At 60.5% G+C, this 138,849-nt stretch overlaps 3 protein-coding genes and 1 non-coding gene across 7 annotated transcripts in view; all 4 read right to left on the reverse strand.

The window, feature by feature from the left end:
* Positions 1 to 1,340: 1,340 nt before the first annotated feature.
* On the reverse strand, positions 1,341 to 99,327 carry EP400 (E1A binding protein p400). The gene is given in 57 exon segments (XM_053901867.1): positions 1,341 to 4,249; positions 5,019 to 5,096; positions 9,367 to 9,513; positions 11,393 to 11,517; positions 11,988 to 12,183; positions 13,955 to 14,173; positions 15,783 to 15,979; positions 16,109 to 16,316; positions 20,964 to 21,029; positions 21,031 to 21,074; positions 21,148 to 21,193; positions 22,173 to 22,424; positions 22,576 to 22,654; positions 25,079 to 25,135; positions 25,253 to 25,389; positions 27,228 to 27,401; positions 27,511 to 27,687; positions 27,689 to 27,753; positions 27,919 to 28,072; positions 28,152 to 28,196; positions 28,415 to 28,549; positions 28,888 to 28,971; positions 29,180 to 29,320; positions 32,558 to 32,701; positions 32,875 to 32,986; positions 36,030 to 36,226; positions 37,454 to 37,623; positions 37,937 to 38,139; positions 41,422 to 41,693; positions 42,153 to 42,247; positions 43,668 to 43,823; positions 45,309 to 45,473; positions 47,288 to 47,497; positions 48,267 to 48,436; positions 49,820 to 49,986; positions 51,481 to 51,667; positions 53,717 to 53,853; positions 53,954 to 54,128; positions 54,423 to 54,511; positions 54,513 to 54,593; positions 55,425 to 55,561; positions 57,968 to 58,145; positions 58,389 to 58,573; positions 59,588 to 59,695; positions 62,003 to 62,092; positions 62,810 to 62,867; positions 63,237 to 63,286; positions 63,988 to 64,066; positions 64,486 to 64,626; positions 66,518 to 66,703; positions 67,634 to 67,924; positions 69,870 to 70,252; positions 70,734 to 70,841; positions 72,384 to 72,474; positions 84,518 to 85,878; positions 88,573 to 88,736; positions 99,211 to 99,327. Coding segments are annotated over 55 exon segments (9,240 nt in total). The 5' UTR covers positions 85,844 to 85,878; positions 88,573 to 88,736; positions 99,211 to 99,327; the 3' UTR covers positions 1,341 to 3,976.
* Positions 36,459 to 36,589, reverse strand: LOC128776916 (small nucleolar RNA SNORA49). The gene has a single exon (XR_008422045.1). It is a non-coding gene; the product is annotated as a small nucleolar RNA SNORA49 (small nucleolar RNA).
* Positions 99,328 to 104,439: 5,112 nt separating the features above from the next.
* On the reverse strand, positions 104,440 to 114,548 carry PUS1 (pseudouridine synthase 1). Of its 3 annotated transcripts, none has more exons than XM_053901870.1 (6): positions 114,476 to 114,548; positions 113,889 to 114,120; positions 112,811 to 112,948; positions 108,910 to 109,012; positions 105,915 to 106,606; positions 104,440 to 104,704 (listed from the first exon to the last, which is right to left on the reverse strand). In XM_053901870.1, the coding sequence occupies exons 2-6, from the start codon at positions 114,108 to 114,110 to the stop codon at positions 104,675 to 104,677; spliced, it is 1,185 nt and encodes a 394-aa protein (XP_053757845.1). In that variant the 5' UTR covers positions 114,111 to 114,120; positions 114,476 to 114,548; the 3' UTR covers positions 104,440 to 104,674. The 3 variants fall into 3 exon arrangements, with proteins under 3 accessions (XP_053757845.1, XP_053757844.1, XP_053757843.1); XM_053901869.1 differs by having other exon boundaries at positions 114,458 to 114,547; XM_053901868.1 differs by lacking the exon at positions 114,476 to 114,548 and adding an exon at positions 114,210 to 114,372.
* Positions 114,549 to 117,417: 2,869 nt separating this feature from the next.
* ULK1 (unc-51 like autophagy activating kinase 1) overlaps positions 117,418 to 138,849 on the reverse strand; it is a 21,967-nt gene continuing 535 nt past the window's right edge. Inside the window, exons 2-28 of one of the 2 annotated variants that reach the window (XM_053901871.1) lie at positions 138,575 to 138,667; positions 138,450 to 138,491; positions 130,481 to 130,513; positions 130,109 to 130,145; positions 129,207 to 129,380; positions 129,043 to 129,116; positions 128,717 to 128,818; positions 127,739 to 127,797; positions 127,568 to 127,650; positions 127,286 to 127,336; positions 126,941 to 127,029; positions 126,149 to 126,302; positions 125,298 to 125,358; positions 125,068 to 125,157; positions 124,393 to 124,515; positions 123,508 to 123,656; positions 123,298 to 123,384; positions 122,707 to 122,975; positions 121,995 to 122,188; positions 121,593 to 121,702; positions 121,366 to 121,509; positions 120,784 to 120,977; positions 120,528 to 120,700; positions 120,307 to 120,425; positions 119,859 to 120,016; positions 119,035 to 119,170; positions 117,418 to 118,954 (exon numbers count right to left, since the gene is read on the reverse strand). In XM_053901871.1, coding sequence (XP_053757846.1) covers positions 118,899 to 118,954; positions 119,035 to 119,170; positions 119,859 to 120,016; positions 120,307 to 120,425; positions 120,528 to 120,700; positions 120,784 to 120,977; positions 121,366 to 121,509; positions 121,593 to 121,702; positions 121,995 to 122,188; positions 122,707 to 122,975; positions 123,298 to 123,384; positions 123,508 to 123,656; positions 124,393 to 124,515; positions 125,068 to 125,157; positions 125,298 to 125,358; positions 126,149 to 126,302; positions 126,941 to 127,029; positions 127,286 to 127,336; positions 127,568 to 127,650; positions 127,739 to 127,797; positions 128,717 to 128,818; positions 129,043 to 129,116; positions 129,207 to 129,380; positions 130,109 to 130,145; positions 130,481 to 130,513; positions 138,450 to 138,491; positions 138,575 to 138,667 — 3,054 coding nt within the window. In that variant the 3' untranslated portion in view covers positions 117,418 to 118,898. The remainder of the gene's footprint in view (positions 118,955 to 119,034; positions 119,171 to 119,858; positions 120,017 to 120,306; positions 120,426 to 120,527; positions 120,701 to 120,783; positions 120,978 to 121,365; positions 121,510 to 121,592; positions 121,703 to 121,994; positions 122,189 to 122,706; positions 122,976 to 123,297; positions 123,385 to 123,507; positions 123,657 to 124,392; positions 124,516 to 125,067; positions 125,158 to 125,297; positions 125,359 to 126,148; positions 126,303 to 126,940; positions 127,030 to 127,285; positions 127,337 to 127,567; positions 127,651 to 127,738; positions 127,798 to 128,716; positions 128,819 to 129,042; positions 129,117 to 129,206; positions 129,381 to 130,108; positions 130,146 to 130,480; positions 130,514 to 138,449; positions 138,492 to 138,574; positions 138,668 to 138,849) is intronic. The other variant, XM_053901872.1, reaches the window with a different exon arrangement.

Below are 138,849 nucleotides of genomic sequence, written 5' to 3' on the forward strand. Positions count from 1 at the left end.
GCCGACCCGTGGAGGGACCTCTCCTTTCCAGATTATACAGCCCTACCTCGCTCCTAGTGGCTGCACTCCATTTCGCAGAATGCACGTACCATAATTCACCCGGTCAGACGGGACCTTTGCAAGATTCGTTTACTTCAGGGTGTGAACGCTGCAGGCCCAGGACGGAGGAGGAGAGAACTCCTGCCCAGAACCTGTGACAGAAGGTCTCCTGTCTCCCACGGGCCCCTGAGCACAGCCCCTAACGTGGAGCGTGGGAAGCACGCTGCCAGGGGTTGACATCGGATCTGAACGGCAGACAGGAGGTTAGTTGAGAGAGAGACCCGAGTGAGCCTTCTAAAGCTGGTCGGAGTCAGGTGGCCCGCGGGCAAGCCTACGGGGCGTGTTTCACGGTAAACCGAATCTAGACGCCCCGCGCGCTGGAGGTGGTGGCAAATGGACCCGTGGGAGGTGCTCCCTGCTGCGGCCAGACAGCAGAATCCCTGTACTTGGTGGCCCCAGCCCCACCTCAAATGCACCCGGAAATACGGCCCGGGGCCAGCTGTGGCCCGAGACCTGCAGGCTTTTGTACCGCTGGCAAAGACGTGATCGCAGGGCCACGGTGAGGAACGGTTCGGAAAACACACGGTCCTGTCCACCGAGAGTAATCACAATGAAATCATCTACTGGGTGCGGGTGCCGGAGGCTGAGTGCTTTCCAGATGTCACAACCGCTTCGGGAGACGGGGACACAGGAGGAAACCGAGACCCTGAGGAGTGAAGTCACTGGCCCCATCACATGGCTAGGCAGGTGCCTGAGCGCAGACCATCACAGCCACGGAGCACAGAGGTCCCGAGCACCACCACCCCCCCTCCACCTGCAGGCGCTTGGCAAAGGGTCGTAGGTCCCCGTGACCTCCCCCAGCCAGGTCTGCGGACGCAGGTGACACCGCAGGAGCCTGCCCTCGCTTCTGCAGCGGAAGAAAAGATACCAAAAATAACCGTCTGAGCTTTGTATGAAGTTGTGCGTGTTTTTTATAAAAAAAGTAGGTATTTTTTGTAATCAGCAACTTTTTTTTTAACTACGACAATAAAAAGGTAATCTAAAAGCAAAAGAGATGATAAAGAAAAGTAACGCGTGCGGGCCGTCTGCGCACAGGGCCAGTGGGCGCGGTCTCCGCAGAGAGAGCGTGACCTTCTCTGAGAACTGCCGAGGGAGCTCGGCTCCTTCTGCGGCGCGGGCAGGCCTCTGCCTCCGATCCCGCGCTTTCCTTTGTTTCTTCTTCACACGGATGTAACAAACACGGCTAGCGTCTTACTTTAACGAGAATACTAGTTTTCTATGAAAGAGAAAACGAGCAAACATATAAAAAGGTCATTTTATTACACCTTTTGTTTGGCGGGATACCGGTGCCCTTTTTAAAATCCTACTCTTCAAGTACAAACGGTCATGTTTACAAAATATTTACAGTCTCAGTCTTCTTGCTTTATGTTTTACAACACAACGGCTGTCTGGTCACACAGGAAACGGAAGATGGTGGAGACCTCAAACGGGAAAGCCCTGCCTCAACAGGCACCGCATCCGGCCAAGCGCGGGGCCCGGCGTCCCGCTCCCCACGGGGTCTTAGCCACAGCCTCCCGCCCTTAACTGGAGCGCACGTCTCTTCGTAAAGAATATGGGGAACTGCTCCCCGTGGCGGCCGGGTGGAGCGTGACAGCGCTCTGGCTGCCGTCGTTCTCGGTCACTACGGGCCAGGCAAGAACCCGGCTCCCGGGCGGTGCGGGATTCCGCTCACAGAACCACCTGAGGTCTGCGCAACCCCCCCCCCCCCCCCCCGCACACACACTCAGTTCTGAAACACGGACAGTGAACCTTCACGACAGAAGACCGAGAAACTACACACCGGGAGGAGGAGGTTTACCGGAGTGACCACTGGGGGCTGCGGGGCTGCTGGTGACGTCTAAGGAAAAGAGAAGTAACACGTCTCCTGCTCTGTATTCTGCGTGAGGGGACCCGCGAAGGAGACCCCCTGAGAGACGGGAGACTCCTGTCACGCACTGAGAAAAGGGCGGGGGCTCCACGCCACGAACGCCCTGAACCCCAGGTCAGTTCTGAGCGACGCTCCGAATTCCCTCCTGGTGTCCAGACTAACGGAGGACCGCCATCCGGGCAGCCCCGCCTCGGGGACGCTCCAGCAGGTGCAGCCGGCACCTGCTCCAGCTGCAGACTGCCAGCGCCACGAAGGGCGAGGGGAACACGGACCGGGTGTGCGAAGGAGGAGCTGCGACAAGACAAGGGGGCTCTGGGGCACGGCTGGGGACGAAGAGGGGCAGGAATCCCCTCAGCACGCACAGGAGGAGCATGACAGAGCGCCCCCAGCACCCTGTGGTCCCTCCTGACGGCACCTGCCACACCTGAACCGACAAGCGTGGTTGTAAGAAGACAAGAGTAGAGGACTCTTTGGATCCATTCGAGTTAACCGAAATGCTAAGTCCCTTTCCAAATTCCCACCCAGAGCTCAACAACGAGCCGCCTCCTTGCTTCGGTAAATGCCCCCGTGTTACCGTCCACGCACGCTGAACGGAAACAAACACATACGGGCCGCTTTCCTTTGTGTCACTTCAAGTGGTACGACGAGGGGAGAACACGCGGAATTAGCAGGTAAAAGCCCTCGGGATGCCCACACAGACCTAAGACAACCGGATTTCCCGGACCGACTAACATAAAAGAGGCACGGAGACAGAGCAGAGAGGCGGTCCCCGAGCGGGGGGCGCTTCTGCTGGGGTGAAAACGGCCAGGTGAGCGCAGGTCATCAGCCGACCGGGCCCACTGCAAAAACTCCTGCTTTCTCGCTGTAGTACAAAAATGACACAGAGGCACACACGGGGCCTCCCCTTTGCCCCTCAGCTGTACCACCCCCTCGCCCCCAAATACCGCACAGAAGGTTCTCCGCTTTCCACAGAACCGCGAGGAGCGCAGGCGCTCACGGACGAGCCCCCGGCACGGCGGGCAACAGAACCTGCCGCGAGCCCAGGGGGAAGAGTGGACCGCGCCCGCTTCGGCAGGCAACGCCTACAGGCTCGCGAAGAAGTCACCGTGCTCGAGGAGGTCTCCCGCGGCGGCAGACCACGCCCGGGACGGGCAGGAAAGCGAGGGGGGCGATGCCAGGCACCCCTGCTCTCACCGGGCCCCCGCCCGCACTGAGCCCTCCGGGCCCCAAACCAGTCTGAGACCGGAGCCTCACAAAGCCTGCCGGAGCCGCCGCGGCGCGCGGAGTCCAAGCACGGGCTTCCTCCACGAGCGGGAAGTGTCCTGGAAGTGCCGGGACGGAAACCGGTCACGCTGTGGGCGGGGCCTGCGGGAGGCCACACGGGCCGCTCTTTGGAATGAAAGTTCCACCGGAGACGGTACCCGGCCGACACCGTGGGAACACTTCACGAACGTGCTCCGATGGGGGTCGGTGGTGAAAACGTCCCGAAAACGTCCGAACAGGCCCCCTCTCGGGAGGGAGAGAAGAGAGCACCCTGGGCCTCTCGGGTCTGAGCTGCGCTGCGTCAGGCGGTCTGTCTCCTCTCCCAGGACCGGAGCGGGTCCTCAGTTAGGTGTGCAGCCCCGCGCGGAGGCAGACGTGGTCGGAGACCACGGTTCAGCTTCAGAAAGTGTTTTACGACCCACTGCGCACTCCACGCGGCTACCGTGATGCGTGAGACACGGCGCGCTAACGGAGGTTCTAAACGGCCTCGAGACCCAGTGCTGCTGCTCTCGAGGAGAAACCGGAAGGTAGAATCGCCACCGTCACTCTTTTGACCGGCGACACGCTACGGGGCGGGGGCGGCGCAGCAGGAGGAAAGGATTACGCTGCTCCGCTTCAAGGAGAACTCCGCAGGTGCGGCACATCTCAAATGACATCGTCCCCGGGTTCGACGACAGACAGTCTACCCGCCTCTGGCTGGGGGCGCGGTGCACGGCGACCCGCCCTGAGGCCGCCCCGCTCTCGGGACTAGGGGCACGGAGGCTTGGTGGGCGTCTTGAGCCTCACGGCGGGGACCCTCATCTGTAGCTTGGGCTGCTGGCTTGGGCTGTCGGAGCTGGCTGGCACCTGGGCCGGGTTGGGGACGCCGGGGCTCTGCAGCTGGGCCGCCGCGGTCGTCACAACTTGCTGCTGCATGAGCTTCTGCTGCACCACCTGCGCCGTCGCCGTCACCGTGGGGATCATCTGCACCTGCTGCCCGGCCGCGGGCGCCTGGGTGAGGGTCACGGTCTGCGGGGAAGCCTGAGCCAGAACAGTTAGAAAACACGCGCGGCCTAGAAAACACAGGTCTAGCGACGTGACCGACAAAAGGTTCTCGGGGGTGGGGAGGGGGTGTAAGGCCTAATGAGCACCAGTGTTTTTGTGAAACGTGAAACCACGTGACGGATCCAAGGATGCACTCTGGTTTCCGACTGCACAAAAGCAGAAAAAAAAGCCACCGAATGAAACCACTGCTGCTCTCAGGCGAAGACTGACGACGGGGCGCTGGTGGCGGGATCAGCTCTTCAGACCAGCTGGTTCCTTGAAATCCACACGCCCGCGTGACTTCGAATGATACTTTGTTAAAGCACTGCTTTGTACGGCCGTAGCAACAGATACAAAGGCAGGAGCCTGATGGTTAGGTGACAAGGGTCACCACTGTCCCCAGCAGTCCTTACCCTTCTAGGACCCAAAGTCACTGCGAGCAGTTTTCTTTCAGTGTTTCCCTAAAACTAAGGTATGGGGGCTTCGGCCTGTAGGTGCATCTGAAGTCACCGGTGAAGCAGTGACCCTAGAATAAACCCCTGATTTCTGACCCGAACACGTACGTTCAGCTCTGTCCTGCTGGCCTAAGGGTTTCAAGAATCCTCCCCGAAATGAATTTTTTCTGAATTATGAAAATCGAAAGTGGTTCTGTTAACGTTCTACTTTCTCACAACCAAAACCAAGAACCCCCCTAAAGGAAAACGTGAAGTTTACTGAGAAGTTGGCGTGACACCCCCCCGGAGGGCTGTGCGTCTGTGGGTCCTACCTGCTGGGAAGCAGAGGCGACCTGCTGGATGCTGGCCACGGGCGTCTGCTGCTGGACGACTTGAGGGAGTTTGGCAACCTTCGACAAAACAAAGAAAAGCCAAATGTAGAATTCAAAAGCACGTATGCACAGGAAGAGACTTTTCTCCCCCTTTCTTTCCTTCAGCTCTTAAAAAAAGCAAAAACAGGGGCGCCCGGGGCGGGCTGAGTCGGTAAAGCGTCCGACTTCGGCTCGGGTCCTGACCTCACAGTTTGTGGGTTTGAGCCCCACGTCGGGGCTGTCAGTGCAGAGCCGGCTTCGGATCCTGTCTTCCTCTCTCTGCCCGTCCCTCTCTCATGCTCATACGCGTGCTCGCCCTCTCTCAAAAGTCAGTAAACGTCAACAACAAAAAAAAGCAAAAACAGAACAGCGTCCAAGTGACCCAGAAGAGCCCCTCTCGGGTTGCTCACCTGGAGCCTGAGAGACCCCGCTTACCACGCTGCAGGGGGACCGTGCCCGCCTCCGCAAGCTGCAAGCGGGTCTAACTAGCAGCTTCTCCTGGTCTCGTGTCTCAGCCACGTTTTTTCTTTTACTAAGAACTGTTTGTATGGGAGAGTTCATGTAAGAGAAGTAAATCGAGGAGAGAATGAAATAGTTTAGCGTCTCCAGAATTCTCACAAGAGTCCCTTCTTCGAGCCTGGGCAATGTCCCGGGAGGGCACCCCCACTGCAGCTAAGGCTCAGCCTGTTCTCACGATGCACCGACATTTCATCACGCTGCCATCTTCTTCTCGATCACGGCTGAGATCTCCCTTCCCGACAAAGTGCCGCTTCCCACCCCGCCACTGCCTCTCACAAATGTTTCGCCATGTGCGTATGTGGCTGTCCCGAGGCAGAAAGAGGATTCTGGCCACTCGGGTCTACCCGGGGCTGTCGGTTCAGAGAGGCAGATCAGGCTCCTGAGTGGGCAGCTGCTGGGGGCCGGGCCGGGACACTCCTGCCTGGGTCTCTAACTCATAGAACAGGGATGAAGTTAAGTCTTTTCTGAGACAATTCTGGAGCAAATGTGAAATTTCGTGACACACTTGTAAACGACAGAGCTCCAAGTAAATGCTGGTTCTCATTATAAAACGTGAAATTATGCGGAGAGCACACACCAGTTCACTGTATTAAAAATCGTCACAGGATTTGCTGGGACAACGAACGCGCCCAAGTCCTCCGCAGCGCTGACCGGAAACAAAGACTCAGGCAGTTGGATGAGGGCCCCACTTGCACACAGCGGGCCGGGACTCCGTGGGCACACCACGAAAACACGGAGACCCCGTGGGTGACACGGACACATCTTAAATGCGTCCATGAACTCGACAGAGGCGAGGAAGTCCCGGTCCCAAACCGCGGCTGTGGTGGCACCCAGAGTGACGGGCGGAGGCGCTCACCCTGAGAGCACGTGCTCCGTGAGGAGGCCCCGCGGGGGATTCTCACGGTCGCCAGGGGCGCGGCAGACAAGGGGCTGAGTTCAGATCCATGGTCAGTGAGGCCCCCCTGTGGTTCCGTCACCGGGAGGGGATCTGCGAGGAAGCGCACCACACGAGGCCCTGGTGCTGGCAGGGGAGGGGACCCAGGCGCAGAACCCGACTGACATTACCTGAGGGACACCGACCCTCAAGCCACAGCGGATCTGGCCCTGGCGGAGCCCCCGGGAGCCCAGCAGGAGCAGGAATCGGCCTGCAACCCAGAGCTCAAAGCAATCCCAAAGACGGGCTTCAAGGAGCTGGCTCACAAGAAGGTAACTACTATAAACACAGTTACTGAAACAACAGCAGCAAAGACATAAAATTAAAATCCTTAATTTAAATGTAGCTAATAAGGGATCTAATATAAAAAGCAAAAACGGAGGGGCACCTGGGTGGCTCAGTCGGTTTAAGCGTGCAACTTCAGCTCAGGTCATGACCTCACGGTCTGTGGGTTCAAGCCCTGTGTCGGGCTCCGGGCTGACAGCTCAGAGCCCGGAGCCTGCTTCAGATTCTGTGTCTCCCTCTCTCCCTCTGTCCCTCCTCCACTCACGCTCTGTCTCCCTCAAAAATAAACATTAAATTAAAAAAGAAAAAAAGCAAAAATGGAAAAAAACATAAGGAGAAGCGCACAAGCAGAGTGAGAGACTTTTAACACATCTGTGCAGTAACTGACAGAACAGGCATCGGTAAGGACGCAGAAGTCTGGAGCAACCCAAGTAGTAAACTTGACCCAGCGACAGGATGGCCTGACAACCGTGCCCGACACTGCCAGAGAGCCGGAATCGCTGGCGGACTGGGTCTGGAGTGTGAGATCAAGAAAGGACAGCTGCTGTGGGTCTGGCCCAGGCAAGGCCGAAGGTCACGTGAGGCCAAGGCCCCGCAGAGGCCACACGTCTCCGGGGACCTGTCCAAAGGCGGTTAGGACCAGAGTCTGGAACAGGAGTAGCAATCGGCTGCAGGTGTGAATCTGGAGTCATGGGCACAGAGACAGAACCGGGGCGTCGAGACTGGGAGGGATCACCAAGGGAAGAAGTGCCTCTAAAAACACTTTTAAAACGCCACAGAAAAAAGGGAACAAAATTTCTAGCAAACTAGGTGAAGAAGAAAATTGTCTTGCTCTAACGAAGGATGATTTAACAAATCAGACCTGCAAAGATGATCACGTGAACAGATATGGCCGAGCCTCCCGTCCACTCCGTCGGGGCCTCTGCGGGCCTCACCGGCACAACGAAGCAGGAAGAAAGGGGCGGGGCAAGAGCAAGGCTCCGGCCACCACCCTGTGCGGGCCACGTGCCGGGGGACAAAGGGAGCGCAGGAGACCACGGGTGGACTGTCGAAGGAACAGGGCTTGATGGAGGCATCCGGATTCAAAGGTCAAGGTACAGAGACTGTGCAAGGCACAGACAGAAAACAGAGACTCAGAAACACAGGACTACAGAAGCATCAGAAATATTCACTAAGCAGGAACAAATCCGATACAAGAGATACGACCTTCCTGGGAAAAAGTCAGAAAACCTAGTTAAAGGGCGTTAAAGAAGTTAAACAACAAAAGACACATCACGTTGGTGAATCTCCAGTCGAGGCTGCAGAGACATCAGCTTTCCCCCAGATTCGTCTACAGAGTCCAGGAATGCTGCACCCCGCTAATTTTAGCGTGCGTGTGCCAAAGCGAGCGGTTCCAGCGAGAATTCCAACAGCTGTGGCCGTGGCGTGTCAACTTCACCAGCTGACTCGAGCTGGGAAGCGCAGAGAGCCAAGCGCAGCAGGATGTCACCAGCGGGACGAGGTGGGGGGTCTGCCTCCCGGATGCCGAGCCTCTCTACGCCCGAGGGACGGACGCAGAGCGCGGTGCTGGAGAAGGCACCGTTTATGCCAGTGCCCCGCGACGGATCGGGGGAAAAGTAGTGCCGAAAGTAACAGGGTGTTCTGATGGGAAAATGCAAACGAATCCCTGTTTGTCTATCACCTGGAAAAACACTTCCAACAAGGTTAAAAACCTAAGTGTGAATGAAAAACTACAAGGTTTGTAGAAGACAAGGGAAAGGAACGTCGGGACGGCTGGGAAGGGTTTCTTAAGCAAGACACAGAAAGCGCCATTCAGAAACAGGAAGACTGACGAGTCCCGGTACGTTAAAGTTAAGAACTTTCGCTCATCCGGAGACACCACGCCGTGAGTGCAAAGATCGGGCGCCGCCGGCAACAGTACAGAGCCCCGAGGGCTAACAGCCAGGGTGGGGAGCAGCGCTGGGAGAGCACGGGAACGGGCAGCGGCTCACAGAAGACGAGAGCCGCCGGTTCACGGGGTCCTGACAGGCGGAGCCGCGGCAGCCGCCGGAGGGACACGGCGGCACGCAGGCAGGCCGAGGCCAGGAGGAGGCCCGGGGGGCTGGGACCGCTGCAGAAGCCCGATGGACGCGCACCCCCCACGACGCTGCTCCCCCACCCCGGGTGGCCGCGTGCGCGGCTCACGTGCGCGAAGCAGCCCCCCTGCTGAGGCCCGGCACGCGTCTCTGCGGCTCCTGCCGCCTTCCGTAAGCAGCCACGGGCCGGCGGCAGCCGAGTGATGGCGCGTGCGGATGCGTCAAGCAGGAAGTTGACCGCTACCTCCCGGAGGAGCCTCACAGGCACGAAGGACGTCCCCGGAGCGTGACCTCAGCACGGCCCCCAAGCCACACCGCTGCGACCCCACAGGCGGCAAAGCCAGCGAGGCACGTCAGGGCACGGCCACCTCCGAGGAGCAGAGGCCCACCGTGCGGCCTTCGGGGTATCCGCCGGCGGTCACTCCGCGCCCCACGCATCCGACCAGCCCGTGCGCGCCCGGTGTTGCGCGGTCCCCGCATACGCGCTCCCGCTCACCTGGATCTGGGTCTGCACCTGCTGAGCCCCGGCCAGCTTCTGGGCCTGGGACATGGGTGTGGTAAGAAACTGGGTCTTGAGGGCTGGCTGGGTGGCATAGGTGACCTTCTGCGGCTGGCCCTGAGCAGCGATCTGCTGTGCGGCGATCTGGAGAGAGACGGCCCTAGGTCAGAGCCAGGCGAGGCCAGGCGTTGCCTCCTCGGGGCCAGCCGGGAGGGCCCCCGGCACCCCCGGCCCATGCTCCCGGCACGGCCCCGCCTGTGTGTCACCGGCCGTGCCCAAGCCCCCTGGGAGACCAGGCTGGGGCTCACCTTTACACCGTCTGTACGCCTGGCGTCGTGCCCGCTCCTCACGTCAGTGAGTGAACTTGACCACGATACAAAAAACACCCGCCTACGATTTCCTGAATCTAATTTTACGATTTGGGCACGTACCCAAAACCACTTGGCATAAAGGGCGAGAAACCTACACGCACGACCTTTGCAGGTTTAATCTCATTTCTAGTTTTCTCTGCCAGGAGCGAGGACTGTTCCCCAGGCCGTGCACACAGTCTACACGGTTGGTTTAGGAGGCCGTGGCCACCCACGGTATTCTTTAGTCTTTCGAGCCACACGAACATCAGACCGACGCTACAGCTAAGGCCCCCCGCCCCCCCTCCCCGCCCCAAGGTACGCCAACCCTACAATGACACAGGCCCGACCACGGTGTCCTCGGCATCCTGGCGCCAGTGCCTCCCAGCGTGGCCGCTCGCCCTACACGCCTACGGAGCCGAGTCCCAGGATGGCCCGAAAGGACCAGGGAGGGGACTCGGAGGGTCTCCTCCGAGGGGAGGACACGGCTCCCGGCGGTGGGTGTGCTGACTGCTCTGCAACCAACGAGACACACCTTTCTCGAAGGCCAACGGCTCCACCCACCCGGGAGGAAGGGGCAAGAGGTCCCGAGGGCACACATCTGGCACGTGGAGCGGCTGCTGCCAGGATGGCTCTTGCCCGAGCCCCAACCCCCCCCCCCACCCCCTCTGCCCTCCTGAACGTGTCTGCCCTGGCACGCCCTAACCACGCCCCTGGCCGGCGCGGCCCCTTCCCTCTGCCGTCCCCACAGACACAACGGGGTCAGAGGGTCAGAGGCGGGCGGGGTCTCCGCCCCCAGCAGGCCCCTGGAAGCGGGACGGCGACACTCCGGGAAGAGCCGTCCGTCTGACACGTGTGCCGCACGCGGGACCCTGCGGTCCGACGGTCAGCTCTGCGACTCTGAGCAAGTCATTTCCTTTCTCTGAGCCTCAGTTTCCTCTGGGTAACACGCGCAGCCCTGCCCTGAAATCCGACACCGGAGCGACAGCCGCTCCCGTGCAGGAAAACAGCGGGTCTGACACGCACCCGGAGAACCAGAGTGTCGTCGCCCACACGTCGGGCTGCGAGCTACCAGTGAGTACGCACAGCAGCCCAGCACCTCACTCTCGCCTCCTCTCAGTGGGGCGCCTGCACACTGCACGGCCTGGGGACCCGAATCCGCTCAGAGCTACGTGCTCGCACACTTGTGAGTCGGCGAGACGCTGACAGCGCTCCTTCCGGCAGGCCCCTCTCCCCTCAGCCCGTCACTCCCCTCACGGCACGCACGCACGCGTGTACAAACACACAAGGACACAGCCCCCGCCTGGCTCATCTGAGCACAAGGTCCGTCCGGCACACCGGGGGGCCAGGCACTCACACACGGAGAGCTACACCTCCACCCCTGAATCCTTCCGGCCCTTTCCCAGCCGTGCAATTCCGCAGCCCGCTTCCCGGCTCCCCGCAGGCTCCTGGCACCCGGGGGTCCCCGTCCCGTAACCACACTCTCCCCGGGGAGGCCTCACAGCAGCTCCTACCCCGAGCCCCCCGCGCAGCCTGAGTGCACGGGCACGGGGTCGTCAGGCAGCGAGGCGAGACGCGCAGCACCCTCCCGTCCCACGCGCACGCCGTGCCCGGCGGCAGGGCCCGGCTCGGCGTGGAGACAGGGTGGCGGGAGAATCCCCGCAGGAAGCCGGTACCTTCTGCTGGACAGCCGCTGGGCCCGGGGCAGCCTGTGGCTGGATGGCTTTCTGCTGCTGCACGGCTTGCTGCTTCAGCTTCAGCAGCTGCTGGACGTGCACGGGCTGGGCCACGACGGTCTGTCCTGCGAACACGACCAAGTCCTTAGTCACAGAGCTCAGGAGGGGCGCGGGTCTCGGGGCTTCCCTGAAGCTCCCTGCATCTCCCTGAGCCGCCGGGTGGTTCAGACGGACGGCCGTCCCTGTAGAAAACCCCACGCGGGATCTGTGCGGGACAAACACGGCCACCCCACGGGTACGCTTACGTGGTTTCTGGGCTCATGAGGACGTTCACGTAAAGGTACGGGGAGCTCAGAACGTTAACGGTTAAATGAAGGGCCAAGCCTTGTACTCGGGACGCCAAGGGGCACTCCGGCTGAAGGTGCATTGCCCTGACATGCTTGACGTGGGCGTCCAGCACGGAAGCTGGCAGGGCGGGTGGCCATCATGCCAGAGGACGCGCTGGCCCCGCTCGAGGCTCTAAGCGCAGCGGGGGGGGGGGGGAGGGGGGGGCGGGGGGGGGGCGGGGGGACGAGGGGCCGCACAAGACAGGCACCTGCAGCTTTCTGCGGCTGCCCGATGGCCACACTGATCCCGGCAACGTTCATGGGCAGGGTCGTCACACCCGGCGAGGAGACCACGGCCGCAGGCACGGACACCACCGGAGGCTTCGCCAGCGCCACCTGGGCCGGCTGGGGCGCCTGAGCCTGCATCTGCCCTTGCGCCTGCAGCTGCGAAGGGGGAACCCGGGTCTAAACAATGAAAATAATGGGAGAGTCCAGAGATGTTCGGGACGGCACTCGTCTGTGCAAACGTTTCCCCACAAGAGGCCAAGCGGTGGGAAACGATTCACAAAGCGAAAAGTGGTTGTCGGCTGAAGGAACATACGCAGGCGTGGGCTCATCTACGCGTGACCCGCCACCGGCGAGCGCGGGGGACGGGGGCTCCATGAGCCCCACGTGCTGCACACCCACACTCGCGATCAGACCCTGCCACGCAGCTCGCACCTGTGCCTCTCCGCCCCCGCTCCCCGGAGGAGCCCCGGCCTGCAGCGTCTGCTACACGAGCCGTCTCCCGCTCCTTCCGCTACGACTGAAGGCCGGCCTGCCGCCCCCTCCTGTGGCCCCTGCCGCACTCTTCCAGAAAGCTCTCCCACGGATCCCACCTGTTGCTACTCAGTCACCACGCTGCTACCGAGTGCTCGTCGATTATGTTGCATCTTCGGAGAGGAAAACAGATCCGCTTTACCCGTGCAAGCACTCGGCTAACCCTAAACCTACACACACGTGAGTGTGAAAACCAGCGTTGAGCCCATGAGACGTTCTCACCTTCGTGACTTGCTGCGAAAGTGTGCAAGCGGGACGACTTGCACGTAGCTTGTGGTCGGTTTCTCTGCCTTTTGCCACATCATCGTCCAAAGCCGCGTGCTGTCCCAACGAGTGGGACGCCACTGCACTACTTGGTAAAGTCCCCAGTTAAGGGGGGCCTACGTCCCTCCTCTAACACGCCCGAAACGACAGGATTGTGCGCCCGGCACGTGGTACTCCTCCTACTAGTTCTTTAGAGGGAACAGACACAGGTCCCCGAGGTAAACTGGCGAGCAGTTTTTGGCCGAATCACTGGAACTCCCCCCAGAGTCGGAGCCGATCTCCCTCCGGCGACCCTGCAGGGGGCACGTGCCGCCTTCCCTACACCCTGGCCACCGCACGTGATCCCCACTCTTGTTTGAACTAAACGTTTCTTGTGAATACAGGCAGAACCACACTTGCCTTCCCGGTTCCCGTCCACTCCCACCCGTCTTGCGGCCTTGGAGCAGGCCTCGTGAGGCACACGCACAGCAGAGCCTGAGCACCCAGCCCGAGCCGCCCAGTGGCAGGCGACTAGCAGTACGATTTGGGCAAGTTACCCGAGCTGTGGGCCTCAGTCTGCACACCTGCACAGTTGAGTGCACACTCAAACCGCCCTACTCCTGCCTCCGCAGCAGCCTGCGAGCACTGATCACGTGAGAGGTCCAGGGCCTAGGGCGGCACCCGGCCCGGAGCAGGGTCCCTGCCGTTAGCGGTCACTAGGGCCAGAACGCGGGGCTCCCCAAGCAGGACACAGGCTCGCCTGATGGCACAGTGTCTGGCCCACAGCACATGAGACCCGCTCTTGCCGAATCTCACTCCTCTTCCCAGATGCTGATTTCACTGCGACTTTCTGCTCCCCTTCAGAAACCTCCAGCGTCTCTGGGCCGACAGAGCACAGGGACACCAGAGCCTGGTGTTCAGGCCTCGCCCACCTCCCGACACGGGCCTCGTCCCCAACAGAGCCTGGCCCTCCCTGCATCGTCTGGCTCACTCCCCGCCTCCTCCAGCTGCCCCGCCCGCCAAAGCTCTGGGCGGCGTGGGGAGGGAAGCGCACCTATCGCTCTCCTAGGAGGCCCGCCAGAACGCCTAGCGTCGGCCTGAGCAAGCAGTAACAGTCCACGTAAACGTTCAAAGACATTGCCTCGGAAAAACAAACGTATCAACTGGAACTTACGAGCCGGGCCACCTGGAGGTTGGCCACGGTGGTGCCCGTGAGCAGGGCTCCGGGCCGCGGGGCCGTGACCGTGGCCAGCTGGGGGCTCTGCTGCGGCGTGGGTGGCGGGGCCTGCACTTGCACTTGTGTGGCGGGCTGTGGGGGCCCTGGCGGGGCCTGCGGTGGGGGGGCCTGCTGGGGCAGCTGCAGTTTCTGCTTCTGCATTTTGATCAGATGTTCCTAAAACCCAGATAAAGTAGCTTTTCATCAATATTAGCCGCATTCCAAATCCATAAATCTTGGTTTCAAGTTACCGTTGAACTATCCATTAGACACCGAGGTAGACAGTTGCTAATACGCAATATGCAAACCACAATCTAGGGGCTTTCTGACATTTTTAAAAAATGTTCTTTTGTTAAAAACTAGCATTACTGACGCAAACCAGAAACAGTAATTCTGACAGATGAGTGAATTCACAGCAAGATTTCTTGGTTTCTCTCACTCGCAAACAAGTGACCTTAAATCTGTAGCCTATAAAATTTTTAAAGTCTTTAAATCATAATCCTTTTTGAACTTCTAAAGTCTATGAGGAGACGTGCATCAGCTCTCAACTTTTTGTTCGAAGTGTCTCCAAATGAATACCATCGATAAAAAAGTCTCATGCCTTTAAGTTAAAACATCAAGATGCCAAAACAGCCCAAAAACTATTTTAAGGAGTCAATTTTCTTTTTAGAGAACTTATGCTGTGTAATTCCTATCAGATCTGTGTCTACATGGGGACAATGACAACAACTCTGAAATCGACTTCAGGGAGGGCAGGCTGCGCCCAGGCACAGGCAAACAAGTGAGTGATCGGGAGGCCCTGGCAGCCGTGGGCAGGCCCTCGTGTCCTGGGGAGAAGCAGGACATGGGGAGGAGGGAAGGCAGTGCGGGGGGTGGGGGTGGGGGGTGGGGGTGGGGAGGGTGGGGGGGGCGTGGGGGGGGCGGGGAGAGGGAGCTGGGCCCAGTAACTTTCTAATTTAAGGGCCGTCCCCCAGACTTCTGCAGTAACGGCCACGTTCTAGACCCGGGCTGTCCCCTTCGGTAGCCACAGAGCCCCTGACACGTGGCTGGCGCGACAGGAGCTCAGTGCTTTCTCTGGGATCACTTCTGGGCCTTCTGGCTATGATCGAGCGTGAATGCCGTATCAGGTGGCTCGTCCTTTCTCTGGTGCGCCCGGGGCCTCACTAGTGGAGCCTCGGCTGAGGGCTTGCACCCCCCCCCCCCCCCCCGCAGCCCTCCGGCATGCCCTCTTGCCCCTCTGCAAGCGAGAAGGGCAGGCCCAAGGTCGGGTACTTACTGTGGCAGGCCCGGGAACTAGCTGGAACTCTAAAACACTGTCTTGTTTCTAGCAGTTCTCTCTACTCACTACCCGTGCCAAGCAATGGCGCTCTTCCAATGTGGCAGATACAGTATCTCCCTTCAAAGTGAACGTATTTTTGTACACGACTGCACAGGTGGTGCAGAGCGGCAAAAATCAGGAACGTCAGGACTCAAATCACTTTGAGGAACAACACCGCCCATGCGCTACGCGTCACCATTTTCTCTGGCTGGGGACGGAACCTCTACTTCGGAGCCTGAACTGCGGCGCGGAGCGCCAGAACGCGAGCGGGAAGACACGTCTCCAGAGCGCTGTGACCAGGCCGCTCACACGACCGTGGGGGGGGCGCCGTACGGAGAGTGGTTGTTAAAGACGAGACAAGCACGCCTCCCCCAAAGACCACAGCGGATCCGTGCAAAACACACTCGGAAGTAAACGACAAGGCGAGGCATCGGATGGCGTGCGTGCGGTGCCCCGCAAGGTACTCACCGGGGTCAGCTTGCCGACAGCTTTGATCTGCGCCGGCGACTGGGCCTGGCCCTGGATCTGCGGGACCTGCACCTGGGAGGGCGGCGGCGGCGGCGGCGGCTGCGGCTGCGGCTGCGGCTGCTGCTGCTGCTGCTGCTGCCTGAGCAGCTGGAAGTGTGCGGGCGTGATGGCCTTCCCGGGCAGCTGCACCCCTGCGGCTGGAGAGGGGCTCCGTCAGACCTCGCGCGCACACGGCCCTCCCCTCCTCCCGTGACAAACGGCCGCTCGAGGTCCCGGCTCGGTTTGACGGTGAGAAGGGTCACACGGGAAACCGAACCCGCCTTTACCTTGGGACACCTGAGTCACCAGAGACCGGGTCGGGGTCTGCACCGGGGTCAGGCTGGTGGTGACCACGGCCGAGGCTGTCACAGAGGTAACCGCGCGAACGCTCTGGGTGGGTGCCAGGGACACCAGGTCGGACGAGGCCGTGGCCGGGGAGCCGACCGCTCGCGGCTGGGTGTGGACCACCTGGGCGGGAGCAGGGCCTCCAGAGGTCTGCAAGAGGCGACGGGGGGAGGCCGTCAGGGCACTCGGCACTTTTCTCTTTTCTCGGTCGTGGGAGGCAGAGGACCCCAATCTCCGAACCCAAGAAAACGGAGCGCTTCCCGGATCTCAGCGGCCTGACAGGCTGAACGTGCCGACGGAGACAGTTCCACTGAAGCGGGTCGGTTAACCACAGAAAACCAGTTTGAGACGCCGGTGCTCCCGTCCCCGCTGTCCTCAAAGACTCTCGTCCCCGGGACACTGTGAGGTTTGGGCCAGCCTCCAGACGACGGTGCTCACTCCCCAGACACGCCGAGCTTCTCCCGCCCCCCGCACAGGCGCTGCCGCTCCCCGCGCCCCGCGCCCCACACGTGGACCCTCGGAGCCACGGCCGCCCGCATCCCGCCACGGGCAGTGGGCACGCCCCACCGACTCCCCTGGTCCCTGCCGGCCCCGCGGTGCGGACGGCCGCCCCGTCCCCGTCCCCGTCCCCGCGCGCGGACCCGGCACCACGCGCTGTGCTTCCCGGGCGGCCATCCGGCTCCACGCGCCTCGACCCTGCTCTCCCGCCTTCCCTCACAGCACGTCTCTCTCTGCTGCTCTTCCCTCCCGAGCACGGGAGTCACGCTCGCATTCCTTTGGTGGCTCCGTTACAATTACCCCGTGAACGCTTGCTAGGGTCTCCTCTACGGCGGCACACCCCGCGCTCCTCCTGAGAGACCGCAGAGCGTCTCGGCCCCTCGGTCCCCCGCCGGCTCACGCGCCGCTGTCCCCAGCGCGTGGTCCCTGCTGTTGGCCCCGCGCGGAGTCGCAGTCGGGTCGGCGTCCGCCCCGCTCCTCACGCCTTCCGTCTGTCGACAGCCGCCTTCTGCCTCAAGCGTGCTTCATCCGGCAAGGGCCCACCGGCCGGGACCCGTCTTCGTCTGGGAACGCCACGTTACCCTCGTTCTCCTAAGTTTTCCCGGAAGAGACGGAACACCAGAGGCGGCGTCACCGCCACTAGCGCATCCTGTCGTCCCAGCAGCTCCCGGCCTCACGGCCGGCGAGAAGGAAACCGCCCCCGGAGGCGGCGTGCCGGGCTCGGGCTGCTTTCACGTCTCTCTGCGGCCGACCCCGTGCGGGCGCGGGCCCCGTCCCGTGGTCCCACGGCGGGCTGCACGGGGACGGGTCGGGATTTCCGTAAGTACGGGTCGGTGCCGTCGCTCGGTTCTGGAAAACTCGCATCCTCAAATGCTGCTTTTGCCCGCCCTCCTCCGTCTGGACCCCGCTGCACCACAGGCTCCCGGTCGGTCTTCGGCGGCCTCGCGCGCTCTTTCGCGCACTCCCTGCTGTCACCCACACGGCACTGGGCGGGACTCCTCTTCCGGCTAATGCTCCCAACTGTGTGTAAACACGCTGTACCCGTTACCAGAGTTTTTCTTCTTTTCAATCCTGGTGACCGTATTTCTCCTTCCCGGACGTTCTCTACGGTGAACCTTGGACGGGTGTGGGGGCCACAGGCGCCAAAGCCCCCGCACAGTTGGAAACCCACAACTGTGCCCTAAAACTTGACTACTACCCTCCGGCTGACAGAGGACAGACTTGGGACTCCAACTCTGGAGGGAGAGAGGCCCCGCCCTGCGCCGCCCCTGCGGGCAGCACGAGGGCGGAGGGAAGCTGGGGTTCACTTCTGGCTCGGCTGCGCGTCCCGGGAAGAGCCGCCGGGCTCCCGGCCCACGGGGTCGGCACCTCCGTCCAGACTCCCCAGGGGTGAGCGAGCCTCAGGCTCACACGGGGTCCCCTGTCCGGCGACACGGGTGAGAGGCACCGCAAGGCAGACACCACGTCGGTGCAGTTTTCTCTGCATTTCTTCCTCCTCAGACTTTGCCCCGGTACGTTTTTCGTCAGCTCCTTAAAACTTTTAAAGAGACGACGAGTCTTCTGTATCCGATGGTTCTGATGCATTTCGTTAGAGAGCAGCGTAAGTAACAGGCCTGACCTCATTACCAGAAACAGAAGCCCGTTCCTGGACTTCTGGGAACGGTCTTCCCTCTGCCCTTTTCTTCTCGGGTCCCATCCTGCGACACACGCAGTGTCACGGGAACTGTCCTAGAGCACACCTCTGCTCAGGCACTTCCCAGGGCTCCCGGCTGCCGGCGAACAAACCCATATCCTTCAGCCAGACACACAAACCCTAAGACCAGTGAGCTCAACGTCCCACGGTGCGAGCGCGCAGAGCCCCTCTGGGAGGGGGATCCCTGCCTCCGTTCAGACGTCTGTTTGTGCCCCCTGAACAGAACCACCCGCCGGGCCCCGTACACGCCTTCCCAGTGCCGAAGAGTCGCGTGCGTGGACGACGTCGTCCCGTCCTCTGGAAGCTCAGAGAGGCCTCCCTGGTACCTGTCGCTCTTGGGCGGTCCCGCCGCAGGTCTCTCAGAGCCCTGGGAAGTACGCCGCGTGGGACTCCTATTTCTACTCCCACGTCGCCACAAAGAGTATCTCGTCTCTGAGAGCTACTCAAAAAACACGTCACGGATGGATTACTTTACCTCCTATAAACGTCAAACGTAGAAACGGGTCTTTTTCAAAACAGGACAAGTGCAACGACTTGGGTGTCCACCCTCACACCAGGAGGCTACTGGCCACGCAGGACATTCGTAACGCCACACGCCCAGCCACTGGCTGCGGTTATTTATTAAGACGCTAAATCAAAAGTGCTTTATTGCAAAGCATGAAGAAAAATAAGTAAAGTAATCCTAAATGACACGCTAGAAAAACTTCTCATTTATGCCGTAGCACAGACAGTACAACTCTCCCGTTTCCGGTATACGAACCTATGAGCGTTCACAGGTGCATGTGGCCAAGCAGCCACCGCAATCTAGATACGGATCGTATTGTCTCCTGTCTCTACCGTTTTGCCTTTCCCACGTTACTTAAACGTGAGGCCTTCTGAAATGCTGCTCACTGGCAAACCTTGTCACGCGGGCCAGCAGCCCACTGTGCACGGCGGGGTGTTCCTAGAGGGAGCGGACGTGCCAGCGGGCCCTCCCATCCATTCACGGCTGAAAGTCCTGGGGTCGCTTCCTCTCCGAGTGGCTATGAACGAAGCCCCCTGCACGCACTCACACTCAGGCTTTCCGTGCAGAAGCGTGCTTTCGCTTCCCTGGGGGAAATCCTAGGCGTGGAGGTGCGAGGCTGTGCGGCAGGCCGCCTCCCCGCATCTCCCACACGACGCTAAGACCCCGCCATCAGCAGCGCGAGCTCCAGGCGGAGCGGCCAGGTCTGGTTTCTAAAGCCGCGCTCAGAGACACGCCGGCACACCTCACTGGGCCCTTCGCCTGCTTTTCCCCGAGGACTGACAACGTCCAACCCCTGTCCACGTCTGTTGTCCCTGCTTCTTCTTCGGGGAGGTGACTGCTCAGATCTGTGGTCCGCTGTGTGAAATTGTTTTCTTACTGCAGACTCCTCATTCGATCCACAAACCGGTCCTTTACCACACGTGGCCAACAAGCATTTTCCAAGCTTTCCATTTTCTTAATATATTTCAAGCACCAGATGTTGACTTTCATGAAGGCTAACTTTTGGTCTCCGTCCAAAGCAAGGGAGCAAAGCTGTTCTCCCAGGGTTTCCATGTACGGGTCCTTCTGTTTCGGGTTTTACGTTTGGGTGTACCATCACCTCGGGTGACTCCTCGTAGCCGGCGGGGGGCCCAGCTCGTGCTCTCGCAGGCCTCCCAGCGCCACTCGTCGAGAAGACCAGGCTCTCCCCTTGTGACCCCTGGCGCTCTCCATGGAAACCAACGCCCATGCGCACGTGGGTCTCTTTCGGGACTCGGTACCCCATTCTGCGGAGCTGTACCTGCCCTGCCACCGCCACCTTGTCTCGATCACTACAGCAGCACCTTTCGTAGGAGACACTTTCAAAACCAAGAGGGGACAATACTCTACTTGTCAGGGCACTGCTCGCGCAGGGCACGTGCTGTCTTTGGACACGTGACTAAACTGGAAACGGAGATGTAAGTCGAGCCTCCTCCGTCTCGCTTATTTTTGTCATTTACAGTGAAGCACCAGAAGCAAGGAGGTGGCCAGACACGGCGTGTGTCTTGGTGAGTGCAAGGTCTCCCGGTTCTGCGCTCAGAGGGTCTCACGGCCCCACGGCTTTCCCTCTGCCCGCTTCCCACGCACAGGTCTGGCCGCCCCACGAGCTGACCACGCCTCCTGCGCTTCGCACGCCCACCTGTACGGTTCCCCCAAGAGTGGCCATCTCTGAGGCCCCACGTCCCCCCAAGCAAATCTGTCACGGTACATGAGGCGCCCCCGTCAGTGGAGTCTGCGACCCAGCCTCACGACCCGCCTTTCTCCTCCCACAACCGCTACAGGGATTTCAACACACGCCCTCAGCAAGCACACCGCAGATGCCGTTCCCTGAACACTTACATCATCTTAGGAAATTCAAGCTGGGTCGGAACTTTCTGCCCCACTGGGATATTTCTTTAAAAAGCAAACAACTTTTGGGGCAACCCTGGCTTAGTCAGTACAGCCCCTGATCTTGGGACTGTGAGTTCAATCCCCACATTCGGTGTAAAGATTACTTTAAAACAATAAATAAATACAAACAAGCTCCGCGGGGTCCTAAGTCACACGTGCTACCGAAGGTACCCGTGCGCAGGGGACAACTCACGGTCAAGGCTCCCGGTGCCACCGGTGAAGCGAGACGCTTATTAATTGACTGGAAGGTGGCGGCAGGGGACGCCCGCGATGGTGTTCACGATGACGTTTCCACTCACTGTGCCTGAGGGGAGAGACCTGTGAGGCAGGAGCACGGGGATGCAGGGAGTTCTCATGGGGCGTCTCTGACCCCTTACCTGTGGGCATGCTTGTCCCCGTGACGGACGTTTTAATGGCTCCCGCCTGCTGAAAGCAAAAGCATCTGGATTTCAGGACAAATTCTTCCCTGCGTCAAACCTCCGAGTGTTTCCACTTCATCGGAATCATCCAAACGCGTGCCTAGTTCCACAGCCCCCACGGCCCCAAGGCCGACTCCTGCCCCCTTCCTCCGGGGGCCCCGGCCACCACCAGCCGTCCCGACCCCCACCATCGCCAAGCCCGAGGCTCCATGCTAGCTGCTGCCCACTCTCTCCCCACAGACTGCTGTCACAAGGGCCGCACGCAGAGTCCCTCCCCGACCACCCCACCGCTGTGCCCTTGGGGCCACGGGAGCAGGGGCTCCGTGAGCGAGTGAGCTTTCTGACGGAGGAACCGTCCAGGTCACGCGACAAGCCCACCACAGCGGACGCAGCTACAGACGAGGACCCACGGCCCCCACGCCCGGCAGTGGCGCTTCCCAAAAAGGTCCAGGCGTTCTCCCCACGTGTGACTCCAGTGTCCACACCGCATGGGGACAGGCCACGTGGGCGCACACAGTGAGGAGCACACCGGAGCACGATGACAGCAGCACAGGACATGTGGGATCACGAGTCAGCCTTTCTTTCCCTGTTCCGTGCGTCACTGTACCCCTCTCCCTGACGGGCACCGGAGACCCGTGCGCACGTGTGTGCGGGAACACGCCCACACGGGCACCGAGGCAAGGCCCGAGGGTCGGGACAAGGGAGTCTGCATGGTGACACCAATGGTCCCCGTGCCTCCGTGGGCCCTCACAGCGACACCTCACTCGGCCCAGCCCCAAACTTCCCGGCTGCCTCCACCTCCCACCCTGCCCGACAGCCCAGCCACGGAGCCCAGCGCGGGCGGAGCGCGGCTGAGGGCGCCCCCTGTGGCTGCACGCTCCCGCCGGGGCAAAGCTGGGCCTTCCGCCTCCTGAGTAAGCCGTGCTTGTGTCTAAACAGACCCTCCGCACCGACCCCGTCTCCAGGGAGAGGTGTCCCCTCACCAGCACGGCGGCGCTGCCCACTGTCGTGATGGCCGGGGGCACCTTCGGCGGGGGCTGCGCGGGCTGTGCCTGGGGCTGCGCCTGGGCCTGCGGCTGGACGGCCGGTGGCCCTGGGGGCTGCTGGCCACCCGCTGCCTGGGGCTGGGGCAGAGGCGGGGGTGGCTGCTGGGGCGGCGGGGGCTGCGGCTGCGGTGGGGGCGGCGGGGGCTGCGCCACGGGTGGCTGCTGCGCCTTCTGCTGATCGGCCAACGCCTGCAGAGGCGGAGAGGAGAGGAGAGGAGAGGAGAGGAGAGGAGAGGAGAGGAGAGGAGAGGAGAGGAGAGGAGCGGAGCGGAGCCGTGGGGAGGAGCCCGCCCCCCACGCCCCCCACCCTGGCCCCACCCGGGGGCCCCGGCATCCACACCTTCTTCTCTTTGGCGATACGCTCTGCTCGAAGAGATGCAACCTGAATGGGAGGCAGCGGTTTGTCATAGTTGATGCCGCTGAAACACAAAAGCAGATGAGGAAGATAAATGGACACGCTCGGGGGGAGCGGAGTACTCCAGAAAGGCAGGGGGGCTCTCACCGCCTGAGCAGCCAGGTGCCAGGAGGCCGCTCTGGCCAAGCCCCCTCGCAAGAAAAAAAGCTGCAGGAGTCGTCCAAGACCACGTCTCCCGTTCCCTTTCCACAGAGAACCTTCCAGGAGGCAGGTCTGCTCTACCACAGCGGCAGCCGGTACAGTGCCCGGTACATCGGGGGACTGAAACGTGTGCATGCGCCCCACGGCTAACCACCTGCTCCAGGCGGGCCTCCCCTCCCCCAACCAGCAGAGCCATCAGTAGCCCTGTGTCCCCAGGCCCCACTCCGGCCCTCCAGATGTCCCCCTGTATCCACTACAACTAACATCAGGGCCTAGCGCTGCCCACACTCCCGGCTGGCCTCCCAATGGCTCCAGGCTGACCGGCAAAGCCCAGGGGGAGCCAAGGGGAGCCCAGGGGAGCCCAGGGGAGCCCAGGGGGAGGGTGGGCCCCCTCAGAGCCCTCCCCATCCTGAGCCCTTGCTCCTGGGGGGGTGCCCCCCAGTTACTATTCCCTCCCCATCTCCTCGACGGCTGCTGTCACAGAGAGTCCAGCTTTGTTTCAAGCCTCAAGGACGCCCTCCCCGTTTCTGGGCCTTCCCTAGCAAGGCCCGGGCTGTGCCGCACCTATCGGGTGCCCCTGCACGTCAGCCCCTCACTGCCCCCATGCTCGTGCCAGCCCGCTCGGGACGTCTCACCAGATCCCACCGCCCTGCCCCTGCTCTCACGTGATCACCTGGGCCTTCCTCTGGCGGTGGTCCCTCCTGCACACAGGGCTCCCCGGGCCAGCCGGCTCCAGGCGGGGCCCCCACAGCTCGTCCTCCCCTGGGCCGCTGGCCCGGCCCCGGCTCCTTGCGGACCCTCACCCTCCGCCGCCACAAGACTCCGAGAGGACAGCCAGCTGCGGGCCCGCATGCCGGCCTCTCCTCTCCCCTCACCCCCACCTTCTAGCCCTGTCTACACGGGGCCCGTTCCTCTGACCTGAGCCAGACACAGAAACTGACTTGAGCCCCCAAGACCCCCAGGCCAGTGCTTGCCTCACCCCAGCCAGGCTTTCACACTGAACAGCCTCGTCTGCCCGGGCACCCCCGAAATGCCCACCTCCCCGCTTGCCCCGCTCCCCTACCTCGGAGCCACCCGGGCCCCCTCGTGCTCGTCCTGCAGACCTGCCTCGTAACCCGTCTCCCTCAGCCCCACGACGGGTGACCTGACATGCCCTCGCATCGGAGCGACATCCAGCAGGAGCACCCCCGGTCCCCTCTGCCGGGCTGTTTCATGCCGTCTGTCTGTGGGACAGACCTTCCACCTCCATAAGATCAGTCTGAGTTTGTTGCAGGCACACCAAACAAGATAAGAACGTGCCCTCCTGCTCGCTGACGAACCGCTGGGCCCAGCACAGCGCCAGGCACACAGCGTGTCAGTAAATGGTCCGTCGCGGGGATCGATCCGCTAATTTAATCTACAAACACGTACCGTGCCAGCTCTGTAACCCAGACCCCAGAACCCCTACGTCCACAGACACACGGGCGCTACACAACTCGAGTACAGAAGGCGGAGGCGGTCTGCACTGTGAAGAAACACAAAGGACCACGGTCTGACTGTCGGCAAGGGGGGAAAGGCGGCGTTGCGAGGGGGGGGCCTGGGCACCGGCCACGCGGACATTCAGGGAAACCGTCCCGGGACCAGGAGGCGGGGGAGCATCCTGCGGAGGCCAGGCCCGCAGAGCGGCCAGGACGGGCTGCCGGGGTCTCAGGGGAGACGGGCCAGCTCGGGACCACGCTGACAGCGGGTAAGGAGGAAGCAGGGCCCGTGGTATGCTGCAGACCGTCGCTGCCGGACAACCAGGAAGGCTGGGCCCAGGTGGGCACCCAGGCTTCATCTAGGACACATGCTCCCTCGTCGTAAACCGTCCGACGCTCGGGAAGCAAGGGGGAGCCTGCGCCGAACTCCCGGACGGCCGCACGCAGACCCCGACCTGGCCTCACCGCCCCTGCCCACCCCGTCCGGTCCGTCCTTTGTTCTCTTTTGCTCACTCACAGAGCAGGTACGTTCGCCCCGACGCACGGGGGTACTTTCGGGCAGAACACGACGTATGCCGGGATAGGGGCGGGTACGGCTGAGAGGGGACAAAGCCCCCTACCGCTTGCCCTGCCCCGTCCGCCAGCGTACCCCACAGGCTGCAGGCAGGGACAGACTCTTGTCACGGGAACGCCACGCGGGCAGTCGCTGGAGATGACCAGCCGCCGCCCGGACGCGTCGTCTGCACGATTCACTGACCGCGCTGAGTCGAGGGGAACGTGAAAACAAAGACATTTCACATAACGAAAACGTGTCACAGATACAAAAATACCTTTCTGCCAACACGGAGGCATGCTTGGGGTTTTTCTGAAAGGGATTCATGCCGAGCCTGCAGCACAGAAAGGAGACGACGGTTACCAGCGAGGACCGCCTGCGGGAGGATGCTCGCGGCAGGCCGCGCACACTGGCTCCGTCACGGGCGGAAAGGGGAGCTCGGGGAGCATACAGAGGCTTGATGGGGGGGCTCCTCTTCCCGGCCGTCATCTTCATCAGGTCGAAGTGGCTCGTGTACAGCTGGGTGTGCGTGGCGTTCTCGTCCTGGGCGTACATCTGGCCCGTGCGCAGGGGACGGTTGTTCTTACTCTGAGACAAGATCGAGGACAGCGCGTCAGGCGGGCGGCGGCTGATTCGGAGGCCTGGCGCTAGGCCTCCCAGATCGCGCGTGGGTCCTCCTTCCCGAGGCGGCACTGCCACCCGCCGGCTGCGGGTCCTCAGGCCTCTCCAGGCCTCTCCACGCGCCCGCTCGTGTGAGCCCCGCGGAGGGAGAACTCCCCTTCCGCTGGGACGGCCGCTGGGCAAGGCGCCCGCGGTCGCATGCGTCGCGTGAGGCGGGGCCGGTGTGGCTGCCCCCACGGCAGACCTCCGCCCGCACGCACAGAGGGGAGAGGCGCGTGCGGGTGTCTGAGCCTGTCCTCGGGGACTTCCGGCACCGTGTGTGGCTGGCGACCTTCCCCTTCACGTGTCCCACAGTTAAACCAAGCAGGGCTCCCTGGGACCGTCCTCTGCAGCTCCAGGCTCCGACCGCCCTGCCACTGGGAGTCACACACAGCGTGTGGGACGGGAACCGAGACCCCTACACAGTAAGCGCCGTGCTGGGAGACGCGGTGCACGGGCACCTCCCCGCGTCGTCTGAGTGACGCCATTAAATCGAGCAGGGCGGCATCAGAGGAAAGCCAGAACGACAAGACGGGCGCGGGAAGGCCCCGAACGCGGGACCTCATCTCCCACGTCACCGTACGGGGAAGGAAGAAAGGCAGAGCAGGCTGGGGACCAGGTACGTCACGAGAACACCAGCGGCCGTGGCAGGTGGTGAAGGGGCTCCGCCCCCACCCGGCTCCACGCGACACGCCGCCGCCGCCGCCCCGCGTCTGTGAGCGCCACCCTCCGGGCGGAGTCTGCGCCCCACACGCGGCCCTCCGCACGCTGCCTACGGTTCGTTCGGAACGTCACCTTCGTGCCCGACAGGTGTTTTGTCTTCTCCTAGGGGTTAACTTCACGTGTGACAAAGGAAAACAAAGCGCCAGCATCGCGTTTCCCGCGTTAACGCTACGGCTGTAGTGCTTCCAACACATCAGACCAGACGCGAGATTGTGCGAGGTCTGGTCGGCGAAGGCACCGCAGGTGCTGTGAAAAACGCTTGCATTTCTGTTCTTAAACAAAAAGCAAACGAATGCCCTGAGACGAACGTTTCTGGAAAAACGAACACGGAGACGATAGAGTGATTTTCAGCCTTCATCCGAGGACCGCGTGGGCCTCTGCTGCACGTGCCCTGTGGGGTCAGCATGGGCGCAGGCCTTGGGACGTTCTCCGGAAGGGAGGCAGACGGGAGGCGAACGGGTGCGAGCGGCAAGACGGGAGGCGGTGAAGACAGCAGATGACGGAGAGAAGCCCGCTCGGCTCAAGGAACGAGAAAAAGCGTGTAGGCGGACGCTCGTCCGCACGGCCGGCTCTTGGGGGTAGGGTGGGGAGAGGTCAGGCCGCCGCCACGGCCGGCTTCTCAGGAAAGACGCCAAGCACCTGGCCGCTGTGCGTTCCGCACGTGCCACGCACAGTCGGCGGGACGGGGGTCCAGAGCCGGTCCTGCCACCGTGGCAGCCAACGGGCCCGGTGGGAGCACGGCAACGACACGGCGGGGAAGACACCGACAGACTCTTGAGGTAGAGCCGACGGAGCCAAAGAAAGGCTCTCGGGTTCACCCGACACCTTCTCGGGAAAGGAGAGGAAAAGAGACGAAGGTGGGCCAAGCTTGCGGACGGCACACGGAACTTTCCAGGTGTGGGACCGTGGCCTGCACCGATGGCGGCCGTGAAGGCAGAGCCGTGGGTGCACGCCAGGGACGGCGCAGGCGACCCGCCTCGCCAGGCTGCGCGGAGCCGGGGGCCGGAGTCCCGTGGGTACAAGGCGGGTGGGGAGCGGCTCACCTTGCCCTCCTCCCTCGGAACGAGCACGTTCTCGTAGCGGCTCCGGCACTGCTTGGAAGAGCGGTAGATGCGGCTGCAGGAGTTGACCACGTCGCTGACGAGGTCCCAGTTGGGCGTGTGGGCCGGGGACACGATGGCGAGGTTCAGAGGTAGCTCCAGGAGCTGCTTCACGGCCTAGAGGACGTCCCAGGCGACCCGGGTCAGCGAGACCCACCGGCCGGTTCGCGCGCTCTCCCAAGGGAGCACGGCGACGGGACGTGGGCCAGAGGGGCCCCGCGCTCACCTGCAGCAGCGCCCAGTCCTCGCTGATGAGCCACTCGGGGTTGTCCGGGCCCGACTCGGCCGCGGGTTTGGCAAACGTTGGCAGAGGCTTGGCAAACTGCGTCTGCTGCTTCAACAGAATGTTCTTCTTCTGCTCCTTCCCTTCCCGCCGCATTTTCAACATGCCGGGCGTCGCGCGGTTCGAACAGCGAGCGCGGAGGGACGACGGGCTCCCCGTGGCGCTGCTTCTTCTTCCTGCCTGCGACTGCACGGAGGGGCTTCGTCAGCCAGGCGGCCGACGGGAGACCGCGCCTCCGCGGGCGAGGGGCAGGAACGGGGCGGGGCGGGGGGGGGGGGCGGTCACCACGGAGCCGCTGGCGGAGACGGACCCACCCTCCCGCTTCCACGCCAAGCGGGGCCGCGGGCGCACCTGACGGGTCCGTGCGGTGGCGCCTGCGCTCCTTCCTCACGTACACGGGAGGCAGCTTGGACTCCGGGATGGGCGTGCTTTCGTACGTGAGACACAGGACCGGGTCCACGTAGATGTCGTTGTCATCCTGGGGGGGCGTGGGCGGCGTCCAGAGCTGCGCACAGGAGGGAGAGCCTGAGCCGTGCGGCTCTGGGAGGGCGGCCGCCCCGACGCACGGGGGCACCGGCACTCACCGGCATGACCTCCATCTGCCCGTCGGCACCTTCACAGACGTACTCCTGCGGGTGAGGGGCAGGCTCAGGGCGACCCGGTCCGAGACGCGGCCACAGGCCACCGACCGTCTACCCTGCGCCGGTGACGCTGCCCTGACCGCACTCGGGGAGAAGCCCGCGGGAAGCAGACACCTGCAGCCGAGGGCCAGGCCTCCCGCAGCGGCCACGGGAACAGAGAAGGGCCCGGCCCGGCAGCAGCGCCCCGCAGCCCGCGCCCCGCGTACCGCACTGTAGGCGTCCTCCCTCGTGTAGGTGAGGAGCTGCTCGTGCTCCTGCTCCTGTAGCGCCCGCGCCTCCCTCTCCCGCTGGGCCCTGGCGTTCCGCGCCTCCCACTCCGTCACGGCGGTCAGCACGGCGTCCTGGCGGGGAGACCGCACACGGGGGCTCTGGGACTCCCGACGCCGTGGCCCGGCTCGCCGCGTCACCGGCCGAGCCCCTCTCCGGCCGCGGGCTCTCCGGACCCCTCCCCGCCCCCAACACCTAGCCCTCCGACCCAGCCGGCATCAAGCGACTTCCGGTCAAATGAGAAGCGTTCCCTGGGGTTTCCCAAGACTTCCTTTTTGTCTCTTTCCACACCGGTGGGTTGGATTTTCATTCCCTGACTTCCTGGCAAGTCACTTTACTTCAGGCTGAATTTGCCTCTGAAGCCGAGGCCCTCGTGGGTGGTGGGACCAGAAGCCCGCCCACCTGCCCTTACCTCGCCGTTGCCCTCCTTCTCCGGGCCAGCGGGCGTGTGGAATAACTCCAGGTAATTCAGGGCATACTTTTCAATAGGTGTAAGCTGTTTCAAAAATCACGTTTTGAACGGAGTTAACAGCAAATCAGAAAGGTGAAGGTCCTTATATAACCCCCCGCCAACACCCGGATCGAGAAAAGGATCATTCTTTGTCACAGTGACCGCGGAAAACATCACGAAAGGGTCAAGCGCTGAAACGTCTAGGTGTCCGGAAACTAAGTGAGTGGGAGCACAGAAGAGAAAGCGTCCAGACCTGTTCCATAAAGTCTGCTAACTCCTCCAGCTGCGATGGCTCTTCCTTCCACCCTGGGCCGTCGCCGTCGGGCGACCCCGGCACCGCTTCCTCCTCGGGTTTCTGGGCATCGTCCTCCAGGTACTCGATACTCTTGAGGGCCTAAAGAAATTATCGTTTAAATTACTTTCAGGTGTTTTTAAATAAAAGCGTTTTGAAAAGGAGCGGCCCTGCATAAATGCCGACACGCCTGTGCCGCACACGGAGCCTCCCTGTGGTGACGGAAAACTAAGCCTGACAGAGGAGGCCAATGAACATGAGCGGCTCACGGCCACGGCAGACAGCAAGCCCCAGCGAAGGGCCGAGCGCTGCCACACCACAAAGCTCCCCGGCCCTGAGAACACAGAAGCGCGGGGCACCTCGTTCAACCTCGCAACCGGCACCCGGCACGGCCACGGCTCAGATGAACGACAACCCTTCCGCAGCACGAACGGGGGACAAACAACCCTACGCCGCAGCTGCCAAAACCAAGCCCACAGAAAAGGTAACACAGACGACAGGCGTGTGAGACGGTCAGCATCACCACAGATCAAGAAACCAAGCAAGAGGAAGGAGGCGCCTTCCCACAGCAAGGAGCTCACGCCTGACAGGGGTGGGTGTGGATGGGCATGCTGGTGCATCGGACATGAGCCCACAGTCTCTGGTTTCGGGGTATCGATTACCAACTGTATAACCTCTTTTCTTGGCAATCTGGCAAAATCTGCCGTTTAAAATGTTACCTGACCTCACACAATACAGAAATCATTCCAGATCGCACATCTAAATATGAAGACCACTGAAGCACCTACAAGAAAACGAAAGAGGACGTCCAGACAACCCAGGGTAAAACGACCCAGGGTAAAGAGAATGTTTTTTAAGCCCCAACCATGATAAAGACGGGCTACTGGTTGGCTTCAGGACCCAGGGTTTCTGCTCATTGAAAGACGAGCAAACCATAGAATGCACAAAGGTATTTTACAGATTCACCAAGAGCACATAAAAAGTGCCAACAAACCACTAAGAAAAAGAAATAACCCAGTTAACACAAAAAAGGGAGAAGGACATGAACAGGCACTTCACAAAAAAGTGCCTGCCCTGCCAGGGAGCACACGGAGGTCCACAAATTCATGGGCCGACAGCAGCGACACAACACCAGAGAGACGGCCCACATCCGCCAGCACGCGGCCGGAACGACACCCCCACGCCTCAGGTCCCATGCAGCCAACAGAGCACAGGTCGGCTCGGCCGGTCTGGAAAACTGCCAGTGGCACCTGCTAGTCACATGCTCACTGATGACCCAGGGGCCCCACCCCAAGATGCAGTTTGGGTGTCTGCCAAGAGACACGGAGAAAATACAGACGCAGGGCTCAAAACACAGTCACACGGTCCCACAGTGGACCTGATGAAGTCACAATCGCTGGGAGACACGGGAACCACCGTGACCCAGAACCAGAGGCCAGGCCCACACAGACACCAGGGTGGTCAGGGGTCAGAAGAGCGAGCCGCCCTCAGGGACAGGAGTGGTGAGGAGGCAGGCGGTCCCCGGGGTGCCTTCCCTGTAGCACCCTCTCAAGCTCTTTATGACGTGCACACTTGCCATACGTTCTCGTACTTTATCACAACTTCCACTGAGAGCCATGTTCCCGCGCCAGTCCCCGGAAGAGCACCACGCCCACTGGAGAGGTGCCGGGAAGCCCAAGGTGCCGGCTGCTCACTCCAGCACACCGACGACAGGGGCCTCCCCCAGACCCCCACGCTCATTTCACCTTCAAAAGCCCCCCCAGTACCTCTTGCTCTCACGGGGCCATGCCGCTCCCATCAGCCTGTGCCCTGGCCCCCACGATCCAGACTCAGCACAGAGCCGGGAGGCCTCACTGCCCTCACCCTTCACCCCCTTCCTGACCCCCGGCCACCCCTCTGCCCGTGGCACTCCTCACCAGGCATCAGCCGCCCTGCACAGGGCCCTCCGCCTCAGCAGGGAGAGCCTGCGTGCTTCAGTCTCTCCTCTCCCGGTATGCAAGCTTCATGGGGAGGGGAGACTGTGTCTTTTACTCGACACTAGATCCCTGCCACCTAGAACACAGCCAACACACAGCAAGACGTTCAACAAGGACATTTCAACAGCAAGTGTGCGTCAGCCTGTGCACCGCACGGAGCGGCACACACACATCCCAAAGCCAACGGCACCCCAAACACCATGTTTCCCGCACACATGCTTTCCCGCCTCGTTTTTCTCCCAGGACACAATCAAGAGTTTTAATGCCGAGACGGTTACCTCATAGACAAGACCTATTTTCTTTCATGCTGTTTTTCTTTTTTAGCCTTGTGCAAATAACCCCGATGTTTGAAAGAAGGGGGTCAATCTATCTGTCCCCCAGATGAAGAGCTATAAGGTGTCCCCGCAGGGGACATCGTATGTAGGAAACTCCCGGAACCGCACACAGTGCTTGTCTCTGAGCAGGGGCGGGGGGGTGGGGGGTTCCTGGGGCGGGGCGCTTGCTTCCATTACAAGCTCTTGAGGATTTAACACACACATTTATGACTTCTCAATAACCAAGTGGAAATTTCTCAGGGCACCAAGGGCACAAGGATGGGAACACAGGCGGAGAGGCCCCACAGGGGAACCGGTGCACTTTACATCGCAGGCAAGGGCGGGAAGAGGCCCAGGACACAGGGGTCCCTCCGAGGTCGAGAGCCTGGAAACCAACACCCAGGAAGGAGGGGAGCAGGGGACGGCCTCCCAAGACGGGCCGAGGGGAGGGGGCGCCCAGGGGCGCTGCAGCAAGACCACTGCACGAGGCAGGGCGGGGGGGTGGGGGTGGGGGACGTGGCCCCAACAGTGGGTCTGTAAGGGGTCTACACAGCAGCACATGAGCGCGTGCGCCATCTGAAACCTCTAGCTAAGTTAAAAACGTATTCAGCCCAGTATACACAGATACTACCATTTCAACGGTAAGCAACATAAAAAGGTATTAACGAGATCATTTATGCTCTCCTTTGCACTGTCCCCAGAATCAGGTGTGCGTTTTATGCTCGCACACACGGGGCGCCTGTCAGAGGGGCTGAGACTGCAGACCGTGGGGACGGGCAGACCGAACGGCCGGCTGCGGCCTGGGGGAGGCAGTCTGGCTTGGGAAGAGCAGAGGGGCAGAGGGGCAGAGGGGCAGAGGGATGGCTGCTGAGCCGGGCAGCAGGGGCCTGAGGCCCCCCCCCCTCCGCTGCTCCCTTTCCCTGCTTTTCCAGCCCACGCGCCTGCAATGGAAAGAAAGCAGGCAGGAGGGGTGCACCGGGGCCGAGCGAGGGGGCCCACAGCGCAGGCAGGGCACGTCCCGGGTCACCTCCAGGAGGATCTGTCCTCACCTCAATGAAAGGTCTTGCAATTTTGGGCGCGATGATTTCCGTGGCAGAAGGTTCCTGAGAAAGGACGACAAACTCCTCCGCCTTCACCGGGAAGCCGGCGTCGTCCGTGGGAGAGCACACCTCAAACAGCTCCTGGATGGTACGCTGTGCACGAGACACACGTTAGTGTCCAACACGGGACCCGCATCGGTGCCTGACCGGAGCGCCAGACCGCGTCACCAGGGAAACCGCCCGGCGACCCCTCACCCGTCCGTGGTGAACCCACGTGCCCCGTCACCAGGTGGCAGGCGCGAGGACCACACACCAGTGACGGGTACCTGCGTCAGGAATGCCATGGAATAATCGTTGCCCTGAGCGGCTACTTCTCGGATCAAGTCTTTGGTTCCGTTTTTCAACAGCTTCTCTTCGATGGAATTGCCGCTCACAAGCCTACGAGACAGACAGACACGGACGATGAGCACGGGGCCGCCGGGAAGCATGACGCCACGAGCGGCTGGGATGCGGGTGCTCGGCAGGGGCTGGAAGGCTCTGCACGTGCTTGGGGCGCGCCTTAACACGGTGGCCAAGGCCACCTCTCCCGTGTCCGCTACCCTGCCGCACAGGGTCCCGCGCCTCCGTGACCGCGGTCTCTTCTGTCCTCTTCCCCTCCAGCCTCCACCTAGAAAAGTCCTCCTGGGTCCCCCAGAGGAACCTCACACGGAGCACCCGACCCCCCAGAGCCGACAGCCTGGCGAGCACGCCACTCACACGGTCACGTGCACACGCAACGGCGGGCGGCGTCTGCTGCCCCGCACTTCTCTACGCTATGCTTCCCTCCTGAGTGACGTGCTGCAGGGACAACCCCCCCCCCCCCCCCCCCGCATTGGTTCCGGTGGCTGTTCGATGGCCAGGGTACGGCTGTACTCTGGGCACGGGCATCTGCTGGTTCCCGCTTGGTGCCGTATAAACAAGCTACAGTAACGGCCTGCACCACAGGGGTCCCCTGGAGGGTAAGGCTGGGAACAGAGGGCACGCACAACCTTCCGCTCGGCAGACCTCGATAAATCGCTGTCCAAACAGAGCGACGACCCCACTCCCCACTCCGGGTGGGAGCTGCCCTCACCAGCACCGCCAGCAGCTTCGCCCACCGCTGCCTCCCATCTGGGTGCGTGAGGACGGCCATCACACAGGCGGCCACCGGACCTCCGCCTGCCAAGCCCGTCCCACCACATGCGTGGGCAGCTGGAATGGCTGGTTTGGATTCTCAGGTCCCCGCCCCCCCCCAGCCTTTCTTGAATAAAGGCTCCTTTACTTCTCACCTTGTCAGAGCTATCCGACCCTCTGTCTGCTATGAGATTGCCAACGATCCCCCCAGTCTGTTATCTGGGCATCAGCTTTGCTATGGTATCTTTTGACAAACACAAAACTGAAGTTTTCATTTGACCGCAGTCAAATATGTCTATCTTTCCTTCCTTCCGAGCTTCCTGTCCGGCAAAAATTATCCCTTCAAGCCACAGATACTGTCCCTTCAACTATCCTGACCACCATCTCACTTCCACGCCTCCGTGCTTAGCCCTGGGGGTGGTGTTCTGGCCATAAAGCAGGCACCTTTCTCACGGTCAGCACAGTGTCAGCAGCATGTGCTAAATGAACAGGCTCCCGTGAGGCTGGACGCCCCCCCCCCCACACCCCACAGGCTCACACCTGCACCATTCACTGCTCCCCTCCTCCCGCACCTCTCTGCTGCAACCCTCGTTAGCATTTCTGTTGGCTGTTACCAGCTTTCCCTCCAAATGAACTTTATTTTTTTAGACATTTTTATTTATTTTTGAGAGAGACAGAAAGAGCATGAGCGGGGAGGGGCAGAGAGAGAGGGAGACACAGAATTCAAAGCAGGCTCCAGGCTCTGAGCCGTCAGCACAGAGCCCGGCCCGGGGCTCGAACTCACGGGCCGCGAGATCATGACCCGAGCCGAAGCCGGACACTCAACCGACTGAGCCACCCAGGCGCCCTCCGAATGTACTTTAAAACCGACTGACCTCATCCAACTGCATGTGCACATGCGTGCAACAAATACAGGCAAACACGACCGTGGCTTTGGTTAAAACTGTGTTACTTTTCAACACTGCTCTGGGGAAAGCACGTTTTTACGCACCAGGTGTTTCTGTCCCAGGACACAGCACAGTCTGCTACTCGTGTCTTACCGCGTCCTGGTTTTATTCTCGGTTCTTACACACTCTGCACCTTTGCTGCCAAGACTGCTCCAGACCGTTCACGGATGACGGTTACCGAGAGTAAAACAGTTCTCCCGTTTCTGGCCAATGACCGCCGCAGGGCCAACGACAAGGAGAAGATCACCCAGGAAAACGTCACTCACGCAACACGCACACGGTGCACCGAGGTGACGTTTACCAGCACGGAGACAGGCTCCCGATGCCGATGAGAGAAACGGGATTCACACACGAGACTGCTGGCAAGAGCCACGGAAAACGTTAAAAAGACGTCGGAGAGACATCCGCCAAAACGTGGTCAGCTTCTATCTCCGTGGGATGAGATCTGTAAAGGCAGCACTTGCTCACTGACTTTCAGAAGCATAACACGGCTCCTTAACGTCTGCCTCGGGAGGACCGCTTCGGCGAAGGCTGCAGGCACAGGCTCGGGCTCGAGTCCCGGGCCGGCCGCCCCCATGGGGCTGCACACCGGCGCCACGCACAACGCCACCACCGTGCACAGGCCGCCACCGCAGGCACGCCGGCACACACGCGGCAGGGCTCCCGAGAAAGGCCATCGCGTGCCGGCACACCCGGCCTAGGACGCGCGACGGGACGCGGACGCTTGTCACTAAGCAAGTATAATAAATGCTGCCGGGAGTTTAGAGATACAGAGTAGGACCTTCTCCACTTCCCTCCGTTCCGGGTTTGGCCGGTTACCACTCACGTTTGAGGGTAACGAATACCGCAGCCGTCCTAGGACAGACACACCTGACGGTAACTGAGAAACTCGCAGGCCCTCTAGGTGAGGCGCGGCGGGTATACTTAGAACGGACGGCGTGGACAGCGCGTTACGTCGAAACAACTAACTCCGTTACGATCTTGAGCAAGCAGATTACAAACTGAGCAAACGGGCACAGAGAAACGAAGCGGCACGAACAGAAAAGTGCCTTAGAGAAAACAAGGAGCGCCAGGTGGCTCGGCCAGTTGAGCACCCGACTCTGATTTCGGCTCAGGTCACGACCCGGGGGCCACTGGGAGGGAGCCCCGCGTTGGGCTCTGCACGGAGCGTGGAGCCGGCTTAGGATTCTCTCTGCCCCTTCCCCTCTCGCGCGTGTTCGCGCGCTCGGTCTCAAAATAAACTCGCTAGAAAAAACGAACGCCACAGCAGAACCACGGGGTGCGAGCCGTAGCGTGCGCTCGAGCTCCATGTGGCGCTTCTGCCCCCCGCGCCTCCCGCGCTCCGGGCTCGGCGGCTTGCTGACGGCAACCGCTGCCCTCACCTGTAGATGTGGACGTCTTTGCGCCTCCCGATCCTCTCGCACCACTCCTGGGCCTTAGCGTCCATCACGGGGTTCAGGTCGTTGTCGTAGAACACCACCGCGTCGGCCTCCACCAGGCTCACGCCTGTGGCGCGGCTGTGAGTCGACAGAATGGCACAGAAAATCCGCCGGTCTCTGTTGAAACTCCTCATCAGTTCCTGAGATGAAGTGAGATGTTGGGGTCAGCGCCCCCCCCCCCCCCCCCCAGCAAACGCCGGATGCCGTGGGCGCGATCTGACATCGGCCAGCTAGAAGCCAGCGTCTGGTCGTCCCGGCTCCTGCCACGTGCACGCGGCCACCGCTCACCACAAACCTCTCCGCACACTCCTCACGGGACACCGAGCCTCGCTTTTTTACGAAAAGGAAGATGTCTGACTCCACCTGACGGGCACTGTCAGCTCAACCCGAGGGCCCCACGAGAACACAGAGTCTTCCTGGGGAGGGACGTGTGCTCGGTCCTGTACCCTCAGGCAATGCCGGAGCACTTCACGGCAAAAGGCTCCGGAGTAAGGCTGAGGGAGCGGGGAGACAGGCCCGGAGAGGCCGCTGCGGGGACCCCTCTTCTTCCCAGAGATTCCGCGTGTGACCTGTGACATCGCTGCCAAAAAACCTCGTCGGTTAACACCGCGCCGCGTCTCCTCCTAGGCCCTCCTCAGCGAGCGTGCGCACAGGCAGAAAGCCCCGTGGGCGCGGGAGCACGCGAAGAGGCCGACACGTTCCACGATCCGGCGGCAGGCCTTCCGGCGCTCGGGAACGTTCTCCCGTGCTCCCGACTGCCGTTCCAAACGCGCCGATGACGACCTGGTCGTCCAGCCCACGGGGGACAGCGCGCGCTCACGACACCACCAAGCACCACGGCACACACGCGACCTGCCGACCCGTCGCACGGCTGGACGCGCGTGTCGCTCTGGAAGGGAGCGAGGCGCTGAAGGGCTGAGCCCTCCACCCGGAATTACCCGGGCAGGCGCACGCCCACGCCGTCGACCCGTCTCCTACAGAGCCGCACGGCCTCACGCCCGCCGGGAGCGCGCGAGCACGTCTGTCTCGCTGTGCCCGCTGTAGCAACACACGCTTAGCCGACCTGGCGAGTAACGGAGGGGCAGGCCGCGCGAGACGGCGCTCGCTGGGTGCGCCGCGTCGGGACCGCGCCCGCACCTCCACTCCCCGCTGCTTCCTGGAGCCCACCGACCCGCTCCTCGTGACCGCAGGCCGCCTGTCCCGACGCTGAGACAGCCAGCGGGCCGCACACGCCCAGTAACGGCGTGTATGTGCTAAAGACCTACTGAAGGGCCGCCGCGGCTCTGAGAAACCAGGGCGGAGACTGGCGAAACTGGGTAACGACGCCGAAGCATAAGCTGTGACAGAGAAGATCTTTTCTTCCTTACCTGCCGCTGCTCACTGTTGGCGTTTTCATCGATTCTGATATAGGTGAGATAATGGAAGTTCAAGAACATTTCCAAAATGTCCAACATGAGAACCATCTGCGACAAGATCAGCACCCGACGTCCTTCGGATTTCAACTTCTGAAGTAAGATGGCTAAAGCTTCCAGCTTGCCTATGAAATTAACGCCATCAAGAGTCTCTCACGACCCAGGGCAAGGGAACCCCACCTCACGAACAGAGCTGGGGCGCCTCGGCAGCTCGGTCGGCGGAGCGTCCGACTCTCGATCTCCACTCAGGTTACGATCTCAAGCTGGTGAGATCGAGCCCCGCGCTGGGCTCCGCGCTGCCGGTGGAGCCTGCCGGAGACTCTCTCTCCTCCCCCCACCCACCCTCGCCGCCCTCCCCCACTCGCTCACACACGCTCTTAAAATAAACGCAACCGAAACCGAAACCAAGGAGCAGAGCAGAAGGGAGCCTTCTCGTACCTGAGTCAAACTGCACCAATCTCAGCTCGGGAAACCGCAGGGAGCGCAGGGCCGTCATGCGCTGCAGCTGCTGTGCGTAGGGAGCCGTGTGCTCTCGCAGGCAGTGCCTCAGGACCCTCATCCTGTGGCTGTAGAGGGACGGCGGCCTCGCCACCCACAAGGAGGGGGGCGCGGCCACCACCGGAGGGATCACACACGCCACCCTGAGAAGCAGAAAGTACACGCATCACACGTGGTGCCCACAGCGTCCCTACCGGGCAGCACCTGTCTCAGGAAGCAAAGGCTCAAGAAGGAAGTGGGCAGAACCTTCTAAGAGCGAGTTGCCAGAGAAGCCAGAGTGCCTAACTGTAGTCCCCACGGGGGTGACGTGGCTGCTGGCCCACACCACCCGTCACAACAACCATGGGTGTGGGTCCCTCCAGGGCCGGCCAATGAGGGCCCCCCGGACGGAAACAAGCAGTGCAGGGCACCCCGAGGTCGCAGGAGCAGGAACGGGGACGGCCCGTTCTCTACGAAGTGCACGTGTCCGTCTGGGGCTGCAGGTGCCATGTCTCCTGTATGGCTGGGGGAGGGGACGTGACCCCCAGAGCCCGTAGAGCCACCGTGCCACCAGGAGGGAAGCCAGACGCAGCAGGAAGAGGGTCCTGCAGAGAGCAGCCACGTACCACCCCTCCGGCCTCCGGAGGCCACCCGCGCCGGGAGGGCAGCTCCAGATGAACGTCCCGGACTTGCCACCAAGTGTGCGTAAACAAAAATGCCATCCGTCAACAAAACCCTGACGGACAAAATCAAAGAGCTGAAACAACGGAAAGCAACTCCATGTTCATCGGTCGGAAGAGCCCACAGGACTAGCACGTCTGCTCCTGACCTAAAGGCTCCGCGCGATCCCAGAGCAAACCTCAGCCGGCCAGTCTGCAGACAGCCCGCACCCTCGGCCCCAGGTCAGCGTGGGCACGCAGCGACCAGACGAGCCCGCACGACACCGAACAAGAACAAAGCTGGAGGAGGGACGCCTCCCCACACCAAGTCTCACCGCAAAGCCACAGGGATGGAGAGGATGCCGCCACGGTGCTGAGGACGGGACGGAACCCCCAGAGAGGCCAGCACAGTCCCCCGAGCACTCCCAGTGGAGCAAAGACCTTCTCGCGACAAAGCTGCCGGAACAAGCAACAGCCGTGTGCAAACACACGCGTCGCACACCCCGTGTTTCCTAACGGGACTCACGGTCATCCCCGTTCTCACGAACAAAAACCCCAAAGCAACAACCCACGTTTGCTTGATCAAGCCTCTGGATCGAGCAATTTACAGACGAGACAGAGAACAAAGTAACACGTCCAGTTACACCTCGAGGAACCATCGCCAAATCCAGACTGTGCGAAGTCCTACAAGGCAAACCCCCAGGTCTCCTCAACCAACAGTCCACGGCGGGGGGAAAAAGAAGAGGAAGCGGCAGAACCCGATCAGAAGACACACGACAGGGGCCCCTGGGTGGCTCATTCCGTTGAGCGTCCGACTTCGGCCCAGGTCACGATCTCGTAGTTTGGGAGTTTGAGCCCGCGTCGGGCTCTGTGCTGACAGCTCGGAGCCTGGAGCCTTCTTAGGATTCTGTGTCTCCCTCTCCCTCTGCCCCTCCCCGACTCATGCTCTGTCTCTGTCTCTCAAAAATGAATAAACGTTAAAAAAAACAAATTAAAATAAAAAAAAAAAAAAGGAAGACACACGAGAGAGAGAGTTGTCGACCGCTGAGCACCTCCCTGCCAAGATTCGGACTTGAACTACACAGACAGGATTTAGGAGACAACCAAAAATGAGAAGGCTCGATACGCACTTAACAACATCAGAAACGGCTCCTTTTTTAGCTGCGATCAGGCGACCGTGTTGCTTTCAGAGCGCGACAAAATCATGTTTGTCTGGAACCTGTCTCAGGACAGCCTTGCTCCAGGGCAGCAGACGGGTGACTCGAGACTGGGCAGACGCTGACAGCTGCCGAGGACGGGCTCCGGGAGCACGGGGCTCGCTGCGTTCTTTAGCTCGTGTGCATCTTAAGACTTTCCGCAACACGGGACTGCAGGTGTGCGGGTTGGGGAAGACTGAATCTAGACACAGACCCAGTCCCTTCACTGGCACTCGCTCAGCTCCGACTGTAGATGTAAATAGGAGACGCAGACAGGGGCACCCCTGCAGAACGACGCAGGGGGAGCCCGGGTGACCGGGGCTGGCCAGGACTTTGCAGGTCCAACCCCAAAGGCATGACCACGAGAGGAGACACAGCTGGGCTCCGCTAAAACCAAACACTCTGCCCTGTGAAAGCCAGCGTCACGAGGAGACGAGCCGTAGACAAGACGTCCGTGAGAGACACGGCTAATGAAGGACTGCGGTCCTGACACACACACAACTCTTAAAACACAACGAGAAGATGAGCAACCCGTTTACCAGATGGGCCAAAGACCTCAACGGACACCTCTCCGCAGAACGCGGCAAAAAGCCACGAAGAGAGGCTCCGTGTCGCACGTCCTCAGGGAAGCGCAGATCATGGCCCCCGTGAGACGCCACCGCACGCCCGTCAGAGCGACCCGAGCCCACTACACCGGCCACGGAAGTGTGACGAGGACGGGGGCAGCGGGGCGGTCGCTCACCACTGCCGGACGCAGGGCAGGGCAGCCACGGGGCCGGCGGGCTCTGAGGGGAGGGGCGGACAGGCAGAGCACGGGGGGTTTCAGGGTGGTGAGACCGCACGGCCCACCCGAGCCAGGCTGCTGGAGGTCACTGCGTCCCCACTGGAAACACGCGGTGACCATGAGGCCTGCGCCCGGCCCCACGGACAGAGCGGGAGGGAGAGAAGACTCGCGCCCGGGTGGGACCGGACACGCACTCAAAGCAGGGGATGGAGCGCAAATGGGCCAAGCCCCCCTGCTGGCTGCGGAGGAAGCGGAGATGGGGCGGAGGAAGCAGAGTTGCGGGCTGGGGCCAGGGGGCCGTGCACACAGCATCCGGGTGATTGTTTTCTCTTCTATAGCGCGTTTCTGAGTTTCAATCTCAAACACACACTTCCTGTCAAGCAACGTTACGTTTTCCGTGTGGCTTTTGAGTAAAATGTTACGTAAGGGAGCACAACAGAGAAAACTCCTCACTGCCACGGTGGACAGTCCCCCCACGGCCAGGCTGTGGTCGGTGCTGTGGCTCTGCACCCAGGCCAGCCCACGTCGACCCGGACGCTGCCCTGGGGACAGGCCTGGAACCCAAGGGAGAAAAGAGCACCCCGAGGACACACACCTTCCCCGAAGGTGAAGAGACAGACTGATGCCGGAGCCAGAGACCCCGGAAATTTCTCAACAGACTTTCCGAGGGACAGTTCGTGGAGAAACCAACAGCCACGAAACGGGGGGGCGGGGCGGGGGGGGTGGGGGTAGACACGCTCTGCTGGGGGGCACCTGGGAGGCCCGTCTCGGGGAGCAGACTGCAAGCACACACAGAGGTCGCCCCACCTGTCGATGACGTCCTGCAGGCAGGCTTGCCGTTGGGTCAGTGTCAAAACCAGGTCCCTCTGACCGCTTGAGGGTGAGGAGTGACCGCCGGCCGGCCCAGCCCCTTTCTGGTGACCGCTGTCAGAAGCCCCGAGCCAAGGTGCCTGTTCTCCGCCGACCACAGAACAAATCCGCAACAGATCTCTGCCGTAGACAGGAGCTCGAGAGCAGCGTCGCTCATTGACCAAGTAGATCTGGTCCAGTCGCTCCTTCAGAAGTCTGGTCTTCTCCTCCTTTATGGGAAACAGGGCGAAAACGGCCACTGAAGAGCAGCAAGCCCGATGCCTGGTCTCACCAAGCCCTGTGGCGTCCCTCCCGCACGCCAGTCCTCGGGGACACCCACGACCCATCCCGCGGCAAAAAGCAACAGCAAGGAGGCAGAACCGATGGGTGCACTTCTCCTCTAACGTGGTGAGCATTTCTGACACCCAAGAGACGGACAGAGGAGCATGAAAAAGGTGAAATGTGATTTCTGGAATCACAAGACCCAGTCTCATCTGTTACGAAACGTATTTATAAAATCAAGTTCTGAAATTGAGAGACGATGTGCTTTCGAAGGCATGTATACCGATGACACTGTTAAAAACCATGCCTCCCCCCCCACCCCCCAAGTAGCTTCTGAGAAACGACTTCCGCGCGAAGAGGGGCCCGTGGGCAGCCACGTAGCACGGGCGCCAGCCGCCCCGCCGTACCTGGGCCGGCCCTCCGACGGGGGAGGCCGCTTTTGAGGCCATGCCAGGTTCTCCTGTGGCCAGGGGGTTGACTGTCACCCGCCCAGGCGCACCAACTGCAAAGCAAGAGGGACGAGTCGGAAAACAGAGCTCCCGGTGGCTCTGCGGACCCCCTCCCCCAGCAGCTCGCTCTATGCAGTGTGTCACATCCTCTGGGGCCGTCAGCAAAGCCCCCACTCTCTGGCCCCCGTCTGAGCTGAACAGCATGGTGTGGAGAGCCCCCAGGGTGTCCAGAGGCGGCACCCACACTGGAGACCCGTGGTCATCCTCACTGTGACCATGCACGCGTCCCCTGGGACTCTGTTCGCCTGCATGCCCCCTGGCAGGGAGCCAGCACCGCCCTGTCTCTCCAAACTGAGGCTGGATGGATCTGCGCCCCACCAGCCCAGCCCGCCCCGTCAGCCAGGCCACGCGGCACATCCCGACAGGGACTTTGCACGGGGGGCACTGAAGACTGACAGAGACCTGGGATAAGACAGCCACCTTGGGGCGCCTGGGTGGCTCAGTCGGTTAAGCGTCTGACTTTGGCTAGGGTCATGACCTCACGGTTCTCGGGTTCGAGCCCTGCGATGGGCTCTGTGCTGACAGCTCGGAGCCTGGAACCTGCTTTGGATTCTGTGCCTCCCTCTCTCTGCCCCTCCCCCCCTACTTACGCTCTCCTTCCCTCTCTCTCAAATAAAACCTTAAAAAAAAAAACTAAAAAAAAAAAGCCACTTCAGGGGATGGGGCAGGGGCAGGCACTGGGCACAAGAGTGTGGTGAGGGCGACCGCCCTGTGGGGACAGGGGCCAGGAGCGAGTTCTGGAAGGCGAGGGAGGCCTGGGAAACAGCACCAGCCACAGGTGGGGACACCTGCCGTGGCGGGGATGCGCAAATGCCACCAGCCCCACAGTCTCCTCCAGACCCCACTACGGGGCCTGACTGGGAGCGGGGACAGAGGCCCCACCCAGTCTCGGCACAGACAACACAGAGACCGGGGCTGAGCAGGGACAAGGGCCATGGGTCGGGAGGGGTCCCTGCCGGACTGCCCGCTCGGCCGCCTCAGACCACAGGAGGATGAGTATGTCCAGGACAGCAGGACCCTGGGGGGAAGCAGGCCAAGGACAGGCCAGGCAGAGAAGGGCCTGAATCCTGGTCCATCACCGGTCCCGGGGAAATCCAAGCATGTTCACCAAACATACTTGTGACGTTGACAGGCAAAATTTCTCATGATTCCAAGCCTCTCGTTAGAACAGAAAGAAAAAATCTGAGGTCGAGTGGAGACTGGTCATACTCCACAGACAGCTGTGCGGGGAAAGAGCAGGAAAACAACCCAGGCTGCTGGCGGCCCGTCTGTGGAAACCGGAGACGCTCACCAGCGGACTCGGGCTTGGAGGCGCCACAGGCGGAAACCACAGACACCTTCCGGTTACCTCGGAAGCACAGTCGCACGGAAAGAAGCTCCGGAAGCCAAGTCTTCCCGCTCCGAGCACCCTACCTGGCGGTGTCACGGGTGCGGGGCCCGGGCCGCCCGACGGGGGCTTGCTTCCCAGGGCGTTGAGGGCGCCCGCCTGAGACACGGTCTGCATCACCACGGGGCCTGGAGGCCGCAGGTAGGACTGGCCGGGGGCGGATACGATCTGGAGAACGCTGCCTGCAATCAATCACACGCACGGCGGGAGGGTCAGCCGCAGGCCGTGCACGCCTCTCCCTCCCGGCCACGCTCACTTCCAAACACGGGGAACACATGAAGCAAAACACTGAATCCGAAATCAAATTTACTCCCGGCGAGGCAACGCAGAGTTTAGTTACTAGAGAAACAACGAGAACGTCTCGTTAACGATGAACGAACACCAGATGGAGCAAAGTCGCTTTTGCTCAAAGTCAAGAAAACGCTCCTCTCATCTATGCAGCTCCTGACTCGCAGCGGTGCAACAGGTGTCCACGAAGGTGTGTGCCACCAGCCTGAGGACCCACACCATTCACGGGGCGAGCCCGGCCCCCGGACCCCACGCTGGTGCTTGCCGGTCCGGAAAGCGCGATGAGGAAGCCGCTAAAAAGGGTTTCTGGCCCAAATGCCGCAGCTCTCCTCACTGGTTAAGGGGCTTGCCACACCCGGCCTTTTGTGTGACTCCTTCTGACGTCTTTTACTCTGGAGGAGCGGCCCCACGTGGCGCTCCAACACGCTGGAGGCGTTGCCAGACAGCCTTGCCCTTCTGGCCGGAAAACCGAAAGAAGAGCCAATGAAGCCAAACCGAGCAGCGTCTTTGCTGCAGATTTCCCGGGGCTCCGCTCTGCCAACCCGCGCCTGACCATCCGGCGCCCATACGGAGCGCCCCGACCCTGGCTGACAAGGGTCACCTCGTCCCAGGAGGCCGCTGCAGGCGCCGCCTGCGGCCGGGACCCACAGGCAAGGGGGACTCAGACTCTGAGCTGCTGCCACGTGGTAATTTCGGGCTAATCCTCGCGTGCCCCTCAGACTACAGCCCTCATCCTCTGCACGGAGAAGTTACCATAGGAACACGTCCATTCAGACAAAGGCCTGGGGGGCTTTGGTCTGGGAGTCAATGCCATAAAACCTGTATACGAAAGAAGGTAACTTCTACGTAAATCGCTCGTTCTTTGGTGGCATCAGGACGATTTATTTCATGCTAAAATTAGAAACTAACACATATTTTTACTTTGATTTTTAAAATAGGGACTATTTGGGGCACCTGGCTGGCTCAGTCAGTAGAGCATGCGACTCTTGATCTCAGGGTCGTGAGTTCAAGGCCCACGTTGGGCGAAGAACTTACTTAAAAAATGGTAATATAAATGTAAAAAAAAAAAAAAAAAGGGGGGGGAACACTTCCAAAGAGCACATTTTATCAAAAAAACAATGACAAAAACAAACCCCCCCCCCCCAAAAAAAACCCAGATCAGCGACAGAGCGTGCCTCAACTCCAGGCAAGCACGTGCTTTGGTGTTACCCGGCCAGTGCCCTGAACACCCCACAACGGAGGACTCACGAAGGCCGTCTACGGGGTCGGACGTGAGCTCCTCCGAGTCCCAGTGGCAGTCGGGGACGGGGGGGGGGGACGGGGGGGGGGCGGGCTGACAGGAGAGCTGTCTGCGGTCACCACGGGCAGCTGGCCCTTACCTTGCAGCTGCAGGGGCTGGCCGGCCGTGAGCTGCCGCAGCTGGCTATGCGACAAGGTGAACTTGTTCCCTTGGAACTGCAGCGTCACGGGGGTCTCTGGCTGGGCAACTCGGCTCTGCGGTCCCGCCAGGGACGCCAGCTGTGCTATCTTGACCACCTCCCCGCCTGCGGAAATGCGGAGGAAAAGGGGATTAAAACCTCTGGGAAACTTGCAACTCTTCCACTGACGACCGCTTGTGGTCTAGAACCACCGTCTGTGGTTCACTGAGGTGTCACAGAAATGTCTCTTACGGATTGCTTTCTAACGCTTTCAGAAAATATTTTTATAGAAAACAGAAGTTAAAACTAACGTTGGATCTCAATGGTTAACTTATTTAATTATAACTGGTAGAGATTTTAAATTATCAGATATTCATGATAACGAAACTACTGAGAAATATTTTACTTTTCTCCGTAACCAACGAAAGAGCAGCAAACGTCAAATATGGCAGAAATCTACTCGTAATACGCTTTGAAACTCTAACATCAACCTCTTCAGAGAACTTTCAAAACGTGAAGAAGGATGTGTCCGATTCAGTCCACAGAGGCACACGACTGCGCCCCTGCAAGGGTAAGAGAGCTGGTAACTAGCTTCCGGGACACCCACGACATTTGCACGACTGGGGAACGCATCTGAGGACATACATACGTCGCACAAATGTAGCGTTAAGTATAAAGCTTCACGCTCACTGGAACTAGACTGTAGGATTCGATCCAGAACGTTGACTGAAAAATGCCAGACTCGACACTGCTTAGAACACAGGCTCTGAAAACGTAACTCGGACAGAGTCCTGTGCACCCAACTCAGGGAGGTGCTGCCCTCGGGCTGTGAACGGGCACGGGGCGCACGGGGCTCCGACCCCCAGTGGTTGATGATGCACACTAACCACCGCCCCCAAGGAAGCCCACGGCAGAACGATTAGCGACACCGTACAGAGAACAGTTAGCGGAAGAGTAGGAGAACGTCCTGCCCCCGGAAAGCAGCGAAGAGGAGGGACAGGAGGAGGCGCAGAGAAGTGTGTGTGGACAGGACGCCCGGCCCTGCTCCATGCAAAGAGGAGGGCGGCGGGGGACTCTGCCCGAGCTCAGCTCCTGTGGCACGGCCCCCCGCACGCCTGGCCCCGACAAACAGAAATGTCCCTCCCTCAGGCAGCTCGCCAAGACAGTCGCTCTATGTGCTGGCAGCGGAACGAGGCCTCGTCACGAGGGACTAGCTGAACTGGGGGGTCTCCTCACGACGTGCCCTCGCCCAGCTTCCCAGAGAGGTCTCGACACTGGCCGCACCCACACACCAAGTGCTCACGGGGCGTGTGAGAAACGATGATGCCTACGACTGTCTCAGTAAGGACGCGTCCCACAGCACAACGAGCAGGGACGCGTGCAAGATTTGGAAATGGATTAACGACCCCGATCACGATAAACAGTTCTAAGGAAATTAAGTAACATTGTGACGTTTCCATCACCAAATCATTACAAAATGCCTCAGCTGAGCAGTAACTCATGCCAGGCTTCAAGGTGACACTAAGTGAGAGTAAAAAACCAGGCAGGTTTTTGGCAACCGCCACCAGTGCCCTCCGTGCTGTCGCTCTGGTGCCACCCGCTTCACGGGCTGAGCCCTGCGGCCGAGGGAGCGAGCCCCCGGCCGGTGCGGAGCAGGAGCGGGGCCACCGGCACAGCAGCAGAGCACGCGCAGGACGGAAGCAGAGCCGACACCCGGTGGGGGTGGGGTGGGGGGGAAGGGGGGGCGGGGGGGGGGGGGCGGGCAAAAGGATGGGGGAGGCCCGGGCCCTGGACGCGGGCCCCGCACACTCAGGGCCAGAAACGACAGTGTGGCGAGAAAGGCAGCACCCGGGCATGGGGTCAGGGAGACAGAGGGGGTGGCAAGGCTCCTGACACACGCTGACCGGACGCGGCGGGACGGGAGGGGCGAGGCCACTTACTGGGCAGGCGCGCCTGGGCCTGCGAGGTGAGCACCAGCCCCGGAGGCAGCGCGCTCTGCCCGGCCGGGTGCGGGGGGGCCTGGGGCGGGGGCGGGGGCGGGGCCCGCGGTTTCGCAGGATGGGCCGCGCTAGGTGCTGCGCTGGAGGTCGAGGCGGGCGGTCTCGGCGCGCCGGCGGAGGCCTGGGAGGTCTGAAACGGGGCTGCCGCCACTGCAATCGATAAGGTTGGTTTGTGCAAAGCCGTTAGAGGTTCTTCACGAAACGCAGTGTTTTCAAACCCGAGTCTCGAAGGAGCAAAGCAAACATCTACCGTCTCTGGAGGGAGAAACCCTCCCTGCAGAGAGGGCGGGGTGCGGCCTACGGGGTGAGAGAACCCTAACTTTGTGTCCGCTGTGTGCTGGTTGCCGAGGTCTGCTGCCACAGGACACGGGGTGCCGGGGGTCGGCTGGTCCCGCAGGAGCCCACCCCCCCCCACCCCACCCCACCCCAGCACGAGTGCAGCCGTGAGCCCCGGCCGGACGCTGAGGACCCAGTGACTACAGCTGCAACACCGACGGTCGCCTCCTGCCAGCCGACCCGCCCCTTCTTTACGGCGACAGTCGGGCCACAGAAGCGACCCTGAGCACGAGCGGCCTTCTTGAGGTGTCACACACAACCCTGGACCCACGCTTCCCCGCATGGCTGAGAGCCTTCTCCAGGGCACATCCGCGTCAGCACGCCCACAGTGACTCGACTGACACTGCGATGTCTTGTTCGGGGGGTGGGGGTGGGGGGTTGCGGGGGAGAAACTCCAGTTTCAACAAACCAAAAAGCCTGAAAGTCACGAGCGAGCTATGCGAGGTCCTCCGCAGAGCGGAAGCAGGCGGCCCGTTCCCGTCCAGAGCCACGGCCGCCCATGCAGAGGGGCAGGGGAAGCCGAGGAAGCACATCCACAGAGAGCCGCGGTCTCACCGAGGGCGCGCCAGCACACGAGGCCTACCTTTTGCATCCGGATTTGCAGAGAACGTAGCAATCGGTGGCCGTCCTCGCACGTGGCCCTGCGGAGCGGCGGTGGCCGCGGCGGAAGCCGCCGTCCTGGGCGGGTGCATGCTGGGGAAGGCCACGGTGCGACCCTCGGGCTTCTGGCCGTACTGCACTGGCTGAAACAACCTGGCGAGAAGGCGTGTGTGCCGCTGAGACACGGAGGGCCCGCGCCCCACCCCCCTGCCCCGCCCCGAGATGCCGAGGGTCCACTCCCGGTGCGGCTGGAACGAGCAGTTCAGCGCAGGGGCGGGGAGGCGTCGACCGCCCTCAGGACACAAAGTGGCACCGTCTACCCTGAGGCTGGGGGACACGGTGAACGTGTGCATCTAACGTTCAAAAGCCTCAACGCTACTGCTTGCAGTGTGAGCGGAGCAGGGCTCGGGGGAGCCACCTCCAACAGTCAAGTGACAAGGCAGCACAGGTCACAGTGGAAGCGGCAAGGGCGCCTTGGAGGCGATGGGGATGAAACCACAACAGGGGACCTCTCCCACAGCCACCACACGCGATGTGTTCTTTACGTCCCTTTTACCTGGAAGACCGTAACAACGCGAATTCTAGACTCTTACGCCCCCGTGCAACGCAAGGGCTGGAGGCAGCCAACAGGAAGCCACGAAACAAAGCCGGGCTGGCCCCCGAGGACGGCAGCTCTGCTGGCCCGTCGTGTATTTAAGGGAGGGGGGCGGAGGGGGACAGAAGGGGGCGGAGGGGGGTGGGCTCCAGGTGCCCAGGGAGGCACGTGCACCACAGGCAATGAGAACAGGTGCCGTTTTGCAGAACGGGTCCCTTTCTCGCTAAGCTCCCTATTTTCTCGCTTCTTTCTCATCTGCCGCCCGAGTAGGAGATTTCGCGGATTTCCAACTTGCTAGATTTAGTGCATCTTAAACCACTTGCTTCCACTTCATCATCTAACGTGTCCTGCCCCTCCCAGCCACGCGGCACCTGCAAAATCGACTCAGATGTCCTTCAGGGGTCCCTGTGCCGCGGCCAGGGGCGGAGCCCTCTGCCCACCCCCACGTCCCCCCCCGACCACACACTGCCCACGGTGCACCCTCTGTCCCAAACAGCGGCCACCACAGCACGCGCTGGGCAGATCCAGCCTGACCTCCCGCCCCGACCTCCTCTCCACACAGTCCCCTCCCACGTCCCAATGCTGCTGAACTGCCACCAGATAGTTCTTAGGAGAGCAAAGGGCCACACCGCCCTGCCCTGCCCAGGGGGACGGACTGCCCACGCACGCCACGTGCACAAGCTGCCCCCACAGACACTCAGGATGCCAGGCCAGCTTCCAGAAGCAGGCGACCCAGTGAGAGGATCCTCATCCCGTGGCTGTTTCATCCCCAGCCACCTTCGGGTCCTCGCGTGGACCCACAGCATGCCTCCTGAGGGGCGATGGGGCTGGGCCCTTCGGGGCGGGGGGGGGGGACACATCACCGACCCGATGGCTGATCGGGGGCCGGCCCGGACCCAAGCAAGGGCTTCGGTGAGGAGGCAGCGCTTCACGCCACACACCTGCCGGGCTTCAGTCTGAGAGCCGCCGGCCTGCCCGACGGGAGCGGCGCGGCGAACAGCTCCTCCATGAGTTTCCGCGTCACCTTCTTCTTACACAGCAGTTCCGCTTCGTGGCGGGTCATTTTATTCTCCAGACCGATAAGATCAAATACAGACAGATCCGCTTCCTGGAAAAAAAAAAAAGTTTTGCTCCACGAGGCAGGAAAAAGATGGGAACCCAAGCACATCCCAAAGAGGATTGCCAGGCCCAGGCGGCCACGCTCCCCGGGAGGCTCCCTGAAGCCACTCCGAGGCTCAGACGGGCCACCGGACCCCAGCATGCCTCAGTTTCCCCGTCGTTAAGACCATCTCATGTGCCAGTGGGAATGGAGAAGACAGTGCTGAGGAACAGAACGGACTCAGCAGAGGAGAGAGAGAGAGACCGGACAGCGTGAGTGCCAGCCCTCATCGAGAAGGGGAGCCTTCGGGCAGAGAACCACGCGCACTGGGGAAGCGGAGGTGGGTGTGCGCCACACCGCTCGGTCCGGAGCCCTGGAGACACGCGTTGCACAGGCGGGAGCACGGCCTCAGTCTCCGGCTGGGGGCAGACCCCCTCACCTGTGCTCTAACGAGGAAACACGGCCTCGTGCCCATCGCGACGTCGACAAGGGAAACGGACAGCAGGTGCCGGAGAGCCCCCCGCACCCTCAAACACACGGGGGGATGTGCAAACAGCCTGGCCGCTCCTCAAAAGGTTAAACGCGGAGGAGCCACGTGGCCCCACAACCGCACACCCAGACGCGTGCCCGAGAAACACAAAATCCGCGTCCACACAAAGCTGCTCCTTGAGCATCCACAGTAACACGACTCACGGCGGGCAAACCGTGGAGGTAAGCTAAGTGTCCCTTAACGGACGACCAGGTGAGCAGACCGCGCTCCACCCGCAGAGGGAATACGATTCAGCCTCGGGCAGGAAGGAAATTCTGACGTGCGCCACAAGACGGATGAACTCTGAAAGCAGCACGCTCGGCGAAGCGAGCCAGACACAAAAGATGGAAGCAGGCCGGGTACTGGCGTCTTGCTCCCTGCTGTTCAGTGATCAGAAAACTGCTTGGCCCCTAGCAGGCCTCAGTGCTCACTGAACAAGGGAGAGAAAACGGTAAAATGTGACCTACACCAAGCTCTTGGGACGCCAGGCACGGCGTCAGGTTCTTTCCATGGATCCCACACACACAGTGCACACAGGAAGGGCATGGTTACGCCCCTCCCCACCCCCCACCAAGGGGGACTCAGCCCAAAGCCCCCCCGCCAGCGCGTGGGGTGGGGGGCACGCGGAGAACGCCAGGTTCCCGCAAACACACACGTGCGGGCACAGGACCCACCCGAGGCGTCAGACGGCCCGTGACGGGCGCTCGCCTAGGAGACGCCAGCGTGCATCCCCAACGGGCACCCGTAGTGGTGCCCTGAGCTCCCCGCAAACGGCCCAAGAGCGCACGTGGCGCTAGGAGCCCCTCCTCTGCAGCCGTCGAGCCACGGGCTCGTCCCTCCCGGGCCGACCCAGGGCGCAGACCGTGCGTCAGGGGAAGGCGAGTCTCCAACGCGGGCCGAGCGCGCCGAAAGCAACCTCCCAGCCCCGGTGCTGCGCACAGGGCGCCTGCTGCGGGTGCCAAGCGGACACAGACCTTCCGCGAGTCTCCGTCGAGTGCCTGGAGGACGAGGGAGGCGGAGCGGTACCGCAGGGGCCCCGCCGTGTAGGACGACTCCGGGAGCCGCGGCTCCACCAGCCCCGGGTGGTTGCAGATACGCTGCAGCCTCAGCAGGATGCTCAGCACGTCCACGAAGTGCCCGCTCTTCAGCGCCTCCTGCGTCCTGCTCTCGGGGAGAAACACCAGCACGGGCATTAGTGTGGGCGCCGCGGACACCGCTGACCGCAGGAGCACAGCCGGCGCATCCTCACCAGGTCTGGGTGAGCGGTCCCCCCGGAACACTCACGTCCCACTGTCCTCCAGGCAGTCAGGACTCTCGGAGCCACTTACCGTTCCCTTGAAACCAGCCGGGAGGCAGAGCGCCAGGAGGGAGGGTCGAATGGGCACACAGCTGTCCCAGCCACCTCTCCCAGGGGAGGACGACACTCTAAACGGGCAGCGGTTGACGTGTTTCCGCCCCACAGTCACGAGTGCCGTAAAGCAAGGGCGGGCACCGGGGCGAGAGCACCCGACCCGGGGGAGGAAGCGCCCCCCAGGTGGGACAGCAGCCCTGGCCCTGCAGCCGTGAAGGCAGACACCCAGGCCAACCGCAGGCCAGGCCAGGCCCATGTGGGAAACACAGTGGCTGGAGACCCCCAGGGTGAGGAAGAGGGCGTGGTGTCCCCAGGAGGTGTGGGAAGGAGCCGTGGAGACCGAATGGAGGGCAGGCTGGTCCTCAGAGACCCAGGAGCAGAGGCGACAAGACAGAGGGACAGGGAGTGGCAGGGAGGATGCCAGACTTCCAGATGGGCATCGGGGTGATGGGCTACTGCGTCCGAGGACAGGGAAGTCTAGACAGAAGGTGCTCTGGGGACGCCCTCATGAGACCGGGTATCCCTCAAGGGATAGCTGAAGCGGCCGCGGGAGAATGTGGCCAGCTGGCGGGCTGTGCTGGAAGTCAGCAGAACCCCACACGAGCCGTTCTCGGCCACAAAGAAACGGGCCCCAGCAAAGCGGCCGGGCAGGGACAGGGACAGGTACACGGTCTGCAAGCCGGGCTCCGGAGAGCAGAGTCTGGAGAGGTGGAGGGGAACGTGTAAGGCGCCCCCTGTCTACGCGAGGGCCGGTACGAGGGACGTATCTCAGAAGAAAAGGCCGAAGCACAAGCGAGGCCCGGGACCCCGGAAATAAAGCCCTGGAGCGGAAGAGGCTCACACAGGCAGGTGTGCAAGGCCCCAGGAAAGGGGGGGAGACGAGGTCTGCCGAGGAGAGGGCGCACCGGAAGACGGCAAGAACCGAGACCCGGCCTGCCGCCGAGTGACCAGAGCAAAGCTCAGAGCCCGCTCGAGGACCCCAGACCGTCGCGTCAACGTGCAACGAGGCACGTCCGTCATCGGGAGCTAAAGTGGGGTTGGCCACAGGTGTGCTCGACGCCTCCCGTGTGACTGGACAGATTCAGGGAAAAAGAGGTCCACGGACACGAAGAGGAAGAATCACTTCCCACCGCTCTACGAGGAGCAGGAGCCACGCCACACACAGCCCAGGTCCGCAGTCGCCATCCTCCCACGTCCGCAGGCAGGACCGGCACCACCCCGCCAGGGCGAGCCCAGCACGCCCACGGCCCAGACGTCCTGAGGGCACCGTCTGCTGCCGGTGAAGGAACGCCAGGGGAGCCCCACAGAGGAGGACGGGTCTCCCGCCACGGGCGTGACAGCGCCCTCCACGGACCCCGCTCTCCGTAACCCGAAGTCACATCCGAGAGAGGAGCTGCCGGACGCGAAAGAAGGTGGCCGGTCCCCGGGGCACGGCCGGGGCAGGAGGACTCTGCGGCTCCTCCTCTCCCCTGCAGCACCACCGATGCCACCCGTCAGGGACTAAGACCTTGTCCCAGGGCGCAAGAACGCACGCTTACGTTCCGGCCTCGGGTTTTCCAGAACCGGCCCAGGAGAACAGGCTGCAGGCAGACACCATCCTGACGACGCTGCCGGCGAGGACGTGGCGCGCACAACGGTCTCACGGGGACACCGTGCCCCGCTGGGCCCCCTGAGCCCCACCGAGACCCGCACGTGCAGCCTCAGGGCGGCACCCCGGTCACCACCTGTCCCCTCGGGCCGTCACAGACCGAGCCGCCCAGTCGGAGCGTGCGTGCCTCGCCGGCCTCTGCCGTGACCCCGGGGAGCAGGGAGGGCACGGGGTGCAGGCCGCGCGCCCTCTCGGCCGGGGGCCCGCTCACCCGGGCTGTAGGATCACGTCCTCGTACAGGGCCTTCTGCCGGCTCGACAGCCGGCACTTGAGCACGTGCTCGTACTTCCTCGTCAGCTGCTTCTCCACGTCCCTCTTCGTCCTCCTCAGGATGAAGGGCTGGGTCACCTGGACGAGACACGAGAGCACGTGGCGTCGTCTCCCTGCCGTCGTCTCCCCCGCCGCCCCCCGCCCCCGCCCCCCCCCCCCCCCCCCCCCCGGCGCCCACCCGGTGCAGGCGGATGACCGCTTTGTGGTAGTAGTCCTGGTTCTCCTCGCTCGGGGCCTTGAGTGGCGGGTGCAGGTAGGGCCTGGAGACGCCGGGGATGAGGAAGTGCACCATGGTCCACAGCTCCAGGAAGGTGTTGTGCGGCGGCGCGTCCATCAGGAGCAGGCGCTGCTGGCTGCGAGCACAGGCCGCGGCTGAGCCCTCGCCCGGCAGGCCGGCCGCGGGCTCGCCGCCCCCGAGGACGCGAGAGGAAAGGCACGGCGGGGTCACGGGGTCCGGGTAAGCGCGCGCCCCGGGGACGGACCGGACGACACGGGCGCCTCGGGACCCGCGGCCCCACACGCCCGTCAGGGCGAAGGGAACCCCCGTGCGGCCGACCACACCCGCCGGCCTGCTTCGCGTCACCGGCACGGCACCGGCACGGCGACCAGAACCCGGGGGCGGGGGCGGGGGCGGGGGCGGGTCCCACCTCCTCAGGGTGAACACGGCCTCCCAGTGCCTCTCAGTCATGCCCTTGACGCGCTGCATCTCGTCGATGACCAGGCACCTCCAGCGCACCCCGCGTGAAGGACGCGTAGCCCCTGAAGAAGTGCTTGTAGGGCGCGACGCACACGTTGAAGCTGTTGGGCTCCGTCCACTCCTGCGGCACAAGAACCCGGCCGCGAGCACGCCTCCCCTGCGGGAAGACGGCCCGCACGGCGCCTCCCGGGCCGCCGCCCCATCCCGCCACCCCGCTCCTCCGGCCCGCCGGCCGCTACGGCACACGGCACAGGTCCTCCCGGGCTCTTCCTCTGGGAGCGAACGTACTGCAGACGCAACCCGAGAAGCTGCTCTGAGGCGTCAACAACCGGTCCCGGAAGACGGGTCACCACGGAGAACCACGGAGGGAAACCAGCTGTTCCATCGTCCGTGGGGACACCGCACGGAGAACGTCACGGGACGTCCGCACGTCCGCACCGCAACTGACTGCGTCACAGGCTTTTCAAAAACGAGCTAACGACCGGCGACGGGACGTGAATACATCCCAGAATACTCACTTTTCCAGTAACTACTACTCAATGTCACGGTCTGACAACGAGGCAGTGTGTCAGCTTCAGCGAAAGACAGTGCCGTCTAGTACACTTTCACTCAGGACCCGGTGCCAGACGGCACAGGGCAGGTGTCCCGGCAGCTGGCCCGCGTGTCGGCAGAGCCCGGCGAGCGTTTAGCACGCACGCATCAGGGCGTGCGCGGCACAAGATCTCGCTGGGCTTACGCTGCTTGGGGGCGTGCAGGCAGCAGGGAAGGGACGGCCCCCGATTCTGGGCACGAAGGTGCCCGTTCGCACGGGGGCTTTCCTCACGGGGCATCTGTGCGTTTAGGGGGCTCCAAATCAGGAACCGCCAGAAGGCTCGCCTGACACCCCAAAATCTGCCTTCCGCACAGATGGAGACCCTCCTGTGCGACGTACTCCACGCATCCACCCACCTACCTGTCTCTTTGCTCTCAGCTCTCGGTGGCTGCCCACGTACAAGAGGGTTTTGAGCCCGGGACACCAGCGCTTCAGCTCAAGCTCCCACTTGAGGATGCTACAGCCCCTCACGACCACGAGATGAGGGCCCCAATTGCCTACGTGAGAGAGGAGACACAGAACCTTCGTCTGTAACAGAAAGCCTCACCCTTTTTTTGTAACAGAAAGCGGGCACCCGGCGCCGTGCCGAGCATGGAAGCACGGCAGGCACACACACAGGCGTCCTCCCCTCCCCTCCCCACCCCCCCCCACCCCCCGCTCAGCCAGTGCCCCTGGACAGGAGAGACTCGACAGGGAGCTGCCGAAGGAGGACCGGGTAGAGTGAGCGTGCTGTGGGCGCGGGGCAGAGCTCTCCTGTACGGGGACCCTGCTCAGGACACGAGAGGCGCGTGCGGACCCGGCCCGACTGCCGGACCGCCCCAAACCCTCCGCTTCCGCTCGGTCCTCCGAATAACGTTTTCAAGTATTAGAATAACATGTACGTGACAAACGCCAACTTCCGTGCTACAAACGAAACATAAACCAGGTCAGAAGGTGGAGACAGAAGACTCGAGAAAACGGCACGCAGTGCGCATGTCTGCAACCGGTACTCGCCCTGTGCACGGCGTCCCCTCCAGTTCCGAGAAGATCCGCCCAAGAGGAAGGTGAACGAGAATGGAAACGACCGCTTCGCGAAGAAATCACGGAAGTGGACAAAAGCTCTGCGCCAGGTGCGCTCCAGGAGGAGAGACGCACGTCAACCCCGGGTGCCCTTCCCCCACCGCGAGAACCGAGAGTTTTTAAGAGACCCGCATTCAGAATACAGTTGCGCTTCTGGTTTTCTGCAGGCGCCCAGGGCGGGCCTCCCGCTCTGCTCACTGCTGCCCTTCCCGCACAGCCCAGCGCCCGCAGCGGCACAGGCGCCACGCGAACGCCGAGCGCGCGAAGGACTGACCGATCCGTTCGTTCGTTCGTTCAGCCGATGGAACGAAAGCCCGTTTTTGGAAGCGCTGTCTGCTTCCGATTTCTTCCTATTACAAACACTTAGGTAACCAACACCCCTTTCACCTCAACGCCCAGACAGCGAGGCCAGGTGGCGTACTGAGGGGGAAGCGGGTATCAGAACCTGAGAGCTGGAGACTCCGGAGCTGGGGCAAAACCCAGAACCGATTAATGCGAGAAAGGAAGGAGCCCTGACGTCGATCCGTTTCTATTTAAAACCTGACCGAGCTGGATCAATCTTTCCAAACACAGGGCAAAGAAGAGGCGCGTACTAGCGGTGGTGAGGGGAGTGCACCACAACCAGGCAGACGGGGCGGGGGGACCGCCCCGAGTGGAGGGAACAAGCCCTGTCCACACCCGCACCCCCCCAGGTCTCCACGCGCCCCACGGCAGGACGCCACCTCCCTAATTGAGTGAGCCTCCTCCTGGCTTCCGAAGGTCCGTGAAGAGGAAGAGGACGCGTCTGCTCCGCTATCCAGGAGCCCGTTTAGTCTGGATCCAGAACGTTTCCTTTCCAAGAGAAACACTACGGCCGACCCGGGAACAACACGAGTGTGAACTGAGCGTGAACCACACAGGTTCACCTACTCACACACGGATCTTTCTCAACACACATGATACTTTGTTTCCTCTTCCTGATGACGTCCTTGACGTTTTCTTTCCTCTAGCTCACTTTATCGTTAATAACACGCTGCGTAACACATGCACAAAATAAGTGTTGGTCGTCTGTTCATGCTCTTGGTTCAGCCCCCGATCAACGGTTAACTATGTCCTCAGTGAAGTTTTAGGGAAGTCAAAGTTACACACGGGTTTTTGTCTGCATGGGGGGGGCGGGGGGGTCAGTGCCCATGACCACCACGCTGTTTGTTCCAGACTCACTTGTATGTAAGCCCCCGTCCTATGTTAAAGACACCAGGCACGTGCCCTTCTACAGCCCCCTCAAAGGCACAGAGCTGGGGACAAGAAAGCTCCTGACCCACAGGCCGAGTGGAGGGCAGTGAGTGGGGGGCCGGCCCCTGAACGTGCCGCTACGGAGGCCGCGGGGCCTGACTGGTGACGTGTGAGTCCAAAGAGTCAGGCACGAGGAAGCGGCCGGGGTCTCCGCTGTGGTCCGGCCCCCGAACCCTCACCAGGTCCGCGAGCCGCTCCCTGAGGAACTCAGGCAGGGGAGCAGAGGCACTGCCAGGCAGCAGGCCCAGTCGGGAGGCAGGGGTGCAGGCACCGCAGCCCAGGGAAGGCACGGGTCCCGACTGGCGGGGGACACTGGGGTCACACGGTCCAGTGGGTCGTCACCGTGTCAGATTTTGAGTTACAGTGAGTTGCTCAATCTAGCGCGGACCGCAAATGAGTTTTCCGCTTGTTCAGACGACGCGTATTTCTGAGCCCTGGTCTCTTGGGTCCTGGACCGGAGCGCAGGGCAGTGGAGCAGGGGAAGACAGGCCACACTCCCCACCCTCCAGCCCGACGCACCGCCCACCGTCGGTCTTAGCGAATACGCGGTCCTCAAAACAACAAAATCTTACCTTCGTTGCAAGCCAGGTGGGCAAAAAAAGCAATGATCTGTACAGTTTTACCAAGCCCGGCTTCGTCTGCCAATATACCATTGAGGCTCTTCCGGTAGAGCTTGGCCAGCCAGTCCAGGCCGATCTTCTGGTAATCTCTGAGCGCGCCATACAACAGAGATGGGGCGTTCAACTTCACCTGCAGCAACACACGGGCCAAATACTCCTCAAACTACCCGTTAGACACTTTTCTCCGCAGTGAAGTCAAATCAGTCGTGCGGTGGGCCTATAGGAGGACCACAGAGGAGACCTAGGGAAGCAAGAGCAGCGTTCGCTCTGCCTGCCTACCAACCTCTGCATCTGGAACAGTTACAGGGAAGTCGCGAGCCTTTTCTCGGCCTCACCAAGACACCGCCCCCCGGGGGGCAGCTCGGTGCCTCACCGTGGGGCTGACCCGGGCACTGCCCTTGGGCAGGACAGCTTCGGCCACAGCGGTCACCTCCGCGATGTCCTTTGTGTGAGGGTTCCCGATAGTCATTCTCTCTGCAGCCTTAAACTGGTCCATGATGAACAGCGAGTCGATGAGAACCACGTCCTTCCGGCTCTCGGCCGGGCAGTCTTCCACATCTGTGAACAGAAAAACGGGTCTGTAGCCGCTGCGAGTTTTACGATGGAAAGAAAAAAAAGGGAACGCGCTGACAGAATCCAAATACTTCAAATGCAGTAGACGTTTTGTCTTTGATCCGTTCTACTACCTAGCAACACCGACCAAATACGTGGCTAGAAATTCCTAGGACGCTACCAGCTGAAGAACCACTCTGGAAAGCTGTTGCGTGAAAACGGAGAACGAAGATCTCTGTAGCGACTAGGAGCTGGCGTCACCAGATTTACGGGTATCTAAGGGCTTAGTGATTACCCCCACCACCAAGAAAGGGAAACTCGGCAAGCGAGGAGGCCACCGGCCCTCCCTCTGGTCCTGCCCGCCCCTAGCCTCTCTGCTCACAGGAATCTGTACCTGTGGATCAGAACAAGTAGAATGAAAATAAGACAAAGTAGGCTTTTTTTGGGTGCAGCCTGTGTGTTTGTTCGGAATGTCTAATAAAACTGAAAAAAAGTCAAAACTAGCGTAGCCTGAATATATATGATGAATTCTAAGCCTGTAAAATAACGACTCTTACAAATCTGAGAAAAGTATTTCTACGCTGTTTACAACTCGATCGGGTATTCTGAAATTTTACCAAGTTAATAAATAAAAACAGTGGGGCTTGGGTGGCTCAGTCAGTGAAGCGGCTGACTCTTGACTTCTGCGCAGGTCACGATCTCACAGTTGGTGGGATCGAGCCCCGTGTCGGGCTCTATGCTGACAGTGCAGAGCCTGCTAGGGATTCTCTCTCCCTCCCTCTCTGCTCCTCCCCAGCCTGCACGCGCTCGCTCTCTCGCTCCCTCTCTCTCTCAAGATAAATAAGCTGAATACGGCATAAAGTTTAACAAAACCACATCAACAGAAAATTATACGTCAAACACACTTGCAACTTTTTCTTCCATCAGAGTAAAAGAAAACGAAGGCAACTCAAACCCCTACGTGTTTTGGCTTCTGCTTTAAGGCTCAGTTTTTCAGTTTTTTAAAGGCTGAACACAGACCTTCTTCTTCACTCGCCTCCTCACTGTCAGGCTTCGGCTGCGGCCACTGGAAACTGGGCAGAAAAGCTCCTTCGTACAACTTCATCAAATCGATTAAGGGCAATTCGGCTGGAAAGGATCGCGGGGAGAAGAGGGGTTAGTTTCCATCAGGGGTGACAGGCAGTTGGGAAGACGACGCAGAGGGAGGGTGCGGCAAAGGGGAAAGGGCCTTCTTCACAGGTTCTCCGCTTCTTGGCTTTAACTCCTTGGAAAAAATACATACTTTCTAAAGACACGTTGATGTTTTCCAAAGAGTAACTGTCGCCCATTACTGACACTTTTCTTTATAAAAATGAGAATCTTTGAAATGAGACTAAGAAACTCAATTTTTATTCATAAAAAAATTTTTAAATTTCTAAAATAATACATACTAGAAGCTATGAACCAGTAAGTGTAACTATAAAAACGCAATTGATAGAAAATAACTGGCGATACATAAAAATACGAAACGTCAAATAAAAGTCAAACAAAAATAGAGCAAAAACCGTTTTGAATAGCGGGTACAACAGCGGTGATACCTTCTGCACAAAGAGCTCACCCTAACGGACCCCACCCCCCACCCCGGCCAGGTCCCGTGACCCACCCTCGCTGGCAGAGGCGCCACGGTGCGGCACCAACACGGACTCCGAGCTACAGGTGACACCGAGCTCAGAAAGCCACGGCAGCGAGGACGCGGGAAGGGAACCGGGGAGACGCGAGAAGAGCCAGAGCGCCTGCCTGCGCGGTGGAGCGAGCCGCTGCCACTTAGGGCCGCGAGTGAGCCAGGGCGCCCGGCACCAGCCCCCCCCCCCCCCCGACTCCGTGTGCCACGCAGGAGGAGAAAAGTCGGGGCCGAGACTCCCCGGGAAGAGTGGTCGCACCGCGGCGGGGAAGGGAACGCGCCACGGAGCGATCGTGAGCCGGGCGGAGCCGCTGCACGTCACCTCCCGTCACGCGGCCGCGGCTCCCCCGACGCCAACAAACGCATTCCCCGCTGCAACTTCAAAAAAGATTAAGACGCCTAGAAATAAATCTAACAAAAAACACACGATCGTAAAACGTGCCCGGCAGCTCCTGACCAAGACCTGTGAGATCGGGGACGCGCCACAATCAGAGGTTAGAAACGCTCAACTCGGTAAGGATGCAGTTCTCCGGCATCACCCGCCGGCTCGACTACGTTCAGGTCAAAATTCCCAACCAATTTTCCTCTGAAGCCTGATGAGCCGATCAGAGGCGTACCCTAAATCAGCCGGAGACGGCCGAGGCTGCCCTGAGAAGGATGCGGGGAGGGAGCCACGTGGCTCTCAGGGTGGGCACGGGGCCGGGGGGCGACGGGGGCCGGTTTTCATGGGGGGTATGGGGTGGGGGGGGCGGGGGGGCTGGTTCTCAGGGGGAGCACAGGGCCGGGGCAGGGGAGTGGGCTGAGCAGACTGGGACAACCAGCTAGCAAGGACCCGCTTGGCAAAGGGCGCCAGGACAGCTGTGATCTGTTTTGGGATTAGAAAAAAAAAAAAAAATCGCAGTCTTCACACAACGGACAGATGCTATTCTTGACGGTTCAAAGACATCGACACGTAACTAAAATTAGAACCTTGTAGACAAACAGGGAGACATCCTCGTGATCCTGAGGCTAAAACAGGGTTTTTGAAAGCAGACAAATTCAAGTGCGCCAAGATTTAGAATGCCTGTTCTTCAGAAGGTCCCGTGAGGAGAATGAAGACACACGAGCCAGGAGGTGCCCCCGGCACAGTAACCACGAAGGACGCACGTGTGCCATAAACAAACACCACTCACAAGATGACAGAGAAAGGAAGCCCAAAAGCAAAACGGAAAAGAGGAGCCCGCCGGCTCGGCAGAAGCATCCCGGCGGGACAGCGTCCGGCGCCCTGACGTGAGGGGCTTGGAAGGAACCCGCAGCCCAAGCCCGGCCGGCCTTGCACGGCGGACCGTGGTGCGCACCGGCCAACCCGCCTCCCGTGCGTGGGCACGGGCCACGGGGGCGCTCCCGCAGCGCGCGGAGGCAGAACGGGGGACAAGCGGAACGCCCGGCAGCACGCAGCAGGGAGTCAGTGACACGTTTGCGCCCGGGGCCGCGGCTCGGCAGGGAGAGCCCGTGAGGCGTAAGCGGCACACGAGCACCAGACAGGCCCGGGAACAGAGGAGCCGGGCGAAGAAGCGACAGGCCCGGCGCGCGATGCCATTTACACACGGTCCCGCAAGCGAGCCGGGGGGCGTGTGCAGACGGCAGGGGCGAGCGGGGCCGAGGCTGCCCGGCGGGACCCCCGCGCCGGCACACAGCGTGCTTCCCGGGGGGTCGCTGGTCTCACACGATTCTACACGCACTTCCGTGCATTTCCCGGCGCCCTGGGCGCCCCCAGCCCCACGCTCACGGCCTACCTTCTTTGGCCAGATTGGACAGCTCCGCCTGGTGGTCCACGGCCCCCTCGTTGGCTTCTTCCTCTTCTATGGTCTCCTCCTCGTCCTCCACTGAAACGGCCCCCACCAGGTGTCAGGGAAACGGACCTCCCCGCGTCTTCCCACCTGCTCACGAGACGCTACCAGGCTCCGCCGCCGTCTCACCAGCCAGCAGAGAGCTGGGCCTTTCCACCCCTCGAGGTAGGCGAGCGAGCGCAGGCTTCCTCAGTGAGCAGGAACCCAGTGACCGCACTTCACCTGACCTCCTCGGGCTGCGAAACACAGCCCGGTTCATTACACGACAGACCTCCCCAGCGGCACACGGAGCGACGTCACACTTTTCGTCCGTCGGCTGACCCCGCCGCAGAACCCACCAGCCTGCTGCTCGGGGTCGCTCTGAGTTTGTCATCGCCCGTTTCAGACGACAGTCAGCCACTGCCCAGCCTGCTGTTCCGTGAACCCCGCAACTCACCCTCAACAGAGGCAGGCTCTGGGTGGCTGCGGGCCCACCCGCCATCCGCACACGAGCCCCCGGGGCCTTGCCACTAGCCGACGCTTTCCCTCCACCAGCTTCCGCCCTTCCCAGCTGGCTCCTCTGCGCAAACGAACTATCCACAAAAGGTCCTGCGCTCTGCCTCCTCCACCGTCCCCTCCCCCACCCTCCAAGGCGCCTGGTCCCGTGACACAAGTCACTGGGCCACCGGGCACCCTGAGTACACTGAGGATGCCCCCGGCCTACAGTTTGAGGGCTCGTCACACAGACGGCGAAGAGAGTACCGGGGAACAGACCTTCGTCATCGGTCAGGGATGTGCTAGCTTTTCTTTTCCTTCCAGACAGTGCTGACTCCTGAAACACAGAATAAAATTCACAAAGAATGGGACACCGAAGCAGAAACGTCCATTTCGCGTGCTCCCGGGAAGGCCCTGGTGAGCCCACGACAAGCAGTCTGGGCACAGGAAAGGCGCTGGGCAGCAGGTAGGTGACACTAACCCCACAGTCCCACCCGCGTCTTCCCATGTCCCCAGATCAACACCCCATGGGAGCCTAACAAGGAGAAGAACCACTTTTCTTCCCCAAAGTGAACCGACTCTGAACAGAAGGGCACACTACAGAGGCGTCCACGTTTCTCCAGACAAGAGGAGGAACCCCAGGCACCACGTCTCACGCACACGGCTTCCACACTCTTACCCCGTACAGCAGCCCTCCTCAACTTACCAGGAAAGCTTCTGGCAAGACATCAAGCCCCTTAGGTCTCGACTCTTTTCCTAGAGACAGGGAACATGATTCGCTTTCACTGACACTGCCTGTGCAGGCTGCACCCTGTTGCCACCTCCCCACGGGAGGAATACAGCAGGAATGAGTTCCGCTCCTTTCTTCTGGGAACCAGCCCGCACCCCTGTACCTACAAAGTGCGCTGGCCGCTCTCCGGACGTCTCTGATCTGGAGAGGGACAGGGAGGCTAGGTGGCAAAGCCTGTCTTCTGTGATTTCTACCATCTTAACGGCCGTAGGACTGAGCAGAGGCCACCACTCTGCCTCGACTTCCTCATCAACAGGAGGGCCGTCGCGCCGCCCGTGCCACCCCGCCCCCCAGGGCAGCCGCTTCTGCCAGTGCCCGATGACGGGGCAGCCGCTTCCGAGTGCCGCGGAGACCCCCCAGCAGCCACAGCGGGGCCCCACCGGGGGCGAGTGCCTTGGAGAACTCAGCCCAGTGTCCAGGCCTAGCCCCAGGTGACTGGCTCAGACCCTCAATCTGAGAGCACCCCAAAAGCGGACCAGCCCGGGGGTGCCTCAGAGCGCTGAGCTAAGCCGCAGAGTGGCCACGCAGGCAGACGTGTAGTGTCGGGCCGAGCAGATGCTCAGACCAACGCGCAAGCGCCCTGGGTGCCGCCACGTCGGCCAGCAGCGGGCCGGCGGGGTCCCAGCGCGGCGCCGGGAACGGTGAAGACTTTTAACGAGAGTCCTACCTCTCCTGGGAACCTTCTGCAAATTTAAGGCCTTCTTCCTTCTCTCCTCCAATTCCACTCGCAGTTTCACCTCCACGACCTAGGCGCAAAGAGTGGGACACAGACGGCACTGAGGGGGCTTCTGGAGGTCCCGCCACGGCGTCTGACAGCACGGCCGTCCCAACCTCCCCCCGAGGCACTTGACGACGGAGGTCTCGGCGTAGCGCTGCGGGCGCTCTGCAGCCACCCGCTGCCCGCGACGGGAAGCGAGGCGGAGCCGTCTCCCGGGACAGCGCCCACGCTAACGGACGCGCCGGCAGCGCCGCAGAGCCCCTCGGAGCCCCGCGAAGCACACGGCACCCACAGCGGCAGACGAGGGCCCGTGCGCTCACGCCCACGGCCAACCACGCCGCGGGCTCTCCCCGCCTGGGTCTCCGGGCCACTCGGTCAGGCGTGCTCGGGAGGCACAGTCGGTGCTGTTAGGTTTAACTTAAATTTCGTTTAAATTTCAGGATTCACCTGTTCAATATTTGACCAAAAGCACTCTATTTCCCTGGCAGTCGAGGCAGCAATTCGTCTCAATCGGTTCTGCTCCTCCTTCCTTCCCCTTTCCTCACGAAGCTGCTTCTCCTCGTGATGGCGCAGCACGGTCCTGACGAGCTAGCAAACGAAAGGTCGAGAGCCTGGAGTCACGCCCCAGGAGGCGCGTCCGCACAGCACAGGAACTTCTCAGCTGGGGGAGCTCACACATTCCGTCCGATCTGAGGGCGCGGGGGACACGCGGCGCCAGCAAAAACCCCACCGACACCCCGCCTGACTGTCCACGAAGTGCCGTTTGCTAACCACGCTTATTCTTCTCCAGAAAGAACGCCAAATCGTGTTACAGCCTTCTTTCTTCATCTGACATGTGATTCACACCTGCCCACCAAACGTGGAGTAACGTTTGTAACAAAAGCATCCCTTCCGCTGCCCAAGTGCAGCAACATACGCTTATTTATTTTAAACGTTTAGTCATTTGAGAGAGGGGAGAAAGTTGTCAGCACAGAGCCCAACGTGGGGCTCGATCCCACAAACCTTGAGATCATGACCTGAGCCCCAATTAAGAGTCGGATGCTTAACCGACTGAGCCACCCAGGCGCCCCGGCAAGATGTATTTAATTGCAAGGCACGAAACATGCTGGGGGGAGGTGATTCATATTTTTCGAGGCTTTTGCTTTAAATCCCAAACTGCTTTCTAGAACAAATGCTCTTACATCATCCCAGCAGTCCTCGAAAAAGGTGCTGAGAGGGACGCCTGGGTGGCTCAGTGGGCACCCAACTCTCGACCCCAGCCCAGGTCACGATCTCACGGTTGGTGGGATCGAGCCCGTCAGGCTCTGTGCTGACAGCGTGAAGCCTGCTTGGGATTCTCCCTCTCCCCCTCTCCTGCTTGCCACGTGGGCTCACTCACACGCGGGCGCACTCTCGCCTGCACTCTCTCCCTCTCTCTCGAAACGAACAAACAAAGTACAGGTGCCGATAAGGAACCTGAAACAGACACACTACGAGCCAGAGCACGCCCGGCTGTGGGACCCCAAGCTGGGGGCCAGCTGGACACTGCAGATGGCCACCCACACACAGACTCCTCGGGGCGACATCCTGGTCCGATCACACCCTCGGCACGGGGCCGTGTGAGAGGGGCAGCACGTGGCCGCAGCGCAGGGTTCGGTGGCTTGCCACCTGCCCCACCCACCCGGTGCCCACACGCTCAGGCCCACCCTCCTCTGTGAGATGTGCCCAAGGAGCAGTCAGGTTTCTCTGAAATTCCATTAACGGGACTCAAGACCTTTTATGCTCACGTCCCACTGCTTCCAAAGCTCTCGGGTTCCCTCTACCAAACCTACGTGGGGACCGCAGAGGGGACGGAGGTGGACGGCAGGGCACACAGGACCGCCCCCCAGGCCTGAGGGCGCGGGAAGAAGGGAACAGTTGGCCCTGAGGGACAGACGGTGATGCAGCAGCGTGAGAGCAGGGCCAGGTGCCACTTACGCGTGAGCAAGGACACAGCTGCCTCGTATGCGGAGACCTAACATTTCTGGTCCCTGTCCACACTCCCAGTACTGGCACTGCCTTCTACTGGCGGCACCCCAGGACGGGGCGCCTGCTCCGGAACCGGTGAGGAAGAGATCCGCCCTCCGCCAGAACCGGGAGGGGGACACCAGACCACAAGACCAGGCAGGGCCGGGACCCAAGCTGCCCACCGACTGACCAGCCTCTGCCCGCTCCCGACCCTGAGCCTGCTCGGCGCCCACCCCGCCTCACCCCGGGCATCCTCGCTCCAAGGGCCGGGACAGACTGGCCACAAAGGGAACCTACATCCCGTTCCGCGAATCCCAGAGCCACGGGAGACCGCGCTGGCCCCTCGGGAAGAAGCCACAGGGCAGTCGCTTTCCAGACAACAGCAAAACGCTCCTCACGCGAAGGAGCCGGCCCCCTCCGAGACCCGGTCCACACCCCGCCACGCACGGCGGCGTACTCGAGCTGGGCCACGCAGCCGCTGGGCCTCACCCACCTTCCTGGCCGCGGCCATCTTCCACCTCCTCTCCTGGGCGAAGTCCGTGGCCATCCACTGCATCTCCTCCAGCAGGTAGTCCCAATGCGACTTGGGGCGCGGGGCCTCCTGCAGCTTGGGCAGTCGCCGGAGGGACCACAGGCCTTCTTTCCTCAAATCTGCGATGCGCTGATGGGTCTGGTTCTCCTGCCGGGAGCGCAGGGGAGGGGGCGTCCGGCACACGATCAGAAGCGAACTCCGCTAATCCTGACCCCGCGTCCACGAAGCCTCAGCAAGAAAGACCAGACTGGACACGAGGGTCGAAGGCTCCCGCCCCGTCCCAGAATCAAGGACACAAGGCACAGGCCGACGCTCGTGTCAGAGCGCTTACGAGGGACACGACACACGTCTGGCCCTGGCTCCAAAACCACCGGGGAGGGGAGAAACCGATCGCCCAAGACTGGCCACACAGGGCCACAGGGTTGACAGAGGACAGCCGGCAGCACCGGGGCGGCGGCATCCTGCCAACTCTGACGCGTTAGATTCCCCTGACGAAGTCTAACGACACCACCGCTCAGTCACCCCACAAATGGCAAGTGCTAACTAGGTGCTGGGCCACGGCCACGCCGGCCTGGGCAGCCCTCCTGACCCTCACCCGCAGCCCACGGCGAGCACAGGCTGTGATGTCGGCACAGAACGGACCTTCTCTCCCGAGCCGACCTCCGCGAGGGGCGCCTGGGCGGCTCGGTCGGTTGGGCGTCCGACTTCGGCTCAGGTCACGATCTCACGGTTCGTGGGTTCGAGCCCCGCGTCAGGCTCTGTGCTGACCGCTTGGAGCCCGGAGTCTGCTTCGGATTCTGGGTCCTCCTCTCTTTCTGCCCTCCCCCCACCCCCCAACCCCCTTGCTCACACTCTGTCTCTCCCAGAAGTAAACATTAAAAAAAGTTTTTTAAAAATGCAAAAAAAGACAACCTGCTTGTAACCTTGGTCTCTAAGCGACCACAAACTACGTTCGACCGTCCTCACTACCAAGCGCTCAGTTTCAAACTACGGCACCCTTAGAAATTAAGATCAAATGCGCCTCACAAATTGGAACACATTTCACAACCTTCTTGAGATGGTTTTAAGCGCACTTACCAGTGCTATCTGTTCTGCCAGCTTATCCTGAGAGCTGTCCTGGGGCGGGGCGGCGTTCTGAGCTGGGCTCTGCGGTTTCGGGGGTGCTGACACGGCTGCCCCTGGGGACCGGGAGGTGACTGGAGACAGTGACTTGCTGGCTGCCGAGGAGGGTCTGTTCCCTGTGGAGGCCCGTGATGGCGATGGGCCAGAGCCGCTGGCGGGAGCGAGGGACGAGGTAGAAGAGGCAGCTGGTGGGGGCCGCTGACAAGGCTGGGTGGGGTCCACGGGTGGTCTTGTGGACGCCACCGCCTGGCGGGCAGAAAACAGGCCGGAAGTGAAGAGGAGACTTGAGCCCTGCTCGTGCGCCCACATCGGCGAGCGCGCCGGAGCCCCTCCTGCGGCAGTGTGAACGAGGCCCACACGTGTGCGCACACACACACGTGTGCACACACACACGCGCAGCAGGTCACAGATGGGCTTTCACGCGCTGGCTATCCCACGGGAGCTTCTTTTGGTTTTTACCTTTTCTAGCACTTTCTCCTGTTTTATGGGGTTTTTTTAGAATTAATTGTGTAAGATTCTTCTAAACTAAAAACTACCCGGTGGTCACCTTGCACCCTTTCTCTGGAAAGCAAATACAAATCCCCTGTGCCCCTGTCATGGCAGGCAGGCCGTCGGGTGAGACACCCTCTCCGTCCGTCAAAGCGTGTGCAACCAGAGGGCCCTCCTCCCGGACCGAAGACAAAGCCCAGTTCACGCGGGAATTCCGTGGGGGCGCCGGGAGCAGGGCGGGCAAGGCGCCGGCGCAGCCTAAGAGGGCCGAGCGCCGACGGCTGCCAACACGCCACATTTACAAGCTGGAACCCGGGAAGACACAGACCGCAACACCGCACCCAAGCAGGCGCGGGCCTCCAACGTCCTCCCGCCGCCGGCCGCACCGTGTGGAGAGAAGGCGCTGGAGGTCCGGGCACGGCCCTCACGTGCGTGCTCGGGGGCCACTCAGCATCCACGGCGGGGGAAAGAGGCTGCAGCACAAACCGTGCAGCCCACAGGCCTGACGCGTTCTCCCGCCTGCCGTTTGGGCCCTCACAGGGAAGGTCCGTCAGCCTCTAGCCAGGGCACAAGGGACAGATTTCCGTGGGGTCCGTAAGGAGCTGATCCTTTCATCGACAAGGGCGGGTCGCGGAATCCAGGCGAAACCTCAGCATGCGGCTCAGAGAGACCAAGTGTTCCAAACCCGGAGGCTGGCCTGCACAAAGCTCCGAGGGAAGCGGTGGCCCGGGGAGGCTCGGCTGCCCAGGCGGCAGCGCCCTCCTCCACCAGGCGCGCGCAGCCGTGACGCGGGCCCACACGAGAGGCCCCGCACGCGGTCGGGGTGCAGACCGCAGCTCCTCCGGCCACAGGCTGCGGGATCTCGCCCAGGTACGCGGCCCCTCGGGCCTTCTTATGGCAAAACGGGGACAAGAAAGATCCTACGGCAAAGGGCTGCCCGGCAGACGAAAGAAAGGAGAGCCGACGAAGGCTCCGCACGGCACGCGGCGGCAGGCCCGCGGCGAGCACAAAGCAGCCGTGACTGCTGTCGCTCCGTTTCCACACAAGCTCAAGCCTCACCATCAACCTCGAGCGGCCACGAAGCATTTGAGTCGAAAGCCACCAAGGAAACCCCCTTGTTCGTAAGGGAAATGGCGAGAGGGAGGGGAAGCCTTCCCAGGGGGCTCCATCACACACGCTAAGACAGCTCCCTGAGAACACCACCGGCCACCCCGCAGTGCTCCCCGCAGTGCTCCCAGTGGTTCACGCTCACTTTCAGGGACCCGCCGCCCCTCGGGCACGGTGAGCGGTTCACCACACGCTTTTCAGAAACAGCAACCCGCAGGGGAGGAGGAGCACGATGGATACAAACACAGGTTCACGGAGCGCAGAGCACCGCAGAGGGCCCGGCAGCAGGCCCGGCCGGCGCTCCCACGGCACCCTTCCCACACCACTGGCCACGTCAGCCGGGACGACGGCCACGCGGCCCTCTGAGCTCCCACTAAACCGCAACCAGCAACCAAAGCTGTTCTGTTCTCTGGTGTTTCAACGACCTGACTGTGGTTCCAGAGCCGGGTAAGACGACGCTGAGCGGGGGACTGGCTCCGAGCGGGACGGCGAGCCACGGGCAGACCCCGCGATGGCGGTGTGGCACATGCCCCACCCAGAGCACGCTTAGCTTCTGCTCCTGTTCTAACCGACAGGACAGGTGCCCACCAAGTACCTGCGGCTGGGAGAGCGGGGCGGCCTGCATCTGAGCCTTCCCAGGCATCGGGGCGTGCGGGGCCTGCGGCACGGGCTGCGGCGGCGGGGCGGGCAGCTGGCCGGGCGGGGGCGCGGGCACAGGGACGCTCGGCGGCTGGGCCTTGGCCGGGACTTGGAGCTGCGCGTGGGGCTCCACCGCCTGCGGCTGCTGAGCAAACTGCAGCGCCGGCGGGAGGGGCGCGGCGGGGAGGCCGGCCGGGGGCAGCCTGCCAGGGAGCTGCGGCGGCGGGGTGTGCAGGCTGGCGGCGTTCTGCACCGGAGGCCCCGTGGTCGGGTCGTACTGCTGCTGGCTCTGCTTCTGTCCGGCGAGCTGAGCGGCCTGAGGGGCAGGAGGCATCCCTCCTGCAAGACAGGAGAAGTCCCGGCAGCGCTGACTTTGGAGTCCCGAGCAACCCGCTGCTCGTCACGGACCCGCGCCTCAGCCATCACACACTCCCGACGGGGAATCCGACCGGTGGCAACTTGGCCCCGTAAACCCAATGGCAGGAGTGAGCCCGCGAGAGAGGAAAGACGGGCGCTCGACCTTCGCAAGCTAGCATCAGGCGGAACAGAACGGTCACCGGGGTCCCTACTGCAGCAGCGATCAAGGAGCGCGCAGGTGTCTGGGGCCCGAGGACGAGGAGACGGCAGCTCCAGGGCCGGGAGCACACCCGCGGGGCCTCCTCTCCCTGCGCGGACCGGCGCTCAGAGCAGTGGCCGGGCCCCAGGAACCACTTGCCCCGTGTGCCATGACCGCGCGCGTCCCGGCCCGAAGCTGGGCCACAAGACCCCTCTCTGCACACGCTTTTTCTGAGCCAGGAGATCTCCCGGCGCCGGGCCTTACCTTGAGCTGTAGGCATTAGCTGCTGAAGAGGAACGCCTGCATTCGCCCCCGGGTGCTGGAAAACTGCCCCCTGGTGGCCCACTTCAAGCCGAGGCCTCTTAGACTGCTCTAGAATAATTTTCAGAAAAGGTGCAATTTGATATAAAAATAAAACCGTGCAAGTAGTAGAAAAACCACATGTAAGTGTTTTTATAATCTTTGAACAGGGAGGCCCTCCTCTATGTGACTCAAAGTCCAGAAGCCAGAAGAGGTACGGTCGATAAATAGAATTTCTTTTCATTAAAACTCTGCAAGTATTAGAAGCAGTCTCACACAAGAGTGAACGAAGGGGGAGTGACATCCTTGGAGACTGAGGGTTCTGCACACGTGCGGGCAAAAGGCTGATGCGGCCGCCACGTGGAAAGCTCTTCCAAGTTCGTGGGAAAACTGCCAGCCACCGGACACACAAAACGGCAAAGAGCATGAACAGCTGAGCAGAGGGGGACTCACGAACGGTTAATAAGCATGAAAAGCTACATTGAAGAGATCCACAGAAAAACAAAAGATATTTGCACCCATCAGATTAACAAACACCAAAGGAGTAATCGTACTTCATAAAAAAGCCAAAATGTGGGGCGCCTGGGGGGGATCAGTCGGTTGAGCGTCCGACTTTGGCTCAGGTCATGATCTCACGGTTCGTGGATTTGAGCCCCGCATCCGGCTCTGTGCTGACAGCTCAGAGTGTGGAGCTGCTTCGGATTCTGTGTCTCCCTCTTTCTGTCCCTCCCCTGCTCGTGCTCTGTCTCTCTCAAAAATAAACATTAAAAAAAAATTTTTAAGTGGTCAAAACGTGAGCATGACAGAAACTGCAGACGGACCCGAAACAGGCCGAGCCTGCCGTGGGGCCGTGTGTACCCCCAACCCACTCTCAGGGAGTAATTCCCTTTCTGGGAGTTTCCTCCTCAGACACAGTGACGGACACGTCGAAAACAATCTGGGACTAGATGTCCGACTGTGCTCACCGTAAAAGAACAAAGGTGGTAACGAAAGGGAGCGCCAGCAAAGGTCTGAGGAGGAAAGGACCCGCCGTGCACCCGAGGGCGAGAGCCGGCAGGGAGAGCGCGGTCCCTGGCAGGACAGGACGGCCCAGGAAGCGACGGCCCTGTCGTCAGCTGTCACAGAGAGCGCGCCTCCACGTCCTCAGGTGCGTGCACGCGGGGACGCCGCCGGCAGGTGGCCGGGGTGCGGGACGTACCGCCACAGCAGAGGCAGACTTGAGTCACGCCTTCCGCGACTGCCCGACTTTTTCACGTAAAATGTGGGCTCTTGTAACTGGAAGAAAAACTTCCGTGTGAAAAAATGAGTAACGACTCGAAAAATAAGACGGCTTTACCCGCAGTCCTTTTAAGGACTCAGAGCCTGCCAGGGCACAGAGAACCAAAACGGACACGCCCAATCCAACGGGCACACCTCCGCCCCCAGCGCACACACACAGCCACATGAGTGTTCTCTTCAGCTGGTCGTCGTCAAAACAACAAAATTACCTTCAAAGTACAAAGAAACGAACCCAAGCCACGTGCGTCGGCGTTCACGCGGCCGTCACGCTGCACCTCCCACGGCAGGAAGCTAACGGGTCCCTGAGGCCGCGCAGGCCCGGGCTCCGGGACGTACCTGCTGGGGGCCCCGCCTGCTGCCTCTTAAAGGGGTCCGCTTCGCCCACACTTCCGGCCCCTGCCACAAGGGCCCCCGCAAGAGCTTGCTGCTGAAAAAGAAAATGAAAACATGAGATTCTGATCACGTAGGTGCCTCAGAGAACAGGCATAAACCGAACTATCGTGATTATTCCACACTGGCCTCACTAGTCTCTGCCGACACATTATCTGCCCGCTGCGTGTGACGTAGATTTATATGTAACAAGTAGCTTCAAGCTCTAACTTACCTCTGGAGGGACAAAAAGGACTTGTGACAGATCTTATTCTGGTTTTAACGGAGTTTCCTATCAATGCAGGGCCACACTCCCCCAGAGACGAGCGGGCTTTGCACCAACAGCGACAGCAGAGGACCCGCCAGTGTCGGGAAACGCCAGTCCTAAATGCGACAGCTCGGCCTCCCTGTCCATCACACTGCCTGCCATCACTCACCCCCCACCAAAAAACAAAAGCTGAATAACAAAAAGGAAGGTTGCGATTTTCTTCCGCCTGGAAGATGACCCTAAAACCCTCCTCGACAGACAACCATCCGATAAACCTGGGTCCTCACACGGCATTTTTGCAAGTTAGCGCCCCGCTTGATACTCATCTGTCCTACACCGTAGGGCTGGCTGATTTAAGATGTTCAAATGAAAAGCTACTGGCCAAGCAAGACAGGCACCAGGCAAGTCTGGGCGCCCACGCCATTCACATCTCTCCACCAACCTAAATGCTAAATGCTAAGGACGATGTTCACCAATCACCAGTTGCTAATTTTTTTTTTTAACAATTCAACTCTGTCCACTCTACTTAGCCAACCGTTTTAAAGGCCAAGTTACACATGCCCTGAACAAGGCATGGGCCCCATGATGGCCTGCGGGGGCTGTGGGGCCTGCTGTCCCAGGGTGGGCCCCACGCTGCCCGCACCAGCCAGCCCCAGCAGGGCATGGCCTCCTGTGGGGAAAGGTGCAGTGGCTGACCCAATGGGACAGTAGCACCCCCATTTGCATTCAGTGAAGATGTGGGAAGGAAGGAAGGAAAGGAGAAGAAAGAAAAGAATGATTTGAAAAACACACGATATGTGAACAGTGGCTACGTCTGGGGACAGGATTACAGGCAATTTGTACTTTGTGTGTGTGCATGTGTGTGTACTTTTCTAAATGTTCCAAACGTTCTACAATGAACATATACTACCTTTGTAATAAAAAAATGCTGTTGTTGTTGTTGTTAAATAAAAGAAACCGAGAGAGGGTTGTGTCTCCAGTAACGGCCAAGTGCTTCCTACTGGACTACACATACTCCCGACAGACATAAACCTGGAGGATAGGACCGGACGCCTGCAAGCGGGGAAGCGAACCAGGAGGTCTGCGGCAGGAGGGCAGGCCCCAGTGTGTGCCGTATGGAGCAGCTCAGAACCAGACACACAGAGACTCAATGGCTTGAAGGCCACCAGGACAGAGAGCAGGAGGCCACAGAAGAAGGAAGGAAGGGGGAATCACCCCAGGAGACGGCTGGAGACAGGGAGGCCCCGAGTTCTCTTGCTGATCTCTGGCTTTCTCCTAAGACAACGCCAAAACAAAGACGCCAAGCACAGGCCGACAAAACCACACTGAGATTTCAGGGGCCCTCACTCGGGACACAGGCTTTCACAGTTAAGATTCAAACACGGTAACTATGAAAGCTAAACAGTCAGTGCTCCTCAGAAGACCCTAACAGCATCCCGAGTATCTGTAACCTGTCGTTCGTGACATTCAAAATCACCCAAAAACACAAAGTAACAGGAAAACACGAGCCACACTCAGAATACAGTCCACGGACACAGACCCCGCGTAACGCAAATACTGGAATCAGCAGCAAAGATTCTACAGTGGCTTTAACAAGTATGCACGGAGACATAAAGAAAACATACCGTAACGAAGGACGAGAAAAAATCTCGACCAGAAAAAAGAAACTATTAAGAGAACCCAATGGAGATTCCAGAACTGAAAAACAAAATATCTGGAGTAAGAATTCCCTGGACAGCAGAGTGGGCTGTTCAGCGAACCGAAAGCAGTCCCGAGAGGAGACGAGGGGACCAGACTCTGCGGCCCTGGAAAGGGCCGGGGACCAGGGTGGCGCACAACAAGAACCGGACAGAGCCCAGGAGACACGCACGTATGCTACCCGGTCACGTCCTCAAGGCTACACAGCACCCAGAGGGAATGGAAAGTCCTCCAGAAAACGGTGCTGGGAGGCTGCGTGTCTACACGAAGAAGCTGGAAAACTGGACGTCACAAAACAAAACCACCCGTGCTCCTCATGGACCCGGGCAGGGAGGGCCAGCCTCTCTCGTCCCGGCTTCCTCACTGCCACCAACTCTTGCTTTCGGAATGACTTCGCTTCCTTTTACGCTGTCTTCACGGGCGTTTTACTGGGAAAGAAGCTGCGGTGTTTAACATACAAACCTGATTTCAGTTAGCAATCATTTATTGGAACTCTTGAAAACAAAATCAGAAAACAGAGAAAAGAGACGGTCTCTGATGGAACTGAATTCTGAGTCCCCATTTTAAGAGAAAACATCAGAACGGACTGTATCCATAGAACACAACATAATTTGCAGGGAATCTAGAAGCTATGGCAAGAAACGGAACAATGGAGGGAACCAGGAATGCAGCTTGTAGAAAAGATGGTCTGCCACCGAGCAAGGAACAGACAAGTGATTCTGAGGAAGAAACGAAGCGGTCGTTGCAGCTGGCAGTCCCCGGGGGGGAAAACTTCTACGCAATTTCACCAACCGACCAACCGACCAACCAACCAACCAACCATAAACTAAGTCAGAATGGGGTGAGGACTCGGGAGTGGGGAGGGCCGTGGACGAGACGGCTCCCGCTCTCTCAGCCCAAGGCTCCACGGGCGGCCTCCCCGGGCTCACCCGTGGCCCAGGGAAACCGAGGACGTCACAGACAGGACAAGCACTCGTGCTTTCTAACGGCATGTCTGTGGCAGCACGCTAAGCTGCCAACCTCTGCACAGTCTATACCTACACGCTTGTGACGATACACATAAAGATATGGACACACACGGAAGAATCAAGAGCATCTGTAGGGTAAGGTTACGGGACTGTAATTATTCATTTTCTCTAACGCCGTCATCACTGAAAAATAATCTTCAATTAGGAGGCTTTAAAAAAATCTAAATAATGAGACAGTATTCTCTTGTAAACAACTGCGCTCTAATAGAATTACGCCTCAAGTTCTTCTAGAAGCGAACGAATACACAAACTGAGAACTCTGTATTTGTTTGGAGAGTTTAACTGGCAACCGATCAGGTTATTATAAAAATCCTCAAACTGGGCGCAAATAATGAAAGTCATCCTGAGACTCCGTCTTAAACCCTTCTCAGAATGCTTAACTGTCCCGGCCGGGCCAAGTAACGCCGGGCCGCTGCGTGTCCACTGTCGGCGGAAAACCAAGTGATGGCACACGGCAAGCAGCACAGACAGACTTTCCTGATTCACTGATGCTGCGCCTGAGAGTTTTTTCCAAACGGCAAAGGTAGAACCTACACTTAGAAAACCCGTTTAGTGAATTACAGTTCCTCCAAATGATGGCATGTTCGGAGCTGTCAAAATGAGAACAACTGAAAGTAAATAAAACATGAGAGTTGGTTGAAAGAGAGTAAATACACCGCGTCAACTGACGTATATCATACAACACCTTTGTGTCAGAAGGACAGAATTATGGGCAATTATTCACTTCCTAACAGAAAAATCACTGAGAGCTACTACTTACAAGGGTTCTTCTCGTGAACACGTGTGCGCGCATACACGCGCGTGTACGTATTACTGTGCACGGGACACCTCTTACCCATAGCGCTACCTCGGCATTTTCTGGAAGCAAATTAATACATACGCAACACAGAAAATTCTGAATTTATTTCTAGCGTTTCATTGGTTGATACAGATTAGACAATATAAAAACTCTACGACTTACTGGCTGTAAATAATAAAACTCAAACTGAGATGTTTTTTCCGAAGAAAACAAGGGACGTGTTTTCATTTCAACTCTTTTCCCACACACTCCATTCTCCTGTTTCCAGAGGCACGCAGTCATATTTGCCTCAGAGACCTGTAATTCAGACTGGAGACTCCCTGGTCTTCCTCTCGTAGTCTCTTAAATATTTGATTACAAAATATATCACGCACACAAAAAAATATCCCAAAACGCATATGTGACCTTAAAGGCATAGTAAAATCGATGAGAATTTAAATAGTGGGATATGGCTGTTCACTGAACACTGTTCAACTTTTCTGTTTGAAGTTCTTCATAATAAAACGTGGAGAAGGGAAAGGAGAAAAATGAACACACGCAGTTGGAAAGAGTAGTAACGGCAACCTCCCGTGGGCTGTTCACGAGGCTCAGACTGCCGCTCCTGCCCCTGCCCCCTGCCCCGCCCGGGGACTCGCCACCTGAGCCGAGTGTGCACGAGTGTGCACCTCCCGGGACGCCGTCAGCTCAGACTCCCCCCACAAGGTACTCCTTGGGCTCTGCTTCCTAGAGAACCTCCCGTAAGCCCTTCCGCTCCATAAGGTGCGGCTGAGCCCCACACACACCCACGGGCGTCGGGACCACGGCCGCCCCCCTCCCCACCGGTGGCTCTCGTCAGCACTCCTCTGTATGAACGTGAACGATCCACGGATCCGGGCTCCTGCTGGGGGTCGTCCGGTTCTTTCCAGGCGGGGGCGATTAGGACCAGCGCTGCGGGGAACGCTACCGTAGCCGGTCTCCGGTGTAGACGCTCGAGAACTCCTCACGGCACGCTGACGGGACAAAGGGTCTGCCCGTGTCCACCTTTTTAGGTCACGCAAAATGTTCCCACACACCTCCATGCTACATTCCCGCCAAAAGTAGATGAGAATCCCACTGACCTACGTCAACAGATTCTGTCCAGTTTCACTTCTGGAAACCTAGTGAGTGTGGTGGCGGATGACAGTGGCTTAATCATCTGTGTCACTGTGGAGACCGCACCTGTTTCTCGTAAGCTGACGGGCACTCCTTGCCTTCCCATCCCCCCGTCCTCGGGCAAACATTTATCAACCCGTCTATAAACACGATAATGCGTTCCATTCTGCTAAGCATGAACGGAAAGACGCACTGCTGACAGAAGTTCCCACGATCTCAAACGTAAAGAATTTAACTTCGATCGTGCCGGACTCGTTACGAGAAGCACCTACGCGTCTGAGGGCCAAATTACTATTCCCCACCAGAGGGAACCGGAACAGTGCAGAAACGAAGTCTGGGCTGGGTCGAGGAATACACAGGATGAACCTTAAACGCTCTGTGCTGGCAAGGAAGGAGGGGCTCAGAGAGTGACGCAAACACATCAATGGCGCCCGAGGGCCAGCTCGAAGGTCTCCACATCACCTGCCATTTGACCATCAAAACACACAGCAATAGAAGACGGGGAGGGGAACGGGCAGCGGACGACGGCGGAGGCACGAGGAGGCCCAGCGGAGGTGGGCAACGCGGGCACTTGACAAAGCCCACAAACCCTAACGCTCAGGATCTGCGCACGTCCTTCCAACAGATTACACCTCGATGTGACGGAACTCACCACCCTCGCGGGCCAAAGAAGAAAGATCACATGATCACACGAAGAGATGCACAAAGAGCATCTGACAAAATTCAACAGCCATTCGCGATCAATACTAGACATAAAGAACCCTCCACCCGGTGAAGGACGTCTATAAACTCCGCAGGCAAATATCAGGCCCACCGGTGAGAAACGAAATGCTTTCCCCCAAACATCGGGAGGAAGGTGAGAATGTCTACTCTTACTACTCCATTTAAGAGCATATTTGGAAGCCCTTGCCGGGACAATAAGGCAAAACAAACAAAAATAAATAAAGGGCATATAGACAGGGAAAAAAGAAATCTTGCCTCCTTTGCAGACACAATTCTCTATGTAGAAAATCCCACGGAATCTACAGAAAAGCTCCTAAAACTAATAAAAGAGTTCAGCGAGGTTGTGGAACATAGGTTCAAATAAATCACCCGTATTCTTATACACTTGCAAGGAACATCTCAAATTCTTTTTTGGTTGCCATTTACAGTACCGCAGAAAAACCGGACTACTCGGTTACAAATCTAACAAAATAGGTACGGAATCAGCATGCTGAAAAGTCCAAAACACAGACAAAAACAAAAAATGACCAAAACAGAGAGACACGGCATATTCCAGACTGGAAGGCTCAATACGGTCGAGACACTACTCCTCCCCAAACTGGTCAAGAGACTCAGTACAATCCCAATCTAAATTCCGTAGACAGCGACAAAGCGGATTCTAAAATTTCTATGAGAATGACCAGACCAATTTTGAAAAAAGCAAGTTGAACCCACACTGGTTTCAAGCCTTCCTACAAAGCTACGGTGGCCGACAACGTGTGCCACTGGCAGAAAGACACACACACGAAGAGAAGACCGAAGAGTCTAGAAAGAGACCCACACAGACAAGAGTCGGCCCGTGTTCGGCCAAGATGCAAAGTCAGCGCAAGGGAAGCAGAACAGTGGGTGTACGACACGGTGCGGGCACAACAGGAAATCAACACGCAGAAAAATGAACCTCTGCGTACGTCTGCCACGTCATCCACAACTTTACTCAGAGGGGACCGTGGACCATACAACTTCCAGGAGAAATCACAGGCGATATCTGTGACCTCAGGCTGAACCAAGAGTTGAGATACGACACCAAAAACACAATCCATAAGATTAAAAAAACGGTAAAACAGTGCATCGAAATGTAGAACTTCTGCTCTGTGAAAAATAGTGTAAAAGAAGAAAAGCATAAGCCTTAGAATAGGAGAAAAACATGTGCAAATTTGTACCTGACAAGAAACTCACATTCACGATACAAAGAATTCTCAAACGCGACAGCGACACACACGATTCAACTACAACACTCGGCAAAGAAACACCAAGACTTTCCCAAAGAAGATACCCAGCTGGCCAGTTGAGCCCACAAACTGGAACCACTGCACACATGTCAGCACGACCAGAGAGGACATACGGGGCCCAGCGGCCACGGGGGGGTGGCAGGAACGCGGCACGGAACAGCCCCCGCCCCCCCCCCACCCGGGCGACTTTGGCAGCTTCTCCTGAGATCGAACCCACACTCAGCAACACCCCGCAGTCCTCCTTTGAGGTTGCGTCGTACCCACAGGACACAAAGGCCTAGGTTCGCACACACACAAGGCTGGATACGAACAGTGACAGCAGCTGTGCTAAGTAAACAAGCCAAGTGTCCTTCACAGGGTGAACGAATAAACAAACCGAGAAAAGACTACTGGTAAATGGCATAGCGTGGACACTCAGCGACAGAAGCCACACGCGGTAGGGCTCCCTCTAGATTTCATTCTGGAAACGGCAAAACCACAGAGGCAGAGAGCAAAGGTTCAGAGAGGGCGACAGAGCGGTTTCTGGACCGCCATGGTGGCCACACAACAGAACCGGAAACAAAACAGAACAGAACTAGAAACTCAACAGAACTAGAGACAAAACAGAGCGAGTTTCACTGAATTAAATAAGGCTAAAAAAAAGTACCATCAGTGACCTAATCCACTGATTAAAATAAAAACCTACATAACAGGGGCGCCTGGGTGGCGCAGTCGGTTAAGCGTCCGACTTCAGCCAGGTCACGATCTCGCGGTCCGTGAGTTCGAGCCCCGCGTCAGGCTCTGGGCTGATGGCTCGGAGCCTGGAGCCTGTTTCTGGTTCTGTGTCTCCCTCTCTCTCTGCCCCTCCCCCGTTCATGCTCTGTCTCTCTCTGTCCCAAAAATAAATAAATAAATAAAAAAAGTTGAAAAAAAAATTAAAAAAAAAAAAAAAAAAGTGTTTTAAAAAAAAAAAAAAAAAACCTACATAACAAATACAGAAAGCGCACCGTTAACAGCAGATGGCCAACCGCTAAGTGCAGAAGGGACAACGGAGCTTGACGATCCGTTTTGCAAGCTTTAAGGTGAAAGCGGACTTTGGAAAGATAGTTTAATGAGATACGGGATATTTACACGGTCTCAAAGTATCTTCCCCAAACTACTCACCATTTACCAAAGGAAAGAGAAGAACTTCCACTGCAAAAGCCTGGTGGACGCCGTCCTCCCCCAGCGGTCAGAGTGTGCGTCACCGGCTGCAGGACCGTGGACCGCACGGCCCCGACACGGCCGTGACCTAGGCACGGGCCACCTCTGCGGCACTCCTCTCAACGCTACACGGCCCACGTCAGACAACCTGCTCTCCAAGGACATTCCACAAAACAGCCAGCCTCAACTAAAAATGGTGAAGGTCAGGAAAGACCAAGGAGCCGGCAGGGCACCTCGGTGGCTCGGTTGGTTAAGCATCTGACTTCAGCTCAGGTCATGATCCTGTGATTTGTGAGTTCGAGCCCCACGTCGGGCTCTGTGCTGACAGCTCCGAGCCTGGAGCCTGCTTGGGATTCTGTGTCTCCCTCTCTCTCTGCCCCTCCCCCGCTGGCACTCTGTCTCTCTCTGCTTCAAAAATAAACAAACAGTAAAAAAAAAAAAAAAAAAAAAGGAAAGAAAAACACAAGGAGTCAGCCCAGATTAAAGACGTGCCACGACATTAATGGAGACACGACAACCAAGCACTGTCAATGACCCAAGACTAGGGTGAAACCACTACGGCTGACCCTCGAACAACACGGGTTTGAAACGCACAGGCCCACGTCTGTGCAGATTGCTGGCGACAGCAGAGTGCTGCAACTGTGTTTTCTCTTCTTCCTTAGGGTTTCCTCCTCTACAGCTTACCGTAAGAACACGATATATAAAACCCATAACGCGCAGAACATATTAATCGACTACTTAGATCGTCTGTAACGCTTCCGGTCAACAATAGGCTCTCGGTAGTTAAGTTTTGGGGGAGTCAAAAGCCGTATGTGGATTTTCCACTGTGCGAGGGGGACGGTGCCCCTGCACTGTTTAAGAGTCCGCTGTATAAAGGACACCATCGAGGCAAGAGACAAAAACTGCACGCGGGCCGTGGCTTAGTCGTAGCACTGATGCGACTTGTACCGCGTTAAGCAAGGGAACAACGTCCCTACCAGATGCTGAGGATTAGGGATAAAAGCGCATGGCCTGGCGTGGGCACCTGCCTGTCACCCACTTCCGGGGGAAACGTGTGCGGACACACGGAGGAGAGAGCGAAGACACCACAGAGGGGCAAAAGGTGCACGTCCGGGGAATCCAGGTAAAGGACATAGAGGCAGTTCTTCCAAAAACTGTTTTTGCAACTCACACGTACGTTTGAAACTGTGGCAAACTTAAAACTAAAAAAACTGTTTACAAGACAGTGTCACTACAAACACGAGAGCACTTTCGTGCCTTCAGACCCAAGAGCCGCCCACTCCCACTCCGTCCTAGTAGAATCTGATCTCTGCTTCCGGGTTCTCGGCATCGCCGATGGCACACTGAGAGATCTGCTTCTCAAACAACTAACGCTACTCAGCTCGCCCTCCGTGGACACCGTGCGGAGCCTACGGTCCCGATGACTCCAGACTGTCTCCCTTCAGCGCTTCTTCCGGCTGCGGAAAACATCAAGTTACCACCTGCTTACACCTTTTTTTCTCTTGTTCTGTTTTGCACTGCTCTTAAAAATACAGGTAGGAGACACAAGAAAGAACCAAACATTTAACACACAGCGCACAAGGAATCCCGAGCACACATTCAACGGGACGGTGTTAAATGACATGCATGCTGGCGCTACCGCTGCGTTACAGTCGACACACAAAAAATGATGATGCGTTAAGGTCTGTGCTGTCATTGACTCATGCAACTTAATTTTATCACCTTATATGCAGGAAGGCTTTTTAACTTTTTAAAAATAAGGAATGGGCTCTGGACAAAAATGCTGAAGAGCAAATAGTAAATCGAAGGTTAAATTATCTGGATGGAGGGAAGTCTGGGATGAGGCTACATTTGAGAACCATCGAAAAGTACCTGAAACGGTTGCTGCTGGGATGAAAAAGCAGCAGAAACATTTGGCGGAAGCTGGGTTGCTATAGCAACGGGAGTCCCAGTCTGCCCATCCTTTCCTGTCACAACCTTTACCTGAGAGGAAATATTTTGAGAAAAAAAGGCAACATAATTTTTAAGACTGCTCAAAATCTTGTCAGAATTTTATCGCTGATAAGCTCGGCGACGTCTGGTGTTTAAAAATGGAACGCTTTTGCATTACCTCCCGTAAGAGGACACCGAACTGACTCACGGTGGTCTCGCCACGTAACAACCTGACGGCCGCGCGCCTCCGGTCTGAGCGCGGGGCGGCACCCGTACCCTCTGCGGCTTCGAACCGTCAACGGGGAAGCGGCAGGAGGTGTCCGGGCGCCAGAGCCCCGAGACCCTCACGGGCGACCCGCGCTGCGTGCCAGCCGCCCCGGGGCCTACTGCGTCTGTCTCAGCAGGAAGGTGCAAAAAGGGAACTGTTTCCTCGCTAGCACAGATAAGGGGGGGCTGAGCCTTTCGGACAACGCTGGAGTCCAGAGAGAGAACTGAAATTCACTATTTCACGGCAACAGAGGTGTCGTCCTCGAAACAGTCGTATAAACTTTTGGAACATAAAAATGGTCCTTTCTGGAAAGGGTGTTAAAAGAAAACACACAATGGCAAAGCCACACAGATACGTCCATAAATCTCAACGAGGACGGCAGAGCAAAGAGACCAGCTTTTGGTCAGCAAAGGCTGATTTCTTTGCAGGAGAAGAGCTGACAGTGAGTTCGACTACTTGAGCTGTATCATAAAACGAAGTCAGTCCCACCAACGTACTGTAGACTACACAACACAAAGGCACAAAGTACAGCACATTACAGCAGCCCTCGCTACCGCCCTGTTTTCATCAGCTTCTTTTTCAGGAAGTACAAGTAAAAGGGTCTCAGCGATCACTATGGAAATGAAAAACCTCAACTGGGGGATTCACTAAGCAGCCGTTCCAGGCACCCGAAAACTTCACTGTCTGAAAGAGATCCTACTCGGTAGGTACTTGCACACACGGGAGTTTAATTTCTCAAACTGAAGGGGCGCCTGGGTGGCTCGGTCGGTTGAGCGTCCGACTTCGGCTCAGGTCACGATCTCACAGTCCGTGAGTTCGAGCCCCGCGTCGGGCTCTGTGCCGACGGCTCAGAGCCTGGAGCCTGCTTCACATTCTGTGTCTCCCTCTCTCTCTCTGCCCCTTTCCCACTCACACTCTGTCTCTTCCTCTCAAAAATACATAAACATTGAAAACAAAAAATTGCTTAATTTCTCAAAATGAAGACTACATCTAAAAATTGAAAAACTCTCATTTTGCTGTAACAACTGTGTTTTAATCACAAAGGCACCACACAAATATACCTAGTGACTTAAAATCATGACTGGTATTCTATAAAAACCTAGTGATTCAAATCCCTTCTTTAAAAACCACATGTGGGGCGCCTGGGTGGCTCAGTCGGTTGGGCGTCCGACTTCGGCTCAGGTCATGATCTCGCGGTCCGTGAGTTCGAGCCCCGCATCGGGCTCTGGGCTGACAGCTCAGAGCCTGGAGCCTGTTTCGGATTCTGTGTCTCCCTCTCTCTCTGACCCTCCCCTGCTCATGCTCTGTCTCTCTCTGTCTCAAAAATAAATAAATGTTAAAAAAATAAAAATTAAAAAATAAATAAATAAAAACCACACGTGTGGGGTGAGGTGGGCCCGTAGGAGTAAAATGTGAAACCCCGACAAGCAGCCAGAAAGTCTCCACACCTCTAGCGTCAGTGCCGGCCAAGACCCGTGCCACCAGCCGAGCACAGGGGAAGGCTGGGTCGTGCCAGGGTAGCCCTCGGGAAACGGGACCACCTTTCTCTGGATGAAAGTGCTCAGTTCTGGACAGCAGTGCTCCTGGGGCCACCCTGCATCTTCCTGCCAGCATCCAGAACTGCCCCCCCTCCCCCCCACCTCAGGAAACAACAAAACATGCCTTCGGGTCTACTCCCGGATCACATCCTGATGAGACCACATCCTAGAAACACCCCGGGCTCGTAGGTTACACGTCAACAACAGTCACCTAGGCTCAAATCTGCGTAGCATGGTCCTCTAATTGTTACGCTGCCGTTTCTCACCTCGTCGTTGATAACCTCAGACTTTTCTTCCTCCTCCTCCTCCTCCTCCTCATCCTCCTCCTCCTCCTCCTCCAGGTCCAAATCATTCTGCCTAAGATAAGCTTGCAACGGAGCATAATGCTTCTTCTTAAAAGCCAAGAAGTCCATCATGTTCCCTTGGAGGTGTTGCAAGAAGAACAACTCAATCAGGTACTCCTTGAAGGCCTCCTTCAACACCTCCATCTCTCTGTAGTGATAGTCCAGGCACTGCTTCCGCATCTGGGCCAGCTCCTGAGAGGCCGGGGGAATCTCCTCCAACTTCTTGGGAGCCTTCCTCACCCCCGCGCTCCCCGCAGACGTGAGAGGAAGGCTGGAGAGGCCCGGGGCCACCGTGGTCCTGGAAGGGCTCGTGGGGGGCGGCGGGGACGTCATCCCAAAGGCCGAAGCCCCCCCGACCCCGACCCCGACCCCGGGCAGCAGGGGTCTGGTCAGTGGCGGCCCCTGCAGCACCTGCTGCGGGACCAGCTGCCCCTGGATGATACTGCTGATCTGGGGGGGCAAGCTCGCGGTGGTGATGTGGCCGGGGCTGGCCAGGGGCTGCAGGCCGGCCGCGCCCGCGGCCGCGGGGCTCTGAGGTCCCAGGTGGTGGACGGTGCCCCCGGACTGCGCGTGGGGCTGTGACAGTCTCCGTTCTCGGACCGCGATGGGAGCCCCCGCGTGCTGCAGCTGCACCTGGGTGCCCGGAGCCATCTGGGCGAGGCCCGAGCTCTCCTGAAACACAAAGTGCCCGCCCCCGGACGGGCTCAAGCTCATCTGCCTCACCAGCACGCTGGCGTCCACGAAGCCCCCGGTGGGACTGCTGCTGCAAAGGCCCAGGCCGGGGCCGGGGGTGCCTGCCCGCACGCTCTGCAGGCCCGGCCCCGGCCCGGGACTGGGCTGGGTGGGGCTCTGAGTCTGCACCTGTTGTGACAGCGGCGAAGTGACCTGGATATACGACGGAGAGCCATGCTCAAACCGCCTCTGCTGGGCGCTGAACTGGAAACCTGGAGAAGTGGGGCTGGGGAGCGGCAGAGGGGCGAGCGTGATCTGGGGGTTTCCCCCCACCACTGGTCCGACGCTCTGAAGGGCGAGGTTCACGTTCTGCCCGGTCACGGGACTCCTACTCATCAGCTGCTGCACTTGGTAGCCGGGCGACTGAGGCGCAGACGGGCTGGCCGACGGCGCGAAGGGCGTGGCCGGGGACTGGGGTGGATTTGGGTGGGCCTGCTGCTCTTCTTCACTGCTGGCGAAGGCCCGGGGCCTCTGCAGCTGGTGCTGGACGCTCTGAGGGCCGCTGCCATGGTGCATTATCGCCCCCCTTTTTAATCCAACTTAAGGTTCTCCTGAAAAAAATCAAAGTTAAAATCGAGTTACTTGAGTCAAGTGTAACCGTCTGATCGGCACTTACTACGAGCGCCATTAAGCAGCACCAGAGAGAGATTCTGAAGGCACGCTCCCACCGGCATCTGACGCAAGTGAGTCTGAGATTCCTGTCGAGCCACGCGAGAGACGGCGCTGGAGCCGAGGTCCCTCAGCACAGACGAGGAACAGGTCCTTTGGGGTCACAGTTGTGCCCAGGGCCAGGGCACAGCCTGGCTGTAGGTGGGTGATCCCAACCGGCTACCATGGACGGTAACCGGCATCACCAGCTCGAGGCCAAGCAGGATCTGAACTCGGCACTGGCACTGGTGACGGGTACGTTTCTCCCCAGAGGCCTTCCCCTGGCCTCGCGGCCCTTCTCTGTTCCCACACACGGTGGAGGGATGGCGCCCCGCTCGCCGGCAGGCAGGACCGCTGCCGAGCAGAGGCGCGGGCTGTATGCTGCCATCACCCATGACCAGAACAGAACACCCCACCAGCCCCCACCAACTTCTGGGCTACATCAACTGCCAGCACACAGAGCACCCACTACGTATCAGGACAAACAGTCCTCTTCTAAGCTCCTAAAAGAGAGGGGCCCAGGCCTGGGGCCAAAGCCTCGCCTCAGACCTGTTGCGGGAGCCAGGACAAAACAGGAAGATGCCTCAAACCTCAGGGAGAGAAGGGGAACGGTGGGCACCAGGGCCCTTGCTTGGGGAGAGTCTCCCTCAGAGGTTTGCAAACTGTCTGAGCCCGGTACCATGGCCTTCAAAGGGCTCCCACCCAAAAAACTGCTTCGCGCACAGAACTAGGGAGGCGCTGGGGGAGAGGAAGACACCCGCTGGGGGTCACCTCTCAGGACAGGGCTGAGCAGGTGGTGAGGTGGGACCCCAAAGTGCTCCCAAGTCAGACCCGGCTAGAGAGTCTATGTCCGCCAGGGACAGGGTGCCACCCACAGCTCCCACCCCCCGACCCACCGCCCCCCGCGGCTGTCTGCTTCCTGCTGTGGCAGGGTCACAGGCACAGAAACACCCTTCCATGGTTTGAAATTCCCACCTGGCTCCCCGCTTCTTGGGTGTTCCTTCCATCCCTGCCCCCCAAAACGAGCAAGAGGGCTGGCCCTCTCGTCCTCATAGCTCATCTCACAGAAAGTAGGGACGCAAACATCATAAACCAGAAGTTATCAAGCTGACAAAGATACATATACGCGTGGAGTGCCCCACGGCCCAGGCCCCGGCTGGAGGAGACGGATACATGCAATCAGAAGCCACAGGACGTACGGCCACACGAGGCAAGGGCTGAGGAGGCTGAAAATCAGGGCCTATTTAAACAGCAGAAACGGCACTCTGTGCTCGGCGGGCGCCTCTGAAGACAGAGCCCAACGATCACAGGCCAGCAGCAGCACGCGTCTACACGGGAAATCAGGGCCACAGGGAGGAAGGCTTTTCGAGCAGCCACCCCGACGGGCGCCCCGCAGAGGGGCCTCAGGCATGCCTGCTGCTCTCAGAACGAGCTTCTGCGCCTGGTCCTCGTAAGCACGCACCGAAGACCAGCGCGGAAATGGCACAAAGACAGAACTACAGGGTCAACACGCACACAGGAGCACAGTTGCGGTTACTTCCCTACAATACGTCCCCAGAGGTGAGCAGTGAGAGAAAACAGAGGCCAGGAACAGACTCTCTTATGTCTCACAACTCACAAACCAGGGGAAGGTAAGAGTCAGGGGAACGGATCACTGACACGTGGTGAAAACCCCATTTAAAGTGTCACCACAAATCGTTCACCAAAATAAATGAAGCACTTTACAAGCTAACGTTCCAAGTTTTTTTACCAGACGTAGGAAAGTCAAAACGGAAATATGTAAAGAACACAAAAGTGAATACTTACTAAGCTCTGAAGAGAATTCAAGTCCCTAAACTTAACGCGGTAAAGTTGTATCTGAAAAGACACATGGATTTGAAAACACGCAATTTAAAAATGTTTAAAACTCAAAAGCAAATCATCAAATCATGACTATTTGGGGTAATTACAACAAAGGACTACGGCCAGTATCACAGAAAGCACTCCTGTAAACTGAAAAAACACTCAAACCCCACAGAAAAATGAATCAAGGACAAAGGTTCACGAAAGAAAAACATGTACTTAAGCAGCTGGAAGGACAACATCCAACCTCACTACTAATGAATGCGACACGCATGGAAATAACTACCTCCCAGGCCCACTTGGCCGAGATGTTAAATCCCACAGCAGGCGCCCTGCCAACCCGCTAGGGGGTGTGGGAGGCAGATGGGGACACGGAGTGGAGATCTCAAAGGGCTCAGAGCCCAGAGCATGCCTAACGGGGTGGGCGATGGTGCTGGGAAAGCACAAGCAACCCATCTGACCCCATTACCTTTGACCCAGTAATACTATCTCTGGGAATCTCTCCTGAGAAAACTGACCTATTTTTTTAAATTGTGCGTAAAAATATTCGTTGCAGGAAAATTCAGTAAAAAAAAACCCCAAAAAACAGAAATATCCAGTGTCCAAGTTCTAGATGGAGACTGTAATAAAAACGAAAAACGTTCAAACATGTTAAGTGAAAAGAGCGAGACACCGATATGTAATATAACCACCACTCTGCTGAAAGTATAAATTACACAGTGATCCAGTGAAACATGTCAAATACAAACACTGACCTTCACCTGGCAAAGGCACACGGCACTGGAGCAGCCACACGCGGAGCCTCAGCAACGCAGGGACCAAGCTAGTGACATGCCCACACCAGGACCAGTCGAGAGACGCCAAGGAGCGGCCAGACTCGAGGATCATGTACCGCAGGTCACTGACATGACGTGATATCCTGGAACGGGCAAAACCAAGGGACAGAGATTAGACAGACCCTGGGGGCTGCAGGTGAGGCAGCAGCTGACCTGAGAGGAGGAGGAGGAGGAGGAGGGAATTTGGGGGTGTGGATCCGTTTCTCCACTTGATTTGTGAGGATGGTCACAAACGCGTTTGTCCCAAGTCACAGAGCCCACATGCTAAAGCGTGAACTCTGCTACGTGTAAATTACATCTCAGCTTTTTGAAAAAGTGAATCCTGACTTCAGTGAGCTTATGGTCAAGATACAGAAATAAAGCCAATCGACTACAATGTAAAGAAATTGCTTACATAAAGCAGCTTTACCCCAAAATGTGCCACAGGTACCCCAAGGGAGAGCAAAGCTACCACCAATGGCAAAACAACATTTTTTTTTTTTTTTTTTTTTTACGGCGGCTGTGTCTACTTTCAAGGTCTATCAGAAAGAGCTGGAGCCAACCCTGAAGCATGGGCCACGTGGGCACTGCTCAGGAGGAGGCCAAGGTCAGTGGCACCAGGCTAGCAGACCACGAGTGCAAGCCCTCAAGACCACTGCACGCAACACTCACCGGTGCCACCGGCAGGACGGTGCCAGCCACGGGCCCATCTGTGCCTGCTGCTGCTCCGTCAGGGCGGCAATGACATCATAAAGGGGCACATCTGGAGACCAGGGAGATGCCACTCTAAGGAATACTGCCTGGGCCCAGTTATCAGTGGAGGGCAGGGCTGCCCGGGCCAGGTCCCTTCAGAGGGTGGGTGGAGGGCCCGGGAGACCGGACACTTACAGCAGCTGCTCCGAGCCCGCTCGCTTAGGCCTGGAACGGCTCCCGCTGCCCGCCCTCCACTCCCAGCTTCCCATCCGGGATCAGCCAGAGTCCAGGCGGCTAGGGATCAGAACCCCCCTTCCTCCCCTTCAACAGGTCGGGAGCTCAAGCCATGAGCCTTGCTGCCTTCCCAAACCCACATCCCTCTCTGCCCCCACGCTTCCCCAGATCCGGCCGGGGCCATCTCCCGCTTCGGGTGGCTCCGCAGTGTTATTGCCATGGTCACGGTGCCCCACCCCGGCCAAAGCAGGGCCGGGCACCGTTCATCACGCAGGGAGCACTGCTGTTCCTGCAGGGAAGTGTTTCTCAACGTGTCCACGCACAGAGCATGCTCACCGCCCCCTATGGGCTGTGAGGACCCAGAGCGGCAGACACGGGGTGTCAGAAGACAGTCCGGCTGCTAAAAATAAGGACCAGTCCAACACCCCAAATGCAAAAACCAGAGCCTAGACTTGGCCCTTGAGATCCACCAAAACACGGAGTACCTCTCTGAGGCTGCTCACAAGTGTGGACTACAGGTTTGACTCCGTTCACTCGCTCCCAGCCCTTACTTATGAGACGAGATTTCCTATTACGAAAACCAGTAAAACCAGGTACAACTCCAGGATATGGAGCTGCATTTTTCAAGCGCATTTCACCTGTACATCATCGCTCCTAGTCAAAAAATGGCAATTAAAATTGAGGGGAAGCGTCACTGCTCATCTACCAGACCGAACAGTTCAGAAGCCAGGCGGCGAGCCTGCTGGGGAGGCCACGGGGAGCTGCGGGACCCCCAAACGGGCCTGGAGCCGCTGCGCACACCTGCACGTGCCCGTGCACGCACTGAGGCCGCCGCTCCGCTTTGCCCTGAGTATCCACCTCCCGTACAAAAACACACCCACACGCCCGCACAAAGTTTTATTTGTAAACGCAGAACATCAGGACCAAACGCCACGTCCATCCATGTCTCAGAGACGGGCTGAATCCACGTGGTCCCTCCATTTCGTGCAGCACCACGTGCGGCCACACAGATGCAGGAGAAAGCTCTCGTGCGTTCACGCAGGGCTAACACGGAGTCAGATAAGCAAAGTGCAAAAGACCATGTGTGAGACGCTACCCTTGCCCACGAGGAAAAGACGGAGACATATAGATACATCTTGCCTGCACGGTCTTCTACCAAAAAAAGCCCCCAGATACACACATATCTGTACATACCTAATTTTTTCTTGAGAAACGTCGTTCCCAGTCCTGTTCGTTACAACAGTCTACGAGCACTGACGTCCCATAAACATCTGCTCATGTAAAACAGGTACTCGTGAAGAATGAGCCAGAAATGAAGGAGGCTGATGACCTGCCGAGGGTGGTGTAGACAGAGCGACAGGCAGTGGAGACAATGACACTCCTATGCACACCATCGTGTATCACTTTGATTTTCAGAATCGTGTGAAAGAGTCACATCTCCAAAAAGCAAAATTAAACCAACAAAGACGAAGAACTCCCTAAAAGCCAATACAAACAGAAACGACAACGGAACTCTAGAAAGGACAACGCAGTCGCCAATGGAAAAGGGAAGGCAGGGGACAATGGAACAACTCCGTGCTGCTGGACGAGAACCAGGAGTCTGTATAAACACGGCTTTTCCCCTTAAAACACATCTAGTTCTGCTACCGAAATGGCCCACAAGCAAGGACACCCCTGAAGAATGGAGGACCCCAGGGGCAGGGGGGCAGGACACGATGACACGCACCACCAGCAAGCAGGCAGCAGCCTCCACAGAAGACAAAGGGGAGAAGGGCTAGGAGATGTCAGGACAGGGGCTCCTGACTCTGTTAACCTTACCCATCTTTGAAAGAGTAGTCAGACCTTCACTTAATGCTATTTGAATTTCAAACTAAGGTTAATGCTGAGAATAAAAACAAATCGAGGCAATGAAGATTAACTAAAGCTGCTCCTTTCACCGCAGCCTCTCTACAAACAGAGAAGCTGATGTGCACCCAACCCCCACACTCCTAAAAACCGGGGGGGGGGGGGGGGGGGGGGGGGGGGGTACGGAGGGGAGGTGGGGAGTCGGAGCAGGCAGCCACAAGTGGGTTAAGAAAGAGCAGGGTGAGGGGCGCCTGGGTGGCTCAGTCAGTTAAGCGTCCGACTTCAGCTCAGGTCCATGATCTCGCGGTCCGTGATTCGAGCCCCGCGTCAGGCTCTGTGCTGACGGCTCAGAGCCTGGAGCCTGTTTCGGATTCTGTGTCCTCCCTCTCTCTGACTCTCCCCTGTTCATGCTCTGTCTCTCTCTCTGTCTCAAAAATAAATAACATTAAAAAAAAAAAAAAAAAAAAAGAGCAGGGGTGAGGGCGCCTGGGTGGCTCAGTCGGTTGGGCGCCTGACTTTCAGGCTGTGATCTCATAGTTTGTGAGTTCGAGCCCCGTGTCGGGCTCTGTGCTGACAGCACGGAGCCTGGGAGCCTGCTTTGGATTCTGTGGCTCCCTCTCTCTCTGCCCCATCCCCACTCATGCTCTCTCTTGTCTTAAAAATAAAATAAAAACATTAAAAAATTTTTTTTCTTTAAAAGAAAGAGCAGGGTGGGGGTTCCTGGGGGGTCTCAGTCAGTCAAGCGTCCGAGTCTTGGTTTTGGCTCAGCTCATGACCTCATGGTTCATCAGTTCAAGCCCCACGTCAGGCTCTGTGCTGACAGCCCAGAGCCTGCCTGGGATTCTCTCTCTCTCCCTGTCTCCCTGCCCCTCTTCTGCTCTCTCAAAATACATAAACTTAAAAAGGAAAAAAAAAAGAAAGACTGGGGTGGGGGTGCCCTGGGGGGGCTCAGTCGGTTAAGTGTCTGACTCTTGATCTTGGCTCAGGTCATGATCTCACCATTCGTGAGTTCGAGCCCTGCATCAGGCTCTGCACTGACAATGCTAGCCTGCTTGGGATTCCTCTCTCTCTCTTTCTCTCTCTCTCTCCCCCCCCCCGCAAGTAAATATGAGGAAAAAAAAAAAAAAAAAGAATTAAAGAGGAAAAAAAAAAGACCGGGGTGAAGAAGGATGCTGGGGCTCCGGGTGAGCTGTGCCCCCACAGGCCAGGACAGGAACTCCTTCGGAGCGGGCCAGATCGGATCTGAGGCCTGGGAGATCCAAGCACCGCCACGCTGCGGTTCTGGTGAGGAAGCAGCTTAAGGAGAGCCAGGGCCAGGATGGAGACCGAACCCCAACCCACGGTAGCAGCAGCTCTGCCACAAGGACCTTCCACAAACACCAATTTGCAGCCACGTGAAACCTCCCTCTTCTCCCAAGAAAGCACTGCCATTCTCCATAACATCCCTCTGCAGAGAGTGCCCCCTGCTCTCCGCTCCCCCAGGAAAGTGCTTTCTAGCAGGCGGCTAGTACTCCCCTAAGTAACCTGGTAAACACCAAAAACAAGGGGTGGGGGGGGGGGGCACCTGGGTGGCTCAGTTCATCATCCAACTTCAGCTCAGGTCATGATCTCACGGTTCATGGGTTCGAGCCCCATGTCAGACTGTGCCGAACAGCTCAGAGCCTGGATCCTGCTTCAGATTCTCTCTCTCTCTCTCTCTCTCTCTCTCTCCTCTCTCTCTCTCTGCCCCTCCCCTGCTTGCGCTCTCTCTTAAAAATAAACATAAAAAAAAACAAAAAGAAAGGATACAACAGGCAACACTGGGGAAGCCTAAAAAAAAAAAAAAAAAAAGGAGGGGGTGAGGCTTAACATAGTAGACACTGCTTTTATTTCCTTGAAATGCTTCCCAAACTTTAAAAGGCAGATGGATGGACGGACGAGTGATAAAGCACACACAGAAAAATGCTAACAGAAACTAGGTCATGGGTATGTTGGTAGTTTACTGTATAATCCTCTCAGCCTCCGTGTTTCTTTGAAATTTTCACAGTAAAATATCACAGGAAAAAATCAAGGGCTGTAACCGGAGTCCCAGACACCGACAAAGCGTTCACTCTTTCTGGCCCTGATCAGAGCCGATGACGAAGGCTCTTAGCCTTAGCTAAGGTATGTGAATTCCAAATGTCATAAAGCAGGCTAAACAGAGTTTTAAAACAACGTGGCATTCCCTGCGTCGTTGCCGCAGTGCCACAGCGCGGAAACGGGGACCGAGACCTCCACGTCCCTTCTAACTTAACAGGCCAGGACGCCAAGGGTCTCCAGTCGTGGCAGTGGCGGAGGTCCTTTCACCTGACGGAGCACAGAGCTCCGTGCTCCCCAGGCAGACAGGAATCTAGCTCCGCTTGAGAGGAAAAGTCCGCACAAACTGAAGAAGTCCCTCCCCTCACAAGTCACAAAGGTGCGAGCCCCCGCCTCACCGTACTGCCGTCGTTTCTCAGTCTTTTACCCACAGCCCCTGAAGGCCCTGCTCAGACATTTCTCTCCGAATCCCCCACGCCCCCTGTGAAATTTTAATCCCACGGCCACGGCACATATCCACTGAAGCGCCTGACCCCTATGTGAGGCTTAAACCACTGTCCTAATACTTTTTTCACCCTCCTCCCAAGCACCCATTTTCAGTCCCTTGCGAGAAACACCGCCCTCAGGCGTACCGTGGTCCCGCTTCTAATGCACAGAAGGAAACCCGGAGGAACGGACACCCGATCAGTTCGTTGTGGGGAGGACGTCGAGAACGGGGGGGAAAGAGCGAAGGGCAACTCTGGCAACCCGTGAGAGCTTCCGTGCCCGCTGCGAACGTCACGCAACGTGAATTGCTCACGCGCTGCCTGTGCTAGAGGACCAGCCGCGACCCGAACACCCTTCAGCAGGGGAGCGGACTCAAGTGCGGCCACGCCACTCAGCATCGGAGGAAAGAAGCTCCGGGACAGGCGGAAGCCGGATGAAAGCGGCAGACGCACGGCGCGCCGAGAGAGAAGCCAGACTCGAGAGCGTCCACACGGCCAGCCCAGAAAGGACAGACACCAGTGGCTGCCGAGGGCTGGCGGGAGGGGCTGGGTAGGCTGGCAGCGCTGGGGACCTGTCTGGGGTGAAGACGTTGTTGTGGCTCCTGACTATTATGGAAACGACACCACATCTGTCAAAACTCTCAGAAAGCCAAGTGAAATGGCCGTGAGGTTATGCGAAGACCTTCCCTCCCACTCAGTACAGAAATGATTTTAAAAACTTATTTGCTACCCTAATGCACCAAAACAAGATAAAAAATTCCACTGACCAGAAATAAAGCAGCAATCACAGTGGGCGGGGGCTGAGAATACAGGCCGGAAGGACACTCAGCCCAGAAGGAAACACTTGAGGCCCAGACCTCGGCCCCTGAAGGCAGCGGGCACCCAGTCCCTCTCCAGGAGGCTGAGGGGCAGAGCCAGGCTCCCTGAGCAACATGCTGCCCTCCACCCGAAAAAAGGCTCGGCTGCCTCTTGCAGCTGCAGCCAAAACCTGAGGAAGGAAACAGGCAGGCGAGACCCCGTCTCTGGGACTGCAGAGCCTCGGGCGCCGCAAGAGCGGGACGAGTGGCGGACCCCCAGAGGCCCCGCTGGGCAGCCACAAACCCCCTGACAGAGAAGGAAAGCTTCCCTCCCGTGCAAGAGCAGGGACATAAAAATGGGGGCAGGGGGACGGACAGAGAGAATTCACTTCCCGCACAGAACCGGCGCTACGGACGACGCCACGGGCGGCCGGACATTCAACCTCAGTTGGATGCGGGGTCGGGTGACAGACTCTCTCCCTGAACGCCCCAAGCCCCCCCACCTCCCACCTGACTCTCTCCCCCTCCTCTCTCCCTGCATCAAGCGTCACCTCCTGCGTGTGTCTGTCCCTCTTGGAAGAGCCAGTTTCCCTCTTCTAAGCATGTGAATTCTATTCCTCGGCATCCCCTGGAATCCTTCGTTACCTAGTATGCCCAGTTCCTGCCAAATCCTCCTGCTTTAGAGAAAAATTTGTTCATTAATATGTTTACTCAATAAATATTTATTACACACTTACTCCAGACACTATGTGAATCACTGGGGGTGCAAGAGTGAACACAGCGTCGTTCCTGCACCCACAAGGGGGACAGGGCGACACGCGAAGCTGTAGCTGGCAGACAAGCGCAACAGAAAGCTGTGGCAAGGTAAGGGACAAAGACAGTGAGTGTGAGTGACGCGGGCAAGGTGCGGAGTCCCACAGAAGCCGGTCTGAAGAGGGGCTTCTGAAAAGAAAGAGTCAGACCACGTAAGGACCCGACGTTCCACACAGGGCCAGGGCTCGCCCGGGTCCGGAGCCAGGTGTGGCTGGGCCAGGGACAAGGAGTAAGGTGCGGGGGACATGAAGTAGCAGTAAGGACCTGGTCGCCAGGTACTTCATGAACTGCCCGAAGAACTTCTGGCTTTTCTTCCCGAGGGAGACGGGAAACCATGGAGAGCTTCAAGAAAAGAGATGCACAGTCTGACTCCTGTCTTGTCTTGTCTTGATGTTTGTTTTTGAGAGAGAGACACAGAGATGGCACACGGTGAGCAGGGGAGGGGCAGAGAGAGGACGATGGTGGATCCCAAGCAGGCTCCACGCCAACAGAGAGCCCGGTGTGGGCGGGGCTCGAACTCACCAACCAAGAGATCATGACCCGAGCCGGAGTCTAACGCTTCACCGACCGGGCCACCCAGACGCCCCTGATTTGTTTTTAAAACGTCACTCGGGGAGCCTGGGTGGCCCGGTCAGTGAAGCGCTGGACTCTGGCTCGGGTCATGATCTCTCGGTTCGTGAGTCTGAGGCCTGTGTCCCGGCTCTTCACTGAAAGCGTGGGGCCTGCTTGGGATTCTCTCTCTCCCTCTCTCACGGCACGTGCGCGTTCTCTCTCTCTCTAAAATAAATAAACGGGGGGCACCTGGGTGGCTTAGTCGGTTAAATGCCCGACTTCGGCTCAGGTCACGATCTCGTGGTTCACGATGTGAGAGCCCCGCGTCGGGGTCTGTGCTGACAGCTCGGAGCCTGGAGCCTGTTTCAGATTCTGTGTCTCCCTGTCTAACTGCCCCTCCCCTCTACCTGTCTGTCTCTTTCTCAAAAATAAACATTAAAAAAAATTAAAATTAAGTTAAATAAACATAAAAAAAAAAACAAAATAAAAACGTCACCCAGCTGCTTTGCTGAAATTGCAGTGCAGAACAGCTCAGGTGAGCAGGTGAAGCAGGGAGGGGAATAACCCAGGTAAGAGAGGGGCGACTGTGGCCAAGAAGGCAGTGAGGGGCAGCCAGGCTTGAATTCTACTCCGAAAGTGCTGACAGGTCACATTTAGGATGTGCAAGAAAAACAAATCACGCCAGAGGCCTGAGCTGAGGAGCCACAAATGTGGAGCTGCCTCCAAATGAAACGCCACAGCGTGTCAGCGGCAGGTGCCACACGAGTGCAAGTGTGGCGTGGACCTTGGCTCGGGAAGATCCAGGCAGGAGCTGCACGTTCAGGCGATGCTGGCGTGGGACCTACAGCCGTGACACAGGGACCGCCCGGCTGTACAGACCGGCGAGGAGGCCTGGGGACTGCCCTGAGGCGTCATAACGTTTAAAACGAGGCAGGTGGGAAGGAGCCGGCAGAGGGACTGAGGCAGTGACCCGCCAGGTACGAGGACCAGCAGGGTGGCGTCCCAGCGCCACCAGGAGACAGAGTTTGGCGGAAGCCAAGGGCAGCCGGGTCAAAGGCTGTCCACAGGGGCCCCGGCAATGTCACAGCTCGGGTGACCCCAACAGGAGCGCTTTCAGAGGAGAGGTGGGGCCAAAAGCTTCAGTGAACTTGGTTCAAGACAAATGAGGAGAGAAGGTGGTGACGGGAAGGACAGGATTCTTTCTAAATCTGGCGTAAGAGGAAACTAAGACCTAGAAACGGTGGCTGGAAGATTTGTATGTCGTGACAAAATACGCTGCAGCGAGGATAAACTCAAGACAAGACAACATCAGAGCCGTGGCCTAGAGCACACGAGCCGCGGTGCATCCGACACGAGAGAGCAAATAACGGCCGTGAACACTGCAGCGCCACCAGCAGCTAGCCCGGGAGGGAACACCGTGTCATCACCCTGTGTTTACAAAAGCACATAAAACCGCATTATACAATCTTACTAAAAACAATTACACAGGGGCGCCTGGGTGGTTCAATCGGTTAAGCGGCCGACTTCGGCTCAGGTCATGATCTCGCGGTCCGTGAGTTCGAGCCCCGCGTCGGGCTCTGTGCTGACAGCTCAGATCCTGGAGCCCATTTCAGATTCTGTGTCTCCCTCTCTCTGACCCTCCCCTGTTCATGCTCTGTCTCTCCCTATCTCAAAAATAAAAATAAATTAAAAAAAAAATTACACGGACAGAACAAAGTGCCGTTTAAAAAAACCTCAGTTGTGCTTGTCTTTAGGCGGCAGAATCATTTCATTTCAAAATATAGTTCTGCATTTGCTGCAACCGTTCAGAGAGCATATTTGTTTTATTGACTCCACTCAAAACAGTTACCAAAACCGTTCTATTGCATGTGTCACTTCAAAAACCAATCAGAAAATACAGAAAGACTCAAACATCTACAACAGCAGGGATGGGCACCCACTAGCACTGGCTGTCCCCTTCTTCTCTACTGATCAGGTGACATCTGAGGAGAGACGGAGGGCTCCCGATCTCTGTGGAAAAGTGCTCAGGCACGGGGGACAACCAGCGCAAAGGCCTGGCGGTAAGAAGGCTGAGCCATCTGAGGAGCCCAAGTGGGCTGGCTACACAGCGGAGCCTCGAACATTCCGACTACGCTAGTGCGCAGCGCGCAGCCGCGTCCAAATGAGCCGGGTTTGCATCGGCCCAGGTGTCCCCCACAGAAGGACTCGAACAAGTCACTTTCCCTCTGCACCTGTTCCCACATCCGTGAAGGAGGGACGCCTCGCGCAGGAGGACCCGTGCACCGGGGAATGCCTATCCTTGTTGAGTATGTCGGACGTGCAGACTCCAGAACCAAACAAAAATCGAGCCAAGCCAACAGCTAACTGAGACCACGCGGGACCCCGCGGCCTGCCTGCAGTGAGGGCTGGAGAGCCGCCCCGCCTGGCACCCGGGTCTCTGAGCCGCGCCACTGCCTCCTCCACCCTCACGGCGTCCCCACCCACCCGGGCGCCCCGTCAGCGCGGGCGCCGTCTCTGCGCCAGCGCCCCCTAATTCGCCCTGGCGCCCCATCACGGCGGGCCACATCTCTGCGCCGGCGCCCCCCAACTCGCCCGGGCGCCCAGTCACCTCAGGCCGCATCTTTGCACCAGCGCCCCCATCACGGCGGGCCACCTCCCTGCGCCAGCGCCGCCACCGGCCTCTGCGCCCCCTCCCCACCCCCTCCCCGGCGCCCCGTCACCGCGGGCCCCATCTCTGCGCCGCGCCAGCGCCCCCCACCCACCCCGGCGCCCCGTCACCGCGGGCCGCGTCTCCGCGCCGCACCAACGCTCCCTCCCGCAGCCCCGGCGACCCTCACACACCCCCGCCAGGCCCGACTCCCGGCGCCCCTCCCCCGGCGATCCCGTCTCCGCGTATCGCGTCTCTGCGCCAAAACCGGTGCCACCTCCACCCCCGGCCGCCCCCGCGCCAGCGCCCCCCCCAACTCCCGGCAGCTCCCCCCAACCCCGGCGCGCCCCCGACTACACGCCCCTGGCGGGGGAGGGCTCTAAGAAGGCCGGGCGCGAACCGCAAGACTCCCGACCCCGACCCCCAGCGTCCCCGGTCACGCCGCGGCCTCACCTACCCGAGGCTGGACCGCACTCCGGCCGCGTCCGGCTGAGGCCTGGGGCGGCGGTCGAGGCGGCGCCGCTCCGCTAGGCGCATCCGGGACCGCGGGAGGAGGAAGCGGCGGCGCGCCCGCTACGGCGAGCCGGAAGTGACGTCGCGCGGAGGGAGGCGACGAGACGGCCAGAGGGCTAGAGCGGTCGGGGAGAGGGGCGGGCCGACGGGCCGTTGGCGGACCGGCGTGGCGGAGTGCACAGCCGTCGCTTCGGCCCCGAGGGTGGGCGGGGCTAGAGCGGCGTCCCCAGACCCCGCGTCGTGAGAACCAGGACGCTGGCGCTTCCACAGGCTGTTGAGAAGGGACGCCACATCGCAGGGGTCAGAATATTTGCAAAGCATACACCTGATAAGCGAGTTGGATCCAAAACAGACAGGGAGCTCACAACTCAAGCAATCAACAAACAAACGATTTTTAAAGAGCTTGTTTGCGGGGCACCTGGACGGCTCGGTGGGTTGACACCCCGACTCTTGATTTCCGTTCAGGTTGTGATCTCATGGTCGTGAGATTGAGCCCTCCGTCTGGCTCCGCACTGACAGCTGCTTGGGATTCTCTCTCTCTCTCTCTCTCTCTGTCTCTCTCTCTCTCTCTCTCAAAAAATTGAACTTAAAAAAAAAATTTAAAGTTTCTTCTTTCTTTAAATTTTAATTAGTTTATTGACTACATCTGTGTCTCATACCATTTTTTTTTAATGTAATTTATTGTCAAGTTAGCTAACATAGTTTATTTTTAACTAAGTTCTGCACCCAGTAAGGGGCTCCAACCCACAACCCCGAGACCAGGACCGGAGCCAGCCAGGCATCCCGGGACAAAGGAGTTTTAAGCAGGCGAAAGACTTGAGTGGATATGTCCCAAAAGAACGGACTCCTCACTCAACATCATCCAGACCAAAACCCCTTCTTTTGCTAAGACGACCTGGAAAAAGTAAGTGCTGGCGAGGGCGCAGAAATTGGGACCCTCGGACGCTGCTGGCGGGGATCTCAAATGATACGGCTTCTGTGGAAGACAGTTTGGCACCCCTCCAAGTTAAAGACAGAGCTGACATATGACCCAGCTGTTCCACTCCCTTAGTGTATAGCCAAGAAAGTTAACAACACATGTCCACACAAAAACATGCACACAAATACTCTTAGTGTTGCTCGCTACAGCCAAGAAATGGAAACAACCCAAATGAATGGATAAAATGTGGCCGTGTCCATACAACGGATTGTTACTCAGCCAATTAAAGGGAGCAGGTGTCTAGCACACCTGCTACAACATAGATGAGCCTTGAAAGCAGTACTCAGCGGAAGAATCTAGACGTGGAAGGCCACATATCCTGTAATTCCATTGATATAAAATGTGCAGAGGCGCCTGGGTGGCTCAGTCAGTTAAGCGTCCGACTTCGGCTCAGGTCATGATCTCACGGTTTGTGGGTTCAAGCCCCACCTTGGGCTCTGTGCTGTCGGCTGGAGCCTGGAGCCTGCATCAGATTCTGTGTCTCTCTCTCTGTCCCACCCCTGCTCGTGCTCTGTCTCTTTCTTTCTCAAGAATAAACATTAAAAAAATTTTTTTTTTTCATGTGCAGAATGGGAAAATCCGCAGAGGTGGAAAGTAGGTTAGTGGTTGCGGCAGGCTGAGGAGAGGCGGTGGGGGATGACTGCAACCGGCCGTGCGATTTCCTTTTGGGGTTGATGAAAATGTTGTGAAATTAAGTAGCGCCGATGGTTGCACAATTTTGTGAATTTACTAAAAACTACTGAACTGGGTACTTTGAAAGGATGCCTGTATGGTATGTGAATTATATCTCAATAAAAAATTCATTTACAAAAATGAAGGCCAGAGCAGTAAAGTGCCTGGGCAAAGTGCAGGTGCAAAGGCCCTCTGGTGTTAAACTAAAAATCCTTAGAATAAACAAAACTAAAATCTGGCTATAAAAAGGAGACAAGAGGGGCATCTGAGCGGCTCAGTCGGTTGAGTGTCCGACTTTTCAGCTTGGGTCATGATCTCATGGTTCGTGAGTTCGAGCCCCGTGTCGGGCTCTGTGCTGACAGTACAAAGCCTGCTTGGGATTCTCTGTTTCTCTCTCGCAGACCCTCCCCTGCTCTCTCTCAAAATAAATATTTAAAAAATAACAAAAAGGAGACAAGAGTGGGCAGCTGCACCTACTAGTTGTTCCAGAATCACATGGAAAAGAACAGCTTCCCTCAGATTGAATTGCCTGGGTGGGGACTGGCTCTTTTTTTTTTTTTTTTTTAATTTTTATTTATTTTTACATTTATTTATTTTTGACAGAGAGAGAGCAATAGTCGGGGAGGAATAGAGAGAGGGAGACACAGAATCCGAAGCAGGCTCCAGGCTTTGAGCTGTCAGCCACAGAGCCCCACGCGGGGCTCCAACTCACAAACTGTGAGATCATGACCTGAGCCGAAGTCCAATGCTTAACTGACTGAGCCACCCAGGCGCCCTGGGGTCTGGCTCTTTTAACCTTCAGAAGGCTCTCCTGCTTGGTGAGGCTGGAAACTTACAACGTACCTGCCACAATCCCCCACCGCCAGAGTCCCGGCGGAGTTAGCCCCCTTCTGTTGCCGCATCTGTGTGACACTGGAGGTAGAAGGGAGGTGACCACGTCCCTCCCGCTGCTCCTGGCCGTACTTGCTACCTGATAGCAGGGCTGTAGAACTCGGGTCTCCCCTGCAAGGGAGGCCCAGTGGTGGGTTGCCTTCAACTTGGAGCCGCGGACAGTGGTGACTTCTTGACACGAACCCCTCATCCTGGGCCAAAGCCCTGGGCAGCTTGTCAGCAGCTCCACGTGTGTGGCCGTGGGCCGGGAGCTCTGGGAACTCCTGTCCCCCCACCTCCAGAGGGAGCATGAGGAAAAGGTGCCTCAGTGGGTCAGTTCCGTATTGTTCTGGAAACCGTTCCAGACCTGGTCCAGTACGAATCCAGGTCCTTGAGCCTCCCACCTTACCCCCCGGTCTGTAAGCTCCAAGTTTCCTGTACAGAAAGTCTACAGAACCAGAGCATAACACCCTCCCCTCCAGAAACCCGTGTGCAGTCTCGATACGGCTGAAATGGCTTCCCAACGTGTCCCCGGTGGCTGACTCGTGTGCACACCCCACATGCTGGCCAACGGGGGATCTGGCAGGCGGCCGGGATCCTCCCTCATCCAGGGGCCAGGCCAGGGAAAGGAGGTGCGGGTGCTTGCCTTCCTGCGTCCTTGGGATAACACCGCTTTCCTGCTTGAATCTGAATGCTGGCATCTGATACACCGACTATGCCGATTCTGACCTTAGCTTCCTGGGGCCTCCCACGCTCAGGGATCGTGCAACCCAGTCAGAGGCTCGCCCCAAGGTCAGGCTTGCTCCCCTGGGGTTCTGGAGGAGGAGCAGAGGGCAGCTCCTGTCATGTGATATTGGCAGGGATCCAATGTCAAGCACCTTCCATGGAGGGCAAGAGCTATCAAAACCAAGTGGCCATCGGAGACCCATCAGACCACTGATTCTGCATCTGGGGATACTTGCATGTGGACAAGGAGGTACAGCGATGCCCGGACAGACGCCCAGCAGCAGGCTGGAGACCGGGGCCGTCTGCAAGATGAGCCACCAGCAAGGACCACGCAGATGCTCATGTCTCTGAAACCACGCTATGTCGAGATGAGAGTTCAGTGTGCCTCGTAAGCCTTCATCGGTGTGAAGAGAGGGGTCAGAGGGGCTCACACGTGCAGAGCTCTCTGGGAGGAGCCACGGCAACCACTAGGAGCAGGGGCCCTGCAGAGGCCCTGGGAACGAGGGACCGAAGGCAGCCGCTCTCCTCTGCACTGCTGCCCCAAGTGTGTGGATTACTTTAAAATACCACGTACCCATGAGTCCTCCAAGGTGGTTTAAACGGGTCACCCACTAATTACCTGCAGTCACAACTGGGAGTTATCTTCTCTAGTGGTTTGATCTTCCAACCAAGACCTCGTGTCCTTTCACAGGAAAACCCAAGGTCCCAGTAGCTACTCGGCTAATTTCTGCCCCCAGAAATGACTTAGTAGAGAACCCTGGCTATCACAGGGGACACTGACGTGCCTAAAACCAACCTCCAGACGTCCTCCAAACCCACCTTCCCCGGGGGCTCCATCTGTCAATCGCCCAGCTCATCAGTGCTCAAACTGAGCTCAAGTCGGCCCCAAATCCTCCCTTCTGTGCTCACCTCCATCCACCTGGCAGCAGGAGGCCCAACTACCTTCCTGGCCCCACACACACCTCACTCACCCTCTGCACATGGCCTCCCCAGGTCACCACCAGCATCCTCAAAGGTCTTCCTGATCCTACTCGAACTACCCATCTATTAACCCTCAAGAAGACCTCGAGAATATCTGCCCAGCCCCCCCGTGCACCCAAGTATGCCCATGCACACACCCCACACATCACAGGCATGCACACATCTCATGGGCACACGGGCGCCACGCGCACACACTCAAGCACGCAATCACGCGTGCACGCACAGGAGTGCACACGCATCACATGCAGGCACACATCACGTGCACACGGGCGCCACGCACGCACACACAAGCACACAATCACACGTGCATGCACAGGGGCACACACGCATCATATACACGCACACACTGAATGTACACACAGGCACCACGCACGCAATCGCTTGTGCATACACACACAGGGGTACACACGCATCGTATGCACGCACATACACAAGCATGCACATACAAAACGCACCCCTCCGCCACGCGAACTGTTCCAGACTTGCCAATTGCCCACCCGTCACCCGATCCCCCTCGTCTTGCTAACAGGTCACTTGTGTTCCGTGCCATGTTGCACACCACTGGGTAAAATGCATCCCCCAGTGTCCCTCGCAGTTAGACCAGCCTGCGAGACGCGCTCTTGACCAACGAGAGAAAAGGCTACTGGTGGGCCTTTTGCCAGGAACGCTCCTGGAGGGGCCGCCCTGTCCCTCTTCTGTCCCAGTCCCCCCAGCAGGAGCGTGGGCAGCACCGGGGTGGACGTGACCGGGTGAAGGCCGTGTGGGCGGCTCCGGGGTCAGGGCCACCTGCCCGGCTTCTCTGGCGCCGCCGCACTGCCCAGCTCCATCCCGAGGGCCCGGCGCGGGTCCGGGCTCCGCTTGCCAGCGTCATACTCTGTCCCTTTACAGCACGCGGCACTGCCTCCCTCTCCGGACGCAAAACACACAGAAACGTAAAACAAGGGGTGCCTGAGGCAAAGTTTGTACTTATTTAATAAGAAAACTGCTTCTTTAAAAAAATAGTGTCTTTCCGTGCTGAGGTGTGAGCGGTTACTGCACGAGCTGGAAACAGAGTCGCGACAGGTCCTGCCGGCGACGGAACCCAACCTGACGCAGGTCTCGGGACCCTGAGGCTGCGGGGCCGCGGCGCGGCTCCCTGGGTCGGCGAGGATGGCCCTGCACCCGTGGGCCGGCCGCCGCCTCAGTCGCTGTCTCCCAGGGGGCTGGGTGCCTGTGGAACAAGAGCAAAAGTGGGGGTGGGGTGGGGCGGTCCGCGGGGACGCACCACACCAGGGTCCCTCCCCCCCCCCCCCCCCCCCCCCCCCCCCCGTCGGGGAGGAGCGCCAACACGTGTCCTCGCCTGCCTCCCTGGGGGGCGGGGGACCCAGGGGAACAAGGGACGGGATGTGGAAGGTCTCTCTCAAGGTGTCCAGCCAGCCAGCAGCCAAAGGTGGTTCCAGCAAGGGCGAGCAGAGGGTGGGCCCCGCCCCCCCCATCAGATCTGCGCATGCGCCGCCTCCTACCCCACCCCCACCCCCTGCTAAATTAGAGTGGCAATTTTCACTTAAAATTCCAGAATGCCACTTTCTCTTGGAAAAACTTGGGGCTCTCCCGACGTGGCCCTCCCCGCCCCTCCTCACATGACCCTCCCGCACAAGGCGGCCCTCTCCCGGAGATGACCCACCGCCCCCCCACCCGAAGTGGCGCTCTCTGGTGGCGGGGAGACGGAACAGGGGCGCTCCTGCCGGCCAGCCTCCGCCGATCCCCATCGCCGCGCAGACACCGCTTCGACTTGTGACCCCACCTGCACACCTGCTTTTCCACACCTGGCCCACTCGCCTTGCCTAGTCACCCGCGTGCACCAGTTTACAACCCCAGGCGTGCCCGCAGCGGTGTTTCTGTGGACGCCTAGATGACGGCCCCGAGAACACCGGCTCAGGACCCGCAGGGGAGAGACCTACGGCCGCAGACCCACTAGCTCCGGGGCCTGGAACAGACGCCCCGTCCTAAATGCAGCTGGCAGGGATGAGCCGCCCCCGAGCCATGGCCCTGGCAGGATCCTGCGGGTGGGACATTCCGGAGCGGGCGTGACAACAGACACGTGCTGAGGACCCAGCAGGGCTCACCCTGACACCTCCCTCTCACCGATCGGAAGGCCGGCCACCAAGCACAGCCTTCGTCCAAGGTCACTAAGCACAGAGCGGGGAGCGGACACCAAGCAACAGTTTGGGGTCACCAGCCACCCATTCCAACGCCCCGGCTCTGCTGGTCCGCAGTGGTGTGACCCCGTGACCCCCCCTCTGGGGCTCAGCTTGCTTGTCTGCATGATGGACACAGGGGCACCGGCGCAGAGCAGGCTAGAAGCTCGGCCGAGCTCCCGAAAGGGAAGGCCTGTGGCGGCCCCGGGGCCCCCCGCCTCCAGCCCCTGGTCCCCACCCCACCTTGGCACCCAGGCCGGCTGCCGCGTGGGCGGTGGCGTCGAAGTCGTGCACAGGCAGGGTGCCCAGCCACCGGGCCATGGACCGCTCCTGGCGCTCGGTGCCGATGATGGTGGGGTAGATGTGCTGCTCCTTGAACGCCGCGACCCCCGCCTCCTCCTGGGTCCAGTCCAGCGGCTCATGCAGCCCGTCGTTGCCAAAGCGCTGGTTGTACTTGTCGAAGTGCACGCGCTCCAGGACCAGGCCGAGCCCCGGCGCCTTGGGCACGTCCACCTTCGCCTCGCCCCAGCTGCGTTCCAGCAGGCTCTCGGGGGCGTAGCCCTTGATCACGGCCACCACCAGGCCGACCATCTTCCTGATCTGGTGCGTCATGAAGCTCTGGCCCTTCACCTTGATCACCGCGAACTCCATGCCCTCCCGCACGAAAGGCTCCTCGCAGAACATGTCCAGGATGTAGCGCCGAGCGCTGGCCTCCCGGGGCCCCTTCTGCGAGGTGAAGTTGTGGAAGTTGTGCGTGCCCTTGTAGCAGGCGAGGAGCGCGTTCACCCGCCGCAGCGTGTCCGCGCTCAGCCGGTAGCTCTCGTCCTGCACGTCGTGGTCCTTGTGGGCGAAGGCGAACGTGGGCAGCATGTACAGGTAGGTCCTGGCGTCGCACTTGTTCTTGGAGTTGAAGCCGCCCGTGACCCTCTTCAGTCCTTGAGGGGAGAAGGGGCAAATGAGGACCACACTTCCTGCCAACAGGTGTCTGGACCGCACACGGCCCGACTTCCGCGCACAAGCCTGCACCCGCCCAGCGTGCAACCTCACAGCCACGCACGCACACGCACACGCACACTCATCAAAAGCACAGGCATGTGTTAAAACCCAGGGCTTGTCAAGATGCGGGAGGCTCATCTCCACAGGACGCACAACACTGCGGATGGGAAGCGTGACGCGACCCGAAACCACCCCTTACGAGCGGTTGGTTCTGTGCGAAGACACCGAGACAGCAGCATGTTTAACAGCAAAAACAAACAAACAAACAGAGAAAACTTAGAAAGCCCAGCCACAGAAAAACGGATCCAGGATGCTCTGGAACGATCATGGAATGAAGCAGCGGGCAGCCCCTGAAGACGAGGAGGCCAGGTCTGTGGGAGACACCTGTCCCGTGGGGGAGCCAGCGTGTTCTTGGTCGTGTCTGCGTGGCTGTTGCATCTGCTCGGGGGGAGGTTTTCTTTTCTTTTTTTTTTTAATGTTTATTTATTTTTGAGACAGAGAGAGACAGAGCATGAACGGCGGAGGGGCAGAGAGAGAGGGAGAGACAGAATCGAAGCAGGCTCCAGGCTCTGAGCCATCAGCCCAGAGCCCGACGCGGGCTCGAACTCACGGACCGCGAGATCGTGACCCAGGCCAAAGTCGGACGCTCAACCGACTGAGCCTCCCAGGCACCCCACGGGGAGGTTTTCTTTTAACGTTTGTTTATTATTTTTGAGAGACAAAGAGACAGAGCGTGAGCGGGGGAGGGCCAGAGAGAGAGGGAAGCACAGAATCCAAAGCAGGCTCCAGGCTCCGAGCTGCCCACAGAGCCCGACGCGGGGCTTGAACCCATGAACCGTGAGATCATGACCCGAGTGGAAGTCGGACACTCAACCAACTGAGCCACCCAGGTGCCCCGCTCCGGGGGGGAATTTGAGTTACAAATTCACGGTCGTCCGCACCGAGCATCGCCAAGCTGCACTGTGCACAGGGCCGCCCCGTGTGTGATGCCACGCAGGGATCGCTGACCACTAAGCTGACTGGATGGGACGCGACGCGGTGTTTGTTTTAGCGAAACGGGCCCGTCTGTGGAAGGCGCCGCAGAGCCTCCCACGGAAGCGCGCTGTTTGAGGCCTCGGGAGGCCTGGCGAGGATGGGCTCCACGAGGCGCCACCCGCAGGACCGTCTCCTGGGGGGCGGAGCGCCCGCCCCCCACGACAAACAAGGGCCCCGCTTCGCTAGCACACGCGGGCTCGGCAATCGACGGGTGCTGGCCGCCTCACGCCCAGAGTCTGGTTTGTGCCACAGCTCGCGGCGGCTTTGCCCAAGAGACTCGCGCTCGCCCACGCCCCAGGCGTGCTGCCTGATTCCGCAGACAGAACCCCACAGCGACAGGAAGCAGAGCGGCAGTGGGGGGCGGGTCTCACCCAAGAAGGTTCCGCAGACGTGAGGTACGTCAAAACCTCCCAACTGTATACTTAAACCTGCCGCTGGTCATTCGGCAATTGTACCTCGACCGGCCGGTCATTTAGCCGGCTGCGCGCAGGGCGGCCGGCACGTCCGGGCGGAGCCATACACGCCCGTCGGCGCCAAGCCCAGGGGAGGGACAGGGCCACGCCGCTGTGGTTTTCGGGCTCCACGACAAGTGGGCTGAGGGGAAGCGGCAAGGCAGGCTCGAACACAGACGACACCACGGCCGCTCGGCCTGGGTGCCGGCGGGGGAGGTAGGGCGGGTACAGTCAGGGAGCGCGTGCGGCCGAGACCGAGGTCCCGGGGCCGCGCGGCCCCGGCCGTCCGCAGAGTCTGACAACCGCCGCCCTCAGCCCCAAAGCAACCGCTGAAGAACCACATCAAGTTACAGCTAACGGGGCAGCCAAGACGATCGTTGATTAAATGGAATTACGAAAAATGTTAGTCCAGAAGAAGAAACAGACAAAAAGGGGAACCCAGAACAGACAGGACAAAGAGAAACAGACGGCGAGTTCGACACCAACCATCCCAGCACCAGGGCGAACGTGAGCCGCACGTGCAGGCCACCGAAGAGCAGAGAGTCGGACTAAAAAGCCCCACCGGGCTTGTCATAAAAGGGAATAATCGCCGGTTGTAACTTTCCCGAACCTGGACTTGCACGTCCAGCGTTTGGTTAAAGCGAGGCGTGTGCGGCAGCACGTGAAGGGTGGTTCCAGGTCTGTCTGCGCAGCTGGCCTTCAGGAGGACAGGGAAGCCTGGTGAAACGTCAGGGCCCCGCACGCGCAGCGCTTACCCAGTATCCGAATGTGAGGAGGAAGGTGGCCGTTGATCTTCTCTAAAATGTCATCGATCAGCCACACCTTCAGGGACACGACCTGGCCCGCCGCGGACACGCCCTGCAAAGGAAGCAGAGGGGTCGGGCGCCGGCCGGAAGCTGCGGTTTTGGAAAGGGCGCTGCACCCACCAGGGGGCCGGCAGCACAGCTGCCCAAACGGTGCGAACGAGCTCCAATCCCAACAAAACCCGCACCGCGTCAGGCAAGTAGGAAACACAGTCCCCCTCGGATGGGACCCTAAACTAGGGGAAGAAGAAGATACGATTTAGTCGGGAGACCGCGAGGCAAAGCTAGGAAGATCCGCCACCCTGCTCCGGGTACCTGCGGGCACCCTCGCTCGGGCACGTGGCGGGGGCGGGGGGCTCACGCTCCGGCCCACGCGCACGCCATCCGCCCCCTCGCCTCACCACACGGCACTTCCCGTGTCCCCTCCCCACGGGGAGGGCGGCGTGGCACACCAAGGCGCCGTGAGACCCCGTTCATTCACGCAGCTCGCAGGACGGCGCACTGCCAGCACGGTCCTGGTTGAGCCCGAGCCACCGCCGCTCCTCCCTCGCTGGGCCGAATCGGGGCGCACCCTCCATCGCAGGGGTACACGCACGGCAACCGGCAGAGCTAGACTCACACCGTGCACGGCTCAGGCACCCGAGGGTCTTGGAGCGGGTCCTCCACCAACAAGGGGGGACCGCCGCGCCACCTAAGCCACGACCGCAGTTACCCTGTGGGGACCGGGGCAGGGGGTACCGACTGGACAGGGAAGGGGTGCCAGCTGCACAGATGACTGGATCCAGATGTGCACCCCCCCCCCCCCGATGCTGCACTTTCACCTAAAAGCTGTACTGAGAGTCAACGCGGCAGAACTTGCAGGGACAGGGAAGTGGACAGGAGTGCTCCTGGGGGGCGGGCGGGCTCTGGGGTGCTCACCCGAGTGCAGACACCCAGACGTCCACTCCAGCATCACCCGCTTCACCGCACGCTGCCGCGTGCGCCCGTGGACCCATCACGTTTTCCAAAAAGGCTTCACACACGCGAAGAAACCAACTCTAACGAGTGTAACGTTCCTGTCCAGAACCTTTATCCGAATTGAGCCACGAGAACAACCGGACAAATCCGGATTGAGGACATTCATCAAAACGCCATCACATCAGGAAGGTGCAGGAGGCATTTTAGGTGAAAGGGAGCTCAAAGGCCAGGCCGGGCACGAACCCGGGTTTAGGTGCTGGATCAGGAACACAACCAACGCAGGCGGGTAGTGGGATCCCGCAAGTGTTGGGTTCTCAGGAGCGACAGGTACACTGAGGCGGTGCCCGGGGCGCTGGATTTCAGGGTGAACAATGTCTGCAACTCACTCTCCAAAGGTTCTGTTTAAAGCGGGAAACTGGGGCCGCCTGGGTGGCTCGGTCGGTTAAGCGTCCGACTTCAGCTCAGGTCATGATCTCAAGGTTCAGGAGTTCGAGCCCCGTGTTGGGCTCTGTGCTGACGGCTCAGAACCCGGAGCCTGCTTCTGATTCTGTCTCCCTCTCTCTCACTGCCCCTCCCCCGCTCATGCGCTCTCTCGCTTTCTCTCTCGAAAAAAAACATTAAAAAAAATTTAAATAAATAAATAAATCAAGCAAGCAAGCAAGCAAGCAAACGGGGGGGAAAAAAGGAGGGGCACCCGGTTGGCTCAGCTGGAAGCACATGGGACTCATGATCTTGGGTTCGGGAGTTCGAGCCCCAGATTAGAAGTAGAGATTCCTTCAAAATAAAATCTTACAATAAAATAAAGTCTTAAGGAAAAAAAAAGGATGGGAACGAGGGGTGCCTGGGTGGCTCAGCTGATTAAGCGTCTGACTGGCTCGGGTCATGACCTCACGGTTTGTGAGTTCGGGCCCCACACTGGACTCCCGCCATTAGCGGGGAGCCCCCTTGGGATCCTGTGTCTCCTCCTTCTGCCCCTCCCCATGTGCTCTCTTGCAGGGACAGGGAAGTGGACAGGAGTCCAGAGTAAACAAACAAACAAAAAAAAAGGAATGAAAACAGATCGCAGTGCTACATTTCTGTATCAGTCACATGCTGACATGAGAACCTTCTGGACGCACTGCTGGGGCAGGAGAGACTGCCAAGGGGTGTGGGCTCCTTTCCAGGGAGATGAGTATCCTGACAGCAGCTGCAGGGGTGTCTGCACCACTCTTCAAACGCACGAGTCCACTGAATCGCACACTTTGAGTAGCCAAACTGTGAGCAGTGAATTGTGTCTCAACGAAGTACTTATTTAAATATCTGAAATCAGGGGCGCCCGGATGGCTCGGTTGGTTAAACGTCCGACTCTTGATTTCAGGTCAGTTCAGGATCTCAGGGTTTCTGGGATGGAGCCCCGCATCGGGCTCTGTGCTGACACTGAGGACCCTGCTTGGGATTCTCTGTCTCTCTGCCCCTCCTCTGCTTGCGTGCTCTCAAGACAAGTAAGTATTTTTAAAACTATAAAAAAATAAAAATCTGAAACAGAAACCAACAAAATGTCGTCATTTATTCATCCCAGCGGCCGGAGGCACGAGTGTTGGGATGTTAGTATCAGAAGTTTGGTTTCTTCAGCCTCTCCGAAGTGTAAGAGGAAACACACCCGGACAAAGCAGTCTCTAGTAACAGTGGAAATTGAGCACCACGCTCTGAGATGCTCTTTGTCAGCTCAAGCAAATATCTGCTGTTTTCTGCCTTGAAAACAACCAGAGAACCCTAAGTGCAAAAGTTAAAAAGAAGAGGAAAACCATAAGGGAGTCCAGGACCCTGAAGTGTTTCCGCATCACCTACAAGAAATGAACCCGCGGCCCCATTTCCTTTTTCCCCTGTCTGTTCAACAGCACCAGTTCCAGGGTCCCGCCGGCCTGACGCACAAGCCCGGGGGATCTGGGTACCTCGAGACCCTGGGGGGCATTATTCAGCAGCTCAGGGCCCCGAGCTACCCGTGTCTGTGTCAGACCCACGGTGACCTCAGGCAGCCACAGAGGCATCTCAGGGCCAGGGTCTCGGAGCAGGGGCAAAAGGCTTGGTGCACACTATGCATCTCACGTCTACCAGCAAAGAGCTTGGGGTCTGTGCCCTCTGCCCTACCCACCCGCCCTGCACCCCTCCAGTCTCCTTAGGGAGCTCCTGCCCAGGCCAGTCCCACGACAGGACAAGACCACCCAGCACGGCCGCCACACCAGCCGTGACTGAGCCCACGACAGACACGTGAGCCAATGAGACAACAGAGTGGGACTTGATCTCAGGACTGAGTGGACAGCACCGGGCCACGGCCACCGAGGCTCCCCAGTCCACCAGATGTGGCCAGTGTGGTGGTGATGAGCCCTGAGCCCTGAGCACCCAGCACACTGCCAAAACGCACACACATGCGCACGCACGCACACTCGCAATGGGAACTGTGTTAACTGTACTTATGTTGACCACGTGTTGAAAGAAGGCTATCTTGGAAATACGGACTCAAATAAAACCATTAAAACCAGTTTCACCTGTTTCCTCTCCCCTTTCAGAAAATCTCACGTTACAATCCCACAGGAACTGGCAAGCTTGAGACACCTGTATCTAAGGCAGATGTTGTGGCCACCATGCCACCCACAGGGGCAAGGGAGGAGGATTCACAAACAGGACGCAAACCAAGTGTGGGCAGCAGGGAGCACTGAGGTCCAGCCACACCTGGACTAGAAACACTCCAGAACTTCTCAGTTCCTTCCAATTCGGCGCGTCTGGTTTGTGCACCGGTCATTCGCAGCCGCGAGTCTTGACAAGGAAAGCCGCGAAGCTGTGAAGTCAAGGACAAGCGCCGCCCAGGAGCTTCAGGCGCTGCTCGAACCTGCGGGGGAGGCGCAGAGACGGTGCCTACCTTGTCAGTGCGGGCACACCGCTGGAAGGACATTTTCCTCATATCTTCACCGTGATTTTCAGGAATACAGCCCGACCGGACCAGGGCAGACACCAAATCATCTTCGATGGTCTTGAATTGTGAGGACCCAACGTTCCTCTGAAGAAAAGAATAGAAAACCAGTTTTTTTCACTCAGTCACTGCCCACAGGTGGGAGCCCTGGGCCCGCGATGCTCCACACAGGGAGCCTGTGTGCTGTGTCCACACTTGTGGCCCGGGGGGGGGACACCGCAGCTCCTCCCCACCCATGGCAGGTAGGACAGTTACCGGAGGGTACCCACAGTCTCTAGAAACGCCCCACCCCGGGCAGCCAGGTGAAAACAGCCAACAGCAAGGATCACCCGAGATGCTGCTTCCTCCCACCTGGTCAGATCCGAAACCAGCACCTCTCCTGCTGGAGACCCATCTGTCTGCAGCGGCTGGGTGCAGAGGGACACCCTGTCTTAGCCCCACAGGGAGGAAGGCCTCTGGACACACAGGGAGAAGCGCACCCCAGGACACTGCCAGCCAGGGCTGGACTTGGAATCCTTGGCTTTTCCTCAACCCTTCAGTTCACACGACCAGCCTGCACAACCTCCTGGGATTAATGCGTGCTGGGAAAGGACACCCATGACTTCTAGAAGCTCCATAATGCTGCCCCTCAGATCTTGCCCTAACCAGACTCCAGGACCCGCAGGACTCTGTGACATCAACAAGGTGGCCCTCCTATTCTCACAGAAAAGAGAATTCTGCTTGCCCACAGGCTCTGACCCTCAATGTATCTGACAAACAAGACAGCCGAGTCTTCCAGCCGCCCCCCCTCGCCTATGGATGAGAAAAGGGCACGAAGAGCTTGAATCAATCGCTTGCCCGTGGCCACACGATGGTCAGCGGCAGAGGGGGCCTCTTGGACGCCCGGGGGGTCCGTGAAAGCCCCCCAGCGTGGCATCTCCCAGGGAAAGAGCAAGGCTCAGAGCCGCCTGGGTTCCGACCGAAATCCTGCCCAAGGGGACTCACCCGACCTGCCTGCCTGTCCCCGGCACACGGCGGCCCCGCACACCTGCATGCCGTGGTAGCCCTTCCCGGAATAGCCCATGAGCAGCACTATCTTCCGTTTGGGCAGCTTCCTGTGCTGCTCCGCGTCCGAGGCGCTCCGGAGCTTCTTCGCCTGCTGCTCCGTTTCCTCCCAGATCCTGGCCCCGCCCCGCCAGCCACCCCGGGCCTTCGGGTCGCGCTCCGGCCGGGCGCCCACGGGTGCGGGGGCCTCCACGTTCCCGGCCATGGGGGGCAAGCTGCAGAGACACGGACGGCGTGAGCGACGCGGCCGCGCGCGGCGGGGCGCAGGCTGGAGACCGGGCCCGGGCGAGCGCGCCGTCATTACCGGAGCAGACGCGGTCCCAGGCTCGGGCTGCACGGTCCGCAGGCTCTCCTCACGGCCCCGGCCGCCGCCCGCACGACTCGGATCGCCATGCGCGACCGGGGGGCGGCGGGGGGCGCGCGCCCGGCCCCGGCCCTCCCCCGGGTCCTCCCCGGCCCTTCCCGCCCGACCCTCCCGCCCCGCCCGGCCGGCTCTCCCTCCGGAGTGCGGGAGGCCGCGGCCACTCTCGCCGGAACCAGAAGGACGCGCACCCGCTCGGCCCCACTCACGGCGCGGCGGAACGAGCCCGAGCCGGACCACGTGGGCGAAGGCGGAAGTGCAACGCGCTGCGGACGGCGACCGGGCGCGGACAAAAGTCCCCCGGGCGGAGCTTAGGCCCGGGGGCGGGGCGATGCAGGGCCCGAGGGCGGGGCGAAGCGCGGCGCGCGGCTCCTCGGAGCCTGCAGGTGCCGACAGGTGCTCAGAAGGGCGGGCGCGGACGCTCGGATCCCGGTTGCACCCCCGCCCTAGGGAGCCAGCGCCGCGGGCCCTGCGTTCCCGAGGGGGACCCCAGGGGACCCCAGAGGGCCCCCGCTGAGCCCCTGGCCTAGAGGCTCGCAGCAGCAGTCCTGGTGCGCAGACCAGCGCATCCTCAGACTTTGCAAGTCTCCCGGATCCGTGGTAGCAGGCGTTTGCTCTGCGCCAGGGCTGGTTCTGGCACAGTTGGGAGCACTTGGGGCATACGTGGGGGGGCGGGGGGGGGGCGGAGAGGGAGCGCAATCCTCGGGGAAACCTTGAGCAGGGCCCTGTGGGGACGGGGCGGGGGGCTGGAGGCGGTGGCGGAGGTGCCTCATCTCCGGTCCGGGGGGCTCGGGAGGCGGCAGGAAGCGCCTGCGCTGGGTCAGCGAAGAGAAGGACCAGGCGCTCAGTAGCTGTGAAGCTCCCGTTCTAGTGGGGGCACGCACAGTGGAACAACCAATCGGCAAAATAAATAGGGCATCACAAAGTAAAAAGTGTCGTGTGCAAAGCGAACCATAAGTACCGGCCGCACGCTCGCGACGTGAGTGAACCTTGGAAACACTGCCCGCAATGAAAGAAACAGGATGCACACGTCCTCGTAGTTTTGCGGGGCTTAGTGGTTGCTGACAGGGGTCTCTCCTGGACCACACTCCACGCTTAAAGGTGAAGATGAGAAGGAGCTCATGCAGGTGACAGAGGATCAACCCCCAGGACAGCCCCCACCCCCTCGGCAGGAGGGAAGAGAGGGGCCCCCAGGTTCCAGGGCTGACAGAAGGGCCCGGTCATGTGTGACGGAGGGAACTCTGTGGCTCAGCAGCTTTAGGAAGCATTGGGCTGTCTTTGCAGGGGGCACCCCCACCCTCCTCCCACAGATGCCCTCTGCAGGGAATGCTCCCTCCCTGCTCTAGCAGCTCTGAGGGCACAGGCCCCACCCTGGCCCTCACCACCGAGGAGATGGCCGTGCAGCCCCAGGTGGAGGGCATCCACAGGAGTCCAGGACTAACCCAACCGAGACCTGGCAGGGCTGGATGCAGAGGCTGCAGGCTGTGCCTCCCTGCCACACGTGAGCCAAGGGCTCTCAGTGCTGGAACGGAGACCCAGACCAGGTGGAGGTCTGTCTCAGGGGCAGGCCCAAGCCCCCAGGCTGTGCCCCCTGCAGCCCCTGAGGAGCCCCCCGGCGCGCCCCCAGCCAGGCCATCGGGTGGGAAGGATGGAGGCACCTGTTCCTTCCTTGAGCCTGCCCAGGGGTCCCGGTAGAAGCGAAGCAGGCAGAAGGTGCACACCGTGACAGGTCAGGTGAGAGGCTCCCTGCAATGCACTGTGTGGGGAGCAGACCACCATACCAGCTCCCTCCTCGGACCCCACCAGCTCCGGTGGCTAGCCTGAGCCTGGTCCTCCTGGCCAAGGGCCCCTGTGCATGTGCCTGGAACGTGCAGGGACACGTGAGGTCCCAGGACAGAAAGGAGCCAGTCCTTCCCGCAGAGTTGCTGCACGCCAGGACGAGCCCTCCTGGGCCCGCCCCTTCCCACCAGGTTCTTGCACAGGGGATGTTTATAGCAGTTTTAGCTATAACTGCTAAAACTTGGAACTGGATAAAGTGATCCATCCAGACAACGGAGTCACATTCAGAGCTAGAAGGAAGTGAGCCATGAAGACGTGAAGAAACTTTAGACGTGCATCACTAAATGGAAGAAACCAGTCCGAAAAGGCTGCAGGCTATGTGATTTCAACTCCAGGACATTCTAGAAAACTCAAAAGTATGGCAGCAGTGAGATGACCGGGTTTGCCGGGGCTGGGGGGAGGGAATGGGCAGAACAGAGGGTCAGGGGGCAGTGAGGCTGCTCTGTGTGATGCTGTGGTGGTGGATACACATCATCGTTCATCTGTCCGACCCACAGACGGACGGTAGCAAGTGGGCCCTAACGTACACTATGGCCCCAGGGAGATGGCGTGTGTCCTCGTAGGTCCACATGTCCCCCACCGACCCAAGGTGTGGACAATCAGAGAAACGGAGGGAGGGCTGGTGGGGAGTGTGGGCACTCTGAAGTCTGCTAATTTAGCAACAAAATGCCACGACTGTCCTAATCCCCTGGGCGTTCCTTCCTGTTACTAACATACCAGGAGCCCCACAGAGCGGATGGGTCCCGCCAGCCCGCCCCCTTCCCCACCAGCACCGCCGGGTCTGCAGGGAGCCTCCGGGCCGGGCCTCCAGGCCCCACCTTCTGCTGCCTCTGACACCACCTCCCCACAAGCTTTCATGTCTTATTGCGGTTAGCCTTTTCGGTAATGAGGTATTTTTAAGTCACAAGAACAGCTGTAGCTTTAAAAATGCAATCCTAAGAGCGGCCCATCAAGCACATGAAATGATGCCGAAGGTCAGCAGCCGTAAAGGAAAAGCAACCAACCACAGCACAGCCGGAATCAGGGCGGAATCAGAGCGCCGGAGAGGGAGCAGTCCAGCGTGGGTTCCCCTCACAACCCGCACCCCCTCCCGGACCCCCTCAGGGACGAGGACAGGCGGCCCTGGTGCCCGGGGGATGGACACAGCCTCAAACTCCCATCTGCACACCTGAGCCCTGGGGGTCTGTGCCCCAGGCTGAGCCCAGCAGCCAGCACATGCAGGGCCAGACTCCTGTGCTCCTGAAGGCCACCCGGAACGCGGTGTGTGACACAAACTAGAGATGGTGACACATCAACCGTCAGCCACACCCACTCAGTTCCAAAGGTTTATTTCCTTAAATCGGTATTACACAATTTAATGCAAATGGGGGGGGGGGGGTCACACAAAACTCCTTTTAAAGTAGACCAAGAGTCAGGTGCTGTCTCGTAAAGAACAAGATCCGCTGGCAGCCCGCGTGGGCGCCCACGAGTCCCCTCCCGTGGCCCCAGCGTCCCGGTGGCCTGGATCTCAGCCGACCATAAAGCAATAAATACGAACACGTTCCGTGCAGCGAGGAACAAGTCGCGGGGCTGGTTCTAAGTCCAAGCACAGTGGCAATATTTCAAGTATTGCAAAGAAAGAAACACAAAGATGTCTGTGTCTTGATGTAAGACATTAAACCCCTCACCCAGGGTGCCTGGACTCCGGCAGGCTTCCTCTGCCCTCTCCAGGATATAGACGAGGCGGGGCGAGGCAGGGCCGGGCAGGCCAGGAAGACCCCCGGGCTCCCCAGTGGCAGCCAGGACCCAGCCTGGGGTGGGGGTGGGGGAGCTCCACACACGACTTTGGCATCAAAACCCACCGTGAAAGCTGGATGGGAGACTTTGCACAAAACAGCCCCTGGTCAGGTGGGGCGGGGACGGCGGGGGGCAGGGCGGGGGCCACCCTGACAGACACCTCCTACCTCCACCCACGTGTGTGCGCACGCGTAATACCAGGACCCGCCCGTCCTGCCCCACCCTTCCAAAACAAACTACAAATTGTCTTCTTCTGTTAAAAAAAAAGAGCTGCAGAAAAATAAGACACATTTCAGGAATAAAGTGGAATAGACTTCAACGTCTGTCCTGGGTTCAGAAAGCTCGGTGCTTCGTACTGTCTGTCCCTACAAGAACATTTAAATAAGAGGTCTGTGTCTCCCCGAGAGGGTCCCGGCAGCAGGCACAGCGCACACGCTCGCACACGCTCGCACGACTATGTATATATGTATATATGTATATAGGTATATACACGCGCCCCGCAGCAACACGCGGGACTTGGCGGGCAGTCCTGCTCCAGGGCCGCCTGCATAAAGTGCTCCGTGATTCACAAAGCTGGGTGGGTGGTCTTGGGGAAGGAGGGGGACCAGGGGGCCGCACCTTTTCCTGGGTAGAGCAGTCTCGGGGCCTCTGCTCGTCCTCCGCGCGGCGGTGGGCATCGGGGCCGCCCGGCGGTCCGGCCACACGCGCCCCCGCTGCCAGCGAGGTGGCCGAGGGAAGTCGTGACTGGTGGCCGGGAGAGCTCTGCTAACCTGCGAGGCGGGGGCCCCGGCCTGGACTGGGGTTGCCCGGGGCCTTCCCAGCACGCCGAAGCCCACCGCGGCAGAGCTGAGGACGCGGACGCGCAGCTCGAGGCCTGGCTCTGCGGGAGCCCCCGACCTTCTCCCGACGACAGCGAGCAGCACCGAGGCCGCAGGCATGTCCCTTCAAGCCCGGCCAGCTGGCCGCCCCCGAGCCTGTGGGATCGGCAGGAGATCCGGCCCCTCGGGCACCCCACGGTCAGGCACAGATGCCGGTCAGCAGCGCGGACAGCCTCCGCTCGATGCACAGCTTGCCTGCGGTGACGGAGACGCCGTCAGGGGACCCGAGCTGCCCGCCTCTCCCCGCCCCTCCGGGGCTGGCCTGCGGCACTCACACTTGGCAACACTCTCTACGTCCGCCTGGTCGGCGAGGAGGTGCTGCAGCCCCTCCATGAGCAGCAGAGCCTTGTGGTAGCGCTGGACGCAGTCCTCCCGACGGTGGAACATCTCGTCCAGGGCGGCCGACTGCACCTGCTCCGGGGAAGCGGGGGGCTCAGCCCAGCTGCCCTGGCAGCTGTACACCGGGCCTGGCGGTCCCCAGGACCATCTGGCACGCGCACCGGGGGCACGCCGTGAGGGCTGCTGGTGCCACTCGGGGGCCCAGATGGGCCCGCGTAGCCCCGCGCCACCAGCCGGCCAACACCGCCCCAAGAAAGCCGGCGCTGGTGGGCAGGGCGCCCCCTCGGAAGGCGTGCTCACTACTGCCTGCGATGGCCTAACTCACCAGCGGTCACCGCTAGGGAGGGGGAGGCCAAGTTCCCCAGACCTGTGTTCAGGCTGCGCACTTATGCTACACAAACACGTTCTCGCAGGAACCGCCGCCTCCTCGGAGCCCATTCTTTGGAGGCAGAAAGACCCCAAAGCCGCGGAAGCAGAGAAGGCCCAGGCTCCCGCGGCTGCCCGCAGCGGCTTCTCCCGGACAACACTCACCCACCAAGAAGCTTGAGAACCAGGCCTCTGGCTTCACAGTTGGGGAAACGGAGTCACTCTCGCGGAGGGGTGTGGCCAGGGATGCCCCCTGGGCTGCGGAGCCCCGGCACTGGGGCCAAAAGCCAGGCGGGCTCCCGGCGCCAGACCGGGCCCGGAGGGCGCCAGCCCAGCACCAACTCATGCCCCACCCCGGCCCCCACGCTGCCGTCGCCCGCCCCACCCGCCCTACCGTCTGCACCGCGTGGCTGAAGATGAGCTTCTCGGCAGTGACGCTCTGGATGCGGTCCAGGAGCCGCTGCTTGTCCAGGAAGAAGCGTTGCAGGCGCAGGCTCAGGCCCTGGCAGGACACCACGCTGGCCTTGTACAGCTCATTGAGCTTCCGCACCACTGTGGGCGGGGGGGGGGGGGGGGGGGGGGGGGGACGGGCACCGCCACCGTCAGCTCAGGCCACCCCCGGGGCTGCCGTCGTCCCACCTCCCCGCCCCCCCCCCCCGCCCCTGCTGCTCCCAGGTGACCCCCTCCCACCCTCCTCCCAGCCCTTCCCTGGGACCAGCCCCCCACCCCCCGCTGCTCCCAGGTGACCCCCTCCCACCCATCTCCACCTGGCCTCTCCGTCCAGGGATTTCCCCGGCCCTCCCGGACCCTCACATGCCCAGTCTCTGGCCTCCAGCACTCACCCTGCTTCACGGTGGACGACAGGCACAGCTTGCCGGCCCGGATCTGGTCGATGGCGGTCTGCAGGCCCGAGGACAGCAGCTCGGCCACCTTCAGGTAGAGCACCAGCTGTTCCGCGAAGCTGGAGGGCAGCACCCGCGTCAGGCGGCTCGGGCTCGGAGACCCCGGCCCCCAGGCCGCCTCCCCCACTCCCCCAACCCCAGGCCCCGCCAGGCACACCCACCCCCACTCCCGGCTCAGCAGGCTGATCTGGTCGGCCACCACGCTCTCCTGCAGCTGGAAGTCGGGGCCCCCGGCCGCCTCGCCGGCGCTGCCCCGCAGGGCCGCGATCTCCAGGACGTGCTGGACGAAGACGAGAGTGAAGCGCAGGCCGTGCAGAATCTCGGTGTGCTCTTGCTGGGGGGAAGCGGGCAGCTAAGTGGGGGCTGCGACCCACCCCGGCCCCGCCGTCCGTGGGCCCTGCCGCACGCGGGGCTCACCTCCATCAGCGTCTCCTCGGGGAGGTCGGGGGCCTCGAAGGTCACAGCCCCCTCCAGGTTGGCGGTGACGGGATCGGCGAAGCTGCGGCAGTGGCCGGGGGCCGGGACCTCCGGGGCCACCTCGCTGCAGGCTCCAGGAGCCAGGTGACGGGCAGAGGAGGAGCCAGCTGAACCCAGGGAGCCGGAGGAGCCCACTGTGGGGACAGGGCCCCAGCTGTGACACTCCCGCATGCAGGACGCGCTCCCCACAACTCCCCGCCAGACCCCTCCCAACCCCGACCGGGCGCCCCTCCCTCCGGCTGCTGGCCTCAGTTCACATTCGGGAACTCCGTCCACCCTGGCTCCTGCCCCTGCTGCAGGCGGCGCCCCCCCCCCCCCCCCCCCCAGTCCAGGAGCCAGAGCTGGGGGCGTCCGCGTGGCCCGGGGCTCGCGCGCCCAGAGCACCGCACAGGCGGGTGCTGTGGGCATTATCCCTGCCCCTCGTGTGAGGACGTCAGCACCTCAGGCTTCCCGACCCGTCCTGACCCATCCGCGTGGACCACTCTCCCCCTGCAGCCTGAAGGCTCACCACGCGGTCCTCACCTGAGAACATCCTGGCACGGGGGCCCTGGGGCGGCGTGGTCCCACTGGGGGGCGAGCCCACGGTAAACACCACGGGAGATGGGCTGCTGGCGCCCCCAGCACGGGCTCCGGGGTGCAGGGTCCCTCCGAGGCCAGCAGAGGGCGCTGCAAGAGAGAAGCCGCGCTCGGGGCCCTGCTGCAGGCGCCCTGCCTCCACCCCCACCGCGGGGCAGCCCCCGCCCACCCACCGATCTCCATAGGCTTCTCCTGCAGGCTGTCCGTGCTCCCCGAGTCAGGGACCTGGGTCCCGAACGCAGCCTTAAGGAGCAGATCCGTGAGGCGCCCGGTACTGAGGGACCTGCGGGGTGAGCAGCGGGGATGAGCAGGCCTGTGGGTCCTTGCCCAGCCAGGGCCTGAGCGCAGCCTACCGCATCCAGATCGCACGCAGCACTGGTTGCACGTATGCTGGCCCTGCGGTCTTCCACCCACCCTGGAGCAGGCAGCGTCCCCCACCGGACGGACGCGCAGTGAGACTCAGAAAGGGTCACAGGGGAAGAGCTGCAGAGCAGGCCGCTCCCCACACACAGGCCTACTAGGGCCTCTCCTCCCTCCCCAGAGAGAACGCGACGGCAGGAGTCCCTCCCGCACACCTGCCAAAGGGGCTCTTGGTGTCCTCGGGGGGCCGCAAGCCAGGGCCCAGCTGCTGCCCCTGGAACGGTCCGGCCTCTGACAGATCAGGCAGCGTCCGGTTCCGAGGCGGTGTCATGACTACGCCCTGCCGGGCCAGGAGCGTCAGCAGGTTCTGGGAGCTGGGGGTCTTGGGGAAGTCGAAGGCAGGCACAGCCTAGGAGGCGCAGACAGGGTGCAGAGAAGGGCCGTCGTGAGGGCACCAGCGGCCCAGAACCCACGCGGCCTCCACCCCCGGGTCTGCACCGCAGACACAAGACCGGCACGTGCGGGAGGAAGCGCAACACCCTCTACGCGCGTGCACGCGCACGTCCCTAGGACCGCCCCCCCCCTCCCGTGGCCGCGCCTCCACGCACGCGCACGCCCCTAGGACCCCCGCGGCCGGCCCGTGCCTACAGGGCCTGGCCGCACCTCACAGAGGAGGGAACTGCGGCAAGGGCTGAGGTGAGTAGTTTGCCCAGAGCAGTCCCGGAGCACGTGTGGCACCTTTCACATTTCTGGGCCCAAAGCTCCCCGTTCCCAGGCCCCGTCCCCTGGGAACCCTGCCAGGCAGGGCGCTGACGGCCTGTGCAGGTGCACGGGAAGAGGTCCTCAGTACAGAGCCACCCTCTGAGGTCTTCCCGGGACCGGCCCCTCCCCGCCTCCCTGTCCCCACCGAGCTCCGGGCCCCATTACCTTGGTGGGGGAGCCCAGGATGGGGGGCAAGGGGTTCCGCTGCAGGAAGTCAGGCAGCTTGGGCGAGCCTCGCAGGGGCCGGCAGGACTGCAGCACATGGGACGGCTGCGGGGGGCTGGACTGGGGGTGGCCAAACGCGGCCCCCAGCGGGTCCGTGGGGGGCTTGGGCAACTTAGGGCGGACAACGTGCAGGTCAGACAGGTTGGGAGCGCTGTGCAGGCGGCAGCCCAGCCCGGCGGCATGGGGAGAGTGCTCGGGCACAGAGGAGCCTGGGACGGGACGGGACAAGACCCGGTCACTGCCATGAGGGGGCCACCCAGCCGGGCACACGCCACCACCAAGCAGGAGCGTGTACGTGAGGCCCTCGATCTTAACTATCCCCTCCACCCTCACTGCTCCGACGGTGCACAAGGCAGACCGTGTGGTGGGCGCACAGACTGAATCCCCGAGTGCTCCTGTACGGTCTCCAGGCTTGAGCTTGAGATGGTGAAAAAAACCGTCTGGCGGGGCTCCCGCCTTCCCCTAACTGTAAGAAGGGAGGCAGCCCGCGCCGGCTCTGCCCTCCTGCCCCTGGGCCAGGGCCGCACCTACCTGGACGAGGGGATCTCCCGCCCCGCACCTCGGGTGCCTGTGGGGAGGGCGCCCCGCTCCAGCCCGGCCGCTCGGGGATGATTCCAGCTTGAGGAGAGAGGGATCGCCAGGGTCACGCCCGGACAGAGAGCCAGTCTCCCCACCGCCCCCCCAGCCCGGGGAGATGCCCGGGCCCGCTTCAGGATCCTCCGCCAGGGCGCCCAGGTTCACCTTGTGGAGATGGTGTGTAGGGCCGGCCCCCGCCCAGGGAAAGCTTTCTGGCCAGGGCAGCTCCGTGCTCGGCGTGGGACGGGGGCGACGGACTGGCCCGGGCAAAGCCCAGGGGGCTGGTGCTGCCCGACCTGCGGATGGCAGAGGACCTGGGGGCACGAGCAGGCATGAGGTGAGGCCCCCAGCCACGTGCAGCGAGGGTCACGGCCAGGCCAGATGGCTCGTCCTCCTCCACTCAAATAACAGGCCTCACCAGGAGCCTTCGGGAGGACTGGACCCCTCACCCTCCTGCCTACAGCGGTAACTAGGGAGTGGAGACCCCGTGTTTCCTGGGGGCATCCTCACGCCTGAGGTCACGGTCCCTGCCGGGACGACACTGGCCCACAGGGCCTTCTGGGAGTTACAAAAGAAAGGCCTTCTCCTGTTGTGCTCACTGGAGTTAGTGAGAAATCAGTAGCGGGTCTTGTAGGGGCACCTGGGTGGCTCAGTCGGTTGAGTATCCACCTCTCGATTTCGGCTCAGGCCATGATCCCAGGGCCGTGAGACCGAGCCCCAGGTCGGGCTCTGCACTGAGCAGATCCTGGGATTCTCACTCTCTCTCCCTCTGGTCCTCTCTCCTGCTCACCTACGCGCTCCATCTCGGTCTTTCTAAGACAAAACGGGATAGTGATATCTGCCGGAAGGCTGTCCCAATAAATGTAGGATATCTGCGTGTCCACAATGTAAATTGTGACGGTGAGAGTCACACAGTGCACAGCCTGCACACCTGTGCGTGTGAGAAAACCCTGTAGTGGGATCCTTACTATAGCGCTGTAGGGCATGCCTTGCCGCTAGGGGGAGCCCCTGTAATCACGGAGGTGGGTGGTGAGGGGTGACCAGACTCACCGTGCGGTCTGGTACTGGGTGGGTGACTGCAGATTCTGCTCAATGCGCTGGTAATTATGCACCTGCGTGGGCACTGGGATGGGGACAGACACACCGCACCTGCTGCTGAACGCGCCGGCCCGGCTGTGGTAGGGAGAGGCAGGGGGGCGGTCGAGGGAGACAGCGCACTGGGTTGAACCCCAGGCGCAAACATCCTGGGGCAGAGGCCACCCAGGCCACCTGCTTCCCCGCCTCTGCATGTGCCCAGCACTGCCACCATTCAGGCAGCAGGAACTGTTCACACCCCACCCCATGCACATTGTGCCCAAGGGGCTTCTGGATGGGACCAGCCACTGGGACGTGTGGAAAAAGGCCAGGCAAAGGACAGTGAGGCTGGGCCTGCTCCCGACCTGGGCCCTAGGAACCCAAGCCCACCCAGCCCTGCAGGATGGGGACGGGGTGGTGGCCACACTGGTCCCTAGCAGTCCCCACAGCTCCCCGCTCCCGGGTCTACATCCCTCCGACCACAGCCCCGTCCCGTGGGCCACCACCCATGAGAAGCCCAGTGTCCTCGAGGCCCGAACTGAGACAGGACCTCCAGACTCAAGTGCTGTCTGCAAAGCCAGACCTGGGCTGGAGGCCCTAACCGTGCCTCTGGGCCACTCCCAACGCTGCGCCGCCCCAGCCTCTGCTCACCCGGAGGGGCTTGGAGAGCTGCTGCAGGGTGGGGAAGGAGAAGGGGTCCGGCCACGGCTCTCCGGGCCAGCCGAGGCCACCAGTGAGCTCCTGGTGGGGACAGAGCACATAGGCGGGACACACCTCAGGGCGACTGGACCCGGGCAGGGCAGAAGGACAACCGGCCGGAGCCAGCACGTCCGTGTCCCAAAACGGTTAGGGGGCAGGGCAGGGCAGGGCAGGGGGCTTACCCGCTACACATCAGGCTGTCCGGTGGGGGCTTGACTCCAGCCACCTCGGCCACCAGGTCACCTGCGGGTGGGAGACGGGGCAGGCTGGGCATCAGGACAGGTGTGCATTCCACCCCCCTGGGCCACCTCACCCACCCCGGCTCCCGGGTGACCCCACACTCAATTCCAGGGAGTAGTAGCTGGAGGCTCCAGGAAGGGCGGCTTCGTGAGACAAAGTGGGGGAGGAAGCCATGCTCCCAGGTCCCCCTGTGATGTGCACCGGGGACTCCCTTTACCTGACTGGACCTCGGGGCTCTCGAGGGAGACCCTGGGTGCTCTGTGCATACCCCGGCCTTCAGCCAAGCCCAGGCCGGGCGCCCCCGGCCCCCAGTCCAGGCCTAAGCCCCCCTCTGGCACCCTGGGTCCCGCATCTGCCCCATCAACCTCTCCAACGGTCCTCCTCGCCTCGCCCAACGTGGGCCCGTTGTCTGACTGACCCAAGTCATGAGATGGCCAGGGGCAGCAAAAGGAAGTGTCAACGTCCAGGGGCATGAGAGGACACCGGGACCCCCGGAGCGGGCTTAGGGAGGGGCCGGGCCTGTCCCAGCGGCCTGAGCCCTGCCTGTGCTCAGACTGCGCTGGCAGCTCCCTCCTGCGAGCAGGTGCTGTGCGTGGCGGGTGGGGGGGAGGGCAGGGCCTGAGCACAGGCACTCGGTCCGCACCACCCACTGGTGACCGGCAGGACTTGGCTTGGACTGTCGCCTGGCTGACGCAGTACGGCTCCCAGAACCCACCCTGAGGGCCCACAGGCAGAGAAAGCGTCGCGAGCACACGCACGCAGGCTCACAATGAAGCAAACCCTGGCCCCCGACCTGGAAACTGGGCCGGGACCATGACAAAGTCATCTGTGTCGCAGGACGAGTCCTTGCTGCTGCCGCCGGAGCCCCGGGAGCCGTGCAGGAAGCCAGCAGCGTCGGCCGGGGACGTCAGTGTCCTCTGTAGCGGCTGCTGCATGTCCCCGAGGGACTGCGGGTCAGAGGGGAGGCCACTGAGACCCGGCCCCAGGGCCCGGGTGGCAAAGGGGCTGCTGGGCGCCGGGGGAGGGGACGATCCGCTCTCCTCCCCAGGGGCACCCCTTCTCCCATCGGTTTCTGAAACGCTGTGCCCCCAGCTGGCACGGAGCTCCTGGGGAGACCCTGTTTCAGTGACACACAGCCCTGCCCCCGCTGCTCCACGAGCCCGCAAAGGCCTGAAAGGGAGGCCGTGCGCGCTCACTATCATAAAGCGTCGAAGTCTGCCTCCGGCACGGCCCCGCCCCCGTGCCGAGGCGCGCCGGGGACTCCCCGGCGGTCCCCAGGACTCAAGGCCTCCCTGCCCCCGTTCCCGTGAGCGCACACCAGCGCTCACGGAGGCCCTGAGGAACACGGACCCACACCTAGCGGGTCAGCCTCTGGGACGCGAGGGCTGGGGGGAGGGGCTAAAAGGGATTTTTGGCAGCTTCTCACGCTCCGACGTTCCGTCATCAGAACGTGTCCGGCGCGCCTTGTGTGAGCGGATCAGACAAAGCCACACAAATAAAGGCAAGCGTCCCGGTGCCGTTCTGACCCCAGTGTGGCACCCATGCGCCCCAAACCCCGGGGTCGGGCCCCCCGCGGCCGACTCACCGGGGGGGAGGCCAGGTGCGAGGTGGAGCTGCTGCTGGAGCTGCTGCCGGACCCGGAGCTCGGGTACGAGGGCACGGGCACGGGGGGGGCTGGCGAGGGCACAGGTCAGCGCGCGGGCACCGTCCCCACCCCTCCCTCCCCAGCCCGCCAAGGCCCGCCCAGCGGCAGCAGGCGCACAGCTACCAGCGCACCGAGCGGAACCCGCCGTCGCCCACCCAGAGGACCCGGGCACCTTGCGGCAAGGGCAGCGCCCCAGCTCCTATCCCTCTAAACCTGCCGCACGGAGTCAGCTGTGCGCGAGCCCCCCCACGGCCCTGGGGGCCCCCAGGCCCCCGGGGGACTCACACTTCTTCACAGTGGCACTGGCGTCAAGGAAAGGATGATGGAAGAACTCGTCTGCAGGAAGGAGGGTGGGTGAGTGAGGCGTCTGAGAGCCCTGGCCCCAGGGGCCCCCAGAGGAAAGATGGAACTCCGCGCCACCTGAGACTCCCTCTGGGACCCCGGACCCGCCCGGGGCTTTCCCGCAGCAAAACCGCGCTTTTCGCGGCCCCGTGCTGCCGGGACAGGGACCGTGGGCATCCGGGAGCCCAGGGTGGGGGGCACGCGGCCAGGACGGCCCTCGCTCACCGAAGTCCATGCGGTCCTTATGATTGCGCTGCAGCAGGGCCAGCAGCAGCTGCCTCAACGGGGCGGACGTCTCCCGGGGGATGCTGCGGCAGGGCCGGGACACAGCATGATGCGGCTGCCCACCTGGGGCGGGGGCGGGGGGGGGGGGGGGGAGGAGGCGAGGGCACTTACGTGGGCACCAGGGTCTTGCTCCTCTCGTAGAAGAGGCGAAGGTCCTGGGGGCTGCTGGCCTGGGAGGGAGGGCGGCATGAGCATCCAGGCCCCCTGGGAGGTCCCCCGGCCAGAGTCGGGGCCCTGGTCCGAACACCACACGCCCTCCAGGCTTCCTGGGACAGGCTCCCCTCCTCCCCCATCCAGGCCGTGGACCACCGGGACCACATGGGGAGTGTCAGGCGGGCCAGAAGCGAGGCGGCCAGGCCCCTGGTATGACTGGAGATCTGCTTCTTGAAATTAACTACTCTGGGAGCCCCACCCTGGAAAGGACCCCAGAATAAGCCTTCCCCTCCCACGGGCACTGTGTCCCATGGGGAGCAGCTGGCCGGCACGTATGTGGTCGTCTGTTTGCCCACTGCACACCACTGTGGTGCCAGGCACTGAGCCCAGGACGAGCACGCAGCCGAGAGCAAGAGAGCACCCCACCTTCCCGGGGCTGATGGCGAGGGACAGGGAGGGGTGCGGGGAGCCAGCGGGCCAGCCTGGGTCACCAGGCAGTCAAAGAAGGCTGAGGGGCAAGCTGGCAACAGCGAGAGCTGCCTGGTCAGGCCGTGAAATCCCTGCGGGATCTGCAGCCCGGCCTGGTGGGCTCAGAGCCCTGAGCGCGCCCTCTGGAATCCCACCGCCGAGCAGGCTGCCGCTTACCAAATGCGGCGCCCAGCGCCCCGGGACCTGACGCCAACGCAGTGCATCACGCCAACGCTGGCCCGGGCAGGGGGGCAGGGCACAAGACTCGGCCCATACACACACGCGGGCACACGGACCACTCCGGAGCCCGCGCGCTCCAGCCGTGGCCCTGACGTGACCGTGGCCGCGCCGCACGCTCGTGGGGGGAAGGCTGCAGGGCAACAGCCCTTGGCGGCCCAGCCGGGACCCAGAGGGGAACGTCAGGGTGCAAATCAGCAGCCGGCCCCGCCTGAGCTGAGGCTCACTCACCTGGAAGGGCGCCTTGCCCGTCAGGCACTGGTACACGATGGTGCCGATGCTCCACAGGTCGGCCTTCCCGTCGTAGTGCTGCGACATGATGACTTCGGGGGCCTGTGGGGTCAACGGTCCGGGTCGGCGCCGGGGGCAAGAGGAGAAGTGGTGCCTGGTGACCGGACCGTGTGCCCCGACTGCCACGGGGGCGGTGGGAAACCGCGGCACAGCCGCTCAGGCCGCCACCCGGGGGGAGGCCACGGCCACGGCCACGGGAGGGAGCCGGGCCCCGCAGGGGCAGCAGGGGCAGCAGGGGCATCGGGGGCTGGCGGCGGCCCACCTACCATGTACATGGGAGAGCCGCAGAGCGTGGCCGCCATCATGTTGCTCTGCAGGTACCGGGCGAAACCGAAGTCGGCTGCGGGGGAGGAGGGGCGCGTGAGCAGGGCGGCCGAAGCTCTCGGGCTCCCCGCGCGGCGCCCCGGGCCCCCGCCAGCCCCGGCCTCACCGATCTTGACGCGGATGTTGTTGGGGTTGGCGCGGCGCCCGCCGGGGTTAGACAGCAGGATGTTCTGGGGTTTCAGGTCGCGGTGGATGATGCCCTTGCTGTGGAGCAGGCGCATGGCGCCCGCGATCTGCTGCAGGAAGAGCCGGATGGTGTCCTCGCTCAGCGTCCGCATGGCTGCAGGGAGAAGGGGGCGCGGGCTCACCCAGGCGCCCGGGGGAGGGGCTGCCCCCCCACCCCCCAGCACTCCGCGCCCCTCCGGGCCCTCCAGGGCATCCGCAGTGCCTCCTGCGGCCACCCCCCCCCCCCCCCCCCCCCCCCCCCCGTGACTCACCCCGGGGTGGGTCGGGCTCACCGCCTCCAGGGGGCCGGCATCTTCTCCCCATTGGCCGCCCAGCCCCTCGGGGTCTCGGTGCCAACCGCCCCACCCCGCCAGGTGCTGCTGTCCTAATGCCCTTTCTCAGTTACCACTTGAGCCCCAGGGCCTGCCCTCCGGGGTGAGGGCATGGGTGACGGCCTACCGCCCTGGGTGGGAAGCCAGGCCTTGCTGGGGGCCCTGCAGCCCAGCCGGCCGAGCGCTTCGGGGACCCTGTAGGGCCGGGGGGGTGGGGGTGGGGGGTCGTCGGAAGGCAACGCCTCCCCACAAACCACTTAGGGCCCCGTTCAAGAGGGGCTCTTCCAGACTGAATCTGTCCCGCGAGGCTGTTCCCGACGGCTCCGACCCCGTCTGTGCCCCCAGCGGGGGCCCACCGCCCCTTCTGTCTTCCCCGGCGGAGTGCCGCGGGGACCAGGGGACCCGCCACCTCCATCGAGCCCGGGGGCCTCGCTCACATCAGGCCACCTCGCAGGCGAGGCCGGGGTGAGACGGGGCGCGCGGCCCTCCCGGCCACGGGGCGTCCGCTCACCGTGTAGATAGTCCGCCAGGTCCCCGCCGTTACAGTACTGCAACAGACCAGTGGCACAGCCCGGTCAGCGGTCAGCGGCCCGGCCGGACCCTCCCCCGGCCCCGCCCGTCCTCCCCCCAACCCTACACCCGCTCCCGTGCTGCCGGCCTCCTTCCTGGGCAGGCGGCCCTCACGATCCATACTGAAGAGGTCACTGGAGGCGTTTTACCGCCCCTCAGGCACCTGCCAGGGCCGCCGGGGCTCCTGACGTAGTGGCCCTAAGCCTAAGCCCACAGACGTGCAAGCAGCTTCTAACCCCCAGGTGACAAGGTACAGGAGCCAGCAGGGTCCAGCCTCCCCGCCCTCACAGCCGGTCCTGCGGGAGGAACTCACCTCCATGACCAGGTAAACGGAATTGGCCATTTCCTGCAGGACACAGAAGAGGCGATGACAAGTGGAGGGGAGCACTCTCCACCCGGCCCCCCCCCACCAGTCCCCCAGGAAGCTCGCCTCGGCCTCAGTGAGCCCCAGACGCCTGGCACCCAGGCCCTCAACACCAGCTGGGCTACACTCGAGAGGCCAGCGAGCACGGGCACAGCTGGCCTGGCGGGCCCCAGGGCTGCGGGGTTTCGATTCTGAGGTCATTGCACGTGGGCTCGAATGACAGGAGTGGCAGCCAATCAGAGCACTCCATGTGCCAAGTCGGGGCAGGAGGCTGGGGTCCGGGGAGAGGTGGGGGTGGGTGAGCGGGCGGGGGGGCAACCTTCAACTGCCCAGGTCACTGTCAACATCAGGGTCAGGCCCAGCCCTGAGGTTTTCAACAGGGCTCGGCTTGATGTTCTACCCAGCCAGTGAAGCACCCAGGTCCCCAGGAAGGACACAGCCAGGGTGCGAGGGCCTCGACCCACAAACCTCAGAAGCCACTCCTGATTCCAGCGCTGGAGACGCCAAACACACGAGGTCAGCGCCAGCCCACTGAGCCCAGCACAGGCCGGCCTCCGGCTCAGCTCTCAGCCACCCCGTGGCCTCGGGTGCTGCTGCCATCCTCAGCGGGGTCCACCCCCACGAGACCGAGGAGCCCAAGGCCCAGGCCAGCACAGACGGCCCCCACCACCGACCCCAACAGCCGGCACCCACGGGGCCCCGTGCCACCAGCAGAGGCTTCGTCCGCAGGCAGGACGCCTTCACCTGGATGCGGCCACTGAGATCCCCAAGTCACAGCCAAGTAACAAGGCCCCAGAAGCCAGGTCAGCCAAGCAGGCAGGCCCTTAACCTCTCTGCTGTCCCAGACAGCCGTCCCCAGCTCTCCCCCAGGCCAGGGCTCTGCCAGCCAGCAGCAAGGCCCCCAGACCTCGGTGCCAGCACACCACTGGGCCTGGGGAGCCACAGCATAAGCCCTTTCTCTGCTCCACACACAACCCCAACTCCCCACCCCCGCACTGTGCAGGGAGGCAAGTCTGTGACCCGGCAGAAGTCCTCCAAGCATTTTGGAGGGAGGCCTGAAGGGGTGCCGGGGAAGGGGCAGGGAAATGGCTCCAAGGACATTTCTAGTGGCCTCTGGGAAGGGAACCTGACAATGATCCAGAGGCCTGACCTCCAGCAGTGGGCCACCCCCCCCCAACCCCTGCTCAGGTCCCAGGGATGCCCCCCCACCCACGCTTGGTAGTGGGACAATGGTCTCCTGGCTCGGCCCCCCTGTGGCTGGGTCGGGGCCTGAGCACAGACTCAAGGTGGGCACGGAGCAGGGACACAAGCTGCCGTCCTGGGTGACACCCCACGTTGAGGTCAGTACCCCCAAACGAGAAGCCCCCCCAGAGCTGCAACGGAGGGCTGTGTGTCCAGGGCAAGGACAACCTGGGGGGACGGCTGGGTAGCAGGGCTGTACCCGCAGAGTGAGACCAACACTGAAGCCCCTCGGGACCTGTTCCAAGCATGCTCCACCCCTGGGAGGGCGGGGCTCTCCACACAGGCAGGTCCTTCCAAGCCAGCTGCAAGGGAGAGATAACCCTGGGCAACTACAGGGAGTCTCAGGCACACACACGGGGCGGGACGGGACATGGAGACCAGGAGGGAGGCAGCCAGGTGGGCAGGGACTGGCGGCCAGGAGGGGTGGGAGGCTTCCAGGCACAGGACCCTGCAGAGGGCAGAGGGAGGGGCTAGATGGCATCACTCAGGCCACCTGCTCCCTGCCTGCCATCACCCTGACCGTGGCCACCTCCGCTGCCTGCCGGGCGTGCTCCATAGTTACTACTGACCAGTGAGCTCCAGGGACACCGTGAACACTCTGGTCTTGAGTGGCCCAGAGAAGCCAAGTCCCCTGCCCCGGGCCACACAGCAGAGCGGTAGAGCTGAGACTCAGGCCCAGGCCCCTTCAGCTCTCAGAACAGCCCCAAACTCACCCACCGACCGAGGACAGGCAGGGCCAAAGTGACGGGCAATACAGAGACACAGCATCGGTTCCCCCCGGGTGTCCCCAGGGAGTGACCCACCAGGACCGGCAGGAATGCCAGGGCTATGCGGGAGCAGTAGGTGCAGACCCCTGGCCAGCCCACCTCCCCTCTCCAAATCTGGGAGTGCCCCAGAGCCCGCAACTACCTCCCCTGGAAAGAAGATCCCCTCAGCAGAAGTCACAACGAGTCTACCCGGTGCCTGAGACCCTAGGACACCGGCACAGGGCCTTGGCCCCACTCCCACCCTTCCCCACACCCCGGCCAGGGCAAGCATCCAACTGTCATGGCAGGTGCCCTCCCTCCAAAGACCCTACCCCCCGGGCCCTGGGTCCCCTGGCCACTGCCCACCCCAGGCATGCCCCATCCCCACGGGTCACAGCTTGTCGCCTCCCCAGAGGCCTCTTTTCCCGAGACCACTCTGAAGCCTTCCTGGGGCTCACGGAGCCTCAGGGAACAGTCAGGGAGCGGTAGGCCAGAGTGAGGCCTAGGTTCCTCCTCCCCCTCTGATCTTTGTCCCTCTGCCCTTGGCCGGGAGTCAGCCTCATCCCCAGCCTCATCCCCAGCGGGCCCTCCCAGGCAGGGGGCACAGAGGGCCGGCGGGGAGAGAGCACAGTAGGGCTGGGGCCCAGGGCGGGGCACCAAGCCAACCTCACTGTGGGGCATTCAGGCTCGCGTGACCCAGGAGAGCCACATCGGAGTCTCCCACCACCCTGGGACAGACGACAGCTTCAGACCAGCCCCTTCCTGCTGGAATCTGTCCCCTCACCTGGGAGGTGGGCCCTCAGAGGCCTGTGACACCCTAACTGCACTGGCTGGCGCAGGCCGGGCCACTTCCCCGGCGAGGCCCGGAAGCACGCCCAGGCCTGGAAGCTCGTTCTCGGCCTGCCTCTGGGCCAACACCAAGCCAGGTCCCAGGAGAGCCCGGCGGCACGGTCGCTGGCCCTGACAGGGACCAGGAGATGGTGCAGGCAGCAGGCTTCCCGGCCCCCGGGGGGGGCCCTTCTGCAGACAGGCTCCGTGCCCAGGCCCCCGTCCAGGCCAGGCACTGCTGGGGGCCCGTCGGCGGGCCGGGAGGGGTCAGCGCCGCCTGCCTCGAGTCCCACTGCTGCTGGCCTCCACACAGGCTAAGTTTGGCTTTCCCCAGCTCCCTGGGGGTGAACAGAGACCACCTAGGCTCCAGGCACCAAGCCACCTCCTTGGGGTCAGTCTAGACTCGGGCCCCACACTTGAAAAGACTGGGATCGCTGCCCGCGGCTGCAGATGACTGCCACGTCCCAGAGAGAGCTCACCTCCTGGGGAGGCAGGTGCGAATTACCGGTGTGTTCTCATCTTCAGGTTGGTTCTGGGAGACCCGTTATCCCGTTGATACGGAAATATAAACGTGGGGCACCGGGGCGGGGGGGAAGGGCTCCATCGGTTAAGGGTCCAACTTCAGCTCAGGTCTTGAGCCAGTTTGTGAGTTCAAGCCCCACACCAGGCTCTCTGTCAGCACGGAGCATACTTTAGATCCTCTCTCCCCCTTTCTCACTGCCCCTCCCCTGCTCATTCTCTCTCTCCCCGCCCCCCCCCCCAAAAAAAACCAAACTTGAAAAAAAAGAAAAGAAAGAAACATAAACGTGGCCAAGGCACGGGCCCGCCAGACCCCATGTCCACCCCGGGTGCCCTCACTGCTCCGCGGCCAGCTGCCGCCCTAGGCCAAGGCAGGTCCCGCCCACCTCACAGCCCACCTGAGGGAAGGAAACAGGACACACAGGGGTCCCGCAACCCTGCCCCATGTGGCTGGGGTGGGCAGGGCTGAGCAGGACACTGAGTCCTGACTACCTCCCTGTGCAGTCCCAAAAAAGGGGGTGAGGGTCCCCAGCCTGAGGTGCAACGGAGACGAAACAGAGCCCTCTCCCGCCCCTGCCAGGGTCCCACAGGCCCTGGAGCCAAGCCAGGCGTCCTGAGCAGCCTGGCACGGGCATCCAGGCACGTAGGAGGCCACCCCGCCATGGGGCGCTAAGGTGCTTTGCTTAATAGGATCCCAACTCCCTGCCTGGGCTGGGCCGGGTGGGTGGGCCAGCATTGACCTAGTTACCTCCTCAGGGGCCAGCCGTCCCCGCTCAGGAAGGTGGTCAAAGCCCGGGGGGGGCCAGAACAGAGCCGCCCCCGGGGTTCTGCCAGACAGCGACCAGAAGGGAAGGATGCCCAGCCCCCCCTCCTTCCTCGGGGAGCCTCCCCAGCTGCCCATTGTGTGCGGGCAGCTCCCTGGAGGCACCTGCCCCCCCTCCCTTCCTCCCGGCGCTGGGACCGCCCCCCACTCGGAAATGCCGGGGGACACTCAGGGCAGGGGGGCGTGAGCAGGCCCGATCCCCGGAGAACACCGAGCGCACACACACCACTGGAGACCACCAAGCCCTGGCCGCGGCACACCCAGTGAGCCCACGGACACGCCACGCGTGTGCCAGCAGCAGCTGTGCTCCAGGGCATCGACCGGGTGGCCAGCGCGGCGCTGAGAGCACACAGGCAGAGAGGGGTCCCTGCGAATGGCAGGGCCACGGGGGCCCACAGCAGGGAGAAGCTCGGGGGCCGGGTCCCTGGGGCCAGCACACTCTATCTCTTACCTCACCTAGGAGTCCCGCCCAATGCTGCATAAAGCATAATAATCTGAGTTTCCTACTGCCCAGGATGTATTATGCTTCACAATTTTAAGTTAAAAAAAAAAAAATCGGTTAAAACAGCAATAACACAAGTTTGCAAGCATTTCCAGAACTGCCCAGACCCTCAGGCCTACTCACAGGCCCTAACCTCGGGGGCTGATGCCAAGGGGCACCCACAAGGCCCGCACCCTGCCCCCGGGGCCCTGGCGCCTCTCAGAGAGCAGACGGCAAGGCTGAGGACTGGCAGTGTCCTGAAAGGCACTAAAGTAAAGCAGGACAGAGGTGCCTACCGGCCACACGTCAGCAGGAGGTGGGACGGCTGTCTGCAGCTGGGTGGCCTGGGTGAGTGAGTCACGTCCAGCTGTGGGAACCAGCCGCCTTGGGAGGGCAAGGCCTGTAGCCATCAGCCCTCCTCCTGGGGCATGCTGGGCAGGCTGGTCCCGGCGGGTGGCACAGTCCTATATCCTGACTCCTGCAACGGCCACCCTCCCCGGGCTAGAGCACGTCCAGATACCATAGATCACTCAGGTGCGGCCTCAATGGAAGGCCCCAGGCGCCAGGCTGCAGCTGCCTCTGCATGGTCAGCGGTGTCTCAAAACAGAGTACAGTCCAAAGCTCCCTCCCCCCCACCCCACCCACATCAGCCTGACAAACGTCCCTATTCCATAAGGACCACAAACAAAACTACAACCTGAGAGAATGTAATCGATCACAAAAGGGCTTTCCTTAATATATAAAGAGCTCCTACAAATCAATATTTATATAGCACCTGTTATACAGCAGCCACAGATCCAGGCACCTGATGTAAATTGACCCAGGTTCTCATCACAACCATTCTACGACGCAGGTGTGCTGTTATGTCCCATTTTACCGGTAACACTGAGACACCAAGAGGCTGACGAGCCTGCCCAAGCTAAGTCACACAAAGTACATCGAGGAGCTGGGCTCAGGGAAGGCAATATGGCTGGGGGCCGGCCGGTCGTTAACCACAGTGCCATCCAACCTCAGTGATTAAAGGCCAACAGGGATCATGCGTAGGACAGGTGGTTTTCCTAATACACTCGTCGGGATGCTGAGCCTCACTCAACGACAAGTGAAAAAACAAGGACATGTCATTTTCCACCAGGATGCAAGTCTGATAACCACCCCCCTGGCAAGGATGTGGGGAGACCGGCCCTTCTGAATGCAGCACCGTGTCCAGGCCCACCTCTGGGGACCGCAATCTGACAACTGTCCCAAACCAGACGCACGTGTCCCCCCTTACCCAGGGACTCCTGTCCAGGAACCCATGTTACAGACACACACGTGGCCGGAAGTGAGGGCAAGGCCAGTCTCTCCCACACCGCTGACATGTCAGAATCCCGGGAAAACACCCGTGCCCTCAGCTGGGGTTGGGCAAAGTCAGCCCTGCAATGTGGGGCGATCGTACCAATGCGACCGCAAGGAACACCCACGGACACAACTGGAACAGCAAGTGCGCACACAGATGCGAGCACAACACCATCGTCTCTAACACAGCGAGATGGACGCCCAGAGGGGTTAAGATGCTTGCCCAAGGACCCACAGCTAGTTTAAGGGGCAGAGCCAGGACTGAAGTAGGTCATCCAGCTTCAGCGTGTGAGCTTAGGGTCAGTACCCTCGCAGGAGTTCAGGGGGCATTTTCTTGGGAGAAGGGTGTAATTTCTCACATACACTGGGACGCTGTGGAGTGACAAAGGTCCTTCCCTGAGATACCCACAGCACGTGGACGCTGTGGTGGCACAGGGGCTTGTAAGAACGTGTTTCTGTCCCTGGAGAGACCCAGAAACAACCGGTATGGGGGAGGCGGTGCCTCCGGGGTAAGACGGGGGTCAACAGGGGAAGGGGTTGCCTTTTCCCAAGTCCGCTTTATAATCTTTTTTTAGCTAAGTTATCTCTTACCTAGTTGCAAAAGCCCATTTTTTCTCGGGTCCCATGTGTCTCAGTGGAGTCCTCGGACTCAGAGGGCCAGCCCACACCCCGGGGGTGAGGGCAGAGGCCAGGCCCCGGGGGGTGGGGGGGGCCACACGGGCCTCCGAGCGAGCGCCTCCTCCAAGCAGGGGAGCTGACTCACTGCCAGCAAGAGAGGAAGAAGCGTTGCCCACAAGCAGGTGTGCGGTGCAGCCGGGATGGGGAAGGAAGGAGGGCGGGGGCTCCGGGGGGGGGGGGGGGGGGGGACAAGGAAAGGTGTGAGGCAGAGAAGGCGGGGGGGGGGCCGCTCTCCTGGCCCCGGGACACAGTGTCTCTGTGCCCAGTGCCCGGCTTCCAGGTACTTGCTGTCACACTGGACCCGTGCCCTGCCCGTCACCTCACGTCACGCCACAGCCCCCAAGGCCACGGCCCAGCTCTGAAGGGGGAGGGGGGAGAGCAGGGGAGGAGGGAGGAGGCCACCAAAACACAGACAGCCGGGCTGGGAACTTCCCCTCAGCCAGGGGCTGGTCCCGTGGCCTCCGTAAACAGGTTTCAAAATCATTAGTCAGCACTTTGGCCCGCAGATCTGCGGCCTCAGGTTCCCCGTCCCCAAACTGGGTGTCCAGGGTCCTGGACGCTCGCCGAAGCGGGGCCCCGCCTCGGGCCCTGGGGACCTGGGGGCGGTGAGGAAACCCGGCTGAGGCCTCCTGAGCCCGCTGGGCCTGACCGCCTCCCAGCCGCTGCTGCTCGGGCCTGGGCTGTCTGGCCCCAACTGCCAGCAAGAAGGAATCTCCCTCGGCCCCTCCCCTCCCCCAGCCTGACGCAGGAAGAGACTGGCCAATGCCCTGCCGCTGTAGCAATGTCAACAAACAACCAGCCGGCCCCGACAGGTGGGCCAGGCCGGCGGGACTGCCCTGCCCCGGGCCTGCCTACGCCGAGGACAGGACCCATGGTCAGGGCCACAGGGCCAGACAGCCCCTGAGGGCTGTGCAGTAGCTAGCCAGACCTCGGCCAGTCAGAGTAACTCCAACGGGGGTGCTCCCTGGGGCCTGTGGCAGTCAGGCAGCCGGGGGCGGTGGGGCCCTCCCAACGTGCCCTGAGAAGCCCGGGCCCAGAACCGGGCCGAGAATGGAGAATCAAGTCTCCGGAGTCCTGGGCAGGCCAGACAGAGATCTATACACACAGGTGCTCAGCTCCTTCTCCCAACATGAGATACCGGACTGGAACCTTCCACCACTGACCAGGGTCTCCAGCATTTGGCTGGTCTAGGACCGGGCTGTGCCCAGGCCAGCCTGGGAGGGTAGCGTACCCCCTCCCCACCGAGAATGCAGCCTGGAGCCTTACCTGGAAGTCATACAAAGCCACGATGTTTTCATGTTTCAATTCCTAGGACAGAAACCCAAGTTTCTTATGACCAAGGCAGGCTCACCCAGCACCCCCTTCCCCTATCACTTCTAACACCCGCTCACCTTGAGGATCTTGATTTCCTTCCCCAGCAGTGTCTGGGACTTGGCCAGATTCTTCTTGTTGATGCACTTGACTGCGACCTCCAGGTCGTGCTTCTGAAAACCAAGCGCAAAGGTTCCTCAGGGGCCGGGAATCCCAGAACCATAGAAGGCCACCCCAGGCCAGGTAAGCACCTGGGGGGATTCCCGTGCCGGTGGCGAGGCCCCCGGTGTGGGATCGGAATGAGGTGTCCGGGAGACGTAAGGGCGAGGGAGCCCCGGATGTGGAGATGGGGGAT

This window comes from Panthera pardus, unplaced genomic scaffold (assembly GCF_024362965.1).
Source record: "Panthera pardus isolate Hobbes unplaced genomic scaffold, ASM2436296v1 HiC_scaffold_14, whole genome shotgun sequence".
In the NCBI taxonomy this organism is placed as follows: domain Eukaryota; kingdom Metazoa; phylum Chordata; class Mammalia; order Carnivora; family Felidae; genus Panthera; species Panthera pardus.

What these genes read in the sequence shown, in the direction of transcription:
- PUS1 (XM_053901868.1), bottom strand. Translation starts at nt 114,298, where the DNA reads ATGGCGATCCGAGTCGTGCGGGCGGCGGCCGGGGCCGTGAGGAGAGCC. An exon ending in CTGGGACCGCGTCTGCTCCG is followed by an intron (nt 114,121 to 114,209) that starts GTAATGACGGCG and finishes GTGTCTCTGCAG; the next exon opens with CTTGCCCCCCATGGCCGGGA. An exon ending in TCCTCACATTCGGATACTGG is followed by an intron (nt 106,607 to 108,909) that starts GTAAGCGCTGCG and finishes TCTCCCCTCAAG; the next exon opens with GACTGAAGAGGGTCACGGGC.